This window comes from Labrus mixtus, chromosome 11, assembly GCF_963584025.1.
Source record: "Labrus mixtus chromosome 11, fLabMix1.1, whole genome shotgun sequence".
NCBI lineage: Eukaryota > Metazoa > Chordata > Actinopteri > Labriformes > Labridae > Labrus > Labrus mixtus.
In genome coordinates, this window is record NC_083622.1 from 3,537,759 (window position 1) to 3,662,842 (window position 125,084).

At 41.6% G+C, this 125,084-nt stretch overlaps 3 protein-coding genes and 1 long non-coding RNA gene across 5 annotated transcripts in view; 3 read left to right on the forward strand and 1 right to left on the reverse strand.

Annotated features, from left to right (window-relative positions):
• The first annotated feature begins 31,135 nt into the window (after nt 1-31,135).
• LOC132983316 (uncharacterized) lies at nt 31,136-65,606 on the forward strand. The gene is made up of 3 exons (XR_009674832.1): nt 31,136-31,410; nt 50,100-50,166; nt 65,222-65,606. It is a non-coding gene; the product is annotated as an uncharacterized LOC132983316 (long non-coding RNA).
• Nucleotides 65,607-67,410: 1,804 nt separating this feature from the next.
• Nucleotides 67,411-81,882, reverse strand: cndp1 (carnosine dipeptidase 1). The gene is made up of 12 exons (XM_061049581.1): nt 81,729-81,882; nt 80,207-80,317; nt 77,852-77,995; nt 75,458-75,620; nt 74,985-75,073; nt 74,138-74,335; nt 73,952-74,036; nt 71,659-71,819; nt 71,398-71,562; nt 71,150-71,291; nt 70,412-70,559; nt 67,411-67,834 (listed from the first exon to the last, which is right to left on the reverse strand). The coding sequence occupies exons 1-12, from the start codon at nt 81,801-81,803 to the stop codon at nt 67,756-67,758; spliced, it is 1,560 nt and encodes a 519-aa protein (XP_060905564.1). The 5' UTR covers nt 81,804-81,882; the 3' UTR covers nt 67,411-67,755.
• A 6,144-nt stretch (nt 81,883-88,026) lies between these two features.
• taf2 (TAF2 RNA polymerase II, TATA box binding protein (TBP)-associated factor) lies at nt 88,027-120,076 on the forward strand. The gene is made up of 28 exons (XM_061049584.1): nt 88,027-88,219; nt 88,365-88,523; nt 89,192-89,246; nt 89,997-90,157; nt 91,405-91,523; nt 91,615-91,756; nt 91,866-92,097; nt 93,012-93,196; nt 94,318-94,431; nt 98,893-98,992; nt 100,039-100,124; nt 100,227-100,362; nt 100,472-100,626; nt 101,336-101,450; nt 102,086-102,195; nt 104,010-104,075; nt 104,263-104,389; nt 105,325-105,450; nt 108,877-109,017; nt 109,557-109,667; nt 109,794-109,987; nt 110,890-111,029; nt 112,030-112,099; nt 112,197-112,306; nt 115,263-115,492; nt 117,313-117,477; nt 117,709-117,811; nt 117,915-120,076. Exons 2-28 carry the CDS (start codon nt 88,438-88,440, stop codon nt 118,205-118,207), a joined length of 3,672 nt encoding a protein of 1,223 aa, XP_060905567.1. The 5' UTR covers nt 88,027-88,219; nt 88,365-88,437; the 3' UTR covers nt 118,208-120,076.
• Nucleotides 120,077-122,252: 2,176 nt separating this feature from the next.
• The window catches only part of enpp2 (ectonucleotide pyrophosphatase/phosphodiesterase 2), a 38,663-nt gene continuing 35,831 nt past the window's right edge, over nt 122,253-125,084 (forward strand). For both annotated transcript variants that reach the window (XM_061049586.1, XM_061049587.1), the window contains exons 1-2: nt 122,253-122,408; nt 123,515-123,620. In XM_061049586.1, coding sequence (XP_060905569.1) covers nt 122,391-122,408; nt 123,515-123,620 — 124 coding nt within the window. In that variant the 5' untranslated portion in view covers nt 122,253-122,390. The remainder of the gene's footprint in view (nt 122,409-123,514; nt 123,621-125,084) is intronic.

Here is a 125,084-nt window from a genome sequence, read left to right on the forward strand (position 1 = left end):
TTTAGTCTTGTGAGTGCCGGGGGAGGCCTGGAGGGCAAAAAGAGCCACTGAACACTGTGGCACTTCAGCATGAGCGTTTCTATCTCTTCAAGACGACTCATGTTCATGTTCTCATCACCATGCAACCGCAGAATAACAGAGATAGTGAGATAAACTCTGAGTTTATACAGCTACTGCAACATTATAAAGAAAACGGCAAAGGCCTCGCCGGAACTTCACGTCTGAGTTAGAATTCTTCCCCTTGCACCACAGCCAGAACAAAAGCCTATAGAAGTAGTTTGATGCGTTTCGATGTGGCTGGGTCAATAAATGCTGCTGTTTGCAAAGTGAAGGGCAAGAAATTCATCATCATCATAAAAGCAGATGTCAGCGTTAATAGCCAATTATAGTTAACGCTCTCTTACCTTAGTATCAAGATCACTGTGAGCTGTCAGTGTCAGTCCGTGTTCTGTGGCGGTAATGTTCCTTAAAAAGCCAGAAACATTTTGCTCAAGTTAACGCAATGGGTTTTTTTTTTTTTTTTTTCAATCTGAACTTGTTTGTTTTCCATAACGACTGGAAAAAGCCATGATGTTGGGTAATCGTCTCGGGGCTCTGCTCTCATTGAGAAAGTCGTATGACCAAAATTTCAATCGTGACAGAAATTCATCTGACAGGTTGGGAGCAGCTGATCGGGCCATGATGTGCCCCCCCCCCCTCCCCCCCCCAGGACTGCACACTGCCAACTGATGTGGTCGGTCGCCTCTCTACCAGAAGGCCGAGGCGGGAGTGGGTAAGTTTGACCTGCAGTCAGTAGTCAGAAGACTCTAAAATGCTATACAAGCTCAAGTCCATTTACCTCGCCACAAGACGCACCATCGTTGTTATTCGGCTCGACTTCAAAATCAGTCGTGCGACTCAGTTTAGGCCTGGCCTTAGTTATGAACAATTATTTTCTATCAGATGCTTATTGACACTCTTCTCGCTTTACTGCTTTCTCATCATGTATGTATATTTACTAGTTTAAGCTAATTTTCCAAAGGCTTTAATGGAGCCAAAGAAAAATCCATCCTTCCCTCTAAGTAGACCGTTAATGTCAAGTTTTTTTTCCCCCTCTCCCCCTGGGAAAACTTAACCCGTCCTAATAGCGTCTCAATCACATTTAGAGCTGTTACAGTGACCATAACATGAGGCAGGAAACGGGGCCAATATGTTGGAAGTGGTGCTGGTGCTTTAACAAGGAGAAGGGAGTGCTGCTCTGGGGGTCATTACAGAGTGTAAACCTGATATAGCGGTTGAAAGGCGGGGACACACCTCGCAGGATTAGACATCAAACAAGCTCACACAAGCACAAAAGAAGACGTGAAAGCTCCAGCACATACAGCGAGGATGTAATAATGTGGAGCGTCTATACTGACGGACAGACTGATGAGCCTACAGGAGGCGTCAGTGTGTCTGACATGGGGCCTATTTTATAAAATGAGGCTTGCTGCGTATCCTCGGAGCCTCCACACGCCGCCCGTCCAGAGACACGATGATGATTACGATCTGTCTTATCAAACAAGCGGACCGTTATTGAGGCGGAAAAGAAAGAAGAAGATTAGTTCTTGTATATAGGGCTGTCCCATGTGCTTTACATATATAAGAGGGATAGTCAGAGTGCCGGCACGGAGGCATGGCTATAAAAATTGATGTACACCGGGCCGTTCATCGCATGTTATTTAGGCTCATTTTAAACTCCAGACTAAACACTGATGTCGGTGTGAGTGTGCACTTTGTTTAGAATTTTACGGATACAAGCGAAACCATGATGTTGCAAAACCTCCCCAATCTCTAAGTGAAATCTCAGCTACATCAGTATCTTCTTTTAAATCACTTTTAAAAACACATTTTTATCGTAAGGCCTTCTTATAATCCTTGTTTCATCCATGATGTTTTATTTGTTTTACTGTTAAAGTCTTTATATGTGATTTTTCACACTTAAATGTAATATAAATCAAATATATCCTCTGAAAATAACTCTGTGAGTCATGACTGTCTACAATGGGTGTAACACCCGAGTCCCACTGTCTGTGATGCTTTCAGAGTTTTCAGAGTCCTATCTTCAGTTTGTTTACATCGCCCGGACGGCCGGCTGACTCCTCCCCTCGCGAATAAAAGTTGTTTAATTGAGGGACTAGAGAAAAGAAGAATAACATACTGTACTCACTGATTAACTGTGTTTCTAGATCACGCTCATTTCAGGTAAATTTACATGCAGTGTGAAGATACGAGCATAATAAAGATCGCTAGCATTAGCATGCTAACACAACAATGCACCGCAAGTTGTTTTGGTTTCATGCTGGTGCTCAAGGGCGACATCTGCTGGATCAAAAAAATCACATATAAAGCCTTTAACTTTAGCCAATCTTTGTCTCAGTTTGTTTCTCCTTTCTCTGTTAATGATTCTGGATGATTGCTGCACTGTTGTTTTAAACAGGATTTTATCGTTGTGTATTTGACGGTTGGGATTTTTCTTTTCTCTGTAAAGCACTTTGTGACGGCTGGTTTTGATAAGTGCTTTATGAATAAACTTTATTATATTAAATATCACTACATCACTATATAGGGGCAACTGTGTCTCAGTTAGTAGAGTCGTCGTCTCTCAACTTGGAAGGTCGAGGGTTCGATCCCCAGCTCCTGCAGCAACATGTCCACTGTGTCCTTGGGCAAGACATTTAACCCCAAATTGCTCAAGTTTAACTGCTGCCTTTTTTACTTGCACAAAAATACTTCCAACCACATCCATTGTGCTGAGAATGAGGCCAAAATATGAGAGTCAGATGTCTGAACATTTAGAAAAAAATACATATACATCATCTGCATGGCAAGATACCTCTAGAGATGATTGAGATGTACTTATTTACATTTATTAATCGGTGATATAAAACATTTTAATTTGTCCCTCCCAGCCTACCGTCCATTAAGGGAAAGTTACAAAAACCTAAACTCACCTTTCCATCCTTCATTAATCTTGTCTGACTCTCAGAATTCAAACAGGTAATGTGCTGTGCAATTTTTTTTTTTTTTTATGCGGTGAACTGTTCATTTATATGCAAGCGGGCCTGCACGGCGGCGTTTTACACCTACACACAGCGCTGTGACGGGCAGACAGCCTGTTACACAATAAGAGGCTTCTCCCTGGAGAGGTCTACTAAAGGCTGGGAGTTAAATCTGAAATGGCTCGCTGTTAAGGAGGAAGGCTTGTTTTTGTTACAGAGGCAGATGAGGAGAGAGTGATTGAAGGCTGCAGAGAGAGAGGGGGAGCCGGGGAGGGGGGGGGATGATGGGTAAGTGAAGGGGGAGGATGTGAGGAACAGGGGTTGGAGGATGATGGATATAACAAAAGCAATGTGGTTTAGGTTATGATGAGGTGTCACAAGTGCACAATAACGTGAGGATTATTCACTCTTTCCAGGACACATCACGCAGAGTCAGCCAATGCATTTTAATTCATCAGTGGAAATTTCCCGGCTCTTATTTATTCTGTCAAAGCGAATGTTAAACAGCGTCTGAGTGCAGTGTGCAGTGGACATTTATTTAGAGGTGCATAACCAGGTCTCATAGCATATCAAACCTGCACACTGAGTCTATTGAATGTCTTCTTTTTCAGCACTAACATACACTAAATGTAAAGAGAAGTGCATTCACTGCATGCAACATTTTATGATAGCGACTACTTTTAAAATTCTTGTGACCTACCTTTTGCATTCTAAGAGGTTTTAGGTTTTTAGGTCACATTTTTGAAGTCACAGTGTTCGTATGATATGAAACAATCTGAATATTCGTATAGCGAAAATCTAAATTGTAATGTGTTTTAAAAAAAAACCATGTGAACCCCTCCCTTTCCAAACGATAGCCCAGCCTCCACACGGGGACCACTCAGAAAAACTCTGAATGATAACAGCGTGATGTAGAAGTTAGTAAGAAAACAACTGGAGGAGAAATAACAGAAGTGAAAACCTGCACATAAGATCAACACACATAACTCACATTATGCAGGATGAACAGTGGTTTTTGATGTACCGTACAATGTTACCTCCTCCTTCCATATGCTCAGATACCTTCAGTGTGAATATCATGAGGCTGCATTTGCCTTTCAGCTCACAGTTGTTGTTTCTCCTCAGCTTACAATCGCATATACTTTACAGCTGGGACACGATGTCAAATGTCAACACAAACAGAATGAGATGATTGGTAAAACATTGAAACCCCATATTTAAAACAGCTTGAAATTCATTGTTTTAGGAAAATTACATCCCCCGTTTTGAATGTGATAGAAGCAACACGTTTCAAACCAGTTGGAACATTGTAATGTTTACCGCTCTGTTGCACCACCTCTTCTTTTAGCCGCACTCTGTACGCGTTTTGGGATTGAAGAAACCATTGTCTGTGATTTTGCTTGCTTCATGTACGATTTCAGCTGTTCAACAGTTCAGGGTCTCCTTTGTCTTATTTTACCCTAAAACTTTTTTTTCAATTTTACGTCGGGCTGCTTGAGGGCCACTTTAGAAACCTTGGCTCTTTTACTAAGGAGCCATGCTGTTGTAACACGTCCAGAATATGCTGAAGTAAGCAATGCGCTCTCTGAAAAAGACGATTTTCTTTTTTTGCAGCGTATGTTGCTCCAAAGTCTGTTTCTATGGTTCAGCATTAATGATGCCTTCACAAATGTGCAGTTAACCAATTAGGGCCCAATTAATCAATGAAAACAATTTAATGTTTGTGCCTTTTTGACAGCATGTATGCATGTTTTTTTTTTGGTGGGGGAGCTCAGCAATTAAAAAAAATATAAATAAGGGAGGCACTAAGAGAAAAAGTTAGGAACCCCAGGTCTAAAGGACAGAAGATTTAATTAATTCTGAAATTAAACAAAATGAATTTCAAATTCTGAGGGTGACAAAGTGTTTCATAAATTGTTATAATATCCAAAATTTGTTGATTATAGTTCTGACAATCCATTTCAAAATGCGATTGAGATAAATAACAGTAGAGGCTATGATTATTCAGGATTGATCACAATTTTATTTACTTCTTCAAATTTGAGAATCTTCTAAATGTACCAAAATGAAATGCAATGAAAGCTACTGGCAGCCTGCCCAAATACTTGATCTAGGATTTTGGGGTGGCACATCAGACTTGAAGTGGGGCCCAGGCTACGCCCTGGATTCACCCCTGCTGCTCAGGTAAAATGACAGAAGTCCCTACAGCTCATTGTGCTCGTCACTGCGCATACGGAGGTGCCTATTACCTGACATTATCGATGAAAAACACAGAACCACTCAAATTTAGGCTCGACATTTGCACTTTGGTCAATTTGACAAACATGTTCAGCAACATCCAAACTTGAGCACATACGTGTATGTTCATCCAGCCGTCACCGCCTCAGAATAAAAGATAACGATCGGCTTACCTTGTGCAACAGAACGAGCCTCTTTTTCCAGCTGGCATAGATGTTCACTAGCTTCTAAATTGACAGTTTTGAAGTGAGCTTGCCACATTACAATGCATAAACAACGTCTCCACATGCTGTGAATGACTCGATCGGGAGATATGACCTGCCAGTTTATGATAGCACAAAGTGGTGAGGAGACAGGCTTTTCATAACGGGGATCTGTGAGGAAATTACCTCGATCATTTGTCTGTTTATTCATGGGAAAAAAAGGGATTGGAGTCTGCAGTTCTTATATTTCACTGATAATCCACAGACCTTCAGAGGACGACAGGCTTCAGTGATCCACTACTTACTGCTGCTGGAAGATGAACGCTGATGTCCCTGTCTGTGATGAGTCTGTATTACGGTCTTTTAATCTACATTTAATACATCTACATTTATGCAAAATGCACTTTACCATGGTTTTCTAACACTAATATGTGTCCATAGCCGGTCAACTAACCTCTCAATGATGAGAAAAGTCCATCCTCTCTGCCTTTTGCCTGCGCCACTTTTCAGAAAATGTGTGCTCAAACCGGCCGTTTGGAGATTTTACCTTCATGACATCACAAAGGGCAGTAGCCCCTCCCCCAGGTGGGTGACACTCCCACAGCTAGGTGTTTGTTCTGCCCTCTAAAGTCTGCCTTCTCACCGTAAACAATAGAGCATGGAGCGAGAAAGCACCGAGTACACCCAATGTGGCCGAACCCAGCTCACTTTCATTTAAAGCTACAGACACAGAAACAGTCTGTTCTGAGCAGGGCTGAAATAGAGGGGTTTATAGGCGTGATCGAATACAGGATCAATAAAATGTAAAGAGGCCGGTTGGTGAAGACAGCAGCAGGATTTTTTTGACACTGCCAAATGAGATTTTGTCTTGAAAAAAACCCCAAAATTATTTCATGTTGATTTGCTGTTGCAAATTAATGCACAAGGTTTTTAGGAGGCAGGGTTAAGCTGAAGAAGTGAGAAAAATAAATCAGTGAAATGAAATAAATGACAGTTGCTCTGCTCCCAAAGAAGGGAGCGGCTGTGAAGATCTCTATAAATAGCTTTCGTTGCTATTTTAAAAGCAGGACTAACATTACAAACCCAGTTAATGGGTTCAAAAATGGATGATGTAACAAAAGCAACCTTTTTATACTGGAATACAGAGAAATTCTGGTATTTTATAACCTGGACCCTAATTCCCCATGTATTTGTTAATTAAAAAGTATTAAAACAAATTATAATAGCTTTTACAGATACCAGGATGTGTAAGGTTAAATCGCTATTTTTGTCAGTGGAGTCCTGTGGCTTTGAAGAGGGCTGCATACTGTATATAAGTAACAGCTGTTTCTGGATGAAAAGGATCTAATTTATCTAAAACGTCTAATTCTGAATGGATTCATCCTGGAGTGTTAAAATATAGATTTAATAAAAGCCTGTGCCTGAAAAACGAATGGACGATGGAAACTTCTGACTTAATAATCTATAGCAAAAATATGGTGGGAAAAAAGGGTAAAAAAAAAAAGTAAAAGAGAAAAAAAGTATTAAAATACTTGAATTGTTGTTCATTTACATCATGTTGTCTTGAATCAATGTCTTGAATCACAAGTGTTTGTGAACACAACCAGCAGCGTTACGAGCATGAGTTGTATGCACTGCACTTGATACTGGAGGATACCAGGCCCCGGTTCTAAGAGATTTAAAATGAGGGTGCAACGCATGCTTTTGCACCCTCATTTTAAATCTCTGCACCCTCCAATGAATGGATGCAAAAATTAATAGTTTTTTTTTTTTTTTTTTTACATTAAATAATAAAGGCTTTCAAATGAAAACTGTGGCTAGTGGAATGTGTTCACTTCATCCATGATCTGATGGTCATGATAGGTGCACATGACCAGTCTGACAACATGTGGGACACATAATAACTATTCCATATTTAGATGCACCCTAACTCATTTTGTTCTTGAACTGGGCCTGATACCTCTAGAGGGCACACCAGAAAACAGAGGCTGTGTGCAACCGTCAGATGTGCAGGATGTAAACTACAGACAGGACAGTATTATTAGGATCCCAGATTATAACTAACATAATATAATCATTAATAATAAATAGCAACATCAGATCAGCTCAGATTACTGAGGGTCTGTGTCCAGAGCACATCATCTGCATCGTCGTTACTCTGCTTCTCCAATGATTTCCAGTCCGTTACAGTCCCAGACTTTGTTTCCATTTAGTTTTGCAGGTTTCCACGTCAACTTCTAAGATCAAACTGTACTGTCACCAGTTAGTTTGACTGGCATGTTTATGGCAAAGACACATTGTGCAGATGTGGAGAATTGCAGACTTGATTGATCAGCTTGTCTTCAAAGCTTTCTGCCATTGTTGTCCCTGCTGCCCAAGAAAAAAAGCGATGTGTAAGGTGTTGATGCATTTGTCTTTTCAAAGGTACCTGAACTATCAGCTAGATTACACACTCGATCTTTATTTTTTATTTTTTTGTGAGATATCTACAGTGGCCCGACACGAGCAACCTCTACCCGCAACAGCTTTGAAAGGCGGTGTCTGATTGACTGATAGCTCTGCTAAGTCAGTGTGAGCTCTATGCCCTTATGTCGGGAGGGTTTAGTTACAGGGTCTGCAAGGGGGGAGACACTACTGGAACAGGTCTCCTTCTCCCGTCTGGTCCCCTGGTTCACCAGCAGTTGTGTTTTGGGGATAAATTGAAGCACGTTTTATGTAAATGTAGTCAATTTGACTATTCTGAATTTGCTGCATGCTGTTACACGTCTGCTGCCTGTGTTGGCCACCGTAGATGTCTCTGTCAACGGATAAAATCAGACCTTGAAAAAATAACCAATACAGAAACCCAACTGCTACATTTTCAACCAACATCCAAAATAATTTCCATGAAGTTTTTTTCAGCTCTTTTCATTAATACAGTGCATCTTTGATGTGCATCTGTGATGCTGTTGAGCGATAGGTACACAGGCCGGCAACATTATAGGAGACTTTACTCATGTTGCATTACGGTGGATAAGACTACAAACCGACTTTGTTATGTCAGCATCTCTGACAAGTCAGTAAATGACTTTTTTTTTCTCCTCTTAAATATATCCACGATTTGTTCAGATAACATCCTGTCAAAGTCAGTGTTGCAGATCACTGAGTGTGATTATTATCACATATTTTGGTATCTTTCACTGGAGGGAGCAGTCAGAAAACCTTGTGATTGCCAGATCTGTGATCTTTGTGATTTACCAATCTGATATTCCTAGTGATCCAATGTCATATGCAGGCAATGTCATATCATCATCATCTCCCTGTATTCTTTGAGTAAACATGGATATGTGACAGATCCATAATCCTGTATAAAGTTGGATAATTTTAGATATATTGATTTTAAGGTCTGTAACAAGTCCTTTACTAAATGTAATTTAGTAAATAATATAGTTTATGCATCTTTAGGTTATCAATGTTGACGTTCCAGGTATATCTGGACATCTGATTTCTTGTACACAACACCTTCATGTTTCATGCCAGATGATCCATGTTGTATCCAGATGCAAGAGATGGAAGATAAAAAAAAACGAGGCAGAAAATTCAGCAAGCGACTCAGACGGCTGCGACCGTAGTAGTCAGACAGATGAGCACAGAGCCGATGCAGGCGCTGATGGAAAGCGATCCTCCACGGCAGAGCCCCGGTGCTCATTGTGCTGCCTTGATTAAAGCCTTCAGCACCCAGTGGCTCAGTTAACATGCAGGGGAGTGGGAGCAAGCGAGCGATGGCGGGAGGGAGGGAGGGAGGGAGGGAGAAGAGGCAACCTGAGGAGACAGCGAGAAAAGAACAGAGTGTATGTGTATGTGTGTAAATGTGCATCCATCTATGAAAGTGTGTGTGTGTGTATGTGTGTGTGTGTGTGTGTGTGTGTGTGTGTGTGGAGAGAGAGAGTTAAGGGCACATAAAGGAGACTTTACGTAGATGCAGACAACAAGCAGCTGCTCTCAGTCTCCTCACTGAACACCCAAAACTTGTCAGGGCTCCTCAAAGCCCCAGCTACTTAACGCTGGGTGAACACACATATACCATATATAGAGTGTGTGTGTGTGTGTGTGTGTGTGTGTGTGTGTGTGTGTGTGTGTGGGGGGAACGCTAAAAACCTGAGCAATTGAATATGACCCCTTTGACTTTTCATCAACGCACACATACGCCTTTAAGTGTGTGCATATGTGGATGCATGTAGGTAGGTTGATATGAGAGTGTGTGCGTGTGCGAGTGTGTGTGTGTGTGTGTGTGTGTGTGTGTGTGTGTGTGTGTGTGTGCTTGTCAGGGGACTGGCGTTGAGATAGAGGAGGAGGAGGAGGAGAAGAAGAGGCTAACAGCATATTAACAACACTAAGAGTAGGTGGTGAAGAGAAGCTTTACTGACTATTTTACAGCAATTAAACACCGCAGTGGGTTTTAGCCTATAGTCTGCCGCACCTCCCCCCATCTCTCTTTTGTGTCTCCCTTTCTTTATCTCTCCGTCTCCCTCCTCTCTGTCTTTACCTCCCTGATTCTCTCCTCTCTCTATGAATCTTTCCTCGTCTCTTCTCTCTCTCTCTCTCTCTCTCTCTGTGTCTTTGTGTAAACGTCTCCCTCATCCTCGCCTCTCTCCACCGTTCTCCACTGATGATTACACTTTTTGATTTCCTGCCTCATGATGATGGCAGGAGATGCTTTTTTTTAATTTTTTTTTTTAAAGGGTTGTTGCTATAATTTAAATCTGCAACGTTTACAATGGAGGCTGCTGCTCATCCATGGGTGATGTACAGTTTATTTCACTGATTGATTAGAGAAGCAAAAGACAGAGTTAGTGCTCTTGTTTATTTTTTTTATTGGTTTATTGATTTGTTATAGGAACTAAAAGTCATGAAATGTTCAGTTCTTTATGCCTACAGGAGCAATTATCATTTATTTTCTTCTTGACATTTATATCATTTAGTGATTATTCACCATGTCTAAACCACTACATTTATCAAGCTCAATATGAGAAGTAACCAGTGGTGTAACGGTTCACAGAGGTCACTGTTTGGTTCCTTCATCAGTCTTCATATGAGTTTGATAAATTTGATATGATTACAATGAAACTTGATTTTTTTTCCCCCATTCATAAATATTTACTTGTTACAATACTTATTTGGTCCCAGTTCTGGTTTTCTGCTCACCTGCCTACTCTCAGTAATTTTCCTCTCAGCCTGCCGGCCACTCACAGCTCATCAGCTCACCTGTGCACACACACACAGCGGCCTCTCATCTACAATCAAGCCAGCAGAAAAGCCTCCCCTCGTACTCGCACTCGGACAGATTGTTCTTTCGACATCTTAATGCAAAACTCTCCAGCACTCGCTCTGGGACTGTTTCTCACTTAGTGACCCTGCTCGCTTCTGACTTTGATTTAATTTGACTTTATTGTCAGACATGGTCGGAACATTCAGAGACAGAAGCCGTGAAGATTTTAAACACAACATTCAAAGTGGGCTCGTTCTCCTGGGGTAATTGCCACAGGAAGTGCACGCCCACTGCAGGAATAACTGAGGGTGCGTTCGAATTGTCCCTCCATATCTCCTTTCACTCTCCACTTTCCCTTAACCCCGGAAGCGTTTAAGTGGCGGCCGTGATAAGAGCCGTTCGAATTCTCTAAAAGTTAAGGAAAGGTGGGTCAATGCTTCCTTTATAACCTCCTTTAGGATACACTGGACCGTCCTTTACCAAAGGAGATGAGATATGCCGCCCCACAATCCCTTGCGGCCGCAACATTTAAAGTGACCGTTCAGGAACATTAACGATGACCGTAAAGTGACACAGATCATGTAAGAGATAAAAAGATAAGAGACATTTTTATCAAGATGATGTTTTATTCAACATATTTCATTCACTTAAGAATGCTTTGTGCAGTTGTACATTTGTATGTTTAAAACATTATGTGTAGGTTATATCTTACATAAATGTAACAATTCATTTCATATTTATGTTGATGTTGATTTCTGAGTGGACAGGAAGCTGATGGTTTCACTTTTCTTACTTGTAGCCTGGTGGTCTATATTTCTTTTATTTCAATCCCAACCTTGTGGTGATTAGGATTATTTCACCGGTAAGAAGGCACAGGGGAAAGTTTTTTAGATGCGTTTTTTGTAGTCCATTTTCTGAACATTGTAGTTTCACCACAGCAGACCCACGTCATTAACCTCCGCCGGCCCATCGCATTTAATGACGTGGCCTAGTGGAAAATGTGGTCAGATTGTCAGAGCAACGAGATCGCCTTTCCCTAAGTCCTTTATGAATTCTCCTAACATCTTTCCTTAACCTCATGACGTTTTCCCCGGGGTTAAGGTAAAGAGGATAGGTGAAAGGAGATAGGAGGGACAATTCAAATGCACCCTGTGTATGTTGTACTGCTGGTACTTACACAGCAAGCTACCTGAGAATATTACATTAGTTGTAATGAAAAAGACAATAATTTTAGCAAGCTAGCACAAGCTAAGCTTTCAAACAAAAAAAAAAACAGGATAACTGTGCTGCTGCAAATGAAAGACAACCAAAGGTTCAGCCTCGTTTTGGAACAACCTTGATCCTCTCTCCATCTGCCATGTACGCGTCCGTCATATCTGCAGATTTGAATTGCGTCCAGTTGCTTAATTTTATCCTAAAATCACCTGCAAGCTGTCAATGGCTAGGGGAAACAAACCCACCCAATCCCCACCCAGACAACAACATACAGGCAGAGGACAGTCACCACCACACATGTAAGGAGGCCCATATACGTGATGCTTGAGCGGCTTTACTTTTGATGAAGTCTATATTTAGGTTTTTGGACTCTTCTCTTTAACGTAGCTTGAAAAGTCCAAACGAACGCCGTTGGTTCTGTGTGCGATAATTCACTTTGTCTTGATCTGACAGCAGTGAAGAGATTTTTTAAAAATAACTTTAGAGGAATAGTCGATGTGCCTGCTGAAGCTCTGTTTACGGTTTGTTTTAAAGATCTATTAAAGAGGCATCAGAAGTAAATACATGCAGTTACCTCGCCTGTTTAAAACTCCAAACAGCAGCTTTAATAATGGGAGAAGAAGAAGAAGCTCAGAGCTGAGAAACTTTTTACATTATAGAGAGAAACTGTGATTTTTTTTTTTTTTTTTCATCATTGCGTTTTATTGCCAAGGAGCACAGTTAAAGTAATGAAGACTGCATAATTCAAATATAAGTCTCATGTATTTATAATACTTTCTGCTTTAAAACAAACCAAGATGATCGTTTTCTTTGTGCGCCTCACTCCTTTAAAAAAAAAAAGGAATAAAATGAAGACCTTAGAGGGACTGCTGTTTCAGGGATTTGATTATAAAAAGTAGAAAATGCTTGATTGCCTGTGTGTGTGTGTGTGTGTGTGTGTGTGTGTGTGTGTGTGTGTGTGTGTGTGTGTGTGTGTGTGTGTGTGTGTGTGTGTGTGTGTGTGTGTGTGTGTGTGTGAGGTGTTCCAGCACGTGCCGGCCCCCAGACATGCTCCAATGATTCAGACACTTCTCGGTGCCAGACAGACCCGCTCTGATCCAACGTTCCTGTCTCTCAAAATCACAGCGAAGCCTCGCACTTACAAACAAGATGAAACACAACACTACTGGGAAATACCTTTTAATAAAATGTACATGCGATGTTCCTTTTTTATAGGGTATATTATATTACAGATCAACAGAGATTGCATCTGCAGATGAACCCTTTGCTCTCTGTGAACCCGGTTTTCTCCTGCTCTGTTGATGAGGTGCTTCTGACAAAACGAGTCGTTTTAAATAAATGAGTGAACAGGCCGGCTTCCCGAACTTCTTAAGGAGAACAGAGCACAACAGAATCATTTGTCCCCCCCCCCCGTGTGGAAAATTGTCTTTGGCTCTCAATTTGAATTATTATTTTAACATTTCATAAACCATTGCTCAATAAAAGCAGGAGAGCTTGGTGTCTGTTAAAAGTAAATCTCAGGACAATGCATTGTTGTATCTGACTATTAATAATATTGCTGACTTTGTGATTTTGTTATCTTACTACATTTACATTACTTACTACTTACATTTTTTAATTCTATTTTATATATTGTAATAGCTTCTTATACTGTATTATTTAAGTTGTTGCTAGTTCTGCGTTATTTCCTTGTTAATTGTTTAGCACCAATACACCAAGTCAAATTCCTTGTATGTGTAAATGTACTTGGCAATAAACCCCGATTCTGATTCTGACTACACCGCTGTGTTACATACTACACTAATTTGTCAGAATGAATGACTCGATTGCAGACCATTGTATGAAGAACAAACCGTTACTATGAAGAGCAGTCTATGGATGCAGCTCTTTATCACAAAATCTGGAGGACTAAACTGTAATCTTATTAACCCGCTGAAAGGACGTTTGTTTGACATTGGTCTGTTCATGGTGGGGAAAAAGCAGGAAGTGGATGAAAACAGCAGAGAAAAGAGAAATCTACCAAACTGAACTGAACTCAAGAGTGAGTTCACTTAGTTGTGAGTAGAAGCTAGTTGAGCTCCTTTTTAAGCAGGCATTCATTTCCTAAGTAAGACGCCTGTCAGGGCTCCATTCTGTGAAAACATCCCGCTCACTACACATGATCCCTTACACAGAACCTCACACTCAGTCGAGTAGAGAGTACACCGAGCTTCAGGATGGAGCTGGAGATGCTGTCTGACAGTTAACATGATGAAGAATACAGATGCAGTCAAACACAGTGTGCTTCACAGCGGGCTCGTTTGCAGCCCTGTGTGTTGCCAGATTTGATTGATTGTTCCCTCGGAGTTTTCTTGAAAACACACCCAGGCATGAAACAGAAAAATGGAGCAGAGTTAAAGTCGCACATATTGATGCTGCAACTGAGAAATATACGTAACTCTGACATGTAGAGTTTAAAATGCCTACTGCAGTCCAACCCCCCCTCCCCGCCCCCTCCTCTATATAGTCGACGCTCACACAGGTATCCATGTCGTGGAAACTGAAGCTTTCAGTGTTTAGCCAGCTTCTGCGACGGTCTGTAAACCTTTCTGCTTTCTAACCTCTCTCCAGTTTTCAAAAGCATCTCTAATATTTATCTTAGTTTTGCCACATTTCCACCAGTGTGCTTGCCCGCCTCCCTCGCTACTACACCTGTTAAGTTGCGGTGATAACTGGTCTCATATCTGGCTAACAGAGGGGCGTGTTACGGTTCGGTGTGTAAAACAAGGGAGGTGGACCCAAGTGCAGAATAAACTAATGAAACTATTTATTTAAACAAAAAGGCAAAAACTAAAACTCTCTATCAAAATGTCCAAACTGAGAAAATCCAAAAATGGACAAGCACTGAGAAACACTGACACTCCAACATACGACAAACACCACGAGCAACTTACAACACACAACAATGAACTGACCCGGAAGGGAAGAAACACAGAGACAAAATACACAGGGGAATCAGACACAGGTGAGACTAACAAGACACAGGTGAGGACAATGAGGGCGATCACACAGAGGCAGGAATACAAGAAACACTGAGGACAACTACAAAACTAAATCATGAAACACTAAAGACACACAGAACTGAAGAATGAAACAAAACACACCAGAACACAGAGACACACGAGGATAATAAATGACAAAATAAAACAGAAAACACTGAAGACAAAACTAGGAAACACACAAGGGAAAAACCAGCAACACTGGGATAAAACAGGGAAACTCAAATACAAAACCAAATCATGACAGGGCGTCCAAAAAAGCCATGTGGGGGGGGGTCGCCCTAAAACCGGCTCCCTTCTCTGTTCAAAACAAAGACCATTAGGACCAGAGTCTAAAGTTAGAAGGAGGACATACTGGCTGCTGCATTGACATCAGAGAAGTCCAGCACTTCAACATGTTTCCTTCACGCCCACTTCATACTGCTCCTTTAAAGCTGCAGTCATGGACAGATTAACACGCCGGACAAACACAACGCTCTTTTCCTCATGACTTCTTGGTGACAGTGAGAACAACACTGAACATATTCTAGAGACTGTTTGGGGTTTTGAAATGGGGATATATATATTTAATTCAATTGATTATGCACACATGCATTAGAGGAACGAGTACGGCGGTGGAATTAACGAGCATCTTCTTAGACTCAAATATTTATTCAGCACTTTCAGTACATCACTAAAAGCCTTTCTGTTGCCCAAACGTATTGGCTTTGCACGCGGCTAATTGTTCTGTAATTTAAACACACACTGTATATACTTCACAGAGATCAAAGAAACTGTTGTTTGCTTTATAAGGAGGGTATGTGGACTGTAATTACAAAACTTTTACGAGAACAAGGAAGACCAATATTTAACTGAAGTGCAGGGTTCTTTACTAATTAGTTAAAACGGTTGTGACCTTGTTTTCACATGTTTACTCGTGTCACCTTTCCACTCTTGCTCTCTTTGTTTTTTTTTGTTTTTTTTTAAAGTAACAGCTTAATTTCAAGAGTAATAGATTAATGAATCCAACTCAAAGACTGTTGTTGAAATGTTTCCATACAGGTAGAAGATAATGACGCTGAAATATTGTTTGGTATCGCTCTGCTAGTGGTGAGATAACAACAAAAAAAAACACACATGCATAATATTGGAGGATAAACCTCGATTTGCGACCTTTTTCTGCCTTTGAATTATCATATGACGATTTACCAAAAAGCTGGTGATCATTTGGAAGGCAAATTGATCACGTACGATGCGATGTTGTACGATACAATACGATATTGTACAATATGATCTAGTCATAGACTGTAAATAGTAATGGACGAAGCCTGGGTGATGTCACCCGTCTGTTACTTCAGGGGGCTTTGGAGTCCCACTGAAGTCTGTCACCATGCTGGAAATGCTGCCTCACCCTAACTTTCAGTCGAGCCGAGGCAGGTTTTAAGCCTCCTGACAAACAGCTACACGCCGTATTATGAATAACCCTTATCCTTCATGTAATCTAAATGGATGAGTTATCAAAAAATGCATCCCCCGTATAGAGCGTTCCGATCGAGGCATGAGCTAATCAGACCGATTTCCTTTTTTTAACCAGGCTGTAGACATGGTCATTTCTGCAACAGGCTTTTTCTTATGTGACTTCTGGTACATCTGCAGCCAGCCTCAAGCTAACACTCAACAAACTGCAGGATTTTGCACTTCTGCATTGGCTTCTTTTTTCAACACCGGATGTTGCCACATAGTGCGCTTCGTTGCAATACCATATTTTACGGTATGTGGTACGGTAGGCCATGATACAACATTGTAGGGTATACGGTAAGACACGATATGTTACAATATGATACTATACATTACAATAGTGTATAATATCAACAATACAGTACAAGTATGGTACCCCACATAATATGTGTACAAATAAAGAAATCAGCTGTTTGTTTTTTATTGCACCAGGCTATAAACATGTTTGATTCTGATGTAAAAAATGGACAATTTAACATCGGTGTTAAAGGAACCTCTGGAGTGTTTTTTTCTTTCTTTTCAGAGACAGCCTCAAGTGGCATTCAAGGAACTGCACGTTTCTGCACTTCTACATTGGCTTTATTTTTCAACACAGAGGTTGCCGATTGGGTAAAAAGAGAAAATCAACATCATAGAAATGTAGACGTTGGGTAAGAAAAAAAAAAAAAAAGGCAAGGTACTTCCTTCAGCCTGACCTTAGTGGACACGTTACAAATGTCACTCCAGGACAACCCTGTCATTCTCCTGAAATGGATCAGACCTTTATTAGTTTGATTACAGAAAATCCAGATCGATCATGTTGTATTCTTCAGCGTCCTGACTCAATGACGATCGTCGTGTCTGCTGTCTACTGATGCTGATGCTGATTGTGATGGTAATGACGATAGTGACAATGCCGATAATTCTTGTGACAGTTACACTGATCAGCGTTCAGGCTGATTCACACTGTGTGACTGATAACGATTAAATATGCACAAACTGTGGCTGCTGTGCTTTTTTTTACACCCAAGTGGAGACATGAAAAGATGTGAGAGGGGAGGCTGACTCACCGGCGGGTAAGGAGGTAAAGGAGCTGACAAGTGGACAGCTGGTGGCTGCTGTCTGCTGCCTGTCATATTAATGACGGCGGAGACTCTGAGAAACTGGGAAGTTCCACCTGCACCCTTCACGGAGGGGTGTTTTTTGAAGAGCATGATGAGCGGTTTCACTTCTGCGATGACGAATCATGCAACACTGACGGAAAGTTACAAGCACTGGTCATATTGATGGGAAGTAATGAGTCCTTGTTAAGGGGCGGGTCAGTTTAACCCAGGGAACGGGGTGATGTAATTCTCTATGACTCTGTCTGTGGTCACACCGTCCAAACAATGATAAAACACTGTGAATAATCCTTTTTTTAAACTGCAGTGTAATGGACATCCATATGAGGCGTTTAAAGGCTACATAACCTGAACGTAATGAAAACACTTCATGTTCAGCAGAAAGGTAATTATCCACATACGCTAAAGTGACTCAGATACTATCGTGTTTCCCTTTACGTCCTTGTTGAACAGAACGCCTGAATCATGGAGGCAGATGACCCTGCTGAGGCTACTTTACAGTGCAAATACAAGACTAACATACCAGGGCTTCTCAGTGCAGACCAGGCTCCATACGCAGACCACATGGAAATGTAATCTTCGACCTAAAACTAATCCCTCAAGGCGAGTGGATAAGGTGGGAAAGATAAGCTTTTGTTCAGCTCCCTCCATGATTAAGAGGTTGAAGTGGTCGGCAGCTCAGCCTAAAGCATTTTATTCGTTCACTAAGTCTTTTCATTTAAATGGGACAATAAAGCTGCTTTCACACATGCACTCCTGAACATTTCTGGCAAATCTCACACGTGTCTCACAGAGTGGGAGATTTTCCCTGTCGCAGAGGAAGTATAGAGTCTGAGGAGGAAATGATGAATGTGGTGTCTTAGTTTCAGCAATTTGTAATCGGAATCCGTAGACTAGCAGTTAATGTGGTTATTCCCATGTAACCCCACTAGCTGTAGTCCTTCAGGCCCGGGTTTGAATCATGTGGCTCCTTTCCCACTCGTCATTCCCCGCTCTCTCTATCTCTTCCTGATTTCTGACTCTATCCAATGCCCTTCTTAAAAATTAAAAAAAACTTTAGGACATTTTTAGGTGTCTTGTGCATGTGTTATAAAATGAACATCATGCAGTATGATCTTTAGTTGCTTTGTCACTGAACCTTGTTGCTATTACCTGGTCCTGTTTTTGATTTAAAGGCAGGGTTGGTTGGTCATTTTCCGAAACTAGCATGATTTTGAAAGTAGCATTCCCTCAGTGCTTCGTCTGCACCCACCCCTTCCCCTCTGTGTTCCCCCTAAAGCCACGCCCCCCTCACTTACATGCACAAGCTCCATTGGTCCAGAAGCGGACCTTGAGTGTGGGCTCGTGCATGCATCGGGTAGAGAACGAACAAGGAGACAGGGAGGTACGATTGCTTCATCAGATTGGTATAATCTCGTGGCAGACATTAGTCGAAGTTTTTACGTGATTACAGTTGCAGATGATGGATTTTCTTCCTTTCTTATTCAGAGCACATGAATTATTAATGTCTGTCAGGAACTGAAGACGATTTCAACACAAATCTTAAAAAGTGTATCTGGAGAAAATGACCAACCCGACTTTTAATGGTTTGTTAACTCAGTGTTCAATATTTGTGCAGATAACGACCTGGTAGCAGATGTCAAACGTCTAACGCATTCTTGTTTCCAAAGGTGAGAGTTAGCCAACAAAGTCCAGCTCGGGGGGAAAAAAAGTCTTGGACTGGATTTTGATTATTGTCTATTTATTGATTCAACAGACGCCCCATAAAATTGGCCACATCCCCCATGGGCTCTATCATTATTAAACTATATTTAATGTTAGAAAAATGCAATAGAGCAGCATCACATGATATGATGGGATATCGCCCATTTAAGACGCAATGAGGTCCATTTTAACCCTTAACATAGCTCTGCACTTCCCACATTTGTCCCACAAATCCGCTCATCCTTTTGACTTTTTTTGCTGCCAGTCCCCGAGTAAAAAAGTCTCCGAGAAGTCTGGATGATCTGAAGTGACAATGTAGCAGGTAACAGTCTCAAACATTCATGGATTACTCTGTTGCACATTTTACATCTCACCCCAGTTGTCTTTTTATGTTTTTGTTGAGGAAAAATCCTTTTACGTGTGTGTAGTGATTAACACAGAAACCAAGCTGAGTAGTTTGAGTTGTGGAAGTGCTTCCAACCCAATTGTTAGAACCTGTTAATGCTCTAAAATCAAAATTAGCAGGATTCATGGGATCTTTTTCCATTTATTAAAGTAGTTTAAGTCACGTGTTTTATCGAGTAATTACAATGCTGGCCATGCATATCTATAAGTAATGTTCATTATGTGTTTACAGAAACACATTGGGTAGTCAGCTGCTGCCTTGTTGTTACTGACAAAATATGTTTTGTTTGTTTGGATTCATTTTTGAGGAGCCCCCTGCTGTCTCACCAGCCCTCCTTCTGTGCTGGTGTCACAAAGAACACAATCATGGAGAAAATCATCGCCGCAGCAGTGTCTTGATTTCTATTTTCTGGACACTAATCAGGGCACTAATCTCAGCAAACTAACCCCCCCCCCCCCCCCCCCCCATTCAGCCACCATCCATTGACATCATAACTGCGTCAGAGGACGCTGAAAGGAAGCTGCTTTGATAATATTGAACAAGAGAAAATTTACGAGTATTGTGGATGTCGTGGACGATCCCAGTGACATCTGCATGGATACAACACCTCACCAGAATGTTCCTCGAAGTTGTAGCAGTGAGGTCTTACAGGTGACATTATGTTGACCACGTAAACAGCTTTTAAAAGAAGACTTCAACCAGTCAGATCAAGAGAGATTCTGAAATTGGTTGTTTCAGCCTGAAACCACAAAAGATGCTGAAATGGCTGCACATTGAGTTTGAAGCATGTCCTTTAAAAGTGTTTATAAGTATTTATACTAAGGAAAGAAACTCAACAGAGGCACACCTTTTTGTTTCACATATTTTTGATTAAAATTGGCTATGGTGACAGTCAACGGGCATAACAAGCAAGACTCAAAATACAGCAAAATACAGTCAGTAGCATTGTTCTCAACCCCCCTAGAAGCGCACACTCACTACAAGGTTAGCATTTATGTAAACTGCTTGTAGCTACACTGCAAGCTAACACACTCTAGCACAAGCTAACCACTGATGTTTGGGACCTACCTGTCCAACAGCAAGCACGCAAACTCCGGGTCCGCAGAAAAAAACAACCTTTGCGTTTGCCCTCGTCTTGGAACGAGCTTTGTCCGTTTTGCGTTTCTCCTCGCTATGATTCTATTTTCTCTTCTTTGCCGCTACGTCCACGTCCGTCACATTTGCTGGTTTGAATCGTATCCAATCGCTGAGTTGTATCCATCCCTAAATTCAGCCGCATGCTGTCAGTGGCTGGGGGAAACACACCAGATTCCTGCCCGGAAACGTTCAGAGTCAACCCCAAAAAACGTGAAAATCCAGGCAGAGGACATGGTCTCTGCAGACACATGTATTGAGACTGTCACGACCCGGCTCTTGAGGCCTGACCAAACCACAGGAAACATATGGTTTTAACCAAACAGTGTAAGGTGCATTACAAAAATACCACCAAGAGACCACAACAATACAACAAAAACACGATGCAAGTCAGAAGATGTGGTGATGGTGGTGGTGTGATTCTCATGATGGATGGCGAGAGAGTGGGATGTTGACAGCCCGATCTTAAATAGCCTACACCTGGGACTGCAGACTGGCCATCAACACAAATGCAGAAGGGCAAAACACAGTAGCAGGCCCTGCTGGCGGGAGGGCCGTCACAAGTGATAATGCAGGGGCATTACTTTTGCACGATTCTATATTTAGTTTTTTAGTAAAAAGTGACTGACTCTCTCTTTAAGTACAGAAGAAGTGGTAGTGGTTTGCTGACTGTAAGACAGGACACCATCATAAAGCACATAGATGAAGACATCCACTTTACGCTGCTACAGTTAATCTCTCCTCATCTTTAATTGGTATGCCAGTGGCCTCCCCTCTCCTTTAGCACTTACACGTCTTCCTCCTGTGAGTCCTGTATGACTCAGACACTCTCCGAAGAGACTTTGTGAAGAGCCTCTTATAGTTCACTCTGGATGAATAGCAGCGTGGAGGTTTGATTCCTGCACACTTTCTCTTCACAGCCTCTCTATGTCCTGATGAATATAAATATTATTAGAATATTAACACATTTCATAGCTTGTATTTTATCTGAGGATGCATGGTCATGGCCAGATTAACTGGGGCAATGTGTAACGTATCTTTTATCTGAAAAGTATTACAACTAACTGTGAGGCAAATAAGAGTCGGGGAAATGCACCATGAAAGCACAATATTAGCTGCAAAAGGAAAACATTATTGGGAAGGGGAAAATAAGATTTTAGGAGACAAACACAATAACGGTGAGGAGGCAGAACAAACACCTCGCTGTGGGAGTGTCATCCACGTGGGGGAGGGGTTACTGCCCTTTGTGATGTCATGAAGGGAAAAATCAAACAGCACGTTTGAGCACACATTTTCTGAAAAGTGGAGCAGGCAAAAGACGGAGAGGATGGACTTTTCTCATGATTGGGGGGTTTGAAGACAAGCTAGGGACATATTGGTGTTTTAAAAAACATTGTTAAGTGCATTTTGCTTCATATGTGACCTTTAAAACGAGAGGAATAGCGAATGTAAACAGGCTCCCCAAACCCTGTCAATATATATTTGGAGAGAGTAGTGGCTTAATTATAGAGCATTAGAGGGGATATTGATAGCCTCTGCTATGGATTTGTGCAACGGTCGTATATTTTTGGACAAAGCAACCCAACTCGACAGAACACCAGTGTGTCGTCACGGTGCTTTCAGATTCTGTCTGCCATTTCACACGTCGCTATCAGGAGAAGAAAAAAAAGCCCTGAAGTTGGGGAATCAGCACATGGCTCTGGTTTCACTGTGCAAGAGTATGGACCCAGCCCACCAACATTTTGGGCATGGCAGAAATTCACCCGTCCATTTGCGAGCAGCTGATTGTAAGTCAGTCAGCTAGTCATGACTGAACATTTATACTCTCTTCTAAAAAAAAAAAAAACATATTCCTTTTAAAACTCCCCTTTTCTCTGTGTTCAAAGGACAAGTGAATGTTTAGCCTTTAAATTAGAACATGAGAATATAGTCTGTATCAGTAATAATGACCGTATCAGTGTAATCTGAGAAAGCTGAAATGTAGCCTAACAACTTTCTTGAAACTGGACAGGGAGCAAATAAAACAACCGTATGAAAATTGGAAATGAAAACAAAGACGAATGCAGCAGACTCTCTGGGTTTCTTAACATTTTCTTTTAGCGCAGATGCTAAAGTTAGAGTGCTGACCATGTTCCACGGAGAAAGAACGCCTTTTAGGCTGTAAACACAATAAAGCCCGGATAACATCTTTAACAACACACCTGTTTTTACTTTAAAGCCTCATTTAGTGTAAATGATGACGGTAAACAAACAGTCCATCAACAGGTGTTCTACAGCAGCCAGTCCATCATAACAGCTAGCACAATCTGTCTGCGTCCACACTGCTCTTGTCTCTGTCCATTAGCATTGTAGCGTGTCAATGTAGTGGCTAATTTATGTAATCACAACACAGACAGTGAGGTGGGGTTTCAGCCTCTTAATGGATATGTTTTTTTAACGTAAATATCTCCTGGATAATAGCGAGCAAAATATGGGTGCATACAGAAGCTAAAGCTGCACATTCAGACGACGTTACCTCGTCACATGCTTTGGGCTTTAAATGTTGCTAACATGGCCATAAACAGTGTGGAGTCATATGAGGGCCACAAAAAGATTACATCTATATATGATTAAAAAGATAAATGGGGGATATGTGGATGTGCCCGAAGCCATTTGACTTCAGTAAAAAGTGAGATATGTTTACAGTATATAAACTTTTTTGACAAAATGATGAGATAATGAAGGTATTTATTTACTATTATTGTTTCCTCTCTTTATTTTCCTTTTTACTTTCTTATTGCTTTTCATTTTTTAGAGACTCTAACTGTTACCTCTTCTCATGTTTCTACCTTTATGTCAATGATCCATGGCTTATGAAGATTGAATTTTCCCACTGTTTTTCTCATTTAAACAGTGGAAATAGCTATTTCAATTTGCAGTTTGCAGTTTTACTGGAATTTTGAAACGGCCCTTACTGGCCTGGGGCCCACAGCAGTTGCCTGCCTTACCTGTTGACAAGCCTCTTGGGTTAATGGCCATTAAAATGATCCTGGAAAAAAAAAAAAATCTTTAAGCCTGTAACAGCGTATCAGACGGTTATGTTCACTTCTTAAATAAAGAAAATGACACACACTCTCACACTGAGGCGTGTAAAATACCCGTTGAGCGGTCCAGCTGATAAAGATGAGGGATCAGGGAGTGTCTCATCTCAGTGCTCTCACACACACTGACTCACGCAAGACAAAGAGAAGGCAGCGGTAGCAGCAGAGACAGAGAACACACAGGCAGCACTCCTGATACTGCCTCTTACACATGCTCATGGTATTTATATCTATATTATGCTTCATGATTGTCATTTAAGCCTGGACTGTGGCGCTCCAGGGTGAAACAGAACCCCGCAGTGATGTGTGTACGAATTGAGTGGCATCAAGCAGGGTTGCATCCGTCATGTGAGCTGCTCATGGATTGGTTTGTGATTAAATTTGCTTCACAGCATAAAGCTGAAACGTAATTTCCCAGCTCTGCATTACTTTACATGACAGTATGCAAACGGTACGGTGTAGAATGTGGCTGCAGCGGGCTCAGCCTTGACTGCAGTGCTCTTGTGTGCATCTGTCAATCATTAAACCTGTCAACGAGAGAGCAGGCGCCCATTAGCCTCGCTGTATGGTTTTCAGAAGCTGCAGAAATCTGCTGCATGCATGCTCATATGTATGTAGGGTAAAGCGTCAAATCTGTCCAACTGGTTTCATCCAAGCCACAACCTCTGGTTGTATGTCAAAGAGTGAAAACATGGACAACGTCACAGCTCTGTACATTTCTGACATTCCCTATGATTTGACTTGTTTTCTTCCAAGCTTTCTTCTATGTATTTATTCTGTCTGACGTTTATGTAAAAGCCATAGATGTATGAACATGGACTTAGCATCAGTGACGTCACCCATTGGTTTCTGAAGCTTACTTTTTTAGCCCAGCAGTGGGGGTCTTCATACTGGAAATAATGTCTCAAACTAACTTTCAGTCAATCTTGTAACAGGCAAAGAGCAAGAGCTAAGGTGCGCCTTAAGGCTCCTGACATACGGCTATGAGCTGACCTGTCAGTCAGATAAGTCCCGCCTCTCATTATGTTCAATTCTCATCCTTATTTAAATCAGAAGAGATGAGTTATTTAAAAAAAAAAAAAAAAAAAAACTAACCCCTTTGTTTGGTGTCTGCTGATAAAGAACTATTCAGACCAAATTTTTTATTTTTTTTCTGGGCTTTTTTGAATGGCTGTATATGTGAATTACTGGGCTTTTGCTGCCATCCTCAAGTGGACACTCGAGGAACTGCAGTTTTTTGCATGTCCGCATTGGCGAAATTTTTCAACATCCGTAGTTTGCCACTCGGTCAAAGCCCACCGAAGAACTGTGGAGCCAGCTAGTCTAGACCAATGCTTCAGATTGATTGAGGTGAATACATGCAAGAATGAACTGACTCCCGACCGCATGATCTAGGTGTGTTAGTCGTGTGTTAGACTGAGAAATTCTTCTTGGTAGGATTTGTATCAGACTAACATGTTTACATGTATTTTAAAAGTCCAGTTTTAGCAGAACTAACACAATTTTATAACTTCTGTTAATGTACTAACTGGGAGCAGGGATTTGGGTAGACATAAACAAATTTAAATACAACAAATTAAACAGTGTGTGTCCACAGTCAAGGCTGTTGGGTTGTACCTGTTAGCCAGAACACTGAAGTCCCGCCTCAGCTCCACCTCTTTATCTTCTACTAGACTGAATGAATGTCAACATTTCCATCATGGGGACCACCATCGTTCAGCTTCATAATGCCTCTTCAGAAATCAGTGGGTGATGTCACTGAGACTATGCCCATGTTTTACACGGTCTATGGTTTCATGTAAGGCTTAAAAAGAATTCTCCTCTAAATCTTTTCTTAACTGAGCCCAATATCTAGATTCAGCTGAAACTAGTTGACAGAAAAAAGATCTAATTTTTGAACGTCGGTACAACGCAACTCATTTCCAGCTTCCAATGTGAGAGGATTTGCTCTTTTCTCTTCTTTCATCATTGCTAATTGGATATAATTGGTAATGGATTGTTTCAAACTAAACAAGTCATTTAAGTATTTCAACCAGTCCACTGGAAATTGGGCTAAAACATGATGATTTATTCAAGTTTTTAATTGAATTTAAGACTAAACAATGCCTTGAAAAACCATTTTTGAACACCAAGATTAATAATAAATCACCAAACTTAATGTGAAGGAGTCCATGTAGGAATACTGACCTTTGATTGGAATACAACAGAATGAAAAACTGGATTAGTTTGAGTATTGAGCTCTTAAAAGAAATACCTAAAATATTCTGATCCAGGTTCATGAAAGAATGTATGGGCTGACTTAGTTTGTATGTATCATGGCTGGAGGCTGTCCATCAAACATGTGGTGAAGGTAACACTAATTTCACAGCCTGTTATGACAGCCCCATGGTAGAAATGTAATCAATACCTCATCTCAAAGGCATACCCACCTCAACAAAGGCTGTGAATTTGCATCAATCCATACGGGGCTGTTTTGAGTGATATGTGTCTGGAAAATTAAACTCCAGTGTAGCTTATCAGAAGTACTAAAAAGAGAGATGTCTTTGTCTGCTTTCATTATAACTCAACTTAATTTCTCTTGTCTGAAGTGATTTTCACTCCAAAAACTATCTGCTTATGTGTTCACCATACCTCACTACCGTGTATTTGTATTCATGATACCATAACTACCAACATTTAGGTTCCAAAAAAATGAAGGATGTTGCGGATTTGTTCTTCTGTTAGGGCTTTCTCACTTGCAGAAAACTCCTGAAAAACTCCTGATATTTCCCGGAGGAGCTGTGTGTGTGAACAGCCGATTTTTTCACTCAAGACTTCACCTTCTACTTCCAGACTCTCAGTATTTTTTCCGCAGCAAGTCCGAGTTAGCTGATGTGACAGTGCAGGATACAGGGAGGATTGGTGTTAATATACTGTGACTGGAGTCAGTGCATTGACTGTCTGCCGATGACCGCTACGATCTCTGCATTACGTCGCCTGTTCTTCAGTATGTTGTTCTCCGCTCTCTTATTGACATTGTAATTCCGCCGAACTTCACATAGCATTGATATGAAGGCAAATATTCTCATTATAGCATCGGAGAGCGTATTCTGTTTCTCCGTCTGCTACTTCTGCGTCTTTTTTTTTTTTTACATCACGTCCTTACCTCGGTACCCCACGACCACGGCACCACACGTAATTATTGAGATAATTTCAGGAGTGTGAAATGTGAAAATGGCAATTTTAAAAAAAAAATTTTTTTAGGAAAACTGTCCCATCCTGTCATCTTCATCTAGCTTGCAGCCTTTTGTCTTGAATTTCCACTTACCCAAAGTGCAGCGGTGTGCACACCTGGGCGGCTGTGGCTCGGTTGGTAGAGTCGTCGCCTCTCAACCAGAAGGTCGAGGGTTTGATCCCCAGCTGAGCAACATGTCCGATGTGTCCTTGGGCAAGACACTTAACCCTGAATTGCTCCCGCTGCTTCAGTGGCGGTGTATGAATGGGATTAGTTACTTCAGATGGATGATACTACATAGTGACCACTACCATCAGGGTGTGACAGGTGGTGTAAAAAGTGCTTTGAGTAGTCGGAAGACTAGAAAAGCGTTATATAAGCTCAAGTCCATTTGAATCGCGTTGTCATTTGGCCGGGAAAGAGGGGTTGAAATTTGATGTTGTAGATTATGTGCGTGTGTGTATTGTGATTCAATGAAGGTCTGGCAACTTCTGAATCTTCAGACAAATTATTTATAAGGTGTTAGGGGCTCTCCGGTGAGAAATAACAAATGGGAGGGGGCCTTGGAATACAGAGGAGAGAAACAGGAAAACCATAGTGTTGGCGGATATGTGATAAGAATTGTCTTAACGCAACACATGTGTCTGATATCCTACAAAATCATCTGGAAACATATTGTTCTTATAAATGAATGTCCAACGTGCCTACCATCCAAGGTCCAAACTGCACTATTTTTCATTCAATAAATCTGATTGGTTGAAAACATATCAGAAATTTGGGTCACTATTTTCATGAAGGAGTTGGTGTGTAGACCAGTTGAGAACCACTGCTCTAAGCAACTAATAAAAAAATGTCTACAAATATTTGTTGTATTTTTTTTATTTTTTTATAATGTAGATAATTAGTGAAGTTGAAAACATGAAAATATAAATCACCATGATTAATGTGTGTGTAATGGGTTTAATGTGTTGTGTTGCAATTCTGCAGAGCCAGACAAACACTTAGGGCTGACGGTTCAAACCAGCTGAAGAAAGCAGGACTGCTGTTCCACACACACACACACACACACACACACACACACACACACACACACACACACACACCTCTGCTTCACCCTCCTTCATGGTTCAGTAGATATTCATTCATTCACACTGCCTTCACACTTTCAGCCACACGAACACACACACACACACACGTGCACAAATTGACACAGCCACATTTGCATATCCCCACTCTGTCGTTCAGAGGCAGCCTACTGTAACATATAGGTACGGCTCAGTCAATTACAGCAGATTAAAATGTGCTTACATGTATTAACACGGGCAGTTATGTGAAGCTATGACCCCATTCTTCCTGCTGCAATAATGCATGTAGAAATCTCATATAATTATGACTGCGTCGGTCATTCGGAGAAGCATAAAAAGCAAAAGTAAGCACTAATTTAATGCCAAATAATCATAATTTTGAATTAATGTTGAAAAGGAGAGGTGGAGGACGTAACAGGAGGGTCATTGTGAAAACATATAGTTATCCATGAAATGGTTAAAACCTCCCATGTTTACCCATATTGTGCAGGGTTGTCATACTTCTCTATTTTTACAACCCACTTTCCTAAAGTTATAGATGTAGTGCGAGATGATTAGTCTGTTTTTACTTCGGTGCCAGACGAAAGGGCCGGAAAGATCACGGCCACCCACTATACATTTTTGGCTTCGTCTGCTGCATTCAGAGATTTCTTCAGAGTCTCTGAATTTTCAGCATTGATGTGCCATGCTTTTGTTCCAAAGGTAAAGCGTAGAGTTTCTTAAAAAATGTGCAAAGTTGTAAAGTGGTCGAAGTTTGACATATTCAACCGGAAGAAGGGCCCATAGTAAGTGGTACAGGGTTCTGTCAGTGAATCAAATCTCCCTATGTGCTTGAATACTGGGACAAGGGCAGTAGTCCAAATAAACCTTCTCAAGCTTTACCCATAGCTAGACGTAGGATAACTTTTTTCCAGTCATTTGTTTCCACTGTCCCAACATTTTTGAAACATCTGGCATCTGATTCATTTCGGGCATATTATTATTTTTTGAAATGAAATTACTGTTTCATTCAACAATCTTCTTTTTGCAATTTTTGGGGGGGGGGGGGCGTTTTGGGGCCTTTATCGGAGAGACAGGACAGTGTATAGGAATTGGATTGAGAGAAAGTGGGGAATGAAATGCGGGAAAGAACAATATCCCCTCGCTGCACCGCGCAGAATCGGGCAGCGTCAGATAAAAGGAGGGGTCGGATGTCTGACACCTACTTTTATCTGGAAACAATATCGCATTTTTTTTTCACGCTTTGCGGAAGAAGATGCAATGAACTAAACTCATCTTCATTATCCACAATAATACAAGTCATCACTGCTGCACTGCATAACACACAGGGACTATGAAAACATAATAATAAAAATGTTATGGCCAAACTTTCTCCAACCTGACGTGAAGACGTTTTTAAGAAGCAAATGAGTGTCGGCTATAATGTCGGGGAATCGTTTCATCGGCCTTTTAGATTTGGGACCGGCGTTCAGACATCTTTAGCCGATAATTCCTTTAAATTGACGGATTAAGTTGGTTTATAAAAAATATGCAATCATGGCATTAAGGAAGTGAAACAAACAAGTCTAACGACCCTCAACGGCAGCATGGGAATACATTACTCTCCTACCTTCTGTCTTTCTTTTCCAATGGGTACATTTCATTCATAGCTGTAGCCTCACTGTAGAAACTTTGATACCGGGCGACAAGTGAACATCGTTTAGTGTTTCAAATTCAGCTGGTGTTTCCGCCCAAACAATACGAACAGTGACAGGACATGCGACCTCTCCTTTTATCCATCGCCGCCCAATTACGCGACCCGCAGCGGGGACCCAATACGGAAAGGAGCCACAGGTCGGATTCAAACCCTGGCTGCCAGTTTCAATGACGACAACATCTTTACATGGGATGCACGCAAACTAACCAATCAGCCACCGGCCCCGTCTTTGTGCTATTTTTTATAAGAATATAGTTTTAAGTGTTCTGCAAATCATCATTTTTATGAACATTTTACACAACGTGTTTGAAGGATTGTGCTGTTAGCGTCTTCCTGAGCGTATATACATATATATATATATGCTGAGGTGAAAGTGAGGATGAATGGATGGCCATTTGAGCGCCGGCGGGAGAGATGACAGCTCGCAGCGAGGCCGACAACCCGCTCCGTCACCCCGAGACCTGACCTCCATCTTTAACTGTCTCTCATCCTGCTCATCCTCTGCCTGTCTGTCTGTCTGTCTGAGACACGCGCTCACAAGCAGTCAGCTGTGCTTCCCGTTTGGCCGGGGGTTGTAACGTAAAAAAAAAAAAAAAAAAGTCAACAGCATCACAGATTCATGCCAGAGCTCTTTTGTGCTTTTTTAATCCTACATTTTAGACTTAAAAATATTTCCCGAGCTGAGAAGCTTCATTGATTCACTCCCTGCGAACCCTTCGAGGCATCCCTCCTCCCATAGCTATCCTCTATTCATCTCTCCTTTCACTCCCCGTTCCTCTTCTCTCTCTCATCCGTCCTTTCATTCCCACACTTCCTCCCACTCCCATCCGCTCTCTTCCTTCCTTCCTTCCTTCCACCCTTCTTTCCTTTCCTTTCCCCCGCTCGTTCCTAATACCTCAGCATGCAGAGAGGATGCAGCGAGACGAGACCTCCCATCGTCGGTGGGAAAAAAGGGAGAGACCATCGTCGAACAGACGGAGGGATGCAGGGAAGGTATACATTGGGAGGCAGCAGTATATGTCTGCTTACTGCTCCCTCGCCCTTCCCTTTCAGCGAGTCTCATCGGCTCCCCACCCTCCCCACCCTCTCCCCCTTTTCCTATGCCAGGGTGGTATGACCTGCTGGATTACAAAACAGCCCTCCCATGTGTCTGCCTGTTCTCTGTGCCAGCTGAGAGACAGCGATACCGAGCTCCTGGAGCGCTGGTGAGGGCGACAGAGAGAGAGAGGAGGAGGAGGAGAAGAAGAAGAAGTGGATGAGAACAGGAAGGGGGAGGGAGGTGTGGAGAAGTAAAGAAAGAGAGGGATAGGGTCAAAAAGAGTAGAGCAGGAAAAGATAGAAAGAAGGGGGTAGAGGAGGAGGAGGGCGGGAGGGTTGAGGAAGACGGGAGCAGGAGGAAGAAGGAAGAAAGTGTTTTCTGTGAAGTAGAGGGAGTTTTGAGTGATAGTGAACATATTGTAGATGAAGCTTTGAGAGGAGCAGGACGCTGAGAAGCACCAGCGCTGTCAGAGCACCCTCAGGGACAGCCACGGGTAAGTTACACACTCCTCTGCTACACACTCACACACACACACACACACACACACACACACACACACACACACACGTACTCATACCCGGCATCTTATCAGACCGCTAACACACACCTTTCATTGAGGCCTAGGGAATAAATTACACACGCAGTGGAAACTTGTTCATGACTTGTTTCATTGTCGAGAAAATATATTTCTAAAGAATTGAAACGCTCCAGTCGGGGGGGGGGGGGGGGGGGTTTATGGTTTCAACCAGCTGTCGTGATCCAGCCAAAACCCTGCAGGTCAAAAGCTCCGCCTCGCTTGTGAAGGAGGAACGAAAGGTAGCAGGACGTCTGACGAAAGAGGTCCTGAAGATGTTTTGTTGCACTTTTAAATTCGTGTTTTGAAAAAAAAGATAATGTCAGAGATATAAGAGATGTCAGGGGATAAGAGAAGGGGGGGGGGGGGGAGGAGAGAAGGGGAGCTTGGGCTGCATGGAATCAATTTCATATGATGTCTGACAGGCTGTCATGGATTCATTATGCAAACCCCTGAGACAAAGAGATGCTTTAAGAAGCTGTGTGTGTGTGTGTGTGTGTGTGTGTGTGTGTGTGTGTGTGTGTGTGTGTGTGTGTGTGTGTGTGTGTGTGTGTGTGTGTCCATGTGAGAGCTTTGGGTTGTACTTCTGCCGGAATACACCACTTTAGTGCACACACACACATTCCTGCAGCGCACAATCACCCTCTCATTTCTGTGCACAAACAGCTCAATTTCAGAATAACCCTCGCGATGTGGCCCTCACTGCAGTCATTTGAGGAATTCTGTGCTGGAGACTTTTCTCCAGGCTACGGAGGAGACAGAGAAGCTATACAGCGCAGTTTGTTAGGTCTTCATTTAGCAGCAATTGATTCCTGCGCTGGAAGGCGAAGGGGTCGCCGAGGACAGAGCAGGTTTTATTGTCTGAAGGAGAGACACTTCCCCCCCACCCCCCGAGGTGGAGAAGAGGGGTGGTGGTCTCAGTCTCATGAGGGGTGGCTCCACGGCGGCCATATTAGCTCCGTGTTACAGGTCTCAGGAGGACAGCTGGGTGACATAGGTCGTCATGGCGAGAGGGGGGTTGTCATGGTAAGTGGTTGTCATGGAGATAGTGATGGAGCTGAGCGGGTGGGGACCCCTGTGGATGGGCCTCACCTGGTCTGAAGAGGCCATTATATTATTTTCCTACCTTTTCCCCCTTCCTTCCTTCCTTCCTTCCTTCCTTCCTTCCTTCCTCCTCTGTGGAATTCTGCTCCTTTTTTTTTTTTTTTTTTTTCCAAGTGGAATCTTTATTATCCGACAAAGACAAACTGCTGAAAAAGCGGCGAGATATATAGGCGGGGTCAGCGCTCTTTTTTATTCTCCAACCTTTTTCTTGCATTGCCTGAGATTTTTTCAAAATCCCGATGTTGGCATTTTCACGTTGACAACGTCTTAAGGAGCCTCTGCTTGAGTATTTGATGGTTTTTTTTTATTCACAACTTGCAAATAAAGACGCCGGCGCTCAAGGCTGCACCGCTTTTATGTCGTAAAACTTCAGCTGCATAAAAGTGGAACCAAAAGCAGCTTTTAGTTTTTGAGGAGGAAAATGGAGGAAAGGCTGCAAATCAAGCAACAGACATTAAAAAAAAAAACTCTGAGCTGTGCTTAATTGCAGCTGGAGAAGAGGGAATATGATGTAAAACATTTTTTTTTGAATGATTTCTACTTCCTTATTTCTGTGAGATGGCACAAACAGACGGCAGTGTGTGTCTGTGTGTGTGTGAGTTGTCATTACAGAGGAGCTCATTAGTAGGCCAGGAGAGAGCATGTACTGTACATGTAACAGCCCCCCCCCCTCCCCTCAGGTCCCCTCTATCTGGGCTGATATTTTTGGACACACACATCTGCACACACACACATTTTTTTTCTCTCTCTCTCTCTCTCTCCTCGTCTCTTGTTTTCTCTGCAGCCTTTATCTCAGTGGTGATCAGTTACGTTTCCCCTCCTTCATTTAGCAGCTCCTTTTATGTGCTAATAATCGCCCCGGAGCGCTGACACTGATAGCGTATGAGTTTGTGTATTTGGCCGGTTTTCATGCCCCGAAGCCTCTGTGTTCTCACACACCGGCAAAGCGAGCGATAATTTGAATATCTAAACACACAAAGCGGTTACTGTTTGCAACCGTGAAATGCAACAAATTCCCCCTCGGTTGTGAATCATTATCAGCGCATATGAACCTACTCTGCAACAGAAAACATCTCTTAGCGGTTCATCTCTTTCTGCTGCTCACACATTCGAGATCCTTTTAGAGGCCCGGAAAGTAAGACAGGGCCAAGAGTTGTTTGAGTTCATTTTTGTGATTTTAAAAATCCAAATACGAGTTGGGAGTTGTTTTTTTTTACACAAAAAAATGGGGTTGATGTCAAAGCAAGACATTTCACAGTAATATAAAGTCGATTCAATTTGTTAAGTTTGATTTGACCGGCTGTAATTTAATCTGCTGAATGCTCGGTCATCCTTCCCGCTCTCCACGAGGCCGCGAGGCGCCGGCCCGGTTAGCAGGGCCGTGGATTTCTCTGCAGAGAATAATGTGAGTGTGGAGAAGTGTCATTACATACCAAGCTGGGTCTCGTGTGTGTGTGTGTGTGTGTGTGTGTGTGTGTGTGTGTGTGTGTGTGTGTGTGTGTGTGTGTGTGTGTGTGTGTGTGTGTGTGTGTGTTGTGTGTGTGTTGTGTGAGCAGGCCGGTGTAGGGGAGTAGTGTGCAGAGTGAGGGTGTGGCTTTCGCTGTGAAAAACCTTTTAACACAGCAACCTGTTTGTGTCAACGCTGTTAAATCACAGCGCGTATAGAACGGCTGATTATCCCCGAGCAATAAATCAAGTTTTGAAGGGCTGCATTTGCTTGATTGCGCTTGATTACACAACCTGGGGAAAAAAAGGCCTTAAAATATGTTGAATTCTCGTCTATATCTTTAAATATGTTCATATATGAGTGTGTCATTTTCACACAAGGTGAAGCAAAAGCTACTTTTCCACCAGTGTGTTTCATGCATTCCGAAATCCTGACTTTTCTTAGTTTGTTAATTTGACCTAAATTTCTTCATGATATTTGGATAAAATATAGGCTGGTCAAATTATCAGATTGAAATTGAACCTATTCCCAGCATTTGTGTTCGATAAGCGTGATCAATGCACACACCAAACGTCCTCTTTTTAATCACCCATAAGCCATGCAGGACGGATTTGACATAAAACTAAAAAATTAATCTGTAAAAAAAAAAAGGTCAAACAATCCTGTGGGTCTGATCTCATATAATTATTACATCATTACAGACATGTGGAAGTATTCACTCTAACCTCAGGGCATGTTCTTTATTGTAAAGTCTTGAATTAGCAGTGTTCTTGAAATGTTTGAAAGAGAACCTAATTATTGGTTTTAACAGGTTTGCAGTTAAGAAAAGCGTTCATATCACCATCGTTTAGAGGACTGGTGTCATTGTCTCTGCGTCTTGTGGAGCATGTGGTTGGTAGTAGAGACAGAGGAGAAACAGATGCATGAGTGGGTAGAGGGAGAAAACTCTACGCTGGGCGATCGTAGATCCCGTCGTCTTTCGCGTGGTAAAATATTTAAAATGGATTTGTGACATAGTTTGAAAATGTCTTCAAGCATTGCCGAGGTTTCCTGACAAAACGGACGGACGTCGACTTTGACTTTCGACTGATAGAATCTATTAAATTCATCCTTGAGTCAAAGTGGACATCCAAATTTGTAAAGAGATTCCCTTCATCTAAACGCATTTCATTACCGTAGTTGTTGTGCAGTAAAGTCTTGCAGATGTGAGGATCTCAACCTGAGAACTTTATTAAAGGATGTCCACATCACATAACACAATTAGATATCTCTGCATCAACACACACATGATGAACAAAATCTGCCTTATTTAGTTTCAGTCTCATTCATGTCATCTCTCACAGTTCTTTCTCTCTTTCTTTTACTGTTATGATTGGATTTATTCCTCTGTCCTTATAATCTAATAACCTCCACTTTGTTGAAATCTCTTCTGTTAACATCCTCTAATTTGACCAATTGCTTTAGGTCACTTTGTTGATGAGTTATTTCACCAATAAACGCTTAAAAAAACCAATAATGCATTATTTAAAGGGCTAATACAAAACCTGTCATTCAAGACATTCAGCACTAAAAGAAGGTATAACTATAACTGATCAGAATGATAGAAGAATACAATAAAGAACAACATGTTTACAATAAGACCAAATATATTAAAAAAAGATAGGGAATAAAACACACTGAAAAAATGATGTTAAAAAAACTGATACCACAGGAGTGTAAAAAAAAGGAGGATCTTAAAATCAGTGTTTCAGAAGCCACTAATGAGCCCGTTTCTGTTAGTTCAGCTGAGCTGCAGAGTTGTGAATGGGTTGTGTAGTGTTCTTTTTTCTTCTCCAGTTTTAGTGAAAAGTGCATTCACAGTCATCGAGTGTTAATGGAAACCTTCGGAGATGAGAGGTCGGTAGGAAAAAAAGGTCTGCAGTTCCTGCAGGGAGCGAGTCATGCTGGATAAGTTGGCAGGACTTTTAGTGGCAGGGTTTGGCCTTCAGTCTTAATACTGCAATATCTCCAATCTTAGAAAGTGCATTAGTCTCACTAATATAAGCCACATTCACCTGACAAGTCCAGATTAACACGTTTATAAAGAATACTTTGAGATATTATCAGGAAAAATCGACGCCGGAATTGATTGTAATATTTAGAAATATATCCGTCAATGCATGAGTGGGCTTATAATAAGGTAGTGAGATATTTCTGACTTGAAATTAGGCAAATACACTTGATAAGATATCAATATATATATATATAATCAATATATATATAATATTAATCTTCATAAAAATACTTTCTGATCGATTGCTTTCATTTGACTCTACTTTATATGTGTTTGTATATAACAGCCACTTGCAGATTTGACATTGGGACAATATAGTTTACTTCTGTCTGAATTGATACAAAATAATAACTTTCCACTGACACCTTGAGATATTTGTATTTAATTAGAAAAAAATCCTAATCATTTCTGTCTTTATTATAAACATTGTTTTATTGTTTTACGTCATACTCAAATGACATGGTTTATATATCATGTTATGAAGGTATGAATAAATTCCAATTCCCCCCCCCCCCCCTCCCCCCATGGGCAAATTTGTACATATTTTTTCTAGTCCTGTACATGTGTAAGTGGGTTTTTATTACAATAACTGTCCCCCCCCGGCAGCTTTTACTTGCATTACAAAATAACTATTTACAAATATGCAATCGTCTCAAGAGCTTTAAGAGATGATGGTGATAGAAATGTTTTATAGTAACTCCACAAAATTCTGAATGTACTCATGACTTGTCGTTAGAAACCTTTCATCTTGAGAAAATGATATATATATATATATATAAATATAAATATATATATCCTTGACCTAACTTCAGCTCCTTGAAGATATCTTCTTCACATTTCAACTGAGTCTTCTACAAAGAGCTAGTCATTTGAACTTGTGGTAAAAGAAAAATGTAAAGTTAAGACTCAATAAACCTCAGATCAGAAAGGATTTAATTTTAGATTTTCTTTTTTGCTTAATTTCCTTCAACAGGAGAAAATGATGCAGGCAGTAAGATATCCATGCTATGTCAGCCTTTCAGCATCTTCAATATGCTGTACGTAAGCACCACAAATGACAAACAATTCATTTCTAAATTACATCCAATACAAGTACTGAGAACAAAACTTGCTGCTCATTCCTGTCTTTAGTCATGCTGCACTGCATGGTCACATGACTACGGCACAATCACATGACTGTAGTCAGTAATTACCGAGAACACAAACCTTGAAGGAAGTTCTTGTATCGCCCTCTTTATTTTATAGTTTCTCAGAAGTGACAAGGAAGAAGTAGTGAAGAGGATTTATAAAGAACATATTTAAACAGTATTTGTTAGCAGGACAGCATGTTGTGTTCGATGTTTTATCTTATTGACACCAGAGTGTCAGTCGTCACCAGTGGGTGTGCCGAAGGTCTCAGGAGGGACATGAACCTTTGTCTGCTCTGAGATCATTTTTAGATTTGCACGTATTTACTCAAATCATACTCATGATAACGCACCATAGAGTGTATAAACATGGACGTAGTCTCAGTGACGTCACCCTTTAGTTTCTGATTTTGAAGCCAGTTGGTTGCAGTAGCCATTTTGTAAATGCTGTCTTAAAAATGTCAGGCCAACTGTTTACAGACAAAGAGCTGGAGAAACAGCAACAGGGCTCCCGCCTGTCAGTCAGATAAGCCACGCCCCTAATTACGAATACCTCTTAGCCTTTTTTTTTACCAAAATGTAATACAATACTTAATCCACCATACAATGTGTGCCACTGTTTTGAGCTATTAAACCAAATTTATTTTTTGAACCAGGCTGTAAACATATTTATTTCCTCCACTTCATAATGGACATTTTAATATTGGGTGTGTATGGGACTTCTGGGGCTTTTACAGCCAGCCTCAAGTGGACACTCATGGAACTGCAGTTTTTTTTTTTTCAAGTCAATCAAAAACGACCCTTTTCAACACTAGAGGGTGTTGCTTGGCCTCTGTTTGCAATGAGGTTGTCAAATTTAGATTTCCACATATTAACTAAAGAAGATCCTTTGGATCGAAACGTTGCCCGAAATAAAGTTTTTGCTCATTGGGAGCTTAACAGAACAGTGTGCCGACCTTCCCCTTTTTTCTGCATTTTATACCTTTCTTGTCCTGCACTTGTATATTAGCTTGGATGTGTGAACACTAGTGTGTTTTCACATATTAGATAAAGTCATGATACCGCAGTTATTGGATAGTTTATATTGAAATTGTTTCAATTTAAGGTGAATTTTAAACAGCACTTAAACTTAAAGAGGGGTAAAAATAATAATAATAATAATAACTTTATTTATATAGCACCTTTTAAAAACACAGGTTTACAAAGTGCTTTGACAAACAGCAAAAACAAGAACAAACTAAAGCAAACACAGAAGAACATAAACAACAGCAAGAACATAACAAATGCAAAATACTAAAAATAATTAAATACAATTCAACAGAAAAGAACCCAAAGTGCACGATACCCAACAGATATATATAACCCGACCGTCACAAGAACCATGATAAGAACCCAGACAACACAAGAACCCAACAACACGAGCTGAGACCAAGAGGAACCAAAGATTTAAAAAGATGTAAGAAACTAAAAGAGCTAAAAGCAAATCAAAAGATAACAGCAATAAGAAGGTAAGAGCAGTAAAAGAAATAGAAACAAGTGGTTAAAGGATCAAAAAACCCAAAACTCGTAATGTAATGTAAAAGTAATAATTAGTCATACATTTAAAAAGTGACAGATTCTTAGAGGACATGATTGGTAACTGTGGCAAAATAAACACAAGAGGAAGAGATTAGTGGAGGTGATCAATGCTGCTTCAAATGAGTAAAAAATCTGTAATAAAAATAGAAGAAATGCTGCTTAATGCAATTCAAATGACAAATAATTACCTGTCAACCGGTCACCTAATGCAAATATCAGAACGTATGTCACATTGACATTTGTGTGTTCATTCATGTGTGTGTGTGTGTGTGTGTGTGTGTGTGTGTGTGTGTGAATGCAAGGATGTGAGTCACTTAGCCGACGTTGGAATCCTTTGTTCTCCTTCACAGAGTCGATAACAAAGACAGCCACCAACAAATTTAATTTGATTTTTTAATGAGGGTTTTAAGCACATCTGTACTCCGACTATTGTTGAGCAAATGACTTTGTGAACACTGAAACATGTTAGGATTTCACTTGCACTGTGTTGCTTAATAATTGGAAATGTGAATTAATTTGCACTCTTTTATTTAATTGAATTAGACATCATTTGAAAACTTGTTCAAGGAGACTGTTAGGGGGGAATCGCAGAGTATCGGGTGGGACTTTAATTAATTTAGTGCAATAATTAAAAGATAGAATGAAACAGAGTCATTTAAAATATGACGTACAGAATCTATCACGGGTTAGTCATAGGGTCATCAACCAATGAGACGTAGTCAAGTCTCGTAAAAGCAACACTCCACTGTGTGTTTGCGGGGGAAAAGAGAGAAAGCACCCTTGCATGCGCAGCACACACCTTGTGTTTGTGTGTGTGTTTACAGATTCTTAATTAGCTGGACAGATTGTAAATGTTGCCCTGACAGAATCCTGACCGAACAACCTTTTCTGTTTTCGCAGCAGCTCCCTGAACAAACACAGCAGGTATGCAGAACAGTCAAGTCAACACACACACACACACACACACACACACACTTAGATTCTCTAAAAACACACTCAAGCTAAAAGGGTAGAAGTCCGCTGTCTTTAAGATTTATGTCTGTCTGCGCTGAGAGTTGTATCCTTGTCTGCTCGGTCAGAAAACACAAACGGCCAAATTGGCTGAAAATGAAACAGCTTCAGTCAGCAGAAAATAAACGACTGGATGACACTGACTTATGACACTCTGACTGTCCTCACCGAGGTCATTATTTGGCTGGTAAAACTAATAAAGTAACAAAAACTAGATTGCATTTCCGTTCACTGAAATATCGATAAAAACCAGGCTTTTAAAAAAAAATACCAATCCAAAAATTAGCTGACCAATATCCTTTGTGGTTTGTCGTTTCTCAGGGGTTGTGTTTGGTCTTTTTTTTTTATTTTTATTGAACAATAAGATTTACTTTATTAATCTAAAGGGGAAATGTAATTCAACACTCTGTTATTGAACATGCTGCACACACATAGGGTTAAACAGGATCCTATGAACATGCACTAATGGAGAGACGTCAGAGTGAGGGGGCTGGTGGGATGGGACGAGAGATTTGGTGCCTTGCTCAAGGGCACCTCTACAGCGCTCAGGAAGTGTGACCTGGCACCTCTCCAGCCACCGGACCAATTTTCCAGATTTAGTCCGCACCGGGACTTGAGCCACGCTACCCACCGTTTTCCCCAACCCAAGTCCCTACCGGCTGAGCTATACTGCCGCTCCCCAGTTTGGAACACGTTTTTCATTCGATGAATCTGATTGGTTGAAAAAAACTGAAATGTGCGATTTTTCATGAATACGTTTGTGGTGGGTCTTGAGGCGAGACAAGATGAGAACCACGGCTCTAGATTGAAACTTTCTCTCGATAGTTTAATGGAGTAATCAGTCAAAATCTCCAGGTCAGCTTCAGCTTTGTTGAACTCATTATATCCTTAAAGTTCTCCCCTCTACCTTCAATATCTTCCTTTTTTGTCATTCTTCTTGCAATGTTACTTTTCATTCATTTTTATTACACTTTCCCCCCTCCCCCCCTTCACACATGCCTGCATTTTTAATGCTCTACCAGGTCCCAATAGATAAAAAAGGCACACACAAAAAGACACTAAATAATGACAGTATCATGTCTGTGGATTTGTCGCCTTCTTTGTGATTTACACACAACATCAGAGAATCTGAATGGACAGAATAACGCAGCCAAGAGGAAGAAAATCTCCAGATGGAGAGAGACAAAGAGGATGTACTTTTCTTACAAGGAACTCATTTGAGGAGACGGGAACATGAGAAAATAAAGGAAACAACCAACAGCCAGGTGTACGTCAGCTCATGTAGATTATCCAAACTGCAGCACAGACAAACAGGATGGATGTGTCGGTAGGTTGGGAATCCAGAAAACGTAGATATATCTTTTTTTTAAGTGCATATGTACACGGGATGGCTTTAGCTCATTTGGAGACTTGGTTCTCTCTCAACCCGGAGCGTCGGGGGGGTTCGATCCCCAGCTTCTGCAGCCGCATGTCCGACGTGTCCTTGGGCAGCACTGAACCCAAAGATGCTCCCACTGCTTCGTCAGCGGCGTATGAATGTGTACAAATGGGATTAGTTACGTCCGCTGGTCACTTTAAATAGCAGCCTGTGCGATCAGTGTGTGAATGTGTAGGTGTGTCCTGCGGTTTAAAAGCGCTTTGAGTAGTCAGAAGATTATAAAAGGGCTATACAAGCCATTTACCATTTAGTCCATTTACATAGAGGATCATCCATATAAGAAAGAATATATGTGTTACTCAGGCGGACACTCAGTTTATAATTAATTAGAATAATTTTAATGTTTAAAATTAATCAGTTAAGGTAAATCTCTCTAGAGATAAAATAACTCACTCTTTCAGGATACAACATTCATAGGAAAAATACACGAGGTACTAACTGAATATGCAGAAATAACAAAGAATATATAGATCTGGTAATTTTATGGGAAGTGGTCATGCGGGGGTCGTATGATCTCGTACTCATCGAAGATTCTTCCGTTTTTTTAGAGAGCGGAAATAGTCAAGTGTGACCCAGCAGACTTTGATTCCTCCCATGTCCTCGTCAGCCCTGTGTTAAAATGTACCACCAGCCTCCTATCCTGTAGTAATGGCACCATTACCCGCCATCAATAATGCAGAGGGGGTAAGTACGTGAAGCCCTGCTGCCCCCTCAGGACTCATTGAACCGACTGAGAGAGCTGTTTCCTTCCCCCCGACGGACGAGGCTGTGAAGGTGCTTGTTTGTTTATCCCAGCGCCTAACCCTATATGCGTAGAACACGCTCATATGTGTTAATGTACACACATGTAGCGGGGGTAGGGGGTGGTGGTGGGGGGGGGGTGTAAAAATAGTGCAAAGCGATGCACATGTCAGACATTATACAAATACACACAGGGTGCACAAAAAGCTGCACAAAAAGGAGGAAGAGGCAGTGGAAACGCACACCACATGCTCTCACATGCATCCGTGTGTCGCGCATCACACACATCACATGATCACACGGTCTGTGAGTGGGAGTCTTTGTGTGCTGGGAGCATATAGGAGTGGAGGAGTGTGTGTGCTGGAATTCCTGGAGAAGAGGGGAGGGAGGCTGCAACAAGGTAGACTGTTGATGCTGCATGTTTTTTTTCAGCCAGACAGACACTGTGAGAATGTGTGTGTGCAGTGTGTGTGTGTGTGTGTGCGTGTGCGTGTGTGTGTGTGTGTGTGTGTGTGTGCGTGATAGAGAGTGAGAGAGTGTTACTCCTACATGTTTCCATCCAGACAGAGCTACGCATCCATGTGGGAGGGGTTATGAGAACAATGATGGGTTCTCGCTTCTCCCTCCTTGCACACAGTGTGTATGAGCGCATGGGAGCGCATGTGTGATGGGAGTGTGTGTGTGTGTGGGAGTGTGTGAGTGTGTGTGTGGGAGTGTGTGTGTGTGTGGGAAAAGCAGTGGACTCTTACATGTGGCTGTGGAACTGAAAGGTAAGCCGTTTTCTTTCTCTTTGTCTCTGTGTTAATTGGATCCTTTTAGTGATCATGACGGGTTTGGTAATAATTTGAACGATAAGGATTTCTTCTTCTACTGTCTCTTTTTGTGTAGATATAAAAGTGTTGACTGTGTCAGTGATGTAGGTTGAAGTAAACGCTCTTTTTTTCCCCCCCTTTGGTCGCCTGACCTGCCGTTATCGCCCGCTAACCTCACTCTCACTTTGACCACTTTGTTACTTAGTGTGGCTAAAGAGGGTTCGAATGTATTAAAGAGCTTATTGGCTCGTAGTCGCTCCATCATCCACTCCTGCCGTTTGTCATGTGTCAGTTTGATTTGTGTGTGTATCGGCCGTGGGCTGCGACAAACCCCTCAGAGATAACGCACCCTCACTCCCAATTTGTCAAAACGGTTTACGACCGGGTTCCCTGAGGATACACCTCTCCATTTTTCATTGTCTTCCCACGCTCAGCTCACACACACACACACACACACACACACACACACACAGAAGTAGTGCATATGTATGCATCTCACACGGCGGCGGCAGCATTTCATTTCCATATCAAAGATTGTCTCCAACCAAAGGAGCTGTAATGGGTGGTAAACTTTCCATTTTAATTTTCCTTGCGGGCTAATATTAGCTTCTGGCTGTGGGTTGAATGACAAGGGGTTGAAGGCGCTGGAAGAGAGGGAAGAAGAAGAAGAAGAAGAAGGAGAAGAAGGAGGAGAAGGGGGGGGGTTGAAGGTGGGATAGAGAGGAGGGTAGGAGGTAAAAAAAAGGTTGTGGAGATGAGGTGAACACATGAAAATGAAGGAGGAGGGCAGCACACAAAGAAGTCAGGATGAGGGGGGGAAAAAAGAGGAGGAGAGTCAGTGTGGAGGATTTTCACACGCCTGGTTGCTCCCTGCAGACAGCAACCCCCCCCCCCCCAAACACACACACACACACACACACACACACACACACACATACTGTCACCACATTTCTGTCCTCCCTCCCCCCAGCCGAGTGTATGGACGCCATGCAGGCAGGCGTAGCGGCCCTTTGTTTGACATATAGCTGCACACAAAGGCATGTGAACCTGAAGTGGCACACACACACACACACACACACACACACACACACACAGGCAGACACACTCTCATCAGGACCACTTCTGATTGGCTGAAACTCGACTTCATACCGATACTGGGGGAATACGTCAAACAATGCTTTTAGTAATAGTACATTATGTCGACTCAAAAAGGATCTGAATTTATGATTAGAAGACACATTATTGACATGACTCATGACGGCGACGCTGTTCAGAGCAGATGTGCGAGACCTTTGTTTCTCTCATCAGACAAAAGACTCTAGAGAGCACATCAGCTCGCTTTGAGACCCGCTCCTTCCTGCGGCGATGTGACTCGTCTGTCGCCCGGGATTCTTGTAGAGACATTGAAATGAGTCGTTGGGCTGACGGCACAGTTTTCAACAATTACTCTTTGTCTCCAGCTTTGTGTATTCAGAATCTGGAGCGTCTGCTGTCGGTGGGGGAAAAAAAAAAAAAAAAAAAAAAATCAGACGGGTTTTCAAATGTATAGGAGAGTAAATGCAACATTTCAGGCTGCACGTGTTGGAGCTTGCAGAGGTGAAACACAAGCAGAAGGATATGTGCAGAATAAGACAAGCACAGAGTCTTCATCTCGGAGTGAAGCGAAGTGTGGTTTTTTTTTTTTTCCAAACATTTATAGGTCAAATTTAAGCATGCATTGCCAGCTGTGACTGCACCAGCAATCCACTCAGGTTTGATAAGAGAACTGATAAAGCCCCCCCCCCCCCCCCCCCCCCCCCCGTTAAAGCCTTATTCACAGATGCACAAAACGCCTGAACACTTCCTGAAATTTTTCTGGGTAAGCCGCAATGTGTGAAAGCAATCTGGAATTTTTTTTACTGCCAACCCCCTGCGTCTGGGTGAGGTCTTATACCCGGCAGGACATATTCCGGAGAAAAAAATCGCGGTATCGGAGGTGATGATGGCGGCGGCGAACTGCTGATTCTGTAACTGGTGCATGATGGGTGAGGTAATTACAAAGCTTCATCAGTCAGAATGTTGCTATGTCTGCCATTTCAGCGAGTGCTTTCACACTTGCAAAAAACTCCTTCACTATGTTTTCTGTCCGCAGTATTTTATTTTCCCTTTCCCAGCGCTGTTTTTTTTAATATTTCGATGGTGTAGAGCTACAGTTTGCATAGATACGAAAGCAAAATTCTCATTACAGCGTCAGCGACTTCCGCAACTTTCTTTTTACGTCTTGCCTTCTTAGCCCGCCATCCGATAGGGTGCATGTGTGAACAGGCAACTCAAGAACGTTTAAGGGGCAGTCTACCTGATATTCTCTAGACATTGTCAGGAGTTGATGTGTGAGAGTAGCTCGTTCCATCTTTTAACGTCATGTACCGTCCCCCCGAGAGCCCCACTCCCACCCGACAGCAATAGTCTCATGAGGTGTGTCATGTGTGAACGAGCAACTCATGAAGACTCCAGGGGGGGAAGCCTGCACACACATTTTCTACACGTTTACAGGAGTGCATGTGTGAAACAGCCCATTCCTTAGGGAACAGGACTGTACAAAGTCTCCTGACTATAATGACAGATTAACCTCACTTTGACAAAAAAGCCATCTTTGTTTTTCATCAGCGAACACTTATAGCTCGCAGAAATCTGAGCACCAACCAAAGAACCAGACTGATAGACAAAGAGGGAGAGAAATATGGCAAGAGGAGAATATCACACTTTTCTTTTTTTTTTTTTTCAAAAGGCTTCTTCCATATTTCAGGGGAAACCTTTCAATGAGATGACAAGCTTTCTGCAGGAATCTGTGCTAAATGGATTTCACACCACACTCCACGCAACAGGGGATTTAGGGCGCTGGCGGGCAAGAGAGCAATATCTGCCACCGGAATGTCAGCACTTTCCAATCCGCCATTTGAACTGCAAAACACTGTGGAAAAAAAACACTGAACAAGACAGTTCATGGCATTAGCCCCGCTTTTGGCATCATGCAATTCAAAAGAGACTGCAGCAGGACAAAAAAAAAAAAAAATTGTGAAACGAAAAAAAAAAACAGAGTGCAGGTATTTCAACACATTCAAATCTGGAAACGATACAAAAAAAAAAAAAAAAAAAAAAAAAGACAGCTGGGTTTAAGTGAGGAGATATAGACGACGTGTACAGCAATTCTGTTTGTGAAAGTCTTTGTGAACATGAGGAAGCCAAATCTTGCATTTTTCAATATGGAAGTTATTACCACGGTGCTTAATCCCACACACTGCGCTTAGCTACTTAGCGAGGAAAAAAAAGAGTGTGTATGTTGAGGGATGGGGGGGGGGGGGGATTTAATTCCAGCTGAGGATGGCAGGTATGTTAAAACCAGATAAAACGAGACATTAATTGAGTGACAGAGCTCGCTAGTGGGTTTTATTAGAGGTTGTGTGAGTGTGTGTGTGTGTGTGTGTGTGCGTGCGCTCTTGGACGAGTCCTCTTCTTCTCCATCTTCTGCTTTTGTCCCTTCCGTGGTCTCATCGTGTGAGGACGGAGGTTTGAGGGTTGAGAAGAGGTGAAGCAGGTGCACGATTTGCTTTTCGAGAACACCAGCAGAAATGTTTGAAAAGCCTCTTGATCCCGACAGAAACTTCAAATCAGATGGCTTTGAGAAGCAACCCGGGGGGGGGGGGGGGGGGGGGGGGGGGTTTAGTAGACAAACAGACTGTGTTTGTCACTTTACTAAAGAAATGATTTCTATCAAGCTCCTCAGATTCCCGTACGTTTGAAAAATCAGCTCAGAAGAGGAGCACAAAAATCTATCGGCGCTGCCTTTCTTTGGAGAGGAATGCGTATAATGCACAGATCGAGCGGTTGCTTTTGTTTGCGAGTCAATACTCAGATGTTCTTGTCAGTTCTGAGTGTTGAAAGCTAACGCTGAGTGCTATTCAAGGCCTTCTGTGTGTGTGTGTGTGTGTGTGTGTGTGTGTGTGTGTGTCATGAGCAGCCTCTGTCTGGAGCTTTTAGCAGGGCTGTGAGGACACAATTTGCTTTCATTTGAGGTGCAGACTGAGGTAATTTTGACCGTACCCCGGAGTCCTTGCAGCGCTCATCTTTCTATTCCAATCTCTTTTTTTTTCAGGCTGCCCTAATTCCTTACCCTCATTTCTGGTGGAGGGAGGTGAGAGATTGTTGGAGCACAGAGTAAAAGAGCATGCAAGCCCGACTTCTGCAAAGATGCTTTTGAACGTAATGCCCCTCGAAGTGCTACACGTCAGGCTTTGTGGACTGATTCTCCATCAGTAACTTCCACAGGCATTAAAGGGTCATTACACCCACGTTTATAGCACATCAAATGTGCACTTTATTTGAGATATTAAAGAGGGACGCATTGATACTTCACAGTTCGACTAAGGGATGATTACAATTGATGAGATGCAAAATATAATGTGGCACTTTTTTAACCAGCAGAGGGCGCTATCTGCTTTAGGCCTATCTTCAGTATATCAGTGTGCAATCATTGTAAGAGGCTGATCCACACAAACAGCCAAACCAACAGGATGCAGCACGTAAACAGCGCTACGTTGCAAAGCTGGGTAAACCAAAACATGTTCAGAACAGACACTGGGAAGGAGAGATTTTAAAACGCCGTCCTCCTTAAACAGTGCAAGAGTGAGAGAGATTATTATGTACAGTGGCGTGTTCAGGAGTTTGGCTGATGATGCTCAACAAGTTAGAGCCAAAGTAATGACCTCACTTTTTCAGAAACGTCGATGGAAACTTACATCAGGTGACAAAGACGAGAAAAGTCCGTCTTTTAAAAGATTTCCGTGCTTCAGTGTCAGAAACACAAGCTGCTCCAGGTTATTTATAACGATTTTCATTATTTGCCCCTTCATTTCTTTTTTTTATGATCTCTGGATTTGTTTTGAAATTCTTTGTTTTATAAAGTATAGACATGATCAGTGTCACATTTCTTGAAGCGAAAACATGCATTGTTTATTTATCAACCATAAAACCTCCAAATTAAGAAGTATCACTTATATTTAAAAAATTACAAAAAAAAAAGAAACAGATTATAAACAACCAGTCAAAGGTTTGGACACACCGGATTGAAATGCATGTTATTATCTTGAAGACATTTTGATCTAAAGGCTGATGCTTAAATGTTTGACATGTGTTTTTTATAGAAATAGAAATAGTGCATAATGTTGAAGAGTTGTTAATCACATTGTGTTTTAAATGTGACGACAACAGCAGGGGGCGGCAGCGATCTGACCTCTGTAGATTGTTGTTCACTTGATCCTGTTGAAATGTATATTACACAAAAAGTCTGTGTCCTGTTACAGATGAAACCATTAAAACACGTTTGCATCGTGCATAAAAAGGAGAATACCTAGGGAAAAAAATCGTTAAAAAAAAAATGGGTGGAGTGTTTGGAAATCATTTCTGAATGCTTCTGCAGTTTCTAAAATGATAGGATATATAATATTACGTTTTGAGTGTTCACAGAGAAAAAAATGTGATGAATTTAGTCAGATTTTTGCTTTTTATAATTCTTAGATTAATGACACAGTTTCTGATTGCACATTCAGATCATGGGGTTTAAAAATGCTCCTGGAAATTGATGTTTGACAATGTTGGCTTTTCATTTCTATGGCAGTTTTCTGAGTTTCTGTATTTAGTGACTCTCCTCTTTTTTTGCAGAAGTGAGTCCCTGACTGTGAGTACGGTGTTTTGTTTTTTTTTCATGTTAAGAGAGTTTTTTTTGGTTGCTGTTGGTTTTGATAAAAATGTCACTTTTTGAGAACCAGAGTTCTGAAATGAAACACAACCTCCGTGTGTGTGATCAGAAAGTGTTGATGTCAGAGGTGTAACTGAAAACACATGTTGGTGCTGTTGAGAGGTGACACAACCTGTTTAAATATGATACTGCTCATTTCTCTGTCTGGGTTTATAGTATTTCCTTGACAATCAGACAATAAGTGGGTGCAGAGAACAGTACATGTCACTGACTGGGAGTGTGAAAATCTCCCTTCATGTCTGTGGTCTCTAAAACGTCACCTCATTCATTCTTTTTGAATTAAAGCACACCTTATAGGAACAGTGAAGTAATATGTTATTACATTCAAATCCTTTGCATTCAAAAAGCAATTATTCTGCCTTTGCTGTATTGAAATATTGTTCACGGTTTGTTCTTATTCAGAAACATGTTCAAAATTAAAATCAAACCTTCACAAAATATAAAATTAAACTGGTGCATAAGGATATAAAAATGAGCCCATGGGATCTTTGTTATTCAGCTGCACATCAGCAGTTATCTGACTGAATAGTGTAAGGTATTGAGGAGAGGTCGTGCAAATTCAAACGTGATTCCACAAAACTTTAAAGGTGTAATTGTGCTCATGTGATAATTATTCCAATAAATTTACATTAAAGTGTCTAAAAGCAAAAGCTGTCGTTGTGAAACATGTACGCGCTTTAAGTCCAGAAGTAGATCAGTGTGTCTGCTCATGCATTTATTCTTGAAACACCATTGTGCAGTTTTACAACATCACCTCTGACGGTTGGCATTGTGGATTGATATTAGAGGCTCTCTTGGTTTAATAACCTGAATAAGAACGACACCGAGTCCATCCTGTGTGCATTTATCTCCTCTGACACTCCCGACTACCTCTCACTGCCTCATCGCTCCGACACAACATTCAGATTCCATTTAGTCTCCTTTACGCTGAAATCGATAATCGTCCGCTTGTCACGCTGTTACACCCCAACAACCTCTGCCGCCATTGGTCCAGAGGCGGCAGCCGCTTTCTCCCCCCGAGCCAATCAATGTTGATAATCATAGCTGGGGATGTAGACGGCGAGCTGCGAGCCGTATGGCTGCATGATTAATGAGCTTATTACCGACACAGAGTGGGCCTCATCACAGCCACGCCGCCTGGGAGAGAGACAACGTCGATAGGGAGGCGCAGATGGGCTATGGACAACACACACATACACACACACACACACACACACACACACACACACACACACACACACACACACAAACACACACAGAGGAAATAAATGTACAAACAACCCCAATCTTACACGAATGCAAAAACACAAACACAAGCACCAATTTGTGATTTATTGCGCTGAATTTTAAAATGTGTGTGTGTGTGTGTGTGTGTGTGTGTGTGTGTGTGTGTGTGAGGAGTCACAGTCCACCCTGATGTGATCCACACACCACTGGACCTCCGTTATTATTCTTAAAGGAAAAACCAAATTAATTACATTGACATTTGCCTTCTTCCCGCAGGCCGTCCGTCAGCCGTTATCTGGAGAGACGACACGTTTTCTACCTGCAGCCCGGAATCAGCTGAACGGTAAGAACGGCTGAAAATGAAACTGTTTACCGCCTTTCTGCTGCCTGTTTACTCCACCAGTGTGGAGATAAAGGTCAGCTTCGTTTAGGGTTGATTGCGCTGATTTGATCGGATTAAATTGTGTTCGTTCCGCAGTTTGCAAATTGTATTAAGAAGTGAAGCCTTTACAGGCCAATTTTCATCTTGTTAGTCACATGAGGAATGAGAAATAACCTTTCTTTTTAAAACAGCATTGAGCATTGGAACTAGGGCTGGGAAATATATCGAGTTTTTAAGATATATCGATATATTTTCAAACAAGATGTAGGGTAAGACAATATCGTTAATATCGATATAGTTCATGTTGCATTAAAATAACGTTCTCGAGGTGCCAGGTGACTGACTGTCTGTCCCTCTTAACCCTGCTCCTCCTCTCTCTCTAGTTATTGAATTTAAGGTTCATTTTTATTGTATAATATTACTTTTTTAATGCACAGACAGGTAGTTCTCACTGTTAATAAAAGTATCGCCCGTTCACCTAAACAATATTGAGATATATGTTTGGTCCATATCGCCCGGCCCTGATTGGAACCGTTGCAAAGAAGAAGAAAAAAAGACACATTTATAAACACTTACTCATTAAATATTCTGGATCGCAAGTAAAATTTGAGGAAAGATCAAAACATGATTCATTTGTCACTTTTCAAAATGAACAAAAGCATTTATTACGATAGCTCACGATCTTTATGTTACAATACCTTTATCATTCTAAATGTACGACGATGTATTGTCTCGCAGATAGCAAGAGCTCCCTTCAGAGTGGAGGTGTGAGACTTTCTTTTTTGATACATTTTAATTTAAAACTCTCTTTTTGTATAAGACTGTTCACTTTCCCGTCAGACTTCTAGCCTGTTATCATTATCAAGTTCTCAATCAGGTCACAGTCGCTCTCTCCTTCTCTCCCTGTTTACTCTCAGCATAAAGCCGCCTGTTTGTTCAGTCAGGGCTGGTTTCCGACTGATAATTACGAGGCCTCGTGGCCCGCAGAGTCAGGAAGCAGTTGGGGCGACTTCGTGTCCTGGAAACGCATATGACTCAGCCTGAACACAGCATGACAGCCATTTAATGGTCACTCTGTTATTTCGAGTTGGCTCTTTGTTGTCAGTAAGTAAAACTAACAAGCGACCTTTGGGAGACTCGAGGAGAAATGTGGGAAAAAATTTTCTGCGGTAGATGTTTTTATATCTCGTGTCCTTTTCAGTTCATTTATCAAAAAAAGACGCAGGTTTTTTTTTAGTCACTGGTAATTCTTGGTTTGTTTTTCTACAAAGCCATGTCATGTGGTTAACACAAAGAGAAAAGCAGAGTTTTTCACTCTGTTTTGTTGATGCAATCTATGAGTATGTTATCAACCCCAAGCTGTCAAATATTCTTAAGGTGTAGTTCTGATGTAGTGCTGAAGCAAGGCGAAGGAGCATGAAGAATATCAAGATATGTTACAAGAGGAATGACAGTGGCTACTGAGACCATCCAACCTGCAACAGCCCAAAACGATTAAGATGAGGAAAAACAGGCGGCAAATTCAGAAAACAAAACACGTTCAAAAACAAATGCAGCAACAGAGAAACGAACACGCTGCCAAAGAGCTGTGACCACATTAAATATCAAACGTGCTGCAAATACACAACGGACACAATTTGAAGTCAGACGAGCTCAATCCCAACAACGAAACGAGCTGGCAGCTGGAGGTCTGCAGCTATTTCCTGCCGATGTTTCTCTCGTTTGTCGCGATAGGAGATGAAGACACATCAAAAAGGTGTGGCATAGAATTTATTACTGTAAATATTATTTATCTTATTTTACCTCATTTTATTTGATCTTATTTTACCTTATTTTGGTTGTATTGCACCGCGGGACGGAGACAAATGCAATTTCGATTCCACTGTATGTCTGGCATATTTTGAAATTGACAATAAAGTTGACTTTGACTTTGACTTTGATGTTGCCATGGAGCTTTCAGTAGCGGTCAACCTTTCGGCGCAGACGGGAGTGAGAACCTGTTTGACGTGACTTGTTGCGCCTCTTTATGTAACTACAAGCTTTACTCCGAGACTTACTAACATCACTACACATGTAGTTTAATCCAACATGTAGGGTGACTAAACCCTAAATGGCACATCACGGAGAAAATGTTTGTAGGACTGCTGAGCATTCACAGATGATCTTACTTGATAACTACATGAATCACATTATTCAACCGTCGTTCCCCAGCTTTCACCCGAAGAAGAATCGATTGCACTTTCTCCTGCGACACAGGACGGTCCAACACAAAAGTCCTCGTTGACTTTTTTTTGTCTTTGCGACACATCACATGCTCGCAATGGCTTTTCAAAGACAGCATTTCAGGTATTTCTGGGAAAACGTTTGGTAAGTGTTAGCTCGTAGTCTGAGGCATTTGCAGTGAAGCTGTAGTTTTCAGGTAATCCTTAGCGGGGTGTCGCTAACGGACGGACAGGTGGATTGCTAAACTTCAGTCGCAGATGATTATTGACTAAAGCTTTGTGTTTCACAGCGTTTGTTGTTTTCCTCCTCAAATATCTCCTCTGACTTCAACTTCCAGATCAGCTTTATGAACAAGCGTCAAAGCTCTGTCCCGATGTCGCACGTCGTACAGTGTGAGCACTCAGGTCGTACTTGACAGTTAGAACGTACAGAAAGTTCACATAATTCATCGGCTTTGCTTGTAAGTTGAACGCGATTCACTCGAGCAGTGTGAGATGATGTTCCACTATAAGACGTTTACACAAGTGTATACCCAGCCGACAGGAAATTAAAAAAAAATGTCTAGACAGAAACATCCAATAGAGGTTTTTACTGATATGTCACATTTTATTAGAATAAAAAAAAACGTGTTTTTTCATTGGCTTTAATCCATTCTGAGCATGTTGTGGCCTTTAAATGGCAGACATATAAACGACTTTCCCCGGCGAGCTTTCTGCTACCCTTTCGAATTAAGGATGTCACTTTCAAAAAAGCCAACCTGGATCCTGACTACACATCTTACGTCCTGTTGACAACGACTGTGACCTACTAAACAGCAGGTTTTCTTTAGTCCTCGCCCAGACTGTGCCAAATTCAATTTCCCAGCCAGCTGAGTTACACACAGCCTAAGCATGTCAGGCCGCACGGAGGCCGAGGCCCGTCCAATCGACAAGTCCTGCCCACTGGAACTGTTCTCCTTTCCGACTCTCTCTTGCATCACACACACACACACACACACACACACACACACGCTCACACACAGGAGTCCTTCGGGAGCTTGGCAGACATCCTACTCAGTTAAGAAGAGGCAATAAGCAAACTGTCGGGCCACACTGCTCTCAAGGAACGCCATACTAACCTTGTTTTTTTTTTTGTGTTGCCGATAATCCCTAAAAGTTCTCCTTTCATTGGCAAAATATCCCCTGAAAAACCCAACAACAAAAACTTGTTTAAAAAACACTTTGAGATAAAGCTCTTGTGTCTGAGAATGTTTTAATTAGTTTTAAGTTCTGGGTTTCATTCAATCTGATAATCCCTTCCTCCATACCTGCACCTGCTTCATAGCCACGAGTCGCCGTATTCAATTTGCATTTACCCGTCTTGAAGTATTTAACAAATGACATAATTGCATCAATATAATTGTAGTTATGCAATTCACACACATGCGGCTCCTTGTGGGATTAATCATTTAATCACCCTCTGACTTCATTTCTCTGCCATCATTTTCACATTAGGATTAATATAACAAGAGCTTTCTCCTTCACCTGAGCTATATTTCACTCTTATTACAGATGCTATCATTTAATGTGGCCTGGAAATGACTCCAGCCACGGCACAGCCTTAAGGTAACTACCTGCGATTTAAATTATTCCGCGCAAAGGATTATAAAAGGCGATACACATTTAGGGACGTGGAGCCTCGGAGTTCACGGGAAGCTAATTAGGAAAAAGTAACAATTTAATGGGCTGCGACAATTTGGCACCACTGGCTCTGCGGATGACGACTCAGTTTTTTTTTTTTTTTTTTTTTTTGCTCGTACGCACACGCGAGAAATCTTTAGAATCGCCTGTGAAGGCAGGGGAGATTATTTCAGAGCTGTCAGTCATGGCTGGATATTATATACCTTAAACTTTTGTATGTGTGTGTGTGTGTGTGCAACGTCGATAGTCTCGCTTTTCTCCCTTCAAATTCAAATTGCCTCATTCTTCCTGAAGCCCTTCATCCGTCTTGCTACTTGCATCCCTCAGTCTTCTTTCCTTTCACTCTCTCTCTCTCTCTTACTCTCTCTCCCTCTCTCTCCCTCTCTCTCTCTCTCTCTCTCTCTCTCTATCTCTCTCCCTCTCTCTCTCTCTCTCTCTGTATGGATGGCAGCTGGTTCAGTGGTGCTGCAGAGTGCCACGCCTGCCAAACATCCAGTCTAAAAAAGCAAACCAATGTAGAGTCCCCACTTCTCTCTCTCTCTCTCCCTCTCTCTCTCTCTCCCTCTCTCTCTCTCTCTCCTGCAGCTGCGATACAGTAGCTCCCCCATCATGTACTTATCAGCGGCTCCATGGCCTCGCCTTGTCGTTTGGTTAAATGCCACTCCGTAATAGCGTTCCTGGCGCTTGTCTTTACAAGTCGCAGTGAAGATGCTTTGCTTCAATAAATACTGGGCAGAATGATGTAAGAGGAAAACATGAGACAAGCACATTATGTTTTATTTTAAAGTGGATCGGTGATTAAAAAACGTCATCAATCCAACTTTATTTTTTAGGCCTCTCCCTTTCAGAGAAATTGAATTGTTGTTCAAAGTGCTTTAAAATGTAGTGGAAAAACATTACCTAAGAACATCTCTGAATACTCTCTGACTTCCTGCCTGAGGCTCTTAGCATCAAGCTCACTGGTACCTGAATGTAGTTCAATTCAAGGCGCTGTAAATATCTCTGGGATTTGTAGTTTTTTTTTAGTTAGTTTATGGAATTCAGACTGCTTCATATAGTGCAGGGTGGTCTAATTGATAGAAATGCAATGGATCGAATAACCACCAGTCCAGTCATTTATTTTGACCTGCATGATTCTTGTTCAGTGGCTGGTTCATAGTATGACAGGATGCTGCCCCTCTAGTGTCTGTTTTGTAGAAAGTGTAAGTTACACAATTTTCAAAAAGCCAACATCTTAGAGGTCCTGCGAGGAGTTTTTGACCGGTTATGAAACAGACTGAAATTCATCCTAACACTGACGGAGGTAAACGGCTGGAAGATCGTTGGCTACACACACCCATTGCTTACTGCAGGGGTTCCCAAACTTTTCAGGTCCTGACCCCCCCAAAATTAGGATGGCAGAGAATTGGAACTCCCACCGTCCCTGAGGTGGTTAAAGGCATGTTATGCAGTGCAGAGCCACAGACACACACACACACACACACACACACACACACACACACACACACACACTATCCAAACACAGGTAGCACAAAAGAATACAAAAATCCTGAAAAAAAAAATCATATAATTATATTTGCACAGTAATTAATTGTATGAAAGGTTGAAGGCAGAAAACAGAAGTCATTTCCGAAAAGAAGTAATCGACTATCGCAACTGCAAGGACACAGTTAAAGTAATAAACACAAAGGTGTGTACATCTTTATGCGCAGCAGAGAAGCAGACGCCTACATTGTTGGCGTCATGTAAAAAAACGTACAAATATTTTGACACAATAATTATATTTTATTTCACTTAATGATGTGGTTTGATTTGAAATTGAAATACTTTTTGATTATTTCTTGGGTAAAATATTAAATATTTAATCATCAATCTTCAAATATATGGAAGGAACCCCCGCCAGCCCTCTATGGGGCTTGGGACACCCTGGGTAGTTCCTGGGGTGTCGCCCTGGGGTGGACCCTCCACTTTTGGAGCCACTAACTTATTGTTGGATGAGGTGTTGGTTTGTGTCTTTTAATGGCATTTATTTACAGTCTTAAAAAAACAATCTAAATATGAACTTCGAGGCAAAGTTTGGTGTGTCCCTCCAGTTGTTCAGTACGCGTTGCAGCCCCCTCGGAGGCCTCAGAAGACGGTGAGAGCAGCCCATGCAGAGCGACGGACACAGACCAGTGGCTTCTTCTAATGAGCAGACTGTTTTGGTGGTCTGCCTGTGGGGACCCTGCTTCAGGGCCGCCACACTCTGCGAGATTTCATGAACTAATTAAGCACTGAAGTTGTCGTCTTAGATGAGAAGATATCCGAGGTCTATAACAAAGTCTGAGAAAACTACAGGGAGCAGAAAACTACGAGAATAATAATATGGAATACTTCATCCCGATCGCTCGTTAGCTTTCTCGTTTACAGCCGGGTACGGGGAGAAGTTTCTTTCAAGTTAAGACTTGAATGTCTAGGAGTGATTGGAAGACAGTGTTACATTTATCCTTCCTGATGGAAAAATAATGTTGTTATACAGACAAACGGTCCATGTGAGTGTTGTACTGCTATGACTATTTTCAATATGTCAGTCATCTTTAAGCTGCATATACAGGCCGATAACATGATGTTCAATATCACCCTCAGAATAGAAAGCAGCAAAATATACTAACATATCGATCTCTAAAATATTTAAGGAGACTTTTGACAACAAGAGAATTGTGTCAGAGGATTTTTTTTGAGAGTTTTTCGCTGCTGAAGCTTTTTGTAAATTTGACCACTGCTCTCTTTCTCCAAAGCTGTTACATCACATGACGTTATTGCACTGCTTTCGCCAATACTTATTATCGCACATTGTTATTGCACTGCGAGGTAGTTATCTGTCTGTTGAGTAGGTGAGTTTGGGGGGGGGGGGGGGTTGTTTTCCCTTCCCACTTTAAATTCCCGGGATCTGAGTCTCACAGCGGTTGGAGAGAAGCTGGTGTGGAAGTGGACCGTCAGCTTCAGAAAAGGATTTAGTAACTATAAAGCTGTTAGTGAAGTGGAACCCCTGGAGTCAGCCATCTCTCAACAGGAAGGTCGAGGGTTCGATCCCCGGCTCTTGCATGTCCGATGTGTCCTTGGGCAAAACACTTAACCCCAAGTTGCTCCGGCTGCTTCGTCAGCGGTGTGTGAATATGAAATAATAATACTTATGGGCACTTTACACAGCAGCCTCTGCCATCAGTGTGTGAATGTGTCGGTGTGACCTGCGGTGTAAAAGCGCTTTGAGAAGTTAAAAACTAGAAAATAACTATACAAGTCCATCTAAGCAGACAAACATCTTTACATTTCATTTTAAGCCATTTTCCTTTGAAAACGGGCAAATTTCAGTTTTTTTTCTCGAGATCCTGATTCATGTAAGTCGTTATCTCAGGATGACAAACACATCTCTGGAGATCTCGGGAAAACGGCTGAAATGAAGTCGTTATCGTGGGAAAACCAGCGATGCTCTCACAAATAATGAGATAAAGTGGTACAACACTGCCTCTCTTCTCTGCTGTTTACATCACTTGCTGCTATTTATTTATCATACCAAGTCACTTTAATCATCACTTGTCACTTTATCTTGTCATTCTCTACAAATACTGTCTCAATTCTCAATTCCCCCCAGTTAACTTCATCATTCATTTTGTACTGTATATATATACCCCCTGTTTTTATTTTTATTTTTATTTATTTATTTATTTTTATTTATCTTATCTATTCTGTTTAGTGTGTATTTGAGCTTTCTTGTCTGTGCTGCTGTAACGCCCAAATTTCCCCTCTGGGGATCAATAAAGTACTATCCTATCCTATCCTATAAAGAAGTTGCGATCTCAAAGAAAAAAACAACAAAATGTACTCATTTTAATTGGAGAGGAGGTTACAAAAAAAGCTCTTGGTGCATGTCTGCTCAGGGCTTCTGTAGTTAAGGAATCAGTGCCTCTGAAATAAATTGTGTTGATCACTTTAGGCGAGTGTATTTTTCCAAATTATGAATCTGTTCACAAAGATTTTTTGAATTTGAATGTTTTTTGTGGACTCCAGGAAGAATAGCTGCGCTCTAATGTACTGGGGAACAAAAAACTAATTCATTCACCTGTTAGGTGTTTTAGATTTTGCATTTTCCAGGATTTAAAAAAATGCAATAATGTCTCCAGTTCACCTCACTCATCCCTAAATCAGCACACAGCTGTGACTTAACGCCGACCGCTTCTTTAAACCGCACGTCTCCATGCGGCTCTTTGCTCTGGGGATCCACAGAGAAGTTGGATTGGCAGGCCGGGCTGCTGTCAGCATCATCTCTTGTCACCTGTCCTGCTCGGCAGCCAGCTGCTCCTCCTACGATAAGACTCCGGTTTATTCTGGTTGCTGAAAATCCTTCACTCAATCTGGCTGCCCGCCGATCGCTGAGCAGCCCATATCCCTCACTGTCAGTCTAAGGGCCGAGGCTGAACGAGCCTGTTTGTAAACCTTTTTTTACTGCTTTTTTTTTTTAATTTAATTTTCCACACAGCAGCTGTGAAATAGCTTCAATTTCGACTCTGCCCAGTCTGATTTAGTTTGTCAGAGTTATAAAATAAGCCGCATGCGAGTCAGGAATGAAAATAGAACTTCCAAACATCTGCACAAGGAGTGAAAATATGGTGGCAAACTTACATCAAAAGGCTGGTGATTCTATTCAAACATACATTTAATTTACATTCTTGTAGAAGAATGTGACCTAATGAACGACTCGACTGCAGCATCCCCCCCCCCCCCCCCCCCCCCCCCCGCCGCTCTCCTCATTTCTCAGAAGTGTCAGCCACCTTCATCTCCTCATCTTCCGCCTCCTCCTTACAAAGTGAACGATGGCAAATCAATGGTTGCCGTCGTCGTGCGTCGTCTGAGTGACTGATCTGAATAAAATAGACCAGACTCCATTAGGGAAACAAAAAAAGCTTGCTTTTATTCGGCAGGCAGGCGGACTCTATTTCTCTGCTGTCTCTTTCGTTCCCACCCTCTGTGTGTTAGTGCAGAGTAAGCACAGCTGTCTGAAAGCAGCGTGAAGGATGGACGGCTCCAACAGAAGAGGGGGGGGGGGGGGGGGAGGAGGTGGAGATGGAGGGGGGGGGGACCCGAGGGAGAGCTGTGTTAACTGGGTGTGGCGTGGCCTGCTTTTTTGGCTGCACTGACAGAAGCTGTGGCCAAGCCGCAGCGCTGCCACTAAGCATCTGGCTGCCGGCCATGAAGTCAAAAGCCTGTCGAAAAAAAAACAACCGAGCCAGCGACACAGATTTTCTTTTTGTACCATTTTTTTTTTTTTACTACCTACAGTCTGCAGCTTCCACAGGTGAAAAATATTTTACATTTTGGTTTAGCAGTGGTGGAGTGAATCCTTTAAATCTTTTCCAGCAATACATTAAAAGGTATAATAAATCCACATTCTGCACACTTTGAGGTCCTGAAACACCTTCAGCCAAATGTGCTCAAAGAATCACAAGGTGACTTTGGGGACTTCTTTAGTTTGAATGTCGGATCTTTTTAGTGTAATGCATTGCAGCTAATTTTTGCCCTTCAAAATATATTGAAAATAAAAGAACACAGTTGTGTTTGTACTTAAAATACCCAAATATGCACACAGCTATGTTAATGTCACCACCTTCATCAGTAACAGTGTCCGGGTGAACTTTCCTGTTGCTTTTAGGGAATCCAGACTATAAATTACACAGGTATTTAAAGACGCAGTGTGTTTAGGGTCTCCCAGCGGGAATAAAGGTTCAAACTGACTTCCTGTCTAAGAAAGTCCACAACATGCAGTTCCTCTGCAGCTCTTTCTTTTACAATCCTGCTAGCTGCTGGTCGTGCTCTCATCCTACGGGAACATTTATATTTCTTGCACTCAGATTTTTCCAATAATAACCGCTGGCCTTTTAAAAAGAAATAACACAGTTAGCATTTTGTCATCTCATAATCTAAAGAGGTTTGCAGAGGCATACATGCATAGTGCTGCTCCGGTCTTGTGTGGCATGGAGAACCTCATCCAGGTGAGCACAAGACATCCTTCCTGACTCAACTGGTTCCTGGTTTTTAGGCTTCTGAGAGATTTGTAGACCAGGAAAAAAAAAAAAATCATAAAATCCCTGCAGCAATCCAAGAGCAAAAGTGGGCAGATATTTTAGGATGGGTCGGCTGTGTGAGGCAGGCGAGGCGAAGGCCTTTAAGATGATGAAGGCATTCAGTCAGATTTTTAAAGAAACAACACAGGCTGAAATAAGCATTTCAAGATGTGCACGTTTTTTTCCGTAAATACACATTCTGCAGGATATTTGCAGGTTTCATGTGAGCAGCTGAAGACGAACCCTACTGAGTTGTAGGAGCATCAAACGCGATGAAAATCAATGAAAGCTGCAGGAAAGCTTCTAGCTTAAACCCTTGACTGTTCCCGCCCTTTCTAAAACTGAAACATTACTTCACATAACCCACTTTATCATGAGCCTCTCTCTCTTTTTCTACTCTCTAATACACACACACACACACACACACACACACACACACACAACGCCTGCTCCAGCGAATAATCCCCCAGGCTAGTTTTTGATTCTTACTTAAATCTTTGTGCTCGTTCCCGGAGTAAAAAAACTCCCAAACCCTTGGCTCTGAAATGAGCTAAATTGTGAGGTGCAGGTTGCTTGAAGGGGTTTTCCCTTTTTTCCCTCACATTTTGCTGCTCTTGTCCTCCGTCGTCGCTGAAGTGTTTCTATCCATTATGCACAGTGACAGTCTTTGTCTGAAGGACACTGGAGTTCTGCAAAAGAGGTTCCGCTGGGCCGGCACCAGACGTTCAATTGAATTCGCAAAAAAAAAAGAACTTTTCTTTTGGCACAAAAAGCCCCTCATGTGGGCTTTGTGGCAATTAGATTGAGCAGAAAGGCCAAACGACCTGATAAAAAAAAGGGATTAGGAGAAGAGTGTTTGCCGGGATATTATGTTGAGTGTGACGCGGCAGCGTGTGGAGGAATTAGCAGAGGCCTGACCCTCCCAGGAACGGTCAGATGGAAGGACAAACTGATTATTAATGGAGGGGTCGAGGCTCCGCTTTAAAACCTTATTTCACACCAAAGCTGGGGAACATCGTGAGCCGAGCAGCATGAGTGGTACAGTAGACTACGTAACTCACCTACAGAGCAGAGATCTCGCGTCATTACACAACTGTGAAGCCCTAGAGTTTAAACTGACAATGTTTATTTAAGTTAAACTGCAGAATATTTTGCACCTGTGGGAACTAACAGAGGTCACAGACGATTGAAAAGACAACTAGAGGGACGTCTGGAATGCCCAAATTTAAATATAAAAAAATGATGTGCACTGGTCCTGCAGGGAGTTTTTTTTTAAAGATTTATTGTTGGGCTATTTATGTCTTTATTGTAGAGATAGGACAGTGGATAGAGTCAGAAATCGGAGAGAGAGAGAGAGAGAGAGAGATACCAATACACCAAGTCAAATTCCTTGTATGTGTAAATGTACTTAGCAATAAACCCCGATTCTGATTCTGATTCTGATTCTGATTCTGAGAGAGGGAGAGAGTGGGGAATGATACGGGGGAAAGGAGCCACAGGTTGGATTCGAACCAGGGCTGCTTGCTTGCTTGGAGGACCACCGCCTCCCGACTCTGAAGGAGTTGAACTTTCCATGAATGAGGCCCTATAATTTCAGTTTCAATTCAAGGGTCCTCGGGCCTTTTTCCTGCCAGCACCCTAATGACATTTCACCCTAGTGAAAACAAAAAAGTGTGGAAGAGCTGATGTGTGAATGTAGCAGGAAAGACATTCACGCAAAAACAATTCCATGTGAGAGTGTGCGGGAGGAGGTGGTGACTTTTACTGTACAAGCAGTGCATAACCATGAACCGTATGCACAGTGCAATCTGACTGCTGCGATCTCTCTGCGCGTAATGAAGCGGCTTTTGTTGACATTTTAATTGTGTCGAGCTACAGGTAGCGTTGGTATGGCGGTATATGTGGTCATTATGGCGTCGTGTAGCGGCCTCTCTTGCTTCGTCGCCGCTGTCAAGTGCATGTGTGAACAGGCAAGTCAGGAGGATTTCAGGGGCGTCCTGCCTGAAACTTTCTTTAAATATTCAGGAGTGCATATTTGAAAAAGGATAAGGAGCGACTTAAGTGCATCATTTTTTTTCTTTCATCCTGTGGTGCTACCTAATCCTGCATTTTTAGTCACCGAAAGGATGTTTGATGAGCCTTTAAAACTCCTGTGAGGAGTTGAAGTTGGTTATGAAACAGACTGAAATTAACAGGGATGACTATTTATGACTTGCAAAAGCAAACTATAGACTACAGCGACCATATACTCGTAAACCAATACAGGCTAGTTGTCAGACAGACACAGCTCGCTGGAGACAGAGCCTTTGTCACATTTCACGCAGCAGAAACCCACAATAAGTAAAACATCCGACTGTTTAAAAGAAAGAAGGCTGCGGTTTTTCTTTTTGTCAGAAAAACAACACATGACTTACAAATGTAAAGGACAAAATCAGGAAAGAGGAGAGGTTAAACAGATCGGTCCAGAGGGGGTGACGAAATGAAAAGAGTTCCTCACAGGAGCTTGAATATACAAGAGTGCAAAATGCATTTTTGGGTCTTTTTGGGTTTATTTGATTGGACAGTTGTCAGAGAGACAGGACATGCTGGGAGGAGAGAGAGTGTGGGGGGGGGGGGGGGGGTGACATGCAGCAAAGAGCCGAGGATAGATCCGAACCCAAGGCCGCTGCAATGAAGACCCTAGCCTCTGCACATGGGGCGCCCGACACAACCGCTCGGCCATAAAAAATTACAATCTTTTACCTAGATTTTTACCTCTGGAAAATTCTCAACCCATGACTTTTATTGGTTATTAAAGACTGCTTCTACTCCTGCTACAATACCTTTTCTTCCTTAAATCTTTTCTAGTTACTAAAAACATGATATGTACTTTAAATGTGAATTATTTAAAACATGTATATTTTACTTTGTCCATTTGTGTCGGACTCAAACATTTGTCTGTAATTCTTCTTTTTGAATTCTTTAGTTTTTAGTTTTTAGTGTACATACATGTCAGTGAAGTGTAAATAAGATATATTTAAGAATAACTATGTGATGTCGAAAGACAAACAAGATGATATTTTTTGAGTACACCTCCTTAATGGTGTCATGCTGATTGTTTTAACACACAGCCGGCTGCTTCAAGGTGGATTAAGACGCCGCTGCTGAGAAACCGGAGTTATTCTGAGCTCCAATCACGGCCCTGTCCTCGATACCAAAGCACTTTATAAATAGGCAAACCAAATGGAGCACTGTAACATCTGAGAGGACTGTCTTGTGTTTCAATAAGCAGCCGTCACACTGAGGGGTTCGTCAGCGGCACGGCGGACGATGATCACTCGCTGCGTGCGGGGTAATAGTGTCTGTGTTCCACGTGATCTAAGAGGCCCTGCTGTCTCTAAACCGTCATCTTCAAACACCGCATTCACTTCAAATCACTTTTACACCTTTAACCCTCTCATGTGTGGCCTCCACCGCAGTGCGCAGACATTTTCTTTTTTAACCATTCAATATGTAGTACAGTATCCCAACCACCAGGAACGAGAGCTGCAAAGCTTCGTCTCCAAGTCTATTTCATATTTACATCAAAAGAATAACATCCTAACTCAGGGCTGCTCCTCGCCAAAAGGTGGGGCCCTCGGCAGAATCTTTTTCTGAGGCCCCCTGCAACCCAGAGCGACACAACATGTCGCTCTAGAAATTAAATATATATTAAATGATAAAAATGCCTCGCCGAATACACTCAGGCGACTGTGTAATACACCTGGATGTGAGGCCCAGTTTGAGTCTGCAGGCCTGAAATTCAGGTTAAATGGATTGCGGCCGCTAATCTGCTCGGTCTCAAGGTCTAATTCACAAAGCGTGTAGAGCCAATCATATTCAGGCATAAAAAAAAATTAAAAAACGCCCCGAATAGAAACCCTGCTTTGTGCAGTTTGCTCTTGTTTTGTGTCTGAGTGTGAAGAAAAGCCCGTCTGCACCTTTTGTCAGCTGTTTTGTCCACATGAGTTAGGAGGGAGGGGGGACTTTTTCAGGGTTAATTTTGATTCCAGACTTGAAAATTATCGAATGAGTTTCACTGATTAGAAAGAAGAAAAAAAAAGCTTCCTCTCTGAATGCAGCAAGCAAAGGCAGCTGGTGTTTTGTGGACTGCACGCTATCTTTTCCCTCTCATTAGCTCAGGTTTAGCAGCGGCAAAAGCAGCGCGATCCTTTATGTGAATCAGGCCCGACAGTATGTGTGGAAAAAGGCTGGATGTTCATAACCAAAGTCCTGCTTATCATTTAGACACCAGCAATGATGAGTGGGGGAAAAAAAACACTTGAGTCCCCTCACATACCACGAGGCCCAACGTACAAATGACACGAGGAGACCACCAAGTACCCCAAGATTTTGGATATGCTTTTATTCTTGTCTTAGTGATATTTATTTCCGTAGCTGCGAATACTTCTGTCCAATCAGAATTTACCTCTACAGGCAGATTAGGGCAAGTTAAGGACAAAGTACCTGGATGGGTTTCCCTCATCAGTTAGGCCTGTGTTCACATTCTGCCTGACTATGTTTGATTTTTGTGACGTTTTCATACAAATCAAAATAATTCTGCTTTAATAAACTACAATAGAAGCAAGACCTCTGGGTGTCATACTGACTCATCTTCTAACTCATTCATTACCTCTCCAATTAGACTATGATGATGCTCTTTTTTGGGGGGTGGGGGGGTCATCTCTTTTATCTATAACACAGTTACTTAATTATGATGCATTAATATGAGACCCTCGTCTGTCTTTCAGCTCTTTCTGTACGATATGTGTTTCTATGTTTCATATCTCATTGCCTGTATTGGTATTTAAAAAAGTTGCTTGCTTGATTGATTATTGATTACTGACTCATGGTGTCAAATGCAGACACCAGACACTTTCAACATACAATAATATTGAAGTTAAAACATAATTGATTTAAGATAACTTTGTTATTTTATAACTCATCCAGCATCAAAAGGGTTAAATTACTCATCGTGGGTTTTTTTTTTGTCTGCAGGCGGGGTTAAGATGTGTACCCACCCTTGGCATCATCAGATCATCGACCTCCAATTGAGCGAGCGGCGGATGCAGGAATCTGTATTGAGACTGCCCCCTAATGGAGACAAAGTGTACTGCACACATGCTGCTATCTCCCGTGTTCATCCTTCTTTTCCAGCCGACATTTCTTATTTTGAAACACCTTCACTACACACGGCTGTAATAAGTAGTATGGTGATTATAAAGAGGTCGCAGAGGTAAGTACTGTGTCTGTTTTAATGATAATGAGGTGTCGGCTGCTCTCTGAGAAACAAACCGTGGACATGTGGTGGCGTCCTGCCAGCCTCTCGTTTTTGTGTCTCTGACTCACTGAAGATGAACTCCTGACTTCACACTGCCTCTGAACTCTGTGTGAGTGAGAGTGAGGGTGAGGGTGGGGAGGGTCAGCTGGTGTTGTGAATCAGGCCGCTGAAGTGTCAGACACGGCTTCTTCACAACACCAGGGTTCCTCCACACCGCTGCCTGCTGGGATACGCCTCACACCCTGCGCGATAACAGAAACGTCTCTCTAATACCGTGGAGATTAAATCATAAAAGACGGGAACATCGAATTAATGCTTAAGTGGAAAGTGTAGCTGTAATGACACCAGAAATCATCTCATAATGTTTTTTTCATTACAGGAAGTGGTCACTATCTTTGTATTAAAAATGCAGCTAAAAGAGTCCTGATGAAAACTAAAACATATGACCACAATACTCCAGATGTAAAACCCTTACATAGATGATTTCCAAATGTCTCTCCTTGACTATAAGTCTCTCAGTGGCTTTGTGCCCCAAAACATTTCTGACATGCTTGTGACAAAGGACCGAGGAGCAGCACAGACCGTGAATAATCTCTGAGAAGATTTCAGACTAGAGCTGACTCTAAACACTTTCCTTCTTTTGCCCTGCACACCACACCTTTAAATGTTATTTTAAAACTCTATTTCTACTCTTAAACTTATGTTTATTATATTTAAACTGTAAGTTAATTATTTTTAAATAATGCACCTCTTGTCTGAACTTGTTTAATTGTAAAAAAAAAAAAAAAAAGCCATTTTAATGAAAATTAAATCTTTGACTCCTGCTCTTTTGTATTGTATTCGGTGTCTTTGTTTTATCAAACATAATTATGAATGTGCTAAACAAATAATAATGCCTTTTCCTTCCTTGTTTTCTTACGAGTCTGTAAAAATCTATTATTTATGCATACACACGAGGGCTGTCAAAACGCATATCATTTTAAAATACTCTAAAATTCACAAGTTGATCACCATTTATCTCAAGTTTGAAATTCCTTTATTTTGCATTAAAAAAAAATATAAAATTTTTGGTACTTTCTTAGGCTGAGAGTTCTTCACCCGCTGTAAGCACCTTCTGGTAGATCGAAGGTTACGACCTTAACTTAACTACGGAAAAGGAACACGTTAAGGATCAAAAACTGAACGAGAACAGCTCAAAGGAACGGCTAAAGAAGTGAAATGTGTGATGTCATGACGTGGATATCACTTTTAACTCATCATCTGAGTTGTCGGAGAGTTTTTTTTTTTTTAAAGTGACATGAGACGTTCAAAGACGCTTTTCCATCATTGTGACTACAGGGAGACACTGAGGAGGCTAATCTACGGTGCGCCTTAAGGGACAAAATAGCATGTAAATAATCGTAATTAATATTTGTGTTTGTGTGTGATTTGTCTTTGACCTTTTTGGTTGAATAAAAAAAACAAATAAAAGAATGCATCATACATTTTTGTGCCAATTGTGTCACTGACTGTCACGCTCATAAAAGTATCTTGTATCCACAGTAAACGCCATGTTTAAGTCTTTAGTTTGCTTGTCTCTGTCGGAGCCAGCAGGCCTGAACAGCCTGATCAGTTTGCGGCTAACGGAGGAACACCAACGTGGTGCGCTGAAGAAGTACGGAAATGGAGCAGCTTGGTGACCGTTCAGTGAAACTCAAAGTGCTGCAACGCCAGCGGTCAAATATTGCAATCACCATTTCCATCATCATCATCATTTCCTGTTAGTGAACAGCAGCTGTTACATATGATAAAACACTACATGTACCATGTGGAAATGCACACAGTTCTCAGCTTCTGTAGGCTACATTGTGCTTCTGAATGAACGCCCAGGATTTGACTCTTACATAATAAAAAAAGTACACACTGGTTGCATTGTAGAGCTTTTACTACATGACACACACACACACACACATACACACACACACACACACTCAGTACAGTCTGACATTATACAGAGCATAAAGGTATGCACACAGAGAGATAACTTCAGAGAGTGCCATGACAGTCACTCAAAATGATAGATAGATAGATAGATAGATAGATAGATAGATAGATAGATAGATAGGAAGGAATGGAGGAGGTGCTGCTTGAGGTGCAGATAAATAAACGTTTGGTGAGATATAAAGAAAGAAAGATGAAAGATGAGAAATTCCTTAAAAACCAGGCTTGTGTCAGATCCCTGGAGCTGGAACGCTGAGGAGGTCATTTCACATTACACACTGGTCTTCTGAATCTTGGACACCTCATTCAGGTAGGCGATGAATAACTTGGTTCCCTCAATATAGTTGTACCTGCAGGAAGAAAGGTCACAGTGAGAGAAGAATGGAGGAGAAATCGAAACACCACACAAAACAAAACGTGTAGTGTGCTGTATATGTTTACAGATAATGTCCTCAACAGCATTTTAGTCCCCCTTATGACGGAGACATTTACGCAATGCCCGCATGATTTTGAAAGCAGCATTCCCTCAGTGCTCCGTCTGCACCCCCTCCCCTCTGTGCTCCCTCAAAAGCCACGCCCTTCACGTTATGAATCAAAGTTATAAAATCGATTCATAACTTCCAAAAATCAATTTATATATTTATTTATTTTTTTTGGGGGGGGGGGGGGCTAATCAGTCGCTCCCTGCTAAGTGCTAATGCTAGCTCTTTAACTCAGTAGAATGCCAAATAGAGCAACAAGAACTTCAGCTATTCTCACAGATGACTGGAGTAGATCAGGAAGTATGTTCTCATTCAAAAATAGACTTTGACTCATGAATCCAGAATAGTTTTGAATCAAAAATCAATCCTCAATCGAATAGTCAGACAACCAAAGATTCCCAGCCCAGCTGCTACAGATGACGGATTTTCTTTTTTTTTTCAGAGCACATTCATTATTCATTTCTGTCAGGACCTAAAGACAATTTCAACCGAAATCCTAAAAAGTGTATCCGGAGAGAAAATTACCAAAACTTCCTTTAAACGTTGTATTTCTTACTTCTATTGCTTCCTACATGAGCAGTAGGCGAGCTATGAATTGAGTAGTTTCGGCGTCCGATTGCATTATCAGCCCTTCATAAAGCTGCTGTTTTGATCAGGTACTTTAGTCCTCTTAAGTGTGCTCCTGTTTACACCAGCACACACACAAACACACACACACACACACACACAAACACACACCAAGAGTCTGACTCACAAAAGGATTGTGCAGCTTTTGCGACCGCCAAACCTTCAGAAATGATTCAAGAAGACACCGTCTAGTTCACAGATCACACGCAAAGGATTAAATGCTCCTCTAATTGGTTGCAGAGCAAGCTGTCTCTCTGTGTGCCGCTGTTGTTTAAAAACATTTTTAATAAGCCATTATGCATTCATTTCTGGGAATAATGTGACCCTTTCTATGCAAATGAGACACTTAGCTAAAAAAAAACCAAACAAATTGACTAAAGCAGGCGCTAATAGTTAAAGTGAAAGTATTACTGTGTGCTAGAGATGACGGTAACTGAGGCAAAGTGTTTATAAGAGATGTCACGCACAAACTTTCAAGGGAAGAGGACAAACATTCAGCCTCTATTCGACCTAAAAATGAATGATCTGTAAATACAGATTTTTAAAATCTCCTTTTGACAGCACTATTTTTTTTATTAGAAAAATGAATTAGAACAGTTGTGAACTGTCAGCAGGCTCAAGCCCTGCACGTATACACACTCCTCATCAGATGCAAAACAAGAAGAGCAAGCTGCACAGAACGCGACAGCTACTGTACACGGGTGTGTTTGCACCTGAATATCATTAGTGCAGAAGCTTTGTGAATTGGCCTCAATACAGTCTAAGTGACTTCATAAATGTCATTTCTTTCAGGCTTTTTCAGGCTTTTTAGTATCGGCAGGAATTAGTTCTGACCATATATTGTGAATGTTAATGGATGAAGCATTATGATGTCATCCATCTGTTCCTGCAGGGGGCTCCGGAGGCTCGTCTGCAGCAGCCGCCATGTTGGAAATCCTGTCTCAGTTTAACTTTCAGTCAACCTAACGACAGGCTGAGAGCTGGAGCTGAGGCGGGTTTTAAGCCTCCTGACAAACCGTGACATCGCGCCCACCCGTCAATCAAGTCAGCTACGCGCCTAACTATGGATAACACGTATCTTTTATAAAATCAAAACGGAGCCATGTACCCCTCGTATAGTGTGTGCCAGTGATGACAATAACTAATCAGATCTGTTTAGTTTTTTGTACCAGCTGTAAACATGTTTATTTATGTTGTAAAAAACGGCTTTTTAGCCTGTGGTGTGTGTATGTGACCTTCAGGGCTAACTTCAAGCGGACACTCGACAAACTGCAGGACATTGCACTTCTACATTGGACTCATTTTTTAAGACCGGAGGTTGCGGCTCGGTTCTTTTTTTTTGTTTCAAAATATACAAGTAAGGACATGCTTTAAGAAATCTACTTTTTATACTTTGCAGCTTCTACAAAAATATTTAATAAACAGTGGACCAGCATGTCTTCATTTGAGGTGATGGTCAGATAAGGTGACTGGAGCTGTTGAGCTTTGTTCCATTCAATTCTTTTCTTTGTCCATGTCCTTTGTTTCTTGTGTTTCTGGGTGTATACATTCCAATAAGCAGTGAAGTGTTTCTACTCTGCTCTGCTCTTTGTTTTAATCGTTCCTATAAGCGGTGCAAAATTAAAGGCAGTTTCTCATGTTTTGTTGTTGTTGTTTCTGTTGCCATGGTTAATGTTTAAGCTTTAGCCGGATTAAGTCCATTGCATCCTCATTATCTTGCACTCATACGGTTTCTCTGCGTCCTGTGTTCCACTGAACATTTCAACAGACCTAACGACAAATCGGACGTCGTGGAGTTTTAAAACTGTGGAGACTAACCTGCTCATTTTCTCGTTCTGAGAGTGCAGCCCGTCGTCGAAGCCTCCGATGGGCATCATGATGATGCTCTTCCCCGTCACATCCTGGAAGGTTTTGGCAATAGGGATGGTCCCGCCCTCACGGATCAGATCGGGTTCCATGTCAAAAACTAGAGGAGGGAGGACCTTCTTTTAACACGTCACGTTTCTAATCGCGAGAATGAAACAGCCGAGCACGTGGAATAATTATGTACCACGCGTGTCTCTTTCTGAAAGAGCTTCAGTTTGTGTTTGCATCAAACATTTTACGAATACATTTACAAAGCACTTCACGCAAAGATTAAAAAAAAGACCCATATCTATAAAGTGGCATAAAAGTTCAGCTAAAAAAGCGATGAAAAATGAGAAAATGTTTTTCACATCCTGATGCAGTCAGTGGCTAATGTGATAGAATAAGGGAGGAGATCTTGTGAATCACTGTGAGGCCCCAGTGGAGTCACGATGAAGTAATCATTTCATTGCATTGTTGTCATTGTGATTGTCTTGGAGGTGTGTCTCTAACCTGTGATCTCATCATTTACCTTTAGCTTACAGACACTTACAATCACTATGTCAGCTAAAATGTGTCACCCCACTTGACTGTCCGACGTGGATGCGGTCTCTTTAGCTTTGCTGCATCCTTCAAAGGTCAAACTGAAGACAGATGACGTCGCAGATAGTGACCGGTGTTCAACGTGAGCTGACGAGCGTGTGTCTGTACCTCTCCTAACAGCAACCTTCCCGGCCTCATAGAGAGCATGCTGCGGGTCCGCCAGCCAAGGCTTGGCCCCGATCACCATGGTGACTTTCAGCTTGTTAGGACTCTTCCTCTTGGCGAACACTGAATGAAGGTAGTCTGTTACCTGAAGCATCACAACAACAAGACACAAGAAGATAACATGATAAACCTCTCCTACAGTCCATGACTTTGGCTATAATGTCTAAGGAGCGTTCCCCCTCCGGTCTTACCTGTTTCTTGACCATGGCAGGGTCCATGTTGGGAACTTGTCTAATGGAGAACTTGGCGGTAACCTTAGCGGGGATGACAGTCTTGGTGCCGGGGTCGGAGAAAGCCCCCTCAATGCCGTGGATGGTGCAAGTGGGGTAGCGCCACAGGTGGGCCAATAAGTCAACCTGCAGGAAACAAACAGTGACAGTAAAGTGTCTTGTTGTGTCGGCATGCGGCCTTAAAGACGAGTTGTTGGAAAGCGTTTATGATTATTTTCCTACCTTGTTGGTGTACATGAGCTGGCTGACACCAATCTTGTTCTTGTAGTTTTCGACGTCGAACTCGATGTCCTGGTACATTTTCCACTCCTCGTCAGAGAGAGGGGCCACGGCCTCTCTGATCCCGGGAATCAGGATCTTACCACTGGGGTTGATCATTGTGTCTAAGGTAGGAAGTTACCGCACATGGATTTTAAATGGATAGAGTCAGATAGGATAGAGCTGCTGGAGATGGGAGGGATTCAGAGGTCTGTCTTAAACACATTGCACCCCTGAAGATTACAAAAAATTAAAAAATACTGACAGCCTTTCTCTGAAAACGCTTCCTGGGTCGCCTCAGGGAAGTTTTACGAGGGGGAGGCGAAACATGATGCAAAAAAGACGCAGCAGAAAATCCAAGATGGTTGACCGAGTCTGACACTATAATGACAGTTTTTAGCTCTGTAGGTCAATTCTACATGAGCATATTCAGCGAGTGAGTGGAAGAATAACATACATTGCTTCATTACACCCATAAAGATTGCACCGGTTACGCATTGGTCATAATGTGATATAAACGCCATTACCCCCCCTGCTTGCGCCCTCTTGGTGAATTTATTTTGAATATTATCCCTGTAAACAGTTCATCTTAAGAGGCTGGCATGAAAAAGTCCTCGCAAAGTCGGAGTGAAACATTTAGCCACACAGCGTTCACACATGCAGCTCACCCCCATAAATGTCGGGACAGTTTCACACTTTTTGAGTTTGTGTGAAAACACCGTTAAGGACACAATATCTGAAAGCAAACACAGGATGACATCTTGACCTTTGAAATTAACCGTGTATATCAATATCTAACTCCTGACATCTGTCCTTTCATCAGTAACAGTACGATATTGTGACTTTGTATACACAACAGCTCTCTTCAGCTACATCTACACTGCATCTATTGAAATATACTCAATGGACTTCTCAGCCATATTTGTCATAAACAATCACTGTATTGTGTAAAATGTTGATATTAGTAGTTAACTTCTAAGGTTGTCAGAGTACTGACACTTCAATACTTTTCAATACCACATGTTTAAAAGTGATACAATCTCTGTTATTTGAAAAAAATGACAGTACTGAAAAGTACCGAAGCTGTCAAACTAAACGACAAATCTTCAGTCATATTTACCACATCAAGCTGCTGCTGCAACGACAGACAGAACAGAGGTGACAACAACTAAAATACTGACATTTCTCAAGTCTTTTTGGCGTCTCATGAAGACGCAAAAGTTATGTTGACGTTTCAGAGGAACTGGCACATCTGCCCTCTGTCTAAATTGCAGAAATACTATGTGCAATGTATTTGTGCAATTTAGACATTGTGCAGGAGTTTGTCTGCCAGTTTTGGTGATTTAGAACTAACTTATTATTGGTGTATCATACTTGTGTTTGTGCTTGTGTTGTACTTACTCCCTGATGTATGTCGCGTTGGATAAAAGCATCTGCTAAGTGAATTGTAGAATCATACTTCTGGTTTTGTTGCCTTGGTATTGAAACAGGTGTTGTTTGATTGAAACCAGTATTGTAAGTTTAAAATTCCAGTATCCTGAATCCAACTACAAGCATTAAATGTAAGGGGATCATTAATCAAACATTAACAATAATGAAATCATGCAAAATGTCACAGATCTGAATCACTCGTAACAGAAAATGCCGATAAGATGCAAACCAATAAAGGTTGGAAACATAAGCAGAGCAAACAAGCAGCTGGCTGAAATGTAAACTGTTTGTTTTATTAGCTGATTGCACAGCCCCCTATGTCGATACTGTCCATTTACAACTCTGTTTTTGCACATTACATTTAATCTTTCATATTTTAGACTAGTAATGCTTAGTTAAATCCTGTTTGTATATGTGTATTCACATTCTTAGTTTTGATATTTTTTGTGCTTATTTACTTTGTATTTAATATTATATTGTGTTTAGATTTGCTAATATTGTGTTTTTTACTCATATTGTGTGTTTGGATAACCTGCTGCTGTAACGCCACAATTTCCCACTTTGGGATCAATAAAGTAATTCTATTCTATTCTTATTGATGTTTTTGTTTTTGTGTTATAACTATAGATCACTCAGACAATGACCTTCAACTGTAACACTCCCCTGCCTCGACTTATTTTCTCTCATGGAATATTTGACGTGGTTTATGATACACATGGAGATAGTTTGACTGGAATGCTATACTGTATATGTGGGTCCAAAAATATCTGTGTAAAGAAGTGAAAGGGACAAACATGTCAAATGTGTAAACTCTTTCCTAACTTACCCAGAATCCCGATGAGGTCAGTCATCGGTTCGATCACCGTGCCTCCATAAACACCAGAGTGTAAGTCCTGTTTAGGTCCTTCAACCTGCAAACACCAGAGGATACTTTCACCACCAAGGGAGAACAATCAGCCAGAACTTGAATCAGTTGTGGATTTTTTTTTTTCTGTGTGTATGCATGCACAACCTCGGCGAAGAAGTAGCAGTTTCCTCTGGTGCCGTAGGTGAGGGCGGGCCGTCTGCTGAGCCAGCCGCAGTCTGAGATGATGATGAAATCCACGTCGGAGAAGAAGGTATCCCTCTGGGCCAGGATCATGGCATCCAGACCGTTCGAGCCGGTCTCCTCCATGCCCTCGATGACATACTTCACATTCACCGGCAGCTCCTGGAGGACAAAAAGGGAGGCAGCTGACTGAGATGTGTTTGGTAGTGAGTAACAGCGACAGCAGGATGAGTCGGGACAGAGGAGAATCAAGTGACTTCTGACATGACAAGCATGCTAATTGCTCTGCGTGATGGTGCTGTAACAGGCTTTGCAACGCCTCAAACCATGAGCCATTAGCTGCGTGTGAAACAAAAGTCTGTCAACAAAGCGCATTTCCTTTCCCCCTTTAATGCATCCGGCATCTGGCTGAGGCCTTTGATGTGCACATTCAGCTGAGCATTACTTTCACAGTGGCGGCGAGGATGGAGGGAACAGACTGCTGCGGTGACTTTGCAGAAACAACAATGACTTTGTGAGTGAGTTTGGCTGAGGCTCAGCTTCACTCTTTTTCCCCGGCCCGAGGGTGTGCAGTTTTGTTTGTTTCGTTTTAATTCGCTGTAGCAGTCTGTCAGTCTACGTAGTGAGAGTTATCTTTTAGATTCATCTTAACTGTCTCTGTTTCCCTTCTTTAGATTTAAAATCGTTTGCAAATCATTTCAATAATCTGTACTTCACGTTGCCTTTGCAGCTCTCCTCCCCTTGTACATCAGATGTTATTCATCGAGTGCATGAACAGCCATTCAATATAAAAGTGGTATTATGAACTTACCATGTTGAGGGCCTGGTAAGCTCCCACAGCATGGATCCAGGCTAAGACCGGGGCCTTGTTGTCTGATGCTCCTCTTCCATAAAGGTTACCTTCAAGTACAGGAAACATTGTGACGGTTATGTTACAATGAAGATTGTTGGAAATGAAATGCCTGGGTAATAATTAGACAACTGAACTTGTGTTGTTTGAGTACTGAATGTCAAACCAAACAGTGGATTGAATGCAAAGGAGTTACCGGTTGATAATGTTATTTAAAAGTGTTCAATATGATATCAAACCCTGTCTGTGCATGCATATTTTTGCGCAAAAAAAACAACAATTTAGGTATGACTTGATCATAGACGTGGACATGTGTAAAATATGAACTTAGTTTCAGTGACGTCAAGCTCTGAATGTTTTGGGAGGCAGCTTTTGCTCAGCCCGTCTTCATATACGGCCTATGGGATCTGTGAGATATGGATTCATAATGTTACCATTGATGTCAGTCAGGTTGTAGGGATCCGTCGCCCAGCCATCCTCGAGCTTCGCTGGTTGGACGTCCACGTGACCGTACACACACACCGTGACTTTGCTCGGATCGTTGCCAAACTGAGCCGTCACCACTTTAGGCAAAGTTACCGTTTGCCCGTCAGGGAGCTGCAGACATTAAAGAAGAGTTCGTATCAGTTTGAGCTACCGCAGTATTACGTTCAGGGAAGACACAGCTGATATGACTTCAACCATTTCTTTGTGGACCATCATTTTGACTCCTTGAGTTTGGAGTTTGGACTGTAGCCATCTTGCTTTTTGGAGCCAGAGGTGATCATATTTTTCACGAGAGGGTGTACACATTTTTTAGACCTTGGAATGTCAAGTGAACTACTACTTACTACTTAACCACCCGTATATGTTATATTCTATACTCTTAGTGGGACCAGATCTTACCTGGGTCTCACCAGCCATGCCGGAGTTCAAACGTTTGAACATGATTTCTAATTAAGGTCCTCCTGTTAGCTGTAGCATTAGCTGCACGTAACGCTCGGTTCTAGCCCCCCTCGAAAAAAATTTGCCAGTGTGACGTCTCGTCAGTGTGAGATCACTGATCTAAGCCCATTGGCTCGTTGTGGCAAGCCCTGCAGCTCATGTTGCATGCCCGTTAACTTCTGTAGCACGCCCACGATATGCCGTAGCCTGCGGTAGCACAGTAGAGCTAAGGTGCTAATGTTTATGCTCCCCTCGGAGCCAAAGTGGCTGCATTCCCAATGTGGTAAAAGGGGCGTGACATTTCCGAGAACCGTGCTGGGTGACTGACCAATTGCGGCAGAGCCGACAGGCTGACCAATCAGATCAGACTTGGCACACGTTGGGTCTCTGAACGTGGGCACTTCAGAGCCTTAGAGAGAGAGTCAGAAGAGAGCCGGTGCGTGGAGCGGCAGTACATGAAAACAGACACTTTTTTTATAACTTTATCTATTGTGAACATACTTTAGTAGGTACATAGATTAAATATACAAACTCCAAAAAGGGCAGAATATGACGTCCTCCTTTACAGGTTGTCATGACCATTTTTTAAATTTGGTATAACTTTTAGGGATGAGTAGTAGCAGAAAGTTTTACCTGTTTTCATGTTTGTAATGCGTTTTAAGATTTAATAAGATTGCAGCCCTTTCAAATGTTTTGTGACTTTGTTTTGTTACTCCTGATTTTGTTTCCCACAAGTGGAGCTGGAGATACTCCCTTCTGTTCATTAATAACCATTTGTACACCATAATGAACTGGTGTGTTAGCTGACATTTTCACCCCATGACGCCCCTGGTATGATTTTACACTAGCTGTAAGATTAAGGGTGAAGGCTTAAGTTAGAAGATAATCATAATTCTTTGTCATACCTAAAATACATTTTCATTGGTCTTTGTTGGTCAGCAGCATGGAAGTTATTTTCAGCCGTTACTCGGTTGAGAAACAATGATGCACTAGAGGCATCACCGTAACGACCACCAAATAAAGAGAAATGCTTTTTACTGATTGGTCACATGAAGTGAAAACTTCACTTTTGCATGTTTAATTTGTTCTGTGTGTGTTCAGGTTCCACTGGTTGTCCTCGGGTTATGACGGGCTGTGATGAATTTCGCAGCTATAATTTCACAATTTGGTTTTTCTCCCAGCAGATGCGGGAGTTTTTGTGTGTGTGTTGTGTGTTCAAAATCAGGGAATGCATGTGTTATCTAGGGGAAGTATTCCTCCCTCACAGCCTGATATTTACTCTACAAGTAGAAATGAACATTGATTCCATTTAACCCAAACCCAACTGTAACATCTGTAAATTGACAAGTTATGGTTTAGAGTCACATTCAATCTGGGTGTATTTTTCCAAATAAAATATGTATTTCATTATCATCAGAATATGAACCATTATAACAGCCACAATCTTCAGAAAGCAGAGGTTTAGAGATGTTTTGCAGCTCTTGTTTTCTAAAACAAACACTGTAAATATGTGTCAGAGGGTCGTTAGCTATTGTTTTTTTACTGTACCAGACAGGAGGACACAGAGAAAGATCAAACTATATTGGTCCTAATTACTGGTGAAAAGTTGGGTTTGTTGACCTGTAGTCCGACCTCAAACCCGGTATATGTTTAATGAGTTTGGGAAGACGCTTTGATGCGTCTCAGTCAGTAATGAGGAGGATTTAGTCCAGTCTGCTCTGCTGCCTATTTGATGTTTCCGATGAGCCGCCTTGTCTGTATAGATACACAATTTCTACCAGCCAATTTGGGTTTATTACTTTTATTAAGTATGTTAGTTTGTCATTGTTTAACAACGGTAAGGAGGGGCCCCTGTGCTGCGGGGGGGGGGGGGGGGGGGGGGGTAGGGCAGCTCTCTCACTCACTTCTTGTTCTCCAATGTCCACCAGCTCTACAGTCCCTCCCATCAGCCTCAGCTTCTGAGCCGTCATCTCCATCATGCGGTGCAGGTCTGGTCTCTTCTGGACGTTGCTGGAGTCGCTTTCAATTGCCACCCAGTCCCGCAAAGCCTGAAACACACACATACACACACACACACACACACACACACACGCACAAAACATTCAAAACGATGTCACTGCATTTCACTCAGTAGCCTGTATCTATTATCTCAGTAAACATTGCCACTCTCATGCAGAGCTGCACACTCTCCATGGCCCAAAGTCAAAGAAGGAAAACAAGAAGAAAGGTGTTGGGTCGGGGCGGTGTATCCTAGTGGTTGGTGCGCGCGCCCCATGTGAGGATGTAGTCCTCTGGGTGGGCGACCCGGGTTCAAATCCAACTTGTGGCTCCTCTCCTGCATGTCATTACCCACTCTCTCTCTCTCCCTGGTTTCTAACTCTATCCACTGTCCTGTCTCTAAAATAAGGCATTAAAAGTCCAAAAATAAACCTTTAAAAAAAGAAGAAAAGTGTTGGGTCAAAGTATTATTAAATGCCTTAAATAAGAGAAATGTAATGGGTTTTTTTTGTTTGTTTTTTGTACAATGATGGAATCTTTTTCTTACCTAACAGTTTATATTTTTAAGCATTTCATGTGTTTAAAGCGTCTTTGTCCTAATCAGACTTTATTTTATTACTGAGATTGTATTATAGCATATACCTGAATGTTTTATTAGAATAAGCAACATTATGAAGCTGCCTGATCAGCTAAAAACTAAACTTGTGAAATCCAGAATTACATATTTTTAGATTTGTTTCCTCTTTACAGAACACCAATGAAACAAAGTCAACACATTTTTTATATTGAGGAATACACAGACGTGCCATTTACTCTGTTCTTTTTTTGTATCTGAAATTAATTTATTGGTTAATGCAGGACAATCTTCAGTGCAAGTGAATTCATCCGGCATGATTTTATTTTTACGTTTTATATTTTTTTAAATCTGAAGTGCATGGTAGAAAGCTTTATTTATATTCAAATCATATATCATTCTTTTTACTTTGCTTGTAAACAGACATTTCTCAGTCACAGCTTAATCTCAGTCCAGCTGCACTAGTTCTGGGTTTAGTGGTTGTTGTTGTTTTTTTACAGTGGATATATTTTTTAATACTTTTAAATCCTTTATTTTCTGTTGGCAGAATATGTATTGCTTTCGTTAAAATGCATTTAGTTTTTCTTGATTTTTCTTTTAGAGCTACATTTCACAGGTATACTTGCTCTTCATCGAAAGTGCGCTTGTTTTGCTGCCACCTTTTGGTTAAGAGAGGTATTTCTCCCTGTTAAGATCTGACACTGATCTCTGATGACTCCTCCATATGGAGTTAGATCAGTCTCAGTATTCACAAATGCACACAGAAGGATTCACAAATGTATTTCAATGCACACACAAATATATTTAATTCTATATAAATGTAAAACAAATCCACAAATAAAAAAATAAGATTCACAAATGTATTTCTGATTCACACACAAATATTTATAGTTTTGTATATATATAATAGAAATCCACAAATTTATAATATACATTAATATTTAAAAAACACATTTGTATCTTGTTACATTTATATATAAAGTGTTCAGTCTGCATTTACAAACTGTTTGTCATTTGTGAACCTCACTGCATTTGTGTGTGGGACTTTTGAGATTCCCCTGCCGTGGTTAGATTCACAAATGCATTTTACATTTATATAGAATTAAATATATTTGTGTGTGTATTGAAATACATTTGTGAATCCTTCTGTGTGCATTTGTGAATATTGAGACTGATCTAACTCCATACCTCAAAAGTTAAGAAAACTATTGTGAACATGAAAGTTAAAATTGGTCAGAGACCTTTTTGGTCATTTTAGCATGTTGGTAATTTAGGAACTTTGTGGATGTGTCATATTTAAAGTGTGTTTTCGTACATCTTTGCTGATTTTCTTCATTATCTACTCGTATTGATCAGACGGGCAGTTGTAGGTGAGTGCTTGTATTTTTTTTTGTGTTTTTGTGTTGCAGGTTCTTATCAGCCACAGCTCCCAGTGACTAAAGTACAATAACCATCAAGAATTCAGAGTGACACTGGGATGTGTAATGGATATAGTTGGAATCATGAAGTAATATATTTAAAACAAAACAGGAGGTTTAACAGAAGGATGACTCTGTAGGACTTGTGTTAAAGATTTTTTTTTAAACTGACAAGAACAAAAAAAAAACAGGTTTCAGTATCTAGCTGTTTGAATTTAGCGCTTTGATTTGGAACACTTTTGCCAAAGAAAGCAGAAGCTATATCTTACCTCCACATATTCTTCTTGGTGGCTGTCAATATACCGTGCCAGCTCTGTGTACTGGAAAGCATGGACAGTAGAAACCACCAGCAGGATGACGGGCACAACTGGAAGATTCATCTGTTGGGAGAGTCACAATCATTGATACAGCAGATTGCTTTTTAAAGGTCACCACTTTATCACAGTTTATTCATCAGTTAGTTTGACGGAGTAATCCGATTGGACAAGAGGCATTCACTCGACGCTGGCTGATTTGATCTGTGTCCATATCTTCAGGGTTAGCGTCCTTCAGCCTTTGGATCCAGTGTAGAGACTGCTCAGGCCAAACTGAAAAGAGAGTCACCCAGTGTTTCCATCCTGATCCTATCATTACTAAGGGCAACTCCTGTCGCCTAGCAACCTAAACCACTGCACTACAACTAAAACCATCACTGACACTACGTCACTTAACCTATTATTTTAAGGATCATTTAAAGTTTCCAGTTTTTAACATTTGTACTGCTACATTTTTGACTGAGTTGAATCAAACTTGTAACAGTCTACCGTCCGGCATTTCATTTAAATTGTCGCACAATGAATCTGAGGATGTGTTTGGTTCTTGATGCATCCTTTGGGGCTACGGGAAAAGAAGCATCCACCAGTATTTACTAATCCATTGATACACATTCACAAGCCGCCGACGAGGCTGCAGGTAGCAGGTTGGATTAAGTGTCTTGCCCAAGGACACATCGGACATGTGGCTGCAGGAGCTTGGGATCAAAACCCCCGACCTTCTGGTTGAGAGACGACCGACTCTACCTCTGAGCCACAGCCGCCCATCACAGCAGGGGGTCTTTGTCTTGATGGGATTAAGCTGGTCACAAGTGCCACTAAAGAATGATTGCATGATACATTCATTGTAGGTCTGCATATAAATGCACAATGTGGTGCTAAAACATGTAGACGCACAAAGTGTACGAGAGTTCAGGAAAAATGTGTTTCCCGCCATCAACTAGACAGAGACCCAACAGAAAGTCAAAGTTGTCTTTAATTCACCGGCTCTGATGTAAATATTGTATATTTCCCCTCCCCTGCCTTTAGGTTTTCAATTGAGTTTTTTTGGATTGATCAAATTTAAAAGATTACAACAACCTTCAGTCCAAGCTTTAACCCTAACTCTTGTTTTTGTTTCACACTTTCCACACTTTACAGTCTGAAGATAGTCAGTCTGTAAAGTAGATGATAAAGAGAGCAGTAATTCCTCTCTACTGAGGACCTGAGAGAAAACATTCTTTGACATTTTTCATCAGTTCAAAAAGCTTTAACAAAAAAAATTGGTTATCAAAAACCTGCCAATAATTTTGCTGACGGTGCATCCCTCAACTGTTGCAGCGACAGTCCAAACAGCAGTCGCACAGTAAAGATAAAGTTGTATTAGAATAATGTATTAGCTGATGATTCATAGAAAAAGTTAGTACAGCGGTAATGTAAAAGAAAAAAATCAAGTGTGATCATCTATAATTTGAGAAAGTTCATGTAAACTCTGTCTTACCTTTTCTGTGCTGGAGCTGTGTGTGACAGTCTCCTCAGGCAGCCAGACTGTGGCCCCGCATTGCTGCAGGGACATTTATACCCCCGACTTATATCACAATCCTACTCAGCCCTGGGGGTCACACAGTCAAACATTTCCTGACACGGTGCCAAGACGGCTGACAAATTAAATGATTTTTTTTGCTGACAAGGCACAAGAATTACACTCAGTTTATTGATCCCGCTCCAAGAATGCACACCAGGGTCCAGCAGGAACAAAAGCAGCATGCTGGAATGAACAAAAAAAAAAATCCCTCATGTTTGTGTTTTTGAATCTCTAGGCGAACCCTGCCTACACAAGAGTGCAGCAGATTATCTTTTTTCCATATTAGGAAAGGTGTCCCGTCGTGCAGAATCTAATATTGAGCTACTTGTAACCCCCTTGACATGCGGCTATATTAGATTATTACCCTTTGACAGGTTTGTTTGAAAATATTTAATCCCATCACCTCTTCAAGTTGATTGGATAAATTGTCCCCGGTCAAATCTTCCTGTCTCTTACTGTGTGTCCCAGTGGGAGACAGGATAAGAGCCTGTGGATTTGTCACACACATAATAATCAAACTTACAGGAGGTCAAAAAACCAAAGTCCTAATTCTTTCTACAGATGTGCATGTTTACGGGTTGTAGCATGCACCGTACCACTCTGAAAGACTTCCACTTATTTCATGAAAACAGACGGAAACCAACGACTTCCAGCAGCTCAGCTGGACGTTTTTATAAAAGCACAGACGATCACTAAATATGTGCAATATTGTCTTACCAGAAGCATTTATTAAAGTTAACTCAAATAGAAAAGCATATTTAAGTTAACATTATGAAAGTCATTTTATTTAATCATTTAGGTGAATTCAACTTTAGATTAAGTATTTTCAAATAAAGACTTCTGCTTAGAGGAATTTCATTGTGATCAAAAGATTGTTTAACTTAAGGATTTAAGTACAAAACACTTGATTTCAAGATTAACTCTTAAATGTAATCACAAATGTATCTTGTCTTTATTCATTTCATTTAACTTTTTTAAGGAGGTGTTTCGCACATCCAACTATCTTGTATAGGGCAAAAAAAAACAATTACTTGAAAAGGAAAAATCCTGCACACTAATCTTGCTAAGTATCACCAATTTATTAGAAAGATCACAATGTAGTGTGCAGGATTTTTTCTTCAAGCTTAAAAGAGTCTGAATCCGAAACTGCCAGCAGAACGAGCTCTGATCTGAAAACTAGGAGCGTCTTGTCAGCTAGGTGGGTGAATCCAAACTTGCTTTGAGTAGATATTGACAGTGGGCCGTTGTCAGGCTTTGTTTGGACTGAGCACTTAAGTTTCGTTCTCACTTTCAGTCCTAAGACGCAGACTAGACTCTTCTCCTCTGTCGCCCCCCGGTGGTGGAATAAACTTCCAAACTCCATGTGATCTGCAGAGTCCCTCTGCACCTTTAAGAAAAAGCTAAAGACCCAGCTCTTTCATGAATACCTACTAACTTAATGATGATGGTCTCCATATTATTGATGATGATGATGGTTGTGAAGATGGTTTTTGTTTGATAACGACGACTTATAAGATGGTTTCTATACTGATTAGAGCTCTCAAGAACTGCCCTCAATGTTGTGCTTTGCCTCTGGTCACTTCCTGTCAGCACCTGTGTGTCCAATCAGACTCAAAGCTGATCGTTTGCTCTTACTGACATTGTTCCCTTTTTTTTCTAGATCCTTGCTTGTGTTGTTCTTACTCTCCGATGTACGTCGCTTTGGATAAAAGCGTCTGATAAGTGAATCTTAGAAAAAGTTAAGTTAACTTAAAATTTTAAGGCAGCATGAACACTAACTTTTTTTTTTTAGTTATAACAACTATTTTGTTTTTACAGTGTGAGATAAAGAGAAGCGAGATCTTGAGAAAACAACCACAGTTCATGCGTTATCACCGTAAAACAGAGTAAAATAAAATCAACGACTGTATGTCCATCGAGGGCTTCCGTACCCGACTGAGTAAATGTCAATAACAAAAATAATGATCAGCTCTCATATGTTAAAATTCATCGAAGAAGCGTCGTAATGATAGAATTCAACTTTTTTTTCACATTGATAGACTTTAATGTTTGTTTTTGTGGGGGGTGGGGGGGGGGGGGGGGGAACTGAAGCACTCAGAGTAAACCCCTTTGAACATGTAGCATTTAGCTCTCCTGTACAACACCATGGACTTGAGACCCTCTGCTGTGTCCAAAGTCTCCTCTCAAGGTAACGCGTCATCCCTGCTGCAACTTAAATACCTGAAAAACCTGGAGAGGTTTGTGCGCATTCTATTCAGCCACGCCCTCCTGGTTTTAGTCTCAACAAATCCAGTGGTTTTATATTTAGAAGGAGGGTTTACCTTCTGTGTGATTTTGACATGTGCATGCTTACGGGCTGCCTTCGTCTTCTGCAGTGGTGTCTTACCAGCCCCGGTGTCGTCTTTCACTGTTCTTCCTTTCCTTTCTGTTCCTTTATTCTCTGAAAATGAACCCTCTAAGTTTTTAACACGAGATAAAGTGCAGCTCGTCACTTCGCTGGATGTTACATAGCGCTTGACTTCATCGGCTGATCGCCCAAGTCGGCTGTTTTTCATGGTTAAAAGGGCTGCTGCGGCGTAGTCGTCCTCGCCGGCGCCTCTCGCAAAGTGTTTCATCGTGACGAAGCGGTGTCCCAGCCCTTTGCTCGGGGTGATTCTCTTCCGGGGATCCACGTGCAGCATGCGTTTTAAGAGGCTCATGAAAGCCCGCGTGTCCTCATCTTCAGCGGCGTTCTCCGCTCTTCGGCGGACCGTCACTATGTCTTCTAAATGATGCATCTTGTCGAGGATGCTGAAAGTCTTTCTACTGAAGCGGCCCGATCTTTCGAAGTATTCAACCGGTGTGTTCAGCCGCCACGGAGAATTTTCGCCTTTGGTGAAAAAAGTTTTGGACGCTGTGCCAGAGGTCAGCAGGTGATCCTCGGGCGTGCCATGCACCTGCACGATGATTCTCATAAACTCATACTCACACTTTGTTGGATACAGGTGCTGGCCTATGTACAGGAAAGCCAAAACACAGCCGAGTGCCCACATGTCTATCGCCTCGTCTAATGGGAGGCCCAAAGACACCTCCGGCGCCCTGTAACCGAGGGCTTGAATTTTCCTGTTGTGCCAGAAAGGGGAGACGTTGGCGGTCAGACCAAAATCGATCAATTTGAGCTTGAAGGGCTGCAGCTGACGATTCACCAGCATCACGTTGTCAGGCTTGATGTCTGCATGCGCCAAACCTAACGTCTTGAGAGCATCCAGAGCCACCAGCATCTGCTGCGAGATCACTCTGATCTCCGACAAACTGAGAGGCTTGAACTGTCTCACTCTCATCAAGTCGTACAGGTCTATGTCCAGCATCTCGAAGGCGATACAAATGTGGCCTTTGTGTTTGAAGTGCTCGGTAAAGCGGATCAAGTTCTTGTTCTGGTCTAACTTTCTGAGCCGTTTAAGCGTGGCCACCTCTTTTCTACCTGACCAGGCGGAATCCTTGCTCACAAGCTTCACAGCCATTCTCTCCTCCGTGCCTAATTGAATGCACTTGACCACTAACCCATAACACCCCTCCCCCAGGAGCTTTTCTATCATGTACTTGTTTTTTCCGCCAGCAAGGACATCACCCACCTCTACTTCAAACTTCCTTTTAGCTTTGTTCAATTCTCCAGCCATTGTTGTTTTTGTTTTTTGAACCAATACAATTCAATGCTGCTATTATTCTCCCGGGAAGTTCTCTTTTGGCACTGACTGAACCTTTTCTCTAGACCTTTGTAAGAAGCTAGGTAGTGACGTCATTCAGGACGATTAGAATGTGTTGTCTCCCTCCTTTGATCGTCAAAGCCCGAAACGAACCCTGAGACCCGGTACAATATGCTATTTTTTTCATGACGTCATAACTAACGCAACAACAACAACAACAACAACAACAACAAAAACTTACAACAAGTTAAAACTGCGTTTCAAACAGAAACTGAATAAATCTGGAATAAGAATAACAATTTAAAAAATAATATGATGTCAGAGTATATGCATATTTTTTTATTTGACAGAAAATAGCCTGTGGGCCGACAAATGATTATTTGCCGATGTAAATTGGTGAGCCGAGTCAAACTCTCATTGGAAATTAGTCCACTCTGTAAAATCACAATAGCTTAAATGTCGTTTAATATATAGGCCACGCGGGAATCAAGTCACGACACGTTTTCATAATCCCATGAAACAAAAAAAAGTTACACATTTATGCATGGGCCCTTTGCGGATCTAAACGATTAGAGGAAAGGTTCGGGAAAAAAATCTGCATTTTAAGATCAAGGATTTTGTGCAAGTTTTCGATTCGTAAGTAAAAAATATTCTTTGACGTCCTTAAAACTTATAGTTTTAATATTTGCATCACCTTGTGGCACAACTAGGTTACCACTGTTATAGGCTACTTCCAGGCCAACCAATCGCCTATTAAAACTACTAACACTACTGATAAAAAAATAAAAAAAGCATTATTATAATAATAATAATTATTATTAATTCGGTAAAGAGGAAGCTCTGGGTAGAGGGGAAAACTGACCTATTTGTTAAAGCCGGTCAAGTTGCCTTATTCGTGATAGTCTACCTACACAAAGATAAATAGACTCCAGCTGATAATTCTTGATTAGTGACTAACAGACTGTTGCTATGCAGCCTTATAGAGTATCTTCAAGTCGCTTCATTATAAAAGCTGGCTCATTAATAGACTTCCTCCCTGAAGGCCTGTGGGAATTTTACTGGTTTGGAAACGTGTTGCAAAACAAACACTCTGTTTGATTTATTATTGTAAGCCTGTTACTCTCTTCAAATGTGTCTTTGAAATCTAGTATTGACCGTTTTTTTGTCCGCATTGAAATAGGCTCAAATGTGTGTCATAAAGATCACTTGTAGGTTTGCGGCATGTCCAGTGTGTGTCCACATGGTGGCGGTGTTGTGCAGTGGTAGCCTGCAACTAGTCGACAAGTGGTACAGAAAATAATATGATGAGTTTATTTACAGTTTTTATGTAGGACTGGACATTACTGTGTTACTGATCGCTCATTTGCTCCGAGTCTCATCATTTACGTTGCTGCTGAAGCTCATGTTTTTGTTTTCTTCAACGTAGGCTACTAGTATGTTGAGGAGCAAATGAAATAGAGTTGTGCCAAGTTATAACAGAAATGCCAACATGAAAGAAATGCATTCTGTTTCACTCAAATTTATGCATAGCCTACTCGTTTCTTTCAAATGTTTAATAAGAAGCCTACTTCCATAAAGCAGCAGTAATAGGCCTACCAAGTCGATTCACGTGTTCAGTACATAGATGGGCCATTATACCGAATTGGTTCAAAGTCAGGTTGGAAATATTTTGAATTTTTTAAAGTTTTATTCCCAAAAATGTTTCCCTATATATATTGTTTAATATCTGAAGTACACATATCTACCGAAACATTAAACTGTGATAAAAACAATATTATGTTAACCTGTTAGTATTATCTTTACTTCCCTTATGTAAAGATTATTTTTTACAAAAATTTAATTGAAGATTTTCACAGTAAAATCAATAAAAATTATTATATTTTAACAAATTTAAATTTTTAAAATTCTTGTGCAATCTTTCTTTCTAAAATGTAAAACACTGATCAGATTGATTTCAGAGTTTATGATTTACGAGATGGTGATAGAGACTGACAGATAAACTATATTGGTTCAGTGTCACGTTTTGTGTTCAATTCAATTAAACTAAATTCTGATTTATTGGTCACTAACTATTAATAATTCCGTGCACACAAGATATTAACTTGTGCGCACAAGATTATTATTATTTTTACATTTTCTTTTTACTTTTGGGGACTTCCGTTTCTTGAGTGCAAGTGACTCTTGCCCCCGCCTGCAATTGTTCGAAGAACTGTTTATGTGTTTGGATCATAGACAGCATTTACAGTCTAATTACAGTATTTGCAGTCTGTGGTGTGAATCAATGCCGTTCACCGGAACTATGCTTTTATTTTGAAACTCTTGCGCGCGGTCTCGTAGAGCTCGTGCACTCTCACGCAGGCAGACAGTCTCCGCCCACTAAATACGTGTACTATTATATTTATAATAAATAATACTAGAAACAACACTGTTTGCATTTTTGTTCGTTTACGTACTCTCTCTGATATATAAGTTTAAACTTTTAATTATTACATCTAAGTAATAAAAAGTTGTTGTCATTTTTTTACGCGGGAGGTCAAAGGTTACAAACAAAATGGCTGAACACAGTGCTGCCGGGATCACAATGCTTTGAGCAGCCGGACCGTAAAGGATATATTCGGATATTTTTGTACTACACGCCTACATGTTTGGACCCCGTTATCTTTTATACAACACCGCCATGCTCGACGGTGAAGGATTTACTCTGTATGGTGGCAATAAAGCTCTGTAAGTGAAGAGGTGTGTGTGTGTGTGTGTGTGTGAAAGATTCAGACTCGTACTATTCTGTTTGTTGCATTAACTCTGACCCTCTCTATTTGATAACTTTTACATTTAGCGTTTTTATCGCTGCACTTTCTTTTTAATTTCGCAGTGTGTTGGTGTGAATCTCGAGTTTGACATGTAACATTTGAGAAGGACACAGCAGGAAACAGTGTTATGGTTTGATGAAGCAGCCTGTGAAGAAAACACAAGAAACGAAGATGAACCGGAAGAAGGATAAAGGATTCGAGAGTCCGCGCCCCTTTAAATTATAAGTATTTTTTGTTTATTTTTATTATTATTATTATTTTATTTTATTATTTTATTATTATTTTTTATTATTATTATTATTTTTATTATTATTAGTAGTATTTTTATTATTATATATTTTTTTGTATTAGTAGTAGTATTTTTATTATTATTATTTTATTATTATTATTTTTTGTATTATTATTTTTATTATTATTATTATTTTTTATTATTTTTTATTGTTATTATTATTTTTTGTATTATTATTATTTTTTAATTATTATTATTAGTAGTATTTTTATTATTATATATTTTTTTGTATTAGTAGTAGTATTTTTATTATTATTAATATTCTTATTCTTATTGTTTTTATTCTTCTTATTCTTCTTGTTATTTTTATTCTTATTCTTGTTTTTATTTTTATTTTTATTATTGTTATTATTTTTATTATTATTATTATTTGTATTATTATTTAATGGTTTGCGGTCATGTTTAATAGATACGTCACCTGCTATTGTCAATCAATGACCAACAAATGTTTTGTATTAATAATAATAATAATAATAATAATAATAATAATAATAATAATATATCGAATCACTGACTGAGACGTAATATGAACGTAGTTATATTTTCATTTCAGACTGAGCTACTTCACATGTTAACATTGTTTTCTGTCGTTGTTTTTACGACCCACCAGGTGGTGTGCATCAACAACATAAACTTCCAGAGGAAATCCGTCGTGGTGAGTACAGTAACTTACAGTATATCACAATAATGTATGAAGGCTGTCAGGTTGTATATGTTCAGTCATTCTGGTGAAGTAAAACAAGGCAACAGCAGCTAATACTATTGAAAGTTACATCCAATCCAGTTACTGCTATTCACCATTACTTAATCTTACTATCCCACTTTTACCCCCTCCTTGTTACTGCAGTGTTTCATATCACTCATGGGCAAATACTTACTGCAGTACAACATGTTAAATACTGTATTGAAACATATTCAAAACCTGCATATTGGAGATTTATTCTGATAAGTTATTTGCAATTGCTAGATATTATTTAGGCTTATGTGTAACACGGGTCAAAAGGATATGGAGAGACTTGCTTTTGTATTATCACAAGTAGGGTTGTCACGATACCAGAATTTAAAAGTTTGATAAGACTAATAAAAATAAAAAGACAACTGATAACGATACAGGGTGAAAAAATACAAGTCCTGTGCAGCCATTGTTTTTTGTTTTTAATGAATGAATGTTTTGTGCTATGCAGACAGTGCTCTCTCTCTCCCTCTCTCTCTCTCCCTCTCTCTCTCTCCCCCTCTCTCTCTCCCTTGCTCTCTCTCTTTTGAAAGACATGATCTGTACTTTTTTTTTAAAGCTTCCATACTCTTTGTATGGTCCATAGTGGTTATGAAAATCACTCGTTCTACTAGTGACCCTTTGAAGTGCATCGTTTGTCACCGCCGCCTTCTTCTCTCTTTTGTCCTTTAGGGCTACGTCGAGCTGACCATTTTCCCGACAGTGGTCAACCTGAACAGGATCAAGCTAAACAGTAAACAGTGTCGCATATACAGAGTCCGAGTCAATGACCTGGAAGCCCCGTTCATTTACAATGACCCCACGCTGGAGGTGTGCCACCACGAGTCCAAGCAGTACGTATATCAGTGTAACTCTTATTGTTTGTACGTTTCAGTGTAATCTGGAGTTATCAAATCATGGCTTAAGAAAAAAGGCCCAGTGCATCAACTTAAAGTGCGTGATGAAGTCAATGACTAAGTAGGTTTTTGCTGAATCATGGCACACAAAACACCTGCCTTTGCATTTCTGCATCATCCACCGCAAGCCAACAGAACCCAGAATTAAGACGTTGAGCTAAATTAGGGTAATTTCCCATACTAACCCTCCAAATATAGTGAATAATCCGTAACAACTTTTATTTGCTAAACGTTATTTAATTTTTCAAAATGCAATCAATATGTCTAAACAAAGACGTGATAATGGTTGAGCTTAGTTAATGCACTTTTGCGACAAAAGCAGACAACCAGCCACACACATATTCACAGCTTCAGGCCATTTAAGAGTCACCTTTTTAACTTAACGAGCATGTCTCTGGACTGTGGGAGGAAGCAGGAGTACCCTGAGGGAGCCTACAAATGCAAAGGGGGACGACGTGCAACTCAACACAGAAAGACCCCGGTCTTATTCAAAACCAGTCAGAAGACTAGAAAACGCGATGCAAACTCATGTCCAGTTTCTACTTGTGACAGCGCTTTGTTGGCGATTGCAAATCACTCAAATCGGCTTACATGATACAGCATTGGCTTTTAGATTCTCTGTATAAACAAAACACAACAACAACATAGCCTCCTGCTTATTTAATCTTTAAATGTTTTTTTCAATTCTTTATTTAGAGGATGGTTGAGAACAATTAGCCGTGCAGTTAAAGAAAGCAAAAAGGGTCCACAGTGAAAGTCTGCAGCAAACATCTAGATATTCTTGAAACCCTTTCCCCCATAACATCCTTCTTTTCCCCCTTTTTTAAACAATATGTATCTTATTACTCTATAACTATATACAATCTGTAAAGAGGGATGTGTAGCTGATTTTCATGAATATGTAGGGAGACAGTTCAACATGTTTTCTACACCGTAAGAGCACCTTTAAATGTATTTTAATTGAATCTGCTAAATTTTTACATGAATACAGTTTTCCATAAAATCTTTATTTCCTCTAGTTTCTAATATCTGCTGAAATAATATTCCAGATATCCTTCTTTCCCCGATAGGATTAAGTTAATTCTTTAGTTTGTGTGGGGAGGTCTAAGAAATGGATATCTTTTCTTTCTACTTTAAGAGAAACTCTTTGGTGACAAAATTCTGTGAACTTTTTGTCTACGTAGGAGAAACCTCAACTATTTCTCCAGCGCTTACACTGCAGCAGTGAGCGCTGTAGACCCGGATGCAGGACACGGGGAACTGGTCATCAAAGTTCCCTCTGAACTCTGGAAACAAGGAGATGGTAAGAGCGTGGTATCAAAGCCCTATTGGAGATACATTTCCAAGCTTCCTAATACTGATGACTGATTGCCTTTTTGTTTTTGTGTCACCAGATTTGAAGGTTTTGAAGGTGTACATCGAGTTCTCCCTGGACCAGCCAAAAGGAGGGCTCCACTTTGTCGTTCCCGATGTAGAAGGCAGCATGGCGGAGAGAGGGGCTCATGTTTTCTCCTTTGGATATCAGAACTCCTCCAGGTCCAGACTCAAATGACTCATCCTGATGCACAGAAGTTGAGCATTTGCCCTCAAGTCGTCAGTGCATTCATTTGTATGCGTTTGCTCCCCCTCCCCTCCCCTCTCCTAGATTCTGGTTCCCCTGTGTGGACTCCTACTCAGAGCTGTGCACGTGGAAGCTGGAGTTCACCGTGGATGCGTCCATGGTGGCGGTGTCCTGTGGCGACCTGGTGGAGACGATTTACACCAACGACATGAGGAAAAAAACCTTCCATTATGTCCTCCCCATTCCCACCGCGGCCCCCAACATCTCCCTGGCTGTGGGGCCGTTTGAGATCCTCGTCGATCCCTACATGCATGAGGTAGGTTTGTGTTGGACAAGTGGAAGACTTAAAGGTTTTTTTTTTAGATTCATTTTGGGGGCTTTTTGTGCCTTTTTATTGTAGAGATAGGACAGTGGATAGAGTCGGAGGGGGGGGGGGGGGTGGTGACGTTTTTATGACTCAGTGTTGAGTACATCATAGCAAATGTCAAGAGCCACAAATAAACGAGGTAACTAATCCAACAGTCACAATCACAAGTTAGAAGAAAGATCCCAACTCTTTACATATTTACCTGGAAAGAAATGAAGAAATTTTTGTCAAGCCTTGTATTTTCTACTAATGACCACTAGATGTCTCTACAAACAACAGGGTTTAGTTTACTTCACTACAAAGAGACCTTAAAGAAGGTTAAAGCATTTTTGTGCGAATACTTGTCTCTATTTATGTATACAAATATTTTTGTTTTTCTCTGTGATATTTCTGATGTCTTTGTATACATTATTTGCAGCATCGGTTAGTTTGGGGTGGGTTTTTTGTTTAGTTTATTTTCAGTATTGTTCTTATTGTTTGTTTCCTCTCAAAATTGAAAAACTCAATAAATAAAAAAAAAAAAAGAAGGTTAAAGCAGCACTAATAACATAAAACATAGTCGTTGTCAAACCACTTCCATGAATCTACCTAACCTTTTTCTTTTTTTACTCTTGAGGTGGTTCACCATCCATCCTATGTAACGTTTAGAAACGATAAATGCATTAAAGAAAAATTAAAAGGGTTTAACTCACTAACGCCTGCAGAGCTGTTTACTGTGCGTGTGCTGTGAAAGTATCATTGTTTAATCATAAAGATGCATTTGCCTTTTCCACACCCTGTGTCCATGCTATCAAAGTACACATCATTTCAAAACCCAATCAAATAGAAATCACATTAATACTTTTAGTTTTTTCTGCTCGCAGGTGACCCATTTCTGCCTGCCGCAGCTGCTGCCGCTGCTAAAACACTCCATGTCTTACCTCCATGAGATCTTTGAGTTCTATGAGGAGATCCTGACGTGCCGCTACCCGTACGCTTGCTTCAAGACCGTGTTTGTGGACGAGTCCTACGTACAAGTGTCCACCTACGCTTCCATGAGCATTTTCAGGTGAGCATGTCTGACGCTGTTGTGTCGTACAGACGAAAAGGACTCCTCTTAGCGTCTTTATGAGTGTCACCATGTCTTCAACCTACCCCACTGTAAGACAATCTGTAGCGGTATCATAATCTCAGAGATGCTACTTCATTTACATCATAGAAGGACTGGATACGAGAGCAATGGGTGTAGGTCGAGGTTGATAGATATGTCAAACAACCAATGAGACTGGTGTTCGAGTCTCAAGTGAAGCCACAATTCAACTTAAAAAATGAAATATTACAGATGCAACAATGTATCTGTTGAACATTTGTATCACTCTTTTTTTTTGACGACCTGCAAAGGCTGATATAGCCGCAATAGGAACTCTGACATCTAGCCTTTTTTAATTTGAGCTGCAGTCCAACTTCAAAACATTTGAGAGAGCTGACTCATCCCGCCCCCTCCTCCCTAGAGTCGATGTGCAGACAGGCTGCCGTGCTGCGGACACTGAAGCTTCAGTGTTTAGCCAGCTCGGTCTTGAAACCTTCCTGTGTTCTTACCTCTCTCCATTTTTGAAAAGCATCTACGACACGTATCCTAGTTGAAACACGTTTCTGCTGGTGGAGCGAGGAGGTAGAATCAGTTCTATCTGAACCAGTTTGATTGCCCGCTTTGGTATAACCTTCTTTGGTTCATGACAAAAACAGGACCATTCAGGTCAACAGTTGAAACTTAGGAGGACATACTGGCTGCTTCTTCTTGTCAGAGAAGCCAGCACATCAACACAGCATGCTTCCTTAATGTCTGATGACCTAGTAAGATCATTTTATGATTTAATTCAGTGGATATCTTACATATTGGACCTTTCACTCCTTTAGTGTTTTTTTTTTTTGCCTAACCTAACCAAACAGACCGTTAACACATGGTGAGAAAGAAAGAAAACATTCTTTTTTTGTCTATATGAGACAATGATGTCGTTATTTTCAGGTGAGTAGAGGACTTCTGTGCAATCATACATTTCTATTTTAGTTGACTCTACAAGGATGTTTCAGTCTTGTAATTATTGCAAAGTGTCTATCTATAAAATATTCATTCATTGTGTATTTTCTTAACTCCAGTTGTTGACTCTTGTTTATTTATTTTTGTTTCAGTACCAACTTGCTCCACAGCTCCATGATCATAGACCAGACCCCCCTGACCCGCCGCTGTCTTGCCCAGGCTTTGGCTCAGCAGTTCTTTGGCTGTTTCATCTCCAGGATGTCATGGTAAGACTTTTACAAAGCAACACCACAAAGGCCTCATTATGTACTGAACCGCCCCGTTTAACTTAGTAAAAACAGATCGTTTATCAATCACGCTTTCACTAAACGGTAACCGGGTCGGGTCTGTGAAGTTGTTGAACTTCTCTGTCATGCCCCTCTTTTTTTCATCCTTCACACCATCACTTCTGTCCACACTGATGAGTGCAGCTGACTGTAACATTATGAAGGCCTCCAGGGAGAGGCTGTTCAAAGCAGTGTGCTGTTATCTCTGTCTGTACAATTCATCCTGCGTTACTCCATCTATGACAGCAGGTCACCTTTGAATGTGCTCATCTGAAACAGGTAGAAATACTTCACGTGTGTCCTCATGGTGGGTTGTAGCTACTAGTTGGTCCAAAGCATTCTCTGACTTTGATTAACATCAGTGGGCAGATTTTTCTCAAACGGAAAAGTACTGTTGTTATTATTTGGACTCACATCAAGTACAAACCACTAAAGTCAGAGCCCAGCGATTGTCTCCGGTGCATTCTGGTCCTCTCTGACGAGCGCGGTCACATTTAGCCCCTCAGATGTTTTCATATAGGGAAGGTGGTGAGAGATTTACTGCAGAGCTAAGCTGTCGTGTCAGTGGAGTCAAACGTTGGGCCAGCAACTGGCCTAACAGACATGACGGATCGCTCTGTTAGTGCCTGGCAACTTGGCCCGTGTGGTCGGAGTGAGTGTGTGAAACTGAGGGAATCATTCAGGAGGGTTTGCTCGGGAAGAGAGGCCCATCAGTAGGACTTTCAAGGACGATTCAGAATTCAGGATTAGCCAAATTAGCACATCATTTAGGGTGTAAATAATTTATTAAAAATGTTGGAATCGACCGGTAAGATTGCTACAGCCAGCGGCCAACAGATAGAAGGACACAGCTGCAAAGAGATGTAAGATCACTCATTTCAAAGCCTCCAGACTCTTTTCGACAAAAACAGGTTTACACTTGCAGAGCACCTCTTCACATGTTGGTCTGTTTGCTTGAATTATTGTGTGACTGGATTTATAACAGCTAGGTCAGATCCAAATAGCCTTTGACACACAGTATCACAAAAACAGTAACTAGACTTAAGTTGTCAAAACGTTCAATATTTCGATACTTTAGATACCCCGTGTTTAGCCACAATACAGTCTCTGTTGTGATCCTAGTCAGTGTTTCCCCTAGGTTTACAGCGTTTGGGGGGGTGGGGACAAGCCGACATGCCAACACGGCGACACGACGACACAAACACTTGAAGGAATCTTAGTGTTCATGGGTTACTTTTAATGACAGCTGTCCTTTTCTATCGGAAAGGTATCCTTAAATTAATTATTTCCCTGATTTCCGACTCTATGCACTATCATATCTCTACAGTAAAGGCACAAAAAGCCCAAAAATAAATCTTTACATTTTACTTGACCTTCAGGGGGGGCGGGCCGCCCCCCTAATATAATGGTAGGGGAAACACTGCTAGTATGGAAAAGTGTCGAACCTTTAACCAAACTGCTGATCAACAGTCGTCAATCTTTTTTAACTCAAAGCTGCCACGAGCAAGAACAGTTGGTGGTCCGTTCAAGTTCTCAGGCTGGTTTACTACATTTTGAAAGTTAATTAAGACAGTACGGAAACGCTGGAAGCATATTTGTGAAATTTAGACATTGTGCAGAAGTTGATTTTGCATTTATTGGTACCTTATGATCTGTTGTGTATGACACACTTTGAGACCTATCTTTTCATCTAAGAATTTAACTTTGTGCTTTAAGCCGGAGCAACCTACATACCAGTATGAATGCTGTCACACAGCAGCCGACAAGATCACCCACTGCACGCGACCTGACTTGATTTAAAATTTGGCCTTCATTCGTTGTGTATTGCGAGCTGTGCTGGGATTCAAAGCGTCGCTGACCAGGCTGGCAGCGCCGCTTTTTCACATCTTTTCTCTCTCATGAGGTCATAATCGTGCATTTCAAGAAAAACAGTGGTATATTGTTCTGTAACTAAATCTTGTGCAGTTCTCTTTGGATTGAAAGAGTCTTCAATTAAAGTCAGCGAGTGACCAGTGGAGGTGGGCAGCTCGGCTCGCAGGCTGTGGGTCCGTACTTTACAACTTTCACCGTAGCCTGAGAGCGCAACTACCGTACTGTAGCTAGTAGGCGTACAAACTCCACAAAGGAAAAAAAATAAAATACTTACAAAGCTGAACACAGAAACTACACGTTGACTTTGCTGAACGTAATGGAAATCATCACGCAGGAAGACAGTTTACACTTTTTCTCTCTCTGGGAGAATTCTGGTATATTGACAATAACTCATATTGAGACAGTGGCAGAGCAGCAACGCCCATATTCTGCAGAACTTCTTTTTCGGGAAATGCTTCGCTCTGTCATCGTCCCTCTTCCTCCTCCTCCTCCACGGCTCTCCTCCCGTCTCCTTATTGACCTCTAAACACACATCAGATGTGCGGCCTTGGTTCGCTCATGCTGTTGAGCTGGCTGGTGTTGTGTGAGAAGAGAACACAGGAAAGCCTTTGATTTTTGGCAAAGCACGGTGCTGCCTGCTATCAATTAATCAGAGTGGGGGTTAACTGGGGTCTGTAATTGAAAACAGGCTGCACTCAGAAGCCCATCAGATGTATAGAACTTCTGTTTCCCAAATCTATGAAACTGTACAGATGAAGAGGAAGGTTTGTTATGAACTGAACTGGAGGAAAACAAGACCTTAGGGAACGTTCACCTTCACCTTCACCTCCCATGTATGTTGTTTCTGAATGAATGCTGCCAATAGAAGATAAAGCTGATGTATGGTGTCTTAGTGACTATTTTCTTGTCTTATGTGCTGTGATTTACTTCATTCTGCAGTTTTTTTAAGCTTAGATTTAAGATTGTTTTCTTACATCGAAGGCCTATTCCACTTGTAGGTATGTATGTAAACTGTGTTTTAGGTGACTGAAAAGGCACCTTTTTGGAAATCTCCTTCCAGGGTGAAGATTTTCAGAAACTCTGTTTAAGGTGTTTATGTTTAGACGCCGGAGGAAACAAGAGTTTTAGACCTGTAACGTCACACTGTGCGCAGGCTTCTCCTCCGTTCGACGTCGTTGTGCGACGCTGTCACTTTTGTTTACATGAGATTAGTGCGATGGCAGACGTAACAGAACTAACGCTGGTGTTAACGTTGTAGTGTTGTAGTCAAGACCACACTAACTGAGACCAAGACATACCCGAGACCATAGTGCTCCGACACTGAGACAAGACCAAGACATTTAGGGACCGAGACTGAGTCAAGACCAAGACCAAGGCAGGGCGAGACCAAGACGAGACCAAGACCGTAAATATCACAGAAAAATCATCTTGTGTGCAGTGGACGTGTCACTCGCTTAGACCATAACACTGGGAAGGTAGCTGACCTAACCGGGGGTTAAAAATCTAATTATGAATGAATTGAAGTTATTTGTTCTTTTAGAAAGGGGCTTGTTCCTTCTAAGCGCAGTAATGGTGTGGAAAAATAGCCAATCAGTGATGGTCTTGATCGAGACAAGAGCGAGTAAAAATGCTTCAGAACCTTCAGAAAGTGGTCTCTAGACTGGTCTTGAGACCAAGACCAATTTCGAGTACCACAACACTATAACATTACTAACTGGAATTTTTACATGCTTACACACACACACACACACACACTTGCTCTCCCACTATGTTGACGAGCAGAGGCGCCTGCATGGACAACTTTGAACATTAAATGGTCATTGAAGTGAAATGGCGAGAAAATGTTGGCATGTCAAGGAGGACATAACTTTTGACTTGGCATGCTCATGACAGCTGTAACGTGTGGATGAAGATGTTTGCGAGAACTTAGCGTGTGTGGACGGGATTCGGCGTGTGTGGCAGAGATCATGAGAGAAATTAAATTCAGAGCTTTAGAGTTCCTCAGTTCTTAATAATGACCAAAATATGATTCACCAACAGAGTCTGAGGGCACAGACCTAATCTAATGTTGATTATTGTAAAAAAAAAACATGGATGAAATCATCCTCACCACATAAGGCTGAGTGGAGGCTCCTCAGCATCCAGCGGTGGAACCACCTAGGTTGAATTGGCATATTGTCTCTCGGCTTTTACGAGCTAATAAAGCAGCCTGATAGATTTATGAGAGGTACCGAGCCAGGGTTCTCCGCAGAAATATACAAAGGGTAAACTCACCGAGCATAGTGGGACAGCAGCATGAGTGTGGCCTTGACTCATTTAAAAAAAAACAAAAAAAAACAACGAGCTTCATGCAGTGTGAGCAACAGAAGCAGAAAACTCAAAGACAGAGGATTTAGTCACTGGACTCTCTATGGTAGCACAAACCATGAAGGGAAAGAAACCTCCCTGATGGATTCATTAATTGTGATGTTTTTTTTTTATCTTGTGATGATGGACTGCTGTGACATGATTTGTTGTTACTCGTCGTAGGGCTGATGAGTGGGTGCTGAAGGGAATCTCAGGCTACATCTACGGTCTGTACCTGAAGAAGACCTTTGGAGTCAATGATTACCGGCACTGGATCAAAGAGGTAACAGTCCCTCTCTCGACACCTAGACGTTTCTGAAGGAAGCTGGTGGGGAGAAGTGGAAATAGACTGAACCACTGTGACACTAACTCGTGACTCTATTGGGTAGACGGCTGACAGAGAAAATCGAATGCTAATATTGGAGATTATGCTGTGTAAAATCTGCATCTTGTCTTTTTGACAGAACTGTAACTTTCAAGGATGTACATCTATACAATATACAATACAGCCGGGATATTAGTCAGTTAAACAGAAACTTAAATTCAGACTAATTAACTAGTTTATAGGTAAGAAAATCACCCAGAAAACAGTCAAAATTAAGCACAATTTCTTTAAAATAGTCTGCAGGTGAACATTGTTATTTGGTTTTCTGATTGTGGCGAGCGTTAGCAGTGCTATCACCGCCAGCCCTCAGTCCTCCATGCAGGTTAAATTCCACATGTCCATGCTAAATGTGGTTACGCATTGCTCCGGTCAGTACGCCAATCTGATCTGACACATGGCTTCATTTGTATCTCAATTTTCTAGACAGAATTACTGACGCTCCTACGAGACGCTATCCACTCACTGTACTTGTGGGTTGTAGAGAGCAGAACAATTATTTGGAGCGACAGCCAGTCTATGGCTACAGCCCCATCTAGTGGCAGGTGGCTGTGTTGCAGCTTGAGCACAACATTTGACCCGTACGGAGGGCTGAAAATCTAAGTAATTAGGTTCAACAACTAGTACCGGTAATTCTGGTGCCAGCTAACGAGGATGATGACGTCAAACTGTTCAGCAGACTGAACATGAACATCCATATAATTCAGCCAACTTTAAGATTTTCCCATACAAGAAACTAATTAATTAATTCTGGAAAAAATGTCATCTGTAGCCGTATGTCAGAACAGTAATTCATTCACTGGGAAAACAGAAGGCAGATTAATCCAGAACATGAATTATTGTTGTCTGTTTTTTTCATTAATGAAGAATTTTCATGCAAAATAAATTAATTGTAATTATTTCTATGATTCTTGAGCGTTAATAAGTACTTTGTCTTTGTTCTGCAGGAGTTGGACAAGATTGTGGAGTACGAGCTAAAGATGGGAGGGGTTCTGTTGCACCCGACCTTCGGTGGAGGCAAAGAGAAGGACAAGTAATACAATTCACTTCAACTTCAAGTCCTTCAAAAAAGTTACAATCATTTTGTTAAAAAAAAAAAATGATCTTGATCCTGACCAGACTTATCTCTCTTCAGTCCAACCCCCCACCTTCACTTCTCCATTAAGCACCCGCACACTATGTCCTGGGAGTACTACAAGATGTTTCAGTGTAAGGCCCACCTGGTAATGAGGCTGATAGAAAACAGGATCAGCATGGAGTTCATGTTGCAGGTGACACACAAACAACCTTTTCTTGTACAAGTCACAGCTGATTCAAACTTTATATGTAAACTGGATGAATTATTTGTTGTGTGCTGTCCTCTCTGCTTTAATTTGATAGGTGTTCAACAAGCTGCTGAGCCTGGCCAGCACGGCCTCCTCTCAGAAGTACCAGAGCCACATGTGGAGCCAGATGCTTCTGTCCACTCACGCCTTCCTCAAATCCATATCCAACGTCTCCGGCAAGGACATAGGACCCCTCATTAAACAATGGGTGTATCCTTTTTCTCTGATTGGATTCTGTTTGAAAAAGTATTTGTTATTGAAGTCTCCAGCAAGTGCTACTGATTTGAGTTGCACTCTTCTCAAGAAAGGGTGTGTGAAGTCCTGAATCACCATGAAAGCCGTACTGCTGCACAATCTAAGAGGATAATGGAGGACCTACTTCAGTCAGACAACGTCTAAATGTCTAAAACGTTTTAACTAAAGGCCTTTGCATACTGAGTTTTTGTTCTGAAATTGCTGCACATTTAAAATGTTTTGCACACTGACTCCGAAACATTCGTCAGACTTTTTTTTTTTTCAGATCAGGTTCCATGTTCTGCTTTTTTTTTTGGTGTGTGTGTGTTTGTGTCTCCTTCCCTCAAACATACTGCCAGCCGTTGTTCAGGATCAATTGCTTTGCGGGATTTGTTGGTCTCCTTTTTAATTGTGTGGTTCCAGTGCAGCTAGCAGCATATCAAACTGGACCGCTGACATCCTGAAATAAAAGCTGGAAGCCAGGAACTTCCTTGCTGTGAGGCAACAGTGCTGCCCAAAAAAAAAAAAGTTAATATGCAGAAAATTACAATTACACAAATATGAAAAAATAAAAATGAATAAACTACATACAGTATCAATGACAAACAAACAAAAAGTCGACTCTTACCAACTGGTCTTGGTTATATGTGCAGTATACGTGTTGGTCTTAACTCTCTATTCTCAGAGACCAGAGTGCAGTGGTGAAATTCTTTGGCAGTTTTGCCTTCAACAGGAAGAGAAATGTGCTCGAGCTGGAGATCCGGCAGGACTACACGTCATCTGGAACTCAGAAATACGTGGTGAGATGCTTTGAGATGGAGTATAAGGAGTGAGTGTGGCGGTGACAGGAGCTCATGCATTCTGTTTGTGTGTTTCTTTTTCACAGCAATACAGCAAAAGGTTTGAATCAAAATTTCAATTAAATCAATTAACCTAGCGCTGAGGTCACACACATGTATGGAGGCTATGGTCCTCCAGAGCAGGCAGCCAGGTTCAAGTCAAAACTGCGGCTCCTTTCATGCATTCAATTCCCCACACTCTCTCTCTCTCTCGCTCTCTCTTGATTTCCTACTGTCCTATAAAATACAGGCAAAAAGCCTCCATAAGATAAATCTTTATAATCAAGTAGGTATTCAGCAGACAAATAAAAAATCATCTCAATGATAGTTCAATTATATTTTGATCAATAAGTTTTTCTAAAATTCAGAGCAACAAACAAAAAAAGCCCTCTCTGTTATCGTCCATCCTGGATCCTGGACATGACACCACATTCTCGTCTTCCAGGAAACTTCAGCAAAATGAATTTAGCCACAGCGTAGAGATGTCATCCAATAATGTTACCGATAACACGACTGTAAACTAGAAGTATCATTACATTTAATTTGTGTGTCATTACTTTAGTCGTTAAGTAATTATGCATACATTTTCCCTGCAGGGTCCCATTAAAGTTACAGTGCAGGAGCTGGATGGATCCTTCAACCACACCCTGCAGATTGAGGAAAACAGCCTCAAACATGACATCCCCTGTCACTCCAAGAGCCGGCGGTACGTACTGCACCTGAACTCATCACACCATTTTCCTCATCTTTCATGAACATATGGTATACCTGGGTTTGCAAAAGCCTTGTAAAGCTTTTGTGACCCCGGGGTGGGGTCTCCAGGGCACCTTAGGACTGTGCCCGACACAGAAAGGAACAAACTGTGAGCCTAAATCTAAATCTAGGGTGGATTGTTAAACAGAATGCTTTAAGATTTGGTAAGACCAGCAGGTGAATCTGTGTCTGTCAGGAAGATTAGACTGAAGTCGGGACTATAACGCTGAAAGGCACGCAGAGCAGATAACAACACTACATTCCACATTTGAGGTTATTAAACACTCTGTATTATAATGTTTCTTTCTCGCTCGGCACAGTGCCTTTGATGTCTTGTGTGATGCTGAAATGTGCTCTATAAATAATCTTGCCTTGTCAGGAAATAGTGTCGCTGTGATCCAGTGCAGTTTGCGTGTTGACTGTGGCTCAGTGGTAGAGTCGGCCGTCTCTGAAGTAGAAGGTCGGGGGATCGATCCCCGACAGCTCCTGCAGCAACATGTTTCCTTGGACAAGACACTTACACCCCACATCTGTGGAGTATGAAGGTGTATGAATAGGATTAGTTGACACTGATGGATACTTTAAACAGCAGCCTCTGCCATCAGTGTGTGAATGTGTGGTCGTGACCTGTGGTTTGAAAGCGCTTTGAGTAGTCAGATACAATCTCAAATCTCTAATTTACCATTATTGACCAAACTGAGTAATCTGTATTGGCACTTTCTATGTAACGAGCATTATTCTATATAAAACACTGATTAACCACCATTAACACTCATAGTTACTGATGCTAATTTAAGTGTTTTTTTTGTTTTTTTGTGGGCATTTTTTGCCCTTTATTGGATAGAACAACTAAAGAGAGACAGGGAATGTTTGGAGGAAAGATCAGTGGATGACGTGCAGTAAAGGGCCGACTCGATTTCGATGAGATTCAGCCTCTGCACATGGGGGCGCCGTGCTATCAGTGCTCCTAATTTAAGTGTTTTAATGGTTATCAAATATGTTGTTATTTGTCTTGGCCTAATGTCTCTCCAGGTTTTTCACTATTTATTGTCTTTTCAGTCGGTCATTATTCAAGAAGCAGTACATTCATACGACTCACAATCTGAAACTTGAAACACAATTTGCAGTACATCATTGTAACACCTTTTGAACTTCCCATCCTGGGTGTGACGTCAAAGAAAAAATGGCGGCTCCTCTTCCTGCCCATAACCATGATGTTGGATGGAATTAAACTCCCTCAGCTTGAGTGACGTATAAGATTGTATAAAGTTTATAAAAAAAAATAAAAAATCCTGCACACACATAACTGCTGCCCATTCGTTTGGGGTTTTGGCCGTCCCTGATGTCTTTACTGGCTCAGTTAGTGATCCCGTCACCTCCCGACTTACAGTCGCAGATACACTCAAAAGAAACAAAGAGCCTTTCACTGAGAAAAGTGTTTTTTAATCGTCAGAAATGTGATAGTATAGTATTTTGCAGTGGTTATGTGGTGACTGTAATGTTGTATCCTAAAAGTCAATACCCTCTAGTGTTTCACTGTAAGCCCCCTTTTCTGAGTTCAAGTCAAACTCTGGTGGTCCTGCAGTGCGTCCTGATTGGTTAATCCAGCTAGCATCTATTCTACCCGTTCCCTTTCTCTCGTGTCTTCTTCTAGTCCAGCAAGACTGCAGCAAAGAATATTTAAGACCATGATATGTCTCTGATGATTTTCTCGTGTTTTTCGATGGTTTTGGCTCATGTCTAATGCTTCTGTTTTTATAATCACAGAAACAAAAAAAAGAAGATCCCTCTGATGAATGGAGAGGAGGTGGACATGGATTTATCAGCCATGGAGTAAGACATCACTTCTATTCCACATTTTAAATATAATTCAGATTTAAGTTGTTGTCCCGTCACAATATATCTGCAGAATAAATAACATACATGTTGTGTTTGTACTGATATTTAAGACGTTTTGACTGTCGGCCCACAGCCCATGTTTAATGATAAAAGTGTAAAAGATCTGACGTATATTCTGCAGTGCTGACTCTCCTCTACTCTGGATCCGGATCGACCCCGACATGTCCATCCTGAGGAAGGTGGAGTTCGAGCAGGCTGACTTCATGTGGCAGTATCAGCTGCGCTATGAGAGGGATGTGGTGGCACAGGTGGGCTCATGACAAGACTGCTTTTATACTGGACTTTGAGTTTGAACTTTGGGCCGAGAGCAAATGGAAACATATCACCTACAGTTTGTCTCTCCCCTGGTTAAAGAAGACTTTTGTTTGAACTTTAATCAATTCAAAAGTAGTGTTGTGAAACCAGATTTTTAGCTCAATTTTAGGTTGTAGCGAAACGAAATGACCCTAAATTATGCTGCTTTTATAAACTGCCATGTCACACTTATACTCTAAAATATTTCTATAAAATGTCATGACAGCCTGCCCTGAACTGTTGTTGAGATGCTTATTCACACATGTCCCTGTCCAATGAGAGGGTGGGGTCTCAGAAGGCATGACATGACGTCTGTCGTGCACAGATTTCACACCAGTTGCGGACTGGTTGTTGCAGGATATAAAATGTCATCACCCGTCTCACTCTGTGTGTGAATTTTCCTGAATATTTCCTGATGCCTTCGCACTTGTTCTCTCTGACTTCTTGTGTGAATTTTACTAGAAGGCTGGTAGTTCAAATAAATCTGGGTAAAGTCCGGCTGTTTGTGTTCATACATGTAGCTCATTTCAAAATTGAGAAATTTTCAGAAGTTCAGTGAATGACAAAACGGCAAAAGACCGATTCGGCATATTTGAGTTAAATATATTTTTTAAAGCAAGTATTGAATAATTACAATCTATGGCTGCTACCAGTGATTGTTCTAATCCACAATAATCCTTAAAGGATGTCTTCAAGATGTTGTTTTTTGTTCTAATAAGCATTTTTTTTAATATATATATATATGTATTAATTATCAAAGGTGACAAAGAAAAGAAGGGAATCCATATTTTAAGGAGAACACAAACCTTTTTTTAAGAAGCTGAAAGCAGGAAATGCTTAACATTTTAGTTCTGAAACATAACTGAAATGTTCCTTATCTCTTTCCCAGGAGGAGTCAATCTCAGCTCTGGAGAAGTTCCCAACTCCTGCCTCCAGACTCGCTCTGACCGACATTCTGGAGCAAGAACAGTGTTTCTACAAAGTCCGCATGCACGCCTGCTTCTGTTTGGCTAAGGTATGTGTCAGTGTGTCTGCACGGCAGAGTTCACCTCTGTGTTAGACTAAATGAAAGAGTGCATGTGTGAAAAGAGCTCTTGAGTCTGTCTCATGGATACATTCTTGTAATCGGTGTGTGTGGGTGCAGATAAAGAGAGGGGTTGTTCTGTAAAACGTTTTCTCTGTCACGGGCTCAACTCAACCTCTGAATGAAATAAATAATTCAAACGTGATTTTCTTTGGCAAGGAAGAAATTCAGGAAATGTTTCTCATACCAGAGGGGGCTGAAAGTCTAGTTGAATGGGTCATACGGTGATTGAAGTGTGCTAACTGAGCAGGCCATGGTCCAAGCAGCCTCTGTTGTTTAATCCAAGTGGACACATTAAAGATCCATAAACTAAATTCTTAAAAAGTTGGGATGTTTTTTAAAATGTAAATAAAAACAGAAAGCCTACCTTAAGCAGGAATGGTAAAACATTCCACTTAATGAAGTTACAGAAACTGGTCTCCTCGGGTCTTAAACGCTTACAAAGTGTGTATGTGATGTATCAGAGGGGTAAACATGACCATGACCCAACTTCTTTTCAATGTGTTGTTGGCATTAAGGCCCTGACGTCCCACCTCTATGGTTGCTATAGAACACACCACGAACCACAGACGACACAGATTCAACATGTTGAATCGACCAAAAAAAAAGGCAGAAGGGGGGCCTGGGGCAGATGGGTAGCGACGGAGCGAGACACATCGCAAAAACTAGGGCGACGACCGCTCACCGATGGTCCAACTAGGACCGAAGGCCGACGATCTCCTTGGTGTGTCAGGGCCTTTAAATTCAAAGTGGGCATTTTACTTTTCAAAAAACTACGACATTTCTCAGTTACAACATGTGATATTTTGTCTTTGAGCGATTGTCAATCAAATGTTAGGTTTAAAAGTTTTCAATTTATCACATTCTGTTTGTATATTTTACTCCATGTCCCAACTTTTTATGAATTAAGCCCCGTGTCCACCTAGCCTTTTTTGGGGGCTAGAAAAACGCTGGCTGGGATAAAGCGCTTGTGCGCTGAGAATAATGGTGCACTCACACTATGCAAAGTTGTCCCGTACCGTGCTTAAGCACGATTGTCCCCCGTCCCCATTCCCCCGCTGGCCTGCACTCACACTGCTCCAGGACTAACTGGGCCTGAGCACGGTTACCTCTTGTACATAACGTTGTAATAATAGCAGCCGTAACACTCCAGGATTTCTCCATAATGAAGGCTGTCCACGTTGTGAATCCGTGCTTGAGCTCGTGCATGAACTGTACCGTGCCGAAGGACACCTCTTCAAAGCGTGCCAGGGCCAAGGAAGTCTACCGTGATTCAGCGCGGATTGGAGCACTCAGACTAGTCAAACAAACTGGCGTGCGGATTACCTAGTGTGAGTGCGCCCCAAAAAGCGCTGCATGTTGAGTGTTGTTTCTATGACAACAGTCACTTAAGATAAGATACAACTTTTTTGATCCCCAAATCGGGGAAAAAGTTGTTGTTACAACAGCTCAACAAAACAGGAATACAATCAACCAAAAGTTAAAAAAAAAAGAAGAGATGTTTACATGAATTAAATATGGAGGAAGAAAAATACAATAGAAATAAAATAATTCTAGGAATGTACACTATGTACATTGTCACTTGTGGAAAGACAGAGAACAGTTATTATTAAAAACACACAGTGTGTAGCGTTATTGATTCACTGACACTGCTCTGTTGCGTTTCACCGCTTGGTGTTGAAGTTGGGCGTTCCTAAAGCGTGTGGTTTTACATTTCCATGGCCTGGTGGTGTTCTTTTTGCTTCTCAGTTCAAACTCGTCAGATGTGTCAGACGTCACAGAAAGGTGGGTTAGGTGGTCTGTGTTGTGGTGGAGCACTTAATTTGGAAAATAATCTGGCCATGTTGATGAGTGTTGAAGCAGAAATGGAAGTGTGGGGGAGGAGGGGGAGGGTCGAAGAGATGAAGGGAGAAAGGTGGATTTATTTGTAGATGAAAGGAAATGGGGAGAGAGGAGGAATGGAAGGAAGGAAGGTTAGTATGGGAAACGGGAGGTCTGGATCAATGATGCATAGAGAGAGACAGACAGACTCTGAAACCGGCTCGTCTCAGACCTGAAAGTTTGAATTTCTTTCTTTAAAAAAGCTGTGAGGCTTTATTCATCCCTACTGTCCATCTCATCTCTGTTTACTTATTATTTTGGTGAAAATACAAAGAAATTCAAACGGTTTGAGGACAACTTTTGACTTCCCTTCCAGCGAGGCCACCCACCTCTTTAACCGTCTCAGCACTGAAGCTCAGTCGCCTGAATAATCCCGTTCTGTGGCAACAGGAAATTCTCTATTCTCTGGATTTGGTCTCTTCCAAATTTAACCCCGCTGGATTTCCGCCATCCGGGTTCCACCTGAACCAATATTTTTCCAACATGATAAACTGAGTGGAGGTTAAGATGGCAGCCCTTCGCTCCTTTCATTACGTTGCTGTGTTTGGCCGCAGAGCCCCCAACAGACTCCGTCCTAATGGCTTTTGGTTGGAAGTCCACACACACACACGTTCATATTGTCACATGCACATAAACACACACACACACACACACACACACACACACACACACACACGCAGGCTTACATACCCACACTGACCACAAGGTGAATTATGACTGACTCTAACCCTCAGATGGAGTTTGCTGGATTATGATTGGTGGGGACGGCGTTTTCTTGCTTGTTTTTGGTAGAAAATGTGGGAAGAAAGACGAAACAGCCCGCGGCTTGAACGGGGGGGTGTCAAACGCTCTCACGTGTTAAAAACTCTGACACACAAAGAAATACAGATGTGTTCTTTAATGTGTGTGCACGCTCGTACAGAAACATTGCGGTGTCTATTCCCCCCCTGTATTTACCTTACCAAATGACAACATCCTGTGCCAGTGACCCTTAGCCCCATATTGGACATTAACATAAATTCCCCAATATCCTGTTAGAACCCAAAGACCGCTGGAGCCGCCGAGCTTCATACCTGCGGAAACCTCGTGTGCTTCTCATGTGTACGTTTTGGCTTTGACTTTGTAGTTCTGTTCTCACCACAGAAACCACCGCGAACAGAAAGATCATTGTTATACAACGGCCATTTCTGCATCGTGCAGATTTTCTCAAGTCACTGCCGAAGCTTGTGAGGATGCAGCTCATACTTCTGTGTACCTTTTACAGGGTCAGGTTACTTTATTTGTACCTGTTGGTACATGGGTAACAGTACTGAGGCGCATAATAGGGCCGGTTATTTCCCACAACCCCACGATACCATACATATCATGATGTCCGTATCACACAGAATTCACTACAACAACTGTTCTTTATTGTTGAGAATAACAGCGGAGGAATATTAAGGATCCTGCTTCTCTTCTCACGTGTGAACCTTACAGATAGCCAATTCCATGGTGAGCACATGGCAGGGTCCGCCAGCCATGAAGTCCCTGTTCACACGGATGTTCTGCTGTAAGAGCTGCCCCAACATCGTCAAGACCAACAACTTCATCAACTTCCAGAGTTACTTCCTGCAGAAGGTGAGAACGCTCTGGGTTTCATCAGCACAGTTCAAATGTACGACTGATTTTCAAATAAATACATTTTTACCACGCAGACACAGAGATTCATGATTTTCTTCTAAGGCCGGATATTGATTTGCGTTTAACCTTTTTCCACATCTACACGATGTATCACAGCTTTGAACATGGAAACCAGTCCCGCACCGTGCTGCTGTTTTTCCTCTGCTATCTTCTCAGAGCTATCAGAATAGTAATCTTCTGGAGTGTAATCATGACTGTTGTGTTATTATCCTACACATCCTGTATCTGCCTGAGCTCTCCCGTGTGCCCTCTAGAAGTCTCCTCCACTGACCCACAGAGCACACAGCCAAGTTTGTGAACAATGTGTTAGCTGTCAAACGTCCCCCACACTGATGAATATTGTTATCAGTGTCAACATTCCAGTTATGCTCTAGTCACTAAAGACTTAAAAACTAGCAATCAAATAGTTTTTTTTTGTGTGTAGCAGAGCCATGACTGATTCCTGGTTTCTGTTTTTTCTTTGCTCTCCTTGTCAGACGATGCCCGTTGCTATGGCGTTACTAAGAGATGTCCAGAACCTCTGTCCCAAAGACGTCCTCAACTTCATCCTCGACCTCATCAAGTACAACGACAACAGAAAAAACAAAGTAAGTTCTCCCAGTCTTTGTTTACCTGTTGTCATTTAGATGCTTCATTATTTCCTCAGACATCACTACCTGTCCTTTCTTTTTTTTTTCATTTTTCCTCCTTTTCCGTCATATCTCTGTCTGCAGTTTTCAGATAACTACTACCGCGCGGAGCTGATCGAGGCGCTCACCAACTCTCTGACCCCCGCCATCAGCATCAACAACGAGGTGCGCACCGTGGACAATCTAAACGGCGACGTCCGTCTCATCCTGGAGGAGATCACGCGATACCTCAACATGGAGAAACTGCTGCCCAGCTTCAGAAACACCATCACTGTCAGGTACAGAGGGGAGTATGTCAGGTTGTATAAACAGCTCTTAATCTATGTTTGTGTTTATGTTGCGCCCCTGTGGAAATCGATACAGCATAGTATTGCAATATTTTGCGTGGCGATATTATATCATCTCATGGCCACCAAGTTTTGATATATTTATTATAATATTATTTTTAATTACTCAAGGGGTTGCACGGTTCATTTTGAACAAGTTGCATTGTTAAAAACGACTGCACTTATACAGTTGTCCATACATGTTCAGGTTGGATTAGACTGAAATACCAACAGTTCAGATTGTGAGATGCACGCAGCCTTTTACAGGGTTTGACTCTGATCAGTCTGTTGGTCTGTCTGTGAGTTCGACTCCCATCGTGGAGAAATAAAAACACTGAAGTGAGATGAATAGACTTGAGAATTTCTTCTTATTTGACGAAACAGTTCTTGATTTAGTTTAATTTCGTGGGCATAAGAAGTCAAAAAAGTTAAATCGCAACATATCGAATCGCAATTCTCAGCATGTCGCAAAATGTTTCAAATCGCAATAAAATCAAATTGTGACTCAAGTATTGTGATGATATCGTATCTTGGGGCCTCTGGTGATTCCCACCCCTACTTGTCGCTGATGGTAGCTGCAAAGTAGCTTTAATTACACAACACTATAACGTTATAAAGGATACTATACCCGACGTGTGCAATAAAGACTTTTTGTCTCAACAAAATAAATCCGTCCTAAGATTTGATCAAATGTATAAACCAGTAAATAATCATGAAAGCAAACTGTGTTCTTATTTGACATAGAACATGTAAATGACTTTCTCTGAGTCTTTTCCTTTTTATTGCATTGATTCCACACATAACCTGCACATCCTTCATTCATCATCTGTGATTCTCTTCTTCCCTCTCTGCAGTTGTTTGAGAGCGATCCGTGAGCTGCAGAAGAACGGACACATTCCCAGTGACTCGTCTCTCTTCAAGTCGTACGCGGAGTACGGACACTTTGTCGACGTCCGCGTGGCTGCACTGGAGGCTCTGGTGGATTACACTAGAGGTGGGCCTTTCATTAAAACCTGTTCGTTTTAGTAATGTCAGCTCGAGCCGAGAAAAAACTAAACTACTAAACTGTGAGTGAATTCAATAATGTCCATGTTTTTTGTGTATGTGTGTGTGTGAGTGTGTGTGGCGTCCTGTGTGATGGACAAACCGACAACAGGAAGGCGACGTTCTGACAAACCGTCCCAGTACGATATGCAACATTAACAACCAAACAGACTTACTCATGTCCTCTGTTTGAGTATTTTTCATGTTGAGACTTGAATCTTCTGGAAGCCAAAAAATCCCCACTGACCAGGATGTGGGACGATCAATAAGAAAATCAAAACAACAGAAAATAAACGGGGATTTATCTAAACGCTCCCTTAGTTTTAGATTGAATTGCACACTTATGAGGTCCTTGTATATGGAACCGTGGCACAGGAATAGTTAATGGCTTTTTGAATCCACCTCCCAGCTCTTGTTTTGGAACTGAGTTTAACCTTTAAACGACCCGATGAAGGTTCTGTGCAGAAATGTGAAAAATAAGGGAAATGTGATTTATCTGGCACCTGTTCTTAACATTTTTTAAATACCTATTTTTGGGCTTTTGTGCCTTTTATTAGAGAGACATGACAGAGGGTAGAAATGTAAATCTGTTAGAGAGAGAGAGAGAGAGTGGGGAATGACATGCAGGAAGAGAGCCACATGTTGGATTCAAATAAGGGCCACCCACTTTGAGGACTACGACCTCTACATGGGGCACATGAACTAACCACTAGGCCAACGTCACCCCTACTTAAACACATGACAGATGCTACCTGTTCCTCTTTTCTTTTGGATCATACTCACTGGATGTTGTGTGATCGAAGCACAACCTTCTCATCGATTAAACCATGGCGTATTTTAATGTTTCACTGACACGTGGAGATTTGTCTCACTTATTGTTTTGGACACATCTTCAGGATGTTTTTTCACGCCTGCATGTCCCTTAAACAAATTTTGTTTTTCTCCCGCAGTCGAAAGAAGTTCAGTCGAGCTGCAGTGGCTTCTCAACATGGTCCAGAATGACCCGACGCATTACGTGAGGTACGCTAACACACCTAGCACATGTCTGCAGCTAGCACGTCTCCATTAAATGGTTTCCTACCTTCCTATCTTACTTCCCTCTTTGTCGTCCGATCAGACATAAGATCCTGGGCATGCTCTCTAAGAATCCTCCTTTCACCAAGACAACAGACTCGGCTCTGTGCAACGAAGCTCTGGTCGACCAGCTGTGGAAGCTCATGAACTCAGGTGAGACACACACACACACACACACACACACACACACACACACAAAGGCCTGCAAGTTACTATTTTTAGAGCAGTGTATGACCAAACCCTGTACAGTATAAATATCAACATTTTGGTTCAAGACTACTTTGCTTTTTCAAACAGCCATATTACATGTCTCACTTAAAAGCCTCCAGACTCAAATGACTAAAACATCATTTCACTAAGGGAAGCCAAGTGGCAAGGCAACGCCATCAGTTTCACGGTTCAACATTTCACACCGCTGCGACTTAAAAAACAACTTTGTCATGACATGAATCTTTGGTCTTTGGCCTCCCGGTGTCTCAGACGGTCTCTTGATCACGACAGTGTCTTTGTGTTTGACACAGCTTGAGCTCGTCCCCGGTGAGAAGAGACAAAAAAAAAGAATATGACAGATGACGCAGATGTTTCTTACCTGTAAATGACCCAAAACACATAAGCTGGATATGTTTTTGTGAGCTGTTTCATTTTTATTCTTACATTTTGCAATTCAGCCTGCATTTTCTACATTTTCTGATTCAATCCCAGGACACGACTGTTTCTCATTGTGGTTTTTAGGGATGTGTGCGACGGTACATGGAGCTTGTAAAGCTCTTTTCTAGTCTTCTGACTACTCAAAGCACTTTCACACCACACGTCACACCGACACATTCACACACGGATGGCAGAGACTGCTGTGTAAAAGTGACCAGCAATAAAAGCTAATCTCATCCATACACATTTATACTCCCGCCAAAGAAGCAGCGGGAGCAACTTGGGGTTAAGTGTCTTCCCCCAGGACGCATTGGACACGTGGCTGCAGGTTCTGGGGATCAAACCCACAACTTTTCCGGTTGAGAGACAACGACTCTACCACTGAGCCACAGCCGTTTTATTAGATCTTTGTCAGCTGGAAGTACTTTAATTTTCTGGCTGACTGCAAAACGGTAAAACATGGAACTCGTATATGCTGATGTCGGAGCTAGTTTTGTGTTGGCCTGAAGAAAAAAAAAAAGAACTGTGAGTTGACTCAGTCATGAACTGAAAAGGTTAAGGTCTCCTTTTTGGGCCTGTGCCTGAATCTTATAGGTCCATGCTCCTGCCTTCAATTGTGTCCTCGGGTTTCATTCTTTCTTTCTCTTCCTGGGGGTCTAATGTGTCTTTGAGCCAGGCCGAGGCGCTTCAGTCTGCCAATCCAAATACCTGCCACCTCAAAAACCCAAATAACAGGATATGTTCACCATTCTATATTTCTCAGGACAATCGGGCTCTTTTCACAACATGTTGTTGATTTATTGACTAAAAGCTTGTAATTATTTAGGGAAGCAAAATATTAGTGAGGATTATTTCCAGTGAACTTCAGATTGAACGGCCAATCAGTGTGTGTGTGTGTGTGTGTGTGTGTGTGTGTGGCTGCTGGACGCCCTGCCCGTGTTGCCAGTTTAAACACACAGTGACCATAGTGTGCTAACCGTAAATGCTCTGTTATGAAAAGTGTGTTGGTTGTTTTATTCTAACCCACAGCCCCCCACGTGTTAAACACACACACACTCACACAGGATGATGTTTCACTTTGCTGAAGGTCGGCGCTGAAAGAACATAAACTCGGAGTACTTTCTGCTGCTGTTAGACTCATCTATTTCAGGTTTCTTCAGAAAGCCACAGTCGACCCCCACGACGTTGGGCGCCTTACCTTTGGATTGTCGGCTTCAGCACTATTTGGTGTTTAATTCGTCCCAGCTCTTAACACAACAGAAGATCTACTGGGTCAGGCGTAAGAATAAAACGAGGCGAGGAGGAACGGTTTTATAAATGGCCAACAGGGTAACTTGTGCACAGCCTGCACATTCTCATGTGCGCACTGTTGCGGGGACACACCGTGAAAAATAAATCAATAATCTGTGGCACACTGAAAACAACTTTACTGTATTTTATCGTGTTTCACCCGTAGCGTTTCGCTCGCAGCTTCCTCAGGTGATGGGCGCTGGGTGAAAACAGCCAGCTCCCTTCTGCGCAGGTCTCGGTTACAAATAACATCACCATTTGAATATGTCAGCGCACATCACTTGGGAGTTTTGGCTTCACTTTTGTACACGGAATGAGACACATTGTCCATATTTATGTACAGTTAATGGTTTGCTCAGATTGTTCCTGTGGGAAATCCACTTGCAGTTTAAGACCAATGTCTGGAATACACTGTTAAAAAAATAAGTTTCTACCCAACCATGTCTCTGGTTATAATTGTTGCTCTCTCAAAAGTCCCTCGCTTAATCTGTGGCTCAGTTGGTAGAGTCGGTCGTCTCTCAACCGGAAGGTCGGAGGTTCAATCCCCAGCTCCTGCAGCCACACGTCCGACGTGTCCTTGGGCAAGACACTTAACCCGAAGTTGCTCCCGTTGCTTTGTTGGCAGTGTAAAAATGTGTATGAATGGGATTAATTAATACTGATGGACACTTTACACAGTAACCTCTGCCGTCAGTGTGTGAATGGGTAGCTGTGACCTGAGGTGTAAAAGCTTTGTGTAGTCAGAAGACTAGAAAAAAAAAAAGTCCATTGAGCATTTTCTATCTCGGGTGACGGACCTTTGTTATATCTGTAGCGAAACTAAAACTTATTTAAACCTACGTTTCATAGCAGTCTGAACAGGATCCATGCAGGCTTTAGTCCCAGCTGCGTCTCAAAGGTGTAACTGTAACTTGAAGCCCTTATTTAGGATTTTTGTCAAGCATATATCATGAAAAGTTATCATGATTCAACACTGATACTCAATAAAGGGCAATGAATAAATGTGTATAAATAAAGGCTTCAGAAGTTACAGAAGCAGTGCTCTTCTTCTGTCACCACTGGTTTCTTCTTCTGTCTTTAATCTAACCTGCTCTCTTTTTTTTGTCTCTTTATCCCTGTGTCCTCTCTACTACCACCACTGAATCTCCCCTCCGTCTTGCCCTTGTCTCAGGTACCTCTCATGACTGGCGGCTGCGCTGCGATGCCGTCAACCTTTACTACACTCTGTTCGGTTTGACTCGGCCATCCTGCCTGCCCCTGCCAGAGCTGGGCCTGGTACTCAACCTGAAGGAGAAGAAAGCTGTCCTCAACCCCACCATCAAGCCTGAGCTGGGGGTCGGCCCCGTCATAGACACCCCCGCCAGTATCGGCATCCACGGTGTGGGCATGAGCTACGCGGCTGTAAGTGATAGTCAGGTGGCTTAGTGTAAAAAAAGAAAATCTAAAGTACCGGTACTAATTGAAGGTTATTTTTTTGCCAGGTTGTTCTGCTCGTGTAAAACAACGATCCTCTTAAGTAGAAGACATCATATGTCATGCAACAACAAAACTCTCCAGTTTCATTGGTTACTTTGCTAATGGTGATGTAATCAGCGAGCTCCTCGGTGGTCTTTATTTCCTTCTGTTTGAATTTGCTTGATTTAGTGATGTAACGTACAGCTTTTCAGATGGCACACAAATAGAAACGACCTCATCCAAACGGTGTTATCTTGAGTTGGATCTGTGTAATTGTGGGTACGGTGGAGCTGCCAGCAGTCCTTGGCTGTACCTCATTCCCATTGCATCACCGTCAAACCCATGATCGACTGCAAAAAAGCACAACTCTGGCTCTAAAAGGATCTCTATGACAGCAGAGTGAATCAGTGCTACCCGAGCCGGAGCTCAGGTTTACTGCAGCACAGACTGACTAGATCATTCTGACCAAACCTGAGAAGTACACGCACATTGAAACAAGTTTAAGTATTCCATTATTCCACCAGCTTACAGCGAACAATGCTGTGTTACTAAAATATGATCTTGTTTTAAAAGGATCGCTAGCTTTATCCAGATTTACAGAACCGGCGCTATTTAACTGTAAAAAAAAAAAAAAGATACCGGTACTTTTTTGTGCATGCTACTGGAGTGATCACTGACCTCAAGTGTCATTTCAAAATAAATGATGTTACCAGGTGCTGTGTACATTTAAAGCAGAGGTCATTTTATTTATTTTTGAAGTTATTTTTGGGGCCGTTTTTCTGACTTTATTGGATGGGACCGCTGAAGAGAGACGTTTGGGAGGCAGTGAAAAATCATGGGAGGAGGAATAGAAAGGGGGATGACATGCAGAGCCGCGGTCGGAGTTCAACCCAGGGCCACTGGGACGAGGACTATAACCTCCGTACTTTGGGCGAGCGACATAACCACTAGGCTGTCAATATCTGTGTAAGTGTGTGTGTGTGTGTGTGTGTGTGTGTGTGTGTGTGTGTGTGTGTGTGTGTGTGTGTGTGTGTGTGTGTGTGTGTGTGTGTGTGTGTGTGTGTGTGTGTGTGTGTGTGTGTGTGTGTGTGTGTGTGTGTGTGTGTGTGTGTGTGTGTGTGTGTGTGTGTGTGTGTGTGTGTGTGTGTGTGTGTGTGTGTGTGTGTGTGTGTGTGTGTGTGTGTGTGTGTGTATTCCTGAATACTGAGGATCTTTCGGTGCCATCACACATGCACTGAACTCCTGGAAACGTCCTGAAATTTTCAGGGTGAGCTGCATGTGTAAACACAAACAGACAGCCGCCTTGTAAAATGTCCTTGTGACGTCTGGGGGAGCTGACGTGTGAATGCAGCAGAAATCTTTGTGCACATAATGACGCTGCTTCATAATCTTTTCTGCTCGACAGAATTCTCTTTTTCATGGTTGTTCAAAGGCAGTGGTTTTTTAGTCCTTATATTTAAAGTGGCATTGTTATTTTAAAATCTGAGTTCTTTTAGATTTGTTGACACTGTGACTCTGTCCAATAACTACACATAGCACTGATATAAAGGCAACAAAAATGTCATTATTGCTTCATTCGGATGTCTGCAGCATCTTTTTTCTTCTTCCGTCATGCCATGCCTGAGACAGTTTAACGTGGAGAAACTACCCGCTGTGACCAGGCAACTCGGGGAGATTTCAGGGGGGCAGGATGTCCTGAAATGTTCTTATATTTTCAGGAGTCTTATGTTTGAAAACAAGTATCTTTTTGTGTGTGTTTTTCCCAGGAGGAGGAAGAGCCAGATCCTATTTCACTGGGGGTTTGTGGAGTGGGCCAACCCCCTCAGGGCCTGAAGAGGAAGGCCGAGACCCCGCTGGGCTCCCCTCCAGAGCCGGGACAGATCCTGCAGCAACAGGACGAGGATGTGCGAGCAGGGCGCTTCAAAATCAGGGTAACTGACATCGTGAACTTGAGCTTTTTGGATTGTGGGGGGGGGGGGGGTGACAGTGAGTGAGTAGATGTTGGAGCCTTTGCTCTGTCAAAAAGGTAATGTTATTGTTTTTCTACGCTCCTGCGCTTTGATTGGCCCTGGCCGTCTCTTCTCAACTCTTTGGCTTTCTGCCGTGATGAACTTGTGTTGAGCTGTTATCTGGTATTTATATGCAGCTCTGCTTTGTTGTAGTTCAACACAATGGAAGAAGAAGATATTGACATGGAGACTGTGCATGATAGTCAGGCCTTCATACACCATCATCTCAATCTGTTAGACAGACCGTCTACACCAGGTAAACATTCATACTCAGTATTTCTAACATAAGCATAAAAAAAGAGAATATGCAAAACCAGGCGACACACACTTTTCTTTATTTTGTTTTTGTTTTTTTTTAGGAAAAGAGCCGCCATCAGTGGAACAAGCCATGCTCTCCATGCCCGCCACGCCTCTGCCCTCCTTCTCCAAGGAGACCACCTCATCCTCCTCCAAACACGGCGGCGAACACGGCCACCACCACCACCACCACCACCACGAGCACAAGAAGAAGAAGAAGAAGCACAAGCACAAACACAAGCACAAGCACAAACACGAGAGCAAGGACAAGGACAGAGAGAGGGACAACTCCCACGCGTACAGCAACAGCCCGGCCAGCGGCAGGTCCCTGCGCTCGCCGTCTTTGTCCGATTAACGCGGTTTTTCCGTACTCGGTCGGGGGTCACCTTCAGGTTACACCCCTGTGAGTACAGAGACAATAAGTAGAAGATGATCTTTTTTTTAATTAATCAGTAGTCGTATCGTTCTGGACAACTCAGATAAACAGCCTCGTTCAAATCCGGTCCAGCGTGCGTTTAAATCGTGTCACAGGAGTTCCATCCGCCTCATTCACTCAGCAGCCATTTTTCTTTGACGTCACACTCAGGGCGGGAGCCTCGTGTGCTTTTATAATGACGTCCTAGTTGTGTTTCATTTCACCGTTACACAATGAATGAGACAGTTCTAAAGGACATCCGGTCCGCTCATGAGCCAGTGGAAGACAACGGCACGTTAGCATTCAAACACTTCCCAGCCAACATCAGGAATCATCGTCTATCACCATCTGACAACGACGACGGTTTCTACTTTTCCAGGTGATTCCTTTGTAGCCAACGGTTAGCGTTAAAACGACTTCAAGCCAAGACCTCCTTTTTCCAATCTGGCGTTTACGCTGTGATTTCTTGGTCCGTCGCGTCCCCTGGAGGAGCGCCTGATTTTATCTGTTTCTTGTGAGTCTCAGTTCAACAGTAGATCAGAATAACACCGAGGCTTCACTCCTGGCTTACTTCAGATGTTTGAGCCTTAAAAAAAAATAAACCGATTTTCACGGGATTTACTTTCAGTTAACGGGTCTTACTTTCTGCTGAAATAACAACATCATGATGTAGAAATCATTCATTAAGAGGAGAAGGAAAGAGCTTGGAAAAAAGTTTGTTGATCGGAGGTTTGATCGATCGGATGTAAATGCATTTCAGGTAGTCAGGGAATCTAAACGTTGATTGACTTTTAGCAGATTGGTCGCTCAAGTTTAAATGTTTGATCCAAAAGCTGCACTTTTATGGAAATATTTAGTTAAAGAGAATTGTCATCAGAACATCACTGATGACATTAGTGCAGATTGTGTCCATACCGACTGGTCAATACAGCTTGGACTACAAATATACTCAAATTGTTCACCTGAACTTTTTCCTGCCGGCCCCCCCAAGTAAAATTTCCCACATGAGGCCCGGGTGAGCTGATGTGGAAATGCAGCAGGAGATGTTCAGGAAAATTGAAGCGGGTTGGGGTGACGACGTAAACACCACGATCGTTGTGCACGTTATGAAGCTGATTTGTAGACTTTTCAGCCCGCCAGTTTGTTCTTTTCCCCCCCATGTTGAGCAGTCTTATTACATGTAATATTTATAAACAAGCCCAAAAACTGTCATTTTATTGCTGGAGTTTCACTTTTTCTGCCATCTTGGAATTTCCTTTTTTTTTGGAGGTCTTGTCTTGTCTGACATGGAAAACTTCACGCTGTGAGGGAGCTGTGTGAATGAGTTGTCCTGAACACCTTGATCGTGATGTCAGAGGAGAATGGCTGCTGTGTGAATACGGGGGTTAACCCTTCAAGAAGTATCCTTGTGTCCTCACACCTCATAACACACTCCTCGTCTGCATGGAGTGTGTCGACTTTTTGAACATCATTTCCAGGTTTGCAACCACACGCTCGTCTCTCCGCAAACAGGCAAACAGACTGCAGTCGACCTCGTCCACTTTTTTCCCCCCGCAGAGACGCCGCTCTGGTGTAGCCTCACCCGCACGGCTCAATCCCAGCATTCAGCGCGACGCGTCTGAGGGGGAAACATGACTGATCGCGGCGTGGCTTTGACCACTCTTCCCGGACTGTGCCAGTGGTGTGTTTGACAACTGGCAAATGGAAAGGAAATTCCCTGGACTCTACAATTGAAACCTAATTCTACCATGTTTTTCATACACATTTTAGATTCCCATTTGTCACCATTGATTAAAGATGCTTTTTGTAGTCATGGCTTTTCTTTAACTGGATTAAAACCCAGGCTCCAACAAGGCATTTATGTCTGGGTTTCCTCTGGCACTGATTCTTAGGTTTGACTGGATGGTTTTACATTTAGGAAAATAAAAACTGCAGAGGTCTATTTCCCCAATTTTGAATATATTCACAAGAGTAGAGTCACAGTGTGTTCAAGACTGTTCAAACAATAGATTCCTTATGTATTCATATTCAAATTGAATTTGTTCTGTCTTGAATGACATATAGGGATGCCTATATACCTTCAAATCCGATGTATAAGACACACTTTTAATACCTATTTTTTTCGTCGTAAAAGTTGGCTGCATCTTGTACACCGATGCGACCAATACAGCAGAATAAAATGCTGACATGCGCCATCATCACCGCGGTTGCAGCATCCACTATCAATGCAACCTGATACGATTCAAAACCCGTACCCATTCAATTTGTGTATTGAAAGCTGGTTGCACGCTGTGCTGGGAAAGACAGCGACACAGACTAGTCTGGCTGCGCGACTTTTCCCACATCTTTTCTCCTTCACAAGGTCAAAATCGTGCATTTACAGGAAATGCTGGTATATTTTTCTGTAAATAAAAAAAAACAATAAGCTTTGTCGAGTGCTCTTTTAATTGAAAAAGTCCTATATTAAAGTTAAAGAGTGACCTGCGGAGTCAGTGCTTAACCATTTTAAAAGTCACATTTTGGGCAAAATACACTCAAAGGCAGGGTTGGTAATTTTCTCCAGATACACTTTTTCAGATTTTAGTTGAAATTGTCATTAGCTCCTGACAGAAATTAATAATTCATGTCCCCTGAAGAAGGAACGAGGAAAATTGGTCATCTGTAGAAGTTTGTAAGCCTGAAGAAACTTTAACCAATGTCTGCCACGAGGTGCCAATCTGATGAACCAATCACTTGACCTCCCTGTCTCCCTGCTCGTTCTCTAACCCATGTTTGCACGAGCCCACGCTCAAAGCATGAGCTGAGGTCCGCTTCTGGACCAATGGTGCTTGTGTATGTAAGCGAGGGGGCGTGGCTTTTGCCTGCTCCACTTTTTCAGAAAATGTGTGCTTTTCAGAAAATGTGTGCTCAAACAGGCCGTTTGGAGATTTTCCCTTAATGACATCACAAAGGGCAGTAGCCCCTCCCCCCAGGTGGGTGACACTCCCACAGCTAGGTGTTTGTTCTGCCCTCTGAGTCTGCCTTCTCAACGTAAACAGTTGTGCAAGCTGCAAGAAAGCCAAAGTCCTTCCAGAGAGGAGGCGTGGTTAAACTCAGCTCATTTACATATTTAAAGGTACAGACACAGAAACAGCCTGTTCTGAGCAGGGCTGAAATAGAGGGGTTTATAGACATGATCAAATACAGGATCAGAGTGGATTTAGAACAAGAAACTTCACACACATGTTTTGAGGAGCTCTGAGACTTATTTACACCGGTTGGAAAGGAGGATAAAATATGTGACCTTTAAGCATACTATACTAACTGTAACTACTGTTACAGTTTGTATTAATTTCCGTCTTTCAGAGTGAATGTTTTGTTTGAACTTGAGACTGGATGCAATGAAGCTTGTTTATGAATTTAGATTCATGGATGTGGAATCAAAAGATGTATCATGTACACACACAGTGTTTTATTCTGTGTACTATTTTCTAAGAAACCAAACAATACATTCTTCCAAAGATCTAAACAAATAGTTTTATAAATTGTATCATGAATTAAATCACTTAACTTCATTACAGTTGGGCAATACCAAAATAAATGCACAACAAATGTTTCAGGACAGACAGTTTACATCTGAGGCTGTCTGTCTTCAAACTTTTTTTTTTTTTAAATATAATTTGTATCTAAAGTGTATGACTGAGTTTAAAAGAAACGTCCTTAATCTTATGAGTGATCAAATGTCTAGGTCAAAGCTTCTTCCATGGCACTCATCCACAGGGAAGTAGAGCTGAGTCGTAACCTTGAATGACCCCGCAAAAACTAGACCAAGGCATGACATCACTTCTATCGCAGCTCGCACTTCACATGCTGAAGTTATTTTACTGACCTGGAGAGATGGTAGAGTTTTGCTTGCTCTCCCCCACCACCCCCAAACCTCTTTCCTTTTCCTCGCTGTATCATTTAGGTCCCCGCTAATATAAAATCCCTCCTCCAACCCCACACTAAGAACCCGGCCCACACCTTTCAGTCACCTCCCCCCTCTTCCTCAACGGTCCTCCTCTCCGGTGGTCCTTTGGTTACGGAGTCAGCATCACTCGCTCTCCAGACTACAGCACAGGAGTACACACACCGACAGAGGAACATGTTGCTGCACAAACTGGTACGGTAAGAGTGCATGTCTCGTTGTAGCTCTTTTTCTTACTAAAGAATTCAAGACAAATCTGCGCGTAAAGCAGTGCGTAAATGCGCATGTATCCGATTATTTTTCTGGTGCGCGTTCTTCCATGAACTAAACCCCATTTCGTGCCTTCTTTTCCCCCTAAAACTACCCCCCACTCTTCTCCGCTTTCCCCTTCCTGCTGCTCAGCATTTGCAGGACAATTGTCGATCAGTCTGTCATTTCTAAATTGGCGAACGATTCGTCAAACTATCAAAGGCGATTGTTATGCACGGCTGGTCTCTTTTCACTTTGAACCGAGCAGCGCACCAGTCTTGACAGGTCGTTGTGAAAATGCACCGGCATGTTGACAATGAGGATAAAGGAAGAGCTGTGTTCTCTTCGACTTTTTGAAATTAGAGGTTGAAGCTGACGACGAAAATATAAATGACCTTTGAGCAGAATGGACTTATGATGGCTCATTTTCACCAGTTTAACAACCCTGTGGTCACATAAATGACATTTAAAGCAAATTGCAGGACTACGATTAAATGTAAATATGCTTAAAGAACACAAATGTGTCTTTTGAATAGTCATTAAAGAGTAGGGATTGGTAGTCAGGGTAACTCACATAAGAATATACAGACACAGACACATGGCCCACAATAACATCACATCACAGCAATCCTGAAATAACTGAGATATTGTGAGACAAAACATTTAAATATCTGATCAAATAATGAATATAAAATCCCCCTTTAAAGGCAAAGTGCAGGAATAATGTAATCCCTACAATTTTTTATCGATGTCTCCTCTTATGCAATTCACACTTTAACTTATTTTCACTGCTGTCCAATATTATTCTGTCTTTTTTCTTATTTTTTTCCTGCTTTTCACAGTGAGTCACAAATGCAGGGAAATCTGTGTAGAGTGCTGAATTGTCTTTATAAATTAAATGACAATCACACAACTCAGGATGTCGATATAATGCCGTATCAATATCAATATTTAAGACTAATGAAGCTTAGCGGCTGTTGTTCCTCTGATGACTGTACGATGCAGCAGTAGAGCACGTGTCTGTTCTGATGTGTGATGTGTTGTCCTCTCAGTTTGTTTGGATCCTGTCACTCCTGTGTGGCTCCGATGTGTGTTCGGGGTTCGTGTACGACCGGCCCAGACGCTCCGGAGAGGACGGGACTTCAGCCAGGACGGACTGTGAGTACGCCTGTCTCATTACATGTGCACATGGAAACGGTTTGGACTGCTTGACCCTGAGCTCTCCTTAATATAGAATCATGTAAGAATTATGTTTATTGGTTTAGAAGATATATTTTATTAATCCCACGAGGGGAAATTCAATTTGACTCTGTTATTGAGACACACAAGCTGAAATACACACACATGCACAAAGAGGATCCTATGGATATGCACTAATGGAGATGTGTCGGAGTGAGGGGGGCTGCCCACAGCGAGCCCTCCTGTTCTGGTGGTGGGGGTCTAGTGGTTTGCTCAAAGGCGCCTTGACAGTGCTCAGGAAGTGAACTGGCTGGCACCTCTCCAGCTACCAGACCAATTTACAGATTTGGTCCGCTTGACTTGAGCCTGGGTCCAAACAGTTCCCAACCCAAGTCCCTAATGACTGAGCGTCTTGCTGCTGCTGCTGCTCCCCAACAGACGTGAAAACCAGGAATCCTAAACGCTATAGACCACAACAATAAAGCAGAGTGCTCTTCAGGGCAGGGCTACCTGTGGGCGTGGAGGAAAAGTTTCTACCATTACAGTCCTGAAAAAAAAACAACCTTCTTGTTCAGTGTTTGGCTGTAAACAACAGTCACAGGAGGTGACTGGTCATATTTTTGGTAATTAAGTTAACTTCAAAGCATTTTTTTTCTAGCTCGTAAAAAAATGATCATACCAATTCTTTAAGTGCTGTGTTTTAAGATTATACAGCATGTTATTTTAAAGATCTATATTATGGAAAAGTAGCAAAGCTTTTTTTTTTTAAAAAAGGAATGTTTCTAACAAAAAGCTCCCTGAGACCCAAGAGAGAGAGCACTGTTTAAATTGCACAAATACATTTCCAGTGGATTTATGCAATTTAGACAACGTGCAGGAATTCAACTGCATGTTTTTGCTCATTTAAAAACAAGAAATAAAACAATACTGGGTGGCTTGTACTTAGTTTAAAATAAAATAAAAAGTTATAGATGTTTGATTTTTAATAAAATAGAAGTTCAGAAGTTTAAAAAGTCTGGCATTGACCCCTATGTTCATGTTTAAAAAACACAAAACAAGACGGTGACAGCTAAAACGATCAGTGGGTCTAAACACAGATCAGTGGGTGTGATTGCTGCTTCGACTTCTTACCGACAGTCTGTGTTTAAAATACATGAGAACAACACAAAAAGATTCCACTGAGCATCTTCTCAGGGCTGTGTTCAACACATATTAATAACAAAAAACGTGTTCAGTACAAGTAGAAGCCCTCACTTTTATTAAATTTGCCAAGAGGCTCAGACAGGCAGTATGGAGTGTGTTTTGGACCTGCGTTCATGTATCTTGGCGTGTGTGGGTAAGACATGCCTCCAGCTGCGCTCCGAGCCAAGATACATGCAGAAAACAACTTTTAGTGTAGATCTTGAACCCTATGTGAGGTTCAAGTGTAATCAGTCATCCAAA

Excerpts from the sequence above, each read along its gene's own strand:
- cndp1 (XM_061049581.1), bottom strand. The coding sequence starts at position 81,803 with ATGTCCCTGCAGCAATGCGGGGCCACAGTCTGGCTGCCTGAGGAGACT. Across the intron at positions 77,996-80,206 it reads ACCAAGAAGAATATGTGGAG|GCTTTGCGGGACTGGGTGGC; the intron begins GTAAGATATAGC and ends TGTGTGTTTCAG. Across the intron at positions 74,336-74,984 it reads CTTACCAGGCCCTCAACATG|GAGCTGCCGGTGAATGTGAA; the intron begins GTAAGTTCATAA and ends TTTGTCCTCCAG.
- taf2 (XM_061049584.1), top strand. The coding sequence starts at position 88,438 with ATGAAGCAGCCTGTGAAGAAAACACAAGAAACGAAGATGAACCGGAAG. Across the intron at positions 89,247-89,996 it reads TCCAGAGGAAATCCGTCGTG|GGCTACGTCGAGCTGACCAT; the intron begins GTGAGTACAGTA and ends TTTGTCCTTTAG. Across the intron at positions 109,668-109,793 it reads ACGACAACAGAAAAAACAAA|TTTTCAGATAACTACTACCG; the intron begins GTAAGTTCTCCC and ends CTCTGTCTGCAG.